We start from the raw sequence: 129886 nt of genomic DNA, 5'->3' as shown, positions 1-129886 counted from the left end.
GCCCCAGCAGCCTTTGCACTTTCAGGACGCCCACACCTGTTGTCACCACCCACAGTGTTCTAAGGGCATTTAATACACACACAAGAATGGAAAGTAAATGGCTGAGTAAGGGATAAGAATTGTGGTACTGTAAGGTAAATCTTTCCCCCTGTTACAAGAGAATTCTACTATTCCCTGTTCTCACATCTAGACAGTACATAAGCCCAGATCTCTTTTGGAGACACTAGCTGTGATACCACAAAAAAGATGTGACCCACCAGCAGAGCCCTGGGGTGGCTGTCAGATTCACATCTGATTTGGGAACTATCATAGCCTATGGCGTGAAGCATTACTCCCAGAGCCTGATCTAATTTAAGAAAACCTCCAGAGAACTGCAGCTCAGAGGAACTGAAAATCCACACCACCTCATACACTGCAGGGATTCTTTTCATGCATCTTGTGGGATTTCTCCATCCAGCAGCTTTTGTGGCCCTTGTATTCCTCTGAAGTAGTGTTCAAAGCGGAGCGTGATAAGGGGGAGGGTTATCTGCCTCACTGAGCTTCCAGCAGCAAAACTAGTTACAGGATGCTGTAAAATCATAGCTAGCCAATAGTAAAAAGCTGTTACTGAAAATATTTGTTAAAGCTGTAGGAAATGTTGGTTATGGAAATCAGAACAATAGCTACATACAACATTTCCATTTAATTCAGTTCAATCAAACAAGAAATACTAGAAGGAGCCAGAAAGCTCCCAGGAAATTCATAATCATCAGCCAGCTGAGCTCTATGGTGAATACGCCTGTAGAATTTTCCCGGGATCAGTTCATCATTCTGAAATTTGTAATTGGTCCATATGTGCGAGACTTGCAATAGGGCTGATTTGTTCAGTGAACGTGATGATCCAGCTCTTTTTCATCTGCTCCTAGCTGTATTTAATGCTCCCTGCTAACTGAAAAGGCTTCCATTTGGCACTTATTTTAGAAACTCAGGTCAGCATCTCATCTTCAGGAAGCATTTAGAAGCTGTCTTTCTATCCATGGGAGCCCTTCTATTAAACAAAATAAAAGTCAATCACAATCACTGTCGTTATAGCCAGACCCAATATGGGGAATTCAGAAAATGACCAATGACTTGTTGCTGCCTGAGTAATGTATTAAATCTGTGAGCAAGCAATAAGCCATCTGGACTACTGCAGTCTAGCCATGGAAATGGAGAATAGCCACTGTTTATTTTCCTCATGTGTGACTCCTGTCCATCAGTGTTTAAGCACTGATTCAGATTCTGCTCCTTTTAGATTTGGAAGACTGGAAGGGGCCTCTGGAAGTTATTTTTTTAGGGTTGCTCTGCTACACGTGTTGGAGATAGTGCTGGGTTCTCATAACCAGATGTGCTCAGAAATCTCTCATGTTATCCACCAAACAAGAGAATGCTCTGAATAAGCACCAGCACATATTGACTGCGGAGGCTGTGGGATCTCCACCTTGAAGATCTTCCAAGAAGCCACTCGAGCATGACCTTGGGCACCCTGCTGTGGGTGTCCCTGCTGGAGCTGGGGTTGGAGCAGAGGGACACAGAGGTCCCTTCCCACCTCAGCCATTCTGGGATCCTGTAAAGGTAGGAAGTGCCTCTTCTAGGAAGACAGAAAAGGCCATGGAAATTTGTTAATGGCTTTTACAACTCTAACTCCGTTCTTGTGACTGCCAAGCCAAACCACTTCCTGTGTGCTAACCTCAGACCAGGATTGTACTCGTGTGTTTGTATCATCTTCAAGAACTCAGGATGCCCATAGAAGCCTTTTACCATCATGCTGATCAATTTTTTATGTCCACCTACACTAATGATAGTGTGAGATGAAGTTAAACCTCACAGAATCAATAAAGCTATGCTGAAGTAAACATTATCTCAAAAAAAAAAAAAAAAAAAAAAGTCAAAAAGGCATCAAGGGTATTTATGAAATACTGGTATCCAGAACAGAATGAATGGAAGTGGAGAAGGGATAGGGTTTTGGAGGGCTGATGGATATTTAAAACCTTCATATACTTAGATGAAGAAGAAAGATACCCTTTCCTTTCTCTCTCTGGCTTGTAAATCAGCTCTATAGTTATTGCACGCTGTAGGAATGATTTGTTTGGGATAATCATTTAGCCCAGATGCATTTGGTCTCCTCTGCTTTGGCCTCTCCCCTCCTACATAAACAGCCTCAATCACATTCGTGTTTTCCCCAAAACCTCCCACTGTTGCGCTACCAGAACCAGCAACTGAAAAATGTCAGCTGCTAATACTTGTATTTTCATACTATCTTAATAATAACTCTGTCCTGTTTTCCTCAGTGACTGTAACTGACTACCACCAAGTCTGGTGTCATAGAGCAAGCCATTACCAAAAAAAGGCTGGCAGAGTTGGATGCAGGAGACACTGACCTCGGTTTCTGTGTCCATCTCCTACAGCAGAGTTGGCTAGCTGGTACCTCCTGGTAAGATCCAGAAGACAAGCATTAAAAACGTACACAGTATTAATGATCTGTCCGTTCTTCTAGAAGAAATTTCCCATATTTGAGGTCATTAACCCAAACCTGGTTAACCCAAACCCATTAACCTGGTCCAAATTTGGTTGAACTTTCTAATGGCAGCACAGCTAACACATTACGACATTTCTACGAATACTGTGCTAAAAACAAACCTGTAGCGAATCTTCGGAACAAACTACAGGACCAGTCTTTTATTGAGGAGCCAAGCATAGAATCATAGAATCACCAAGGTTGGAAAAGACCTAAAAGACCATCCAATCCAACCGTTCACCTATTACCAGTAGCTTCCACTAAACCATGTCCCTCAACACAGCAGCAGAGAGGATCACTTCCCTTCACCTGCTGGTCATGTAACTTTGAATGCACAGCAGGATCCCATTGGCCAGTGCTGGCTCTTTTGGAAAACTTCAACTGCTTCTTAATCTTGCATTGTACTTAGAAAACTAGTATGTTCTCCCTTAGCTCGTTGCTTCAGTTTTGCTGTTAGGCCCATCTCCCTACCTTTTCACCACCTCCCTTCCCCCTTTCCTGGTTCCTGGGTTCCTTTGACCCTCTGCCCCATTAGTCACAGAACCGGGCTGCACTGGGCTGGAACCGTGACAGCGCCCCAGTGCCCCAGAGTCCCGTTTGACTGCCCACAGGCTTCTGGCAGCGACTTCATGGCTGCCGGCCTGAACTACCAGTCAGCAGTAATAATCAGAGGGACGAACCAGAGCAGGGAGTCTGAGCCGCCGCGCCTCAGGGCCTCCTTGCGTGTCCCAGCAGCTCTTGCTGTGGTGTTTTGCCGCCGTTGTCCCTTTCTGGGAAGGCTCCTTTGGTGTGAGCCTCCACTATGAAGCTGATGCGCATGGGATCTTTGCCAAACTGGCCCAGCTGTGGATTCCCAGTGTGCCCTGGATGCTTCCCAGCGCGCTGCGGGACTCACAGGACCTCCCCGTATGCTCTGGGGGATGCTGCATTCCCTCAGTGGGACGTGGGCTCCCGCTCAGGATGTGCTCTCTCCCCCTGAGGCACGGCTGTCTGTGGGCACCTCAGAGCCACCGATGCCTCTTTTCCCCTTTTTTCCTCCTCCCCAGGCGCGTGACCCCAAACCCCGCACAGCAGCACTCTCCTGCGGCAATGCCTTTCATGCTGCCGCTGTGCCGGACCCACTGCCACCACAATGACACAGGCTGCAGAGATGTGTATGTTGTTAATTAATAATTTTTATTTTAATTATAATTTAGAGATTAAGTATAATGAAATTATAATTATATATTATATATAATGAAATTATAATTATAATGAAATTACATGCCAGATGGAAAATGGAAGTGAAAATCTGGGAGAGGTTGTCGTTCACCCAGTGGAAGATGTTGTTGTTCACCCGTTGGAAGATGTTATTATTCATCCATTGGAAGATGGTTTTTTTCATCCAGCGGAAGATGTTGTCGTTCATCCAGTGGAAGATGTTGACGTCATCATAGGTGCCTTCAGCGCAGGAACCTTTGGTGTGCTGAGGTGTGTCCCACCACACCGGCTGACTTTCACCATTTGACGCACAGGCTGTCAAATGGACAAAAGTATTTCACAGAAATCACTCTCTGTTCCCATGGAAGCTGAGGCCGTTTGTCTGGTTCCCTGGAAGTGACAGGGAAAGGGCGCATGGAAAAGGCTGCAGGCTCGTTTTGCAGAGCATCACCCTGCAGGGCTCTGATTCCTGTGCTGCTTTTCCAGCCTCACAGGATTGCTCAGGGCAGCCTGTGGGACTCACTCCACCTCCGGCAGGGCCCATTTTGCATGGGGGGCTCTGGCTGGGTGTCAGCCCTATGGCTGGGCAAGTCCCTTTGCACAGTGGATGGATCTCTGTGCGCCTGCTTTCCTTGGAAGTCTTCATGTACCAGACCTTTGTGTTTCCCTGCTCCCCGGCCCTGCCTTGCTCCATGCTTGATGGATCTCAGGCACTTTCCTATACCCGACGTCTTCTCCATCTTCTCCAGAGGGTATAGATAACACAACAAAGCCGGAAAATTTGGTAGTCTGTTAAGTTTTCTCTAAGGTACCAGGCTATCTGGCTTTGCTTAAGGAAGTCCCAGAGGTGGCGCAGCCTGTCGAGCAAGCTGAAGGCCTTCTGCTTGGTGTGCGGTAACTGCTGCTTTGGGCCCTCTGGATGCACAGACTCGCTGACCTCGTATGGGACCTCTTTGGGATGTGGAGAAAGGCCAAGCCAGAAAGGCCAGTTGGAGGCATGCTGATCAGCATTAATGGGCAGCCTTTCCTCAGGATGCACAAGTATTTCGTCTCCATTCCCAGGACAGGTTGTTAGTCCAATCCAGCATAGCAAGTTGGAGGTCTGGCTCACGGTCTCAAACAAATGCTGCTCCTTGGGAAGGACATGGATTTTGTTCTCGTTGTCAGTCTTGGTGTGGCAGGAGCTTAGTCCAAACCGGCAGAGCCAGTTGGAGGTCTGGCTCTTGGTATCGACCAAGATGTGCTCCTCATGAAGGACCAGGTTTTTCTTCCCATCCTCAATCTTGATGGAGGAGCAGGTGGTTAGTCCAAACCTGCAGAGCCAGCCAGAGGTCTGGCTCTTGGTTTCAGCTAAACACTGCTCCTCGTGAAGAACCTGGTTATTGTTCCCATCCTGCACCTTGGTGTAGCAGGTAGTAAGGCCAAACCAGCAGAGCCAGCCAGAGCTCTGGCTCTCAGTTTCAGCCGGACGCTGCTCCTTGTGGAAGACCTGGTTATTGGTCCTGTCCTTGATCTTGCTGGGACAGGTGGTTAGGCCAAGCCAGCACAGCCAGCCAGAGGTCTGGCTGTCAGTCTCAATGGGGTGCTGCTCCTCAGGAAGGACCAGCTTTTTGTCCCAATTCCAGGCCCAGCTGGGATAGCTGAAAAAGCCAGTAATTGGAGACATGAAAGGAAGGGAGATGAGGAAGAGAGTCAGGCTGAGCTTCATCCTGTTCTCTCCCAAGGACCACTCTCAAAACACAAATGGCTGTCACCAAGAGCAGAGCTCCAGCAGTGACCACCAGGATGGTGCTACCGCCTCACGAGTCTGAGCTGGGGGAGGCAGCCAACGTGACCTGGTAAAGACTGATGTCCTGCCCCGCACTGTGATGTCACAATGCCTTTCCCTGGGTGTGTGCACCCATGCAGCCAGCTCAGGGCTGGAGACCCTACGCCCAAATCCCACCTCCCCGTTCCACCTCCCTTTTTTCCAATCCATCTGCACTCTGTGTAATTTTCACTATCAGTCGAGGCTATAGAGTCGTAGACTCATAGAATGGCCTGTGTGGAAAAGGACCACAACCATCATCCGTTTTCAACCCCCCAGCTATGTGCAGGGTCACCAGCCATCTGACCAGGCTGCCCCGAGCCACATCCAGCCTGGCCTTGAATGCCTCCAGGAATGGGGCATCCACAACCTCTTTGGGCAGCCTGTTCCAGTGAGTTACCACTCTGTTCAAAAACCTTCTCCTACTATGTAACCTAATCCTTTCCTGTCTTAGTTTAAAAACATTCCCCCTTGTTCTGTCACTATCCACCCTTGTAAACAGACGTAAACAGACGTTAGGTGCTCCTCTCCCATCCTTTTGACCCCTTCAGTCCAACAGCACTGAACACTGAGATAATTTGCTGTAGTTATAAGAAGGAAAGAAAATAAAAGAATATATGACAACGTAGACCAAGTGATTCGATCCTTTGCTTACATCTCCCATAGCAGTGTCCGTATTTGACATCTGCATGACCCAGATTCAAAGAATTGTAGGGGCTGAAAGGGAGCTCTCGAGATGACCGAGTCCAGCCCACCTGCCAAAGCAGGCTCTCTAGACTAGGTTGCTCAGTTAGGAGTCCAGGCGTGCCTTGAACATCTCCAGACAAGGAGACTCCACAACCTACTTGTACAGGAGTTCCAGTGCTCTGTCACCCTCACCTTGAAGACATTCTTATGCACGTGTGTACAGAACTTCCTCTTTTGGCCGTTTCCCAGTGTCCTGTCCCCACGCGTGGCTGAAAGGAGCTTGTCCATGTTCCTTTCATAGAATCACAGAATCACCAAGGTTGGAAAAGACCTAAAAAATCATCCAGTTCAACAGTTCACCTATTAGCAATTCCTTCCACTATCCATGTCCCTCAACACAACATTAGACTGTTCCTTGAACACTCCCAGGGTCGGTGACTCCACCACCTCCCTGGGCAGTCCATTCCAGTGCCTGACCACCCTTTCTGAGAAGTAATACTTCCCAATGTCCAGCTTGAATCTCCCCTGCCATAGCTTGAAACCATTCCCTCCAGTGTTATCACTAATGACACAAAAGAAGAGGCCGACCCCCAGCTCACTACAGCCTCCCTTCAGGAAGTTATAGAGAGCAGTAAGGTCTCCCCTGAGCCTCCTCTTCTCCAGGCTGAACATTCCCAGCTCCTTCAGCCTCTCTCCTCATGAGGTCTGTGCTCCAGACCCCTCACCAGCTTTGTTGCTCTCCTTCGAACACATTCCAGGGCCTCAATGTCTTTCTTGCAGTGACCGGCCCTAATAAGAGAGGTGCTCCAGGCCCTTTATCATCTTCATGGCCATCCGCTGGACTCTTTCCAGGAGGTCCCTGTCTTTTTTGTACCAGGGAGCCCAGAACTGGACGCAGTACTCCAGCTGCGTCCTGACCAGGGCAAAGTAGAGGGGGAGGATCACTTCCCTTCACCTGCTGGTCATGTACCTTTTAATGCACTGCAGGATCCCATTGGCCTCCGTGGGCATCAGGGCACAGTTCTGGCTCATGGCCAACCTGTTGTCCGTGTGGACTGCCAGGTTTCTCATCACAGAGCTCCTCTCCAGCAGGCCATGTGCCAACCTGTACCTGTGGATATATGTTCTGAGGTGCAAGAGTCCATTCTTGTTTTGGTAAGCCTCATGTAATAGAATCATGGAATCATAGAATGGCCTGGTTTGAAAAGGACCACAATGATCATCCAGTTTCAACCCCCCCCCTGATATGTGCAGGGTCACCAACCAAAAGATCAGGCTGTCCAGAGCCACTTCCAGCCTGGCCTTGAATGCCTTCAGGGATGGGGCATCCACAGGCTCCTTGGGCAACCTGTTCCACAGTGCGTCACCACCCTCTGTGTGAAAAACTTCCTCCTAATATCTCACCTAAATCTCCCCTGTCTCAGTCTCAAACCATTCCCCCTTCTTCTATCACTACCCAGCCTCATAAACAGTCCTTCCCCCTCCTGTTTATATGCTCCTCTCGTGTACTGGAAGGCCACAAAGTGGTCTCCACAGACCCTTCACCAAGCTCACCTGTTTCCTTAATCTTGCATTCCACTATCATACTTAGAATAGTAGTATGTTCTCCCTTAGCTCGTTGCTTCAGTTTTGTTGTTGGGCCCATCTCCATACCTTTTCACCACCTCCCTTCCCCCTTTCCTGGTTCCTGGGTTCGTTTGTCCCTCTGCCCCATTAGTCACAGAACCGGGCTGCACTGGGCTGGAACCGTGACAGCGCCCCAGTGCCCCAGAGTCCCGTTCGACTGCCCACAGGCTTCTGGCAGCGACTTCATGGCTGCCGGCCTGAACTACCAGTCAGCAGTAATAATCAGAGGGACGAACCAGAGCAGGGAGTCTGAGCCGCCGCGCCTCAGGGCCTCCTTGCGTGTCCCAGCAGCTCTTGCTGTGGTGTTTTGCCGCCGTTGTCCCTTTCTGGGAAGGCTCCTTTGGTGTGAGCCTCCACTATGAAGCTGATGCGCATGGGATCTTTGCCAAACTGGCCCAGCTGTGGATTCCCAGTGTGCCCTGGATGCTTCCCAGCGCGCTGCGGGACTCACAGGACCTCCCCGTGTGCTCTGGGGGACGCTGCATTCCCTCAGTGGGACGTGGGCTCCCGCTCAGGATGTGCTCTCTCCCCCTGAGGCACGGCTGTCTGTGGGCACCTCAGAGCCACCGATGCCTCTTTTCCCCCGGCCCAGCGCCCTTCCTCCTCCCCAGGCGCGTGCCCCCAAACCCCGCACAGCAGCACTCTCCTGCAGCAATGCCTTTCGTGCTGCCGCTGTGCCGGACCCACTGCCACCACAATGACACAGGCTGCAGAGATGTGTATGTTGTTAATTAATAATTTTTATTTCAATTATAATTATAGTTTAAGTATAAGGAAATTATAATTATATATAATATAACCACATATTATATATAATGAAATTATAATGAAATTACATGCCAGATGGGAAATGGAGGTGAAAAACTGGGAGAGGTTGTCGTTCACCCAGTTGAAGATGTTGTTGTTCATCCAATGGAAGATGTTGTTGTCATCGGAGGTGCCTTCAGCGCAGGAACCTTTGGTGGGCTGAGGTGTGTCACACCGGCTGACTGTCACCATTTGACCCACAGGCTGTCAGATGGACAAAAGTACTTCACGAAAATCGCTTTCTGTTCCTGTGGAAGCTGAGGTCTGGTTCCCTGGAAGTGACAGGGAAAGGGCGCAGGGAAAGGGCTGCAGGATCGTTTTGCAGAGCACCACCCTGCAGGGTTCTGATTCCTGTGCTGCTTTTCCAGCCTCACAGGATTGCTCAGGGCAGCCTGTGGGGCTCACTCCACCTCCGGCAAGGCCCATTTTGCACGGGGTCTCTGGCTGGGTGTCAGCGTCCAGCTCGGAAAGTTCCTGTGCACAGCTGATGGACCTCTGTGCGTCTGCTTTCTTTGGAAGACTTCACATTGCGGTTCCCTGCTTTCCATGGTTTTCTCCGTGCTTAATGTCTTAGCTGTCCCTGGTGACTTCACAGTATTTGCCAGATTCTGCCGACTGCCTTCATCAGCTGCCATGTAAACCAGTCTTCTGCGAATTCTATAAAGAAACAGGCTACCCGGCTTTGCTTACAGAAGTCCCAGATGTGCCACACGATGTCGAGCAAGCTGGAGGCCTCCTGCTTGGTGTGTGGGGACTGCCGCTTTGGCCCCTGTGGAGCAGAAGGCTCGCTGAACCAGTATGGGTCCCATCTGGGCTGTGGAGTACGGCCAAGCCAGAAGGGCCAGTTGGAGACCTGGCCATCTGCATTGATTTGCAGTGTCTCCTGAGGATGCACAAGAACATTGTCTCCATTCCCAGGACAGGTTTTTATTCCAGTCCTGCAGAGCCAGTTGGAGATATGACTCTTGGTCTCAACCAGGCTCTGGTCCTCAGGAATGACGTGGTTTTTATTCACGTCCTCAGTCTTGGTGGGGCATGTGGTTAGTCCAAGCCAGCAGAGCCAGTTGGAGGTGTTGCTCTTGGTCTCAACCAGGCTCTGCTCTTTGGGAAGCACCTGGTTGTTGTTGCCATCCTCGATGTTGGTGGGGCACGTGCTCAGGCCAAACCAGCAGACCAAGCTGGAGGTCTGGCTCTTGTTGTCAACCGGGCGCTGCTTCTCTTGAAGGACCTGATTGATGTTCCCATCCTTGATCTTGGTGGGGCAGGGAGTTAGTCCAAACAAGCAGAGCCAGTCGAAGGTCTGACTCTTGGTCTCAGCTGGGCTCTGCTCTTTGGGAAGAACCTGGTTGTTTTTCCCATCGTTGAACGTGGTGGGGCAGGTGGTTAGGCCATACCTGCAGAGCCAGTTGGAGGTCTCGCTTTTAGTTTGAAGCTGACGCTGCTCCTTCTGATGGACCTGGATTTTGTTCCCGTCCTCGATCTTGGTGGGGCAGGAGGTCAGGCCAAACCAGCAGAGCCAGCCAGAGGTCTGACTCTTGATTTCAACCATAAGCTGTTCATCTGGAAGGGCCTGGTTGCTGTTCCCATCCTCAGTCTTGCTGGGACAGGTGGTCAGGCCAAACCAGCACAGCCAGCCAGAGGTCTGGCTGTTGGTCTCAATGGGGTGCTGCTCCTCGGGAAGGACCAGCTTTTTGTCCCAATTCCAGGCCCAGCTGGGATAGCTGAAAAAGCCAGTAATTGGAGAGATGAAAGGAAGGGAGATGAGGAAGAGAGTCAGGCTGAGCTTCATCCTGTTCTCTCCCAAGGACCACTCTCAACACACAAATGGCTGTCACCAAGAGCAGAGCTCCAGCAGTGACCACCAGGACGGTGAGACCGCCTCACGTGTCTGAGCTGGGGGAGGCAGCCAACGTGACCTGGTAAAGACTGATGTCCTGCCCCGCACTGTGATGTCACAATGCCTTTCCCTGGGTGTGTGCACCCACGCACCCAGCTCAGGGCTGGAGACCCTACGCCCAAATCCCACCTCCCCGTTCCACCTCCCTTTTTTCCAATCCATCTGCACTCTGTGTAATTTTCACTATCAGTCGAGGCTATAGAGTTGTAGAATCATAGAATGGCCTTGGTGGAAAAGGACCACAACCATCATCCGTTTTCAACCCCCCAGCTATGTGCAGGGTCACCAGCCATCTGACCAGGCTGCCCCGAGCCACATCCAGCCTGGCCTTGAATGCCTCCAGGGATGGGGCATCCACAACCTCTTTGGGCAGCCTGTTCCAGTGAGTTACCACTCTGTTCAAAAACCTTCTCCTACTATGTAACCTAATCCTTTCCTGTCTTAGTTTAGAAACATTCCCCCTTGTTCTGTCACTATCCACCCTTGTAAACAGACGTAAACAGACGTTAGGTGCTCCTCTCCCATCCTTTTGACCCCTTCAGTCCAACAGCACTGAACACTGAGATAATTTGCTGTAGTTATTTGTAGGAAAGAAAATAAAAAGAATATATGACAACGTTAACCAAGAGATAGGATCCTTTGCTTACATCTCCCATAGCAGTGTCTGTATTTGACTTCTGCATGACCCAGATTCACAGAATTGCATGGGCTGGAAGGGAGCTCTCGAGATGATCGAGTCCAGCCCACCTGCCAAAGCAGGCTCCCTAGACTAGGTTGCTCAGTTAGGCATCCGGGCGGGTCTTGAACATCTCCAGACAAGGAGACTCCACAACCTACTTGTGCAGGAGTTCCAGTGCTCTGTCACCCTCACCTTGAAGACATTCTTATGCACGTGTGTACAGAACTTCCTCTTTTGGCCGTTTCCCAGTGTCCTGTCCCCACGCGTGGCTGAAAGGAGCTTGTCCATGTTCCTTTCATAGAATCACAGAATCACCAAGGTTGGAAAAGACCTAAAAAATCATCCAGTTCAACAGTTCACCTATTAGCAATTCCTTCCACTATCCATGTCCCTCAACACAACATTAGACTGTTCCTTGAACACTCCCAGGGTCGGTGACTCCACAACCTCCCTGGGCAGTCCATTCCAGTGCCTGACCACCCTTTCTGAGAAGTAATACTTCCCAATGTCCAGCTTGAATCTCCCCTGCCGTAGCTTGAAACCATTCCCTCCGGTGCTATCACTGGTGACACGAGAGAAGAGGCCGACCCCCAGCTCACTCCAATCTCCCTTTAGGATGTTATAGACAGAAATAAGGTCTCCCCTGAGCCTCCTCTTCTCCAGGCTGAACATTCCCAGCTCCTTCAGCCTCTCTCTCCTCATGAGGCCTGTGCTCCTGACCCCTCACCCACTTTGTTGCTCTCCTTCGAACACATTCCAGGGCCTCAATGTCTTTCTGACTGGCCCTAATAAGAGAGGTGCTCCAGGCCCTGTGACATTGTATGGACTTGAACTGCACTCCCTTAACACACAGACTATCTCTCCTGCTTTTGGCAGCTGTGTTTCTAAAAGTCATGTAAATGTGATAATTCAAGTGATCGTAGAATCATAGAATTAATTGGGTTGGAAGGGACCACATCAATCACCAAGTTCCACCCTCCTTGCCACAGGCAGCGTTATCAGCTGCCAGATCAAGTACTGGATCAGTTTGCCCAGGGCCCCATCCAACCTGGCCTTAAGCACCTCCGGGGATGCAGCACCCGTAACTTCTCTGCCTGTTCAGCACCTTACCACTCTCTCAGCGAAAATCACAGAATCACAGAATCACAGAATCACAGAATGACCCGGGTTGGAAGGGACCTCAAGGATCATGTAGTTCCAACCCCCCTGCCTAGCAGGGCCACTAAACATACACATTTACTAGATCAGGTTGCCCAGGGCCCTGTCCAACCTGGTCTTGAACACCTCCAAGGACAGGGCATCCACAACCTCCCTGGGCAGCCTGTTCCAGGACCTAACCACCCTTCTAGTAAAGAACTTTCCCCTAACATCCAACCTAAATCTTCCCTCCTTCAACTTAAAACCATTTCCCCTAGTCCTGCTATTGTCAGCCCTTTTGAAGAGTTTACTCCCCTCCTGGGAGTAAGTTCCCTTCAGGTATTGAAAGGCTGCAATGAGGTCACCCCACAACCTTCTCTTCTCCAGGCTGAACAAGCCCAACTCCCTCAGCCTGTCCTCATAGGGGAGGTGCTCCAGCCCCCTGATCATCTTTGTGGCCCTCCTCTGGACCCTTTCCAAAATCTCCATGTCTTTTTTGTACTGAGGGCTCCACACCTGGACACAGTACTCCAGATGGGGCCTCACAAGAGCAGAGTAGAGAGGGAAAATCTTCCTCCTGACGTCCAATCTAAATCTCCCCTCCTTTTGTTTAAAGCCATTCCATCTCATTCCATCACAGTCTATTCTTGTTAAAAGCTATTTTCCTTCCTGTTTATAAACTCTCTTTACATACTGCAATGAGGTCTCCCCACAACCTTCTCTTTTCCAGGCTGAACAAGGCCAGTTCATTCAGCCTATCCTTGTAGGGGAGGTGCTCCAGTCCTTGGAATATCTTTGGCCCTTCTCTCTCATTCTCTGGCCAGCTCTTGTTCCCCATCTAGTGGCTACATTCGTGTATCGTTCTTTTAACATTGATTTATTTTTTTAATGAATGTACTGGGCAGCGAAGTACTTTGTAAGCCCAGTCATTTTAAGCAGAAGTGTCCATTAGATTGTTTTCCAATAGCTAAGTGAGCATGCTCAGCCTGGAGAAAAGAAGGCACTGGGGACACCTCACTGCAGCCTTCCAGTGCTTAAAGGAAACTTATAAACAGGAGGGAAAACAATTTTTACGCGGGATGAATATTGGTAAGGTAAAGGTGAATTGTTTTAAAGAAAAAGAGGTGAGATTTACATTAGCTGTCAGGGGGAAAGACTTTATAACCCTGGCACAGCTGCCCATAGAGCTGTGGTGCCCCATCCCTGGAGGGGCTCAAGGCCAGACTGGATGGGCCCTGGGCAGCCTGAGCTGGTGGGGGCAACCAGCCCATGGTAGGGGCTGGGGCTGTGTGGGCTGTGAGGTCCCTTTCAACCCAGACCATTCAGTGGTTCTATGATTCTTTGTGGAACAGCTAGAAGTAAAAGGATAACTTCAGTTGGCAGTTTAACACAGTAGCCTGGTTTCTTATTAGTTTACACAGAACTTCACTATGTATCAACAAACCCAATTAAAATACTGTTGATTCTTCCATTTATCTTCACAGGAGCTGGAAAGCAAGAAGATTTAAGTAGAAATAAATTAATCTAACCGTAGATCTCTTTTGCTGCTTCCAGGATTTTGAGCCTTGTAAGGAAGTCATGTTCTTGAGCTTCCCACTGCCACTGTTAATAACAGACAGCTTGCTTTCCATCTTAGGTAAAGTCTTGTGAGGGAAGTTCACTCAAGAAAAGTAACTATAAGAAAAAAAACTAAGGGATTGTAAGACCTACAATATAATCCCAGGAGCAAAAGCTTGTTGTCCTTTCTTCTGACTGGTAGAATCTGACTCCCAAGGAGGGGGATGCAGCTGTAGCATCTGGCCACAAAGCCCAACCTGGCACACGTCACTGTACCCACAGCCAGGGTATTGTGGGAAGAGTGTGTATGGCTGAACCCAGCTCCTGGTCACATTTGCGTGCTCGTGGGGATGGGTTCTGCCTGACAGAGTTCACTCGAGTGCTCGCCCTTTTGGGTAACAGCCTAAATAAATGTGACTTTTATTGGCCGTCTGTGTATGGTCATCATTCACCCTCTTGAGAAGCATAGCAGGCAGAACTAATACTAACACGGATAACTAATGAATATCTATTTCAATATCTCTAGTTCTTAAGTAGGAAATAGCTCCCTTTGTGTTTATTCCAATGAATCTCTGAATTATATTTGACATCTAAGCATGGCTCTTGTTGCTATCATCTGAAGTACTTTGTATTATCAGCATGTACTGCAATAAGCAGTAACAGTAAATTAAATGGTGCTAGGGCACAGTCTTAGACACTAACAAATTATTGTTTATACTATTTATTTGGTGGGCAGTGCCTGGGGTATTTTCGTGCTTAAAGCTTCCCAACCAACTCCCAGGCATCATTTAGGACTTGGCACAGGCCATTCTCAATTAAATAGTCACTCTATTTGGGAGGAAGAAAGTTTGAAAGTTGGCTCAAGTGCTGGAGAATGTGCTTAACGTGGTGATACAGACATAGCCCTTGGCTGCATCCTTTCCATGGGGAAATAAAAGAGACAGATTGAAAGTTTAAATAATGCCCTCCAACACACATAAATACAGAGTTTAGTGAGCTTCTGTAAACAGCTTCTTGTTGTAGAGTTCAGAAATAGGATTTTTTGTCAAAACAAGCAGCCTGCAGAGTCCAGAAGTCCTGCCAAGATTTGGAGCAGTTGCATGTAAGTATCTCCCTCTCCTGAGTAGGTAAATGTGTAGTAAAATTTGAATTTAGATTTAATGTCTTATTTTTATTGCTATTCTTTATGCAAAGGACAAGAAATCTTTTGCCAGTGTGTACTCTCCAGTATGGAAGAGAATTCTGGATCTTTAGTGAGCAGTGCTCTGGGGGAGTATTTCCTTTATAAGGCCAGCAGTTTAGTTCCATTCGGTTAATTTCCTTCCAAAGGAGGGTCACTAAGATGATCAAAGGGCTGGAGCACCTCTCCTGTGAAGAAAGGCTGAGGGAAATGTGCTTGTTTAGTTTGGAGAAGTCTCTGCAGAGTCCTCCTCACAGCCTCCCAGTACTTGAAGGGAGCCTACAGGCAGGAGAGGGACTGGCTTTTTACTCAGTCTCATTGCAGTAAGACAAGGGGGAATGAATTTAAGCTAAAAGAGGGGACATTTAAGTTGGATGTTAGGAAGAAATAATTTACTCAGAGTGTGGTGAGGCCCTGGCCGTGCTGCCCAGAGATCTGTGATGCCCCATCCCTGGAGATGCTCAAGGCCAGGCTGGATGGGCCCTGGGCAGCCTGAGCTGGTGGGGGGCAACCAGCCCATGGCAGGGGTTGGATGTGGGTGGATTTTAAGGTCCCCTCCAACCCAAGCCATTCTATGATTCATTGATAAATAATATCTCTGAGAATATGTCTAACATTTGACCTCATCATTCTACATGAAACAGTTCAAATAAGAAAGGCTGCATACTTGATACTGACTATACATAGGAAAAAAAGGGGATAAAAAGACTTATTGCCTTGACAATTGCAGGAGTGATCATTGTATCAATTGCAGGAGTGATCACTGTATCATAGGTGTGTAAAGAACTACCAAGTTAAATTTTATTCCAGAATCCGACATTATCTTTTTTAACTCTTCAAATTTTGCTTGATCTATTTCTGCTTTGAAGACTGCACGACAGCTTTGCAAACAGGTAAAATTAACCTCCAGCCTCTTTGCAATGTTTATTCTCCTTCACACGTAACGTTATCTCAAAGAATTTCGCCATCAGCAGCCTGATCTAGAAAGCCCTTCCAAGATAAGGGAACTGAAACTTCAGCAAGTGTTAGGCCTTAAATAATGACAGACCCAAAAGACTGAGGAACTAATATGGGATCATCAGTTCATTCATGAAGAAGCGTATACTTACTTGAACCCAAGAACTTTTAAGAATAGCTCTATGGATAAGTATATACAGAACTAATATTTTGAGCCAGTTAATTTAGCAGTAATTTCCTGCATTGCAACTAATGAGATCCCGTTGGAATAAATATTATCGTTGCTGATCCAAGGCAGAAGAATAATCAAGCAAGTGTAGGAAAATAACATGCAGCTATAATAAATGCCGAGCAGATTTGTTTAATAGATGGTACTCCAGGCAGAGTCCCCAAACAAAATGTCCTTAGAGCGCTGAGATTCACGAATCTGGTTTCTAGTGCTGAACACACACATGTGTGTGTGTGTGTGTGTGTGTGTGTGTGCAAATCTCCAACCTTTGTAGAAGTAAAATGCCAGAGCTGGGTCTCACTAAGAGATGGTGCTTGGAAAGACCTTCAATACCATGTCTAAAATGGCTGTGATATATTTTCCTTCCAGCACTCTTAACTATTGGAGCTTCCAGGAACTGAATTCCTCCAGTCTTTATGCTACAGTGGTGGCCATGGTGTGATTGGTTCTGTGGAGCATTACTGGCAGCTAAACCTCAGCTGTCTCTTTATCTCTAGCAGTAGTTTTGTGTTGAGATTCATTTGGAAATACCACAGATCCTTGCAGTTTTCAGCAAATCGGGGTCATTAGTGTGATGTCTACACAAGGACAGCACACTGCTACCATGCTCATTTTCACATCAAACCCATTGAGTTTCTGTCCAAACCAGACAACTCATTATATGTTGAAGCCTGTCTAAATGGTACGTGATTTTCGAGGGATGGTAATGGTTTGGTGCTGTTGTGAAGTGTAGTGTAAATATGGGCGAGCAATGCTCTTTGCTCTGAGAATGAGGAAATACATCACTCTTACAGGTTGGGATAGCTGGGACTGTTCAACATGGAGACAAGAAGGCTCTGGGGAGACCCAAGAGTGGCCTTTCAGTATGTAAAGGGGGGCTGTGAGAAAGAAGTGGACAGACCCTTTAACAGGATCTGTTGTGATAGCACAAGAAGAAATGGTTTTAAATTGAGAGGAGAGATTTAGACTGGATATGAAGAAAACATTTTTTACGATAAGGGTGATGAGACACTGGAACAGATTGCCCAGATAAGTGGTGGGTGCCCCATCCCTGGCGACACTCCAGGTCAGGTTGGACAGGAATCTGAGCTGTAGATGTCCCTGTTCATTCCGGGGGTTTGGAATAGATAACTTTTAAAGGTCCCTTCCAACTTAAATTATTCTATGATCCTACCTCTAAGCAATGAGCTCCAATGACTTTTAATCCCTCAAAACTATATAAAGGTTCTTTGTCCTTTGACTCTGTCCTGATTGTGTCCTGATTATTTCATGTTGCGTTCTTTGGAATCATTGGTGTTGTAAATCCAGGAGACTACTCTTTCTCTGGCGTAAATAACAAGACAGGTTCATCTACTTAGGAGAGTTTGGGAAACAGATAACTTGCATCTTTTTAAGGCTCCAACTTGAACAAACATGCAAATCTGGGAGAGCTCTCTAGAACCAGAGATTTTGTGCCATTTATGGGTGATCAGCAGTTTGGACAGTGTAGTAAAATATTTTCTTACAGAAGTGTGGTTCCCAGAACTGATTTTTGTGTGAACTCAGCACCATAAACTGCTGTTTCATCAGCTGTTTTTCATGTTCATGTAGCAATATGTAAGAAACCAGAACTCTGTTCCTGAGTACCAGCCCAATCTCTTCACGACCAGAAATCAAGCTCAGAAATAAAGTTTAGGTAAGATCAAGACATAGACATCACGAGTTAAAGCACAAGCAAGCCTGTGAGGTGGAAAAGCCATGAAACACCCTTATGATTGCTGCTGCAGACTAATTATTGAAGTCTGTGTAGAGCTGTAGAGCTGAACCAAACACTTCTGCTATGTTATGGAGATTTAGTCTTTATCCATAATAGACAGGACTTTGTATCAAAACAGAGCTCTTATCTGTGCTGTTTGCAAACACAGTGCTTGCCTGCAGTGATGCTGTGCCAGACATAGGATTGATAAGCAGTGTGTGAAGAGCTTTACACATGTCCTTCTTGGTGCTTTTCTTTCTGAGAAAGCCTGTTTCAGATAAGCACATGTTCTGCAAAGAACATCTCCACTTAGGAACTGTACACTCCTACATCCTCAGCTGCTCCATCTCAAACTAAGAGCAGTCAGAGCAAGGAGAGAGGGCTGATCAGTAGACAAGTCACAGCATTAATTATCTGTATCCCCTTTAAAATAGTTTATTTTATCATGCAGGAAGATACCTTTGATTCATGCATGCAAATTATATCACAGAATCATTGGATGGTTTGTGTTGGAAGGGGACTCAAAGCCCACCCAGCCCCAACCCCTGCCATGGGCTGGTTGCCCCCCACCAACTCAGGCTGCCCAGGGCCCATCCATCCTGGCCTTGGGCACCTCCAGGGATGGGGCACCACAGCTCCCTGGGCAGCTGTGCCAGGGCCTCACTGCCCTCTGAGTAAATTATTTCTTCCTAACATCTAACCTAAATGTCCCCTCTTCTAGTTAAAACTATTCACCCTTGTCCTATCCATCCAGTTTATTTTAAGCTCGTGAAAAATAAGCAACTTTTTCAGGTCTTGATCTTGGAATTAGTTTCCATTCAGCAACTAAATGAAATTATGTCAACTCACATCAGAGAGAAGTTACAGACACTCTCAGGCTTGTACAGCATGGTTGACTTACCATTTAATAAACAGTACAAATCCCATTATGTATTTTTTATCCCAGTGCATTGCTGGCTACAGAATGTGGAAGACATTTCTAAGAAGAGAGAAAATAGTTCAAATATTCCTATATAGAACTCAAACAATGTCAAGATCCAACACCACAAGATGCTCACAGCAAATATTTTAATATAAGCCCATAGTGCTTCCACAGCTTGTCTTTGGACACTTTGCTGGAAGAAAATTAGTTAGAAGTTCCAATTGCATTTTCTTAAGCGAGTGACATTTGCTTAAATAAACATGAGTTTGAATTTATTTAAAGACTTATTCTCTTGTCCCTAATGTTGTGTATTAATGTTCAGTCATGGCTAGGTGAGCTTCTTCAGTGGTACCTTGACGTTTTAATCCCTATGGGATGAAGATATAATTAAACAATAAATAGGGCTTTTGAGTGTTAGCTGCTAGGGCCGCTTGTAAATGTTCTGCTCCTTGAGGAGTTCATTGTTAAGGAATGCTGCTAATGAAATACTGTAATTGCTCCTATTACAGGAGTAAACAGTGCAAATTAGAGCAAAATGGCAAGTGTCTCGTGGAGGAAAACAGCTGCTAACAGTGTTGCTCTACAGTTACATCTGGTGACAGAAGAAAGCAAGTTGCTGAGGGCCCAATTCCCCTTGCAGTGGTACCATAAGTGTAAGCACAAGTTTATCCCAAAGTGCTAATGGGATGCAGGTGGTGAACTGCAACAAAACTTTCCCAAGTCAGTAGAAGATGTTTCACTTTTCTTTTTAATGCTATTTTTATCTTCACGGACAGGGGAGCCAGCGGGACAGCTGGGCTGCTTGCAGTTATGGGACAAAGTTATCATTTAACGCCACTCACAAAGTCATCAAGTTTGGTCATAAACCAGTTCAACTTCTCCTCCCTATTCCTATGGGAGGAATGCTTCATTAGGCTGAGTGGGAAGACATTTACAATCTACATCTGGTATGGGTTTGTGAAAAATGTCAGAGCTTGGCAGATAGTGTGACCTGCTCTTGTTCATACAGTAGTGCTTCATTAAACTGCTGGGAAAGGAGAGAAAGTGAAGGAGTTGTGACAGATAAACAGCACTTTTCAGGGTGATGCATTCTCTTGTAAGCTCAAAAATGCTTTATAGAACTTCAGTAACCAAGAAAATCTTGCTTCATGTGGAAGGGCATAAGATCTGCACATCAACTCAAGGATCATCAGCTGAGAGTGTCTGTGATCTGAACCAGTAAAGAGGGTTGATCTCTTTTATCAATTAAGTCAGCAGAAGTAGACATAGGAACATTTACACACAGTAAGAGAACAATTTTTAAATTTCATATTTAGGGTGCTGGAATAATGTCTGTTACTTAAACAAAAGGTCTTTTGTTGGTTGGTTTGTGGTTTGTATGTTTGCTTGTTTGAAAGTAAGGTAGAAGAATTCAAAATGTCTCCTCCATAGTTCATAGAATGCTACAGCACTGTCTGCACAAAGATGTGCTCTAATCGAATGCCTTCCTTGCATGCACATCCTCACGCTAGGAGAGTGTTTAGTCATTTAGTAATTAAGCTCAGTTATTTCTGTGATTTCAATTAACCTGCAGTTTTCATGTCCTCAAATCCAAATTCAGCTTCACTAAAAATATTTGTCCTCAGTTGACTGCTAAAAGAAACTGATGGATGAATTTAAGTCATTTAAGAATAAATAAAATTAAAAATATACGTGTTCTTGAGAAAAAAATGTCTATTTTTATTAGTCTCTTTTAACATTTGTGTCTGAAAACAGCATATCCTCTGAGAGATTTTGGATGATAAGATGGGCATATGTTCATATGTGTCCATGCTTTAAGTCTACCCTGTAAGGATCAGCTGTTATCTGCAAGAACCAGCTGTCACTTGACTGAGTTTCAAACATAATAGATCAGATTAACATTGTTGAGGAGTGATCCACAGCCACTGTTCAGCCTTCACACATTCAATTAATTTGCAGTTTACGTAACAAGCCCAAGCTCTTGCCTCTGTACTGTGACTTAATTTGGAGTTGAAGAGGACGGAGGGAACAAGTCAGAGATTACGGACCATGAGAAAAGTCATCATGTTACAGCGTGCTGTGCTACTCAGCCTTCGGTATTACATCAGAAAACTCCTTAGAAGTAGCCCAGATACTCCTTAGTATGTAGGTGAAAGGTTATTTGGACATAAGGTAGTTTTTTAGATATGTTTTTCCAATCCATGTGAAACTGGAAGCAAGTACTTACATAGCTTGCATATTTTACTTCTTTACTCTTGGTGATGGGTGGGTGGTTGGACTGGATGATCTTGTAGGTCTTTTCCAACCTTGGTGATTCTGTGGTTGGTTCTCTCCTTCCTTATGGAAAGTAATGCATTAAAATACCTGTCATACAGTATACATCTCTCTACCCACAAAGAATGCAGTTTTCACTAAGTATATTATAATTCCTATTTATTTTCACAAAATAAACCATATTATTTTGCTGCGCAGTCTTAAGGCTGAGAAAGGTTCATTGAAGTCCCCCTACTTCTCTAACTGTCCCACTTTAGGAAAAAAAGTAATCTTTACTCCAACTACATCATGACCATATTTAGATGTAAAGAAATTATACTGAGTTAGAGAAGACCTGTGTTAGCTGTGGAAAGGCCCCCAGCACCTGAGTGACTTACAGGAAGGATGAGCCCAGTCTGCACATAGTGCTGTGCTTTTCACCAGGGTGACCCAGGGCTGCCTTGGGCATCTCAAAGTGCTGCAAGCTCCCTTTTAGCTCTTGGGATCTTTGAGATCCCAAGATTTGGACCCACTCTGAGGTCAGCATGACACCTTCTATTCTTTATATCAGCCACAATCACTTCCCAGACTGTCCATTAAGGGACTTCAGTTTCTCATGACAGAACCAACATCCCATCAGCAGAAGCACCTTTTCTTGTCTGAACAATGACATCAGTTGTTTTGTTCAGTTCCTCGGAACGTCACAGCCCTTTTTAGCACATCGCCTCCTACGTGACAGCCAATTGTCAGCAATCGCGGTAGCTTCCTTAGCACAGCTGTAAAATGTCAGCTGGGTAAGATTTTGTGTCTGTAGGCAGCAGGAGCTGTTAACCTCCATGTTCACTGCTGCACTGCTTCCCACAGCTGCAGTTATTCACTTCTGGCTCAAAGTCCCACAAAGATTTCTGTAAGCCAACAAATAATCTCAACAAATGATGCAGTATGACAGGGAGGGGTGCAAGGGGTCATCGTGAGTTAAGGATGAATTACACAGAGGAGAAGTGCCAGTAGGGCTGTCCTGACAGACTCAGACATGTTAGAAAGAGAGGAACTAGAATTATTTGAACAAATATAAGAATAGTTCAACCTTACTCACTCTGCATAGCACAAAAAGCAAAGCCAAATTTGTTGTAGTTTATTTTTTCACCTGGGTTTGGCTGGATGGGTTTAATGCTGCTTCTGTGGGACACCATCCAGGAGTGGACTGCCACATGCACCTGACTGCTTTGGCCAATAGGCCAGTTTTGATGGTTCATCTTCCACTAAAAATCTTCTAATATTGGATCTGATATCAGTTCTGAAAAGAGATTATCTTGCAGATTGCTGGAAGATAAATGCAGTGAAGATAAGTGCAATGTTTCTGGATGAAAATCCGTGACCGTGTTCATACAAAGAATAATGAGGTTCATCTAATACAGAGTAACTCCGTCTTGTTAATTTTCAGAGTTCTCTTTTTCCCATTTATTATCCTAACAAAACCATTTAAGAATCTTCATTTTAAGACTGGAGCCAATAGAATTAGAAATATCAATTTCAGTCTTAACTAAACTCAACCAATTAGTCCATTAGATTAATAAGAACTTCAAGATCAGTTCCCATTCCAATATGGTGGGACCTGACTCTCCCAGGATCAATAACTATTTTTTGGCTTTCAGTAACCGGCACCCCAACATCAAATGACATTTGCACTGCGCAAAACAGTATGGTGCAGATGGAGAGCCTGCCTTACGCTGTGAGGACTTGGCCTGGGGTCAAGGCTACTTGTTTTATCATGTGGATGCCACCTCACCTTTTGGTCTGGATGGCAGTGAGATATAGGTCTGAGGGCTTCAGCTTTATTCACAACCTGAGGACACATTTGATGTGTGATTTTGTTAGCATTTGGAAAAAAACCTTCAGGAGTAGAATCTACAAATCACAACATGTGCTAAAAGTGCCACGTTAAGCTTTGCATTTTCAGTTTTGGAAGTCTGCAGTGCTTTTATTTTCAAACTTACTCCTCGTTCAGATGTTCTGTAGAGCAGAGAGAAATATTTGGGTTATGTTTGGAGGACTGGCTCTAAGCCCAGGATAATCTAAATACATAATCTAAATAAAACATTTATAGTAGCATCCTCTATTTTCACTCATTTAATGTATCATTTATGAATAAAGCTAGGTAGCAATCACCTCTCATCTTGCTTTCAGTGAAGTTTCAAGGATCATATTCTGTGCCAAAGGAAGGCGCCATTCATCCTACTGAAGCAACTGGGTCTGCACTAATGGGCACCATCTGCTGCTTTCATCCATTTGTGGAAGTAAAGCAATTTGCTATATGTATCTGTGGCTGATGGTACAGGTCTTTTATGAACTAGCCCAGCTGGTACTATTTCTTCCTTGTGATCTCTTATTTTTAGATCAACACAGTGGGTACCATTAAGTAGTCTCTCATTTTAGGCTTTTATGCACCATTATATTACTTTTAAGTTGTCATCACGATGATATTACAGGTACCATGACGGACACATCAGGCACCAATTAAGATTTAAAAGCTAATCATTATCTAAAAATGTAGATGATTAGGATTGTCTGAGAATAATACTCTCAGGGCATCTCTTGACATGTGTAGGCTTTTCAGTCTAGTGGTAGAGGGCCTTATCCTTGGGCTCTCCAGTTCTCCATGAGTGCAGCTGGAGGTCAGAAGGACGTTCCAGTTCCAGTTTGGAAAGTGTCAGTGACCACTGGAAGAGCTGGATCCCTGTTATCTCACCGAAAGCAGGATGGAGATTCCTTCTGAGCCGTGTTTATCAGGAAGTGATTGGATACATCATTCCTGCCTGGAAGAAAAGTCTTGGAGAGATATCTGGAACAGAAACCACAGCAGGCTGAGAGAAGACCAAGAAGTACATGCTGAGACTTACAGCTTTTAAACCAACAGGGCAACAAAGCCTGGAGCCTAACAGCAGCTCCAGGCAATAAGGGTAGAACAGACACACGTGAATGATCCTAAGTCCAACTGCACTATGAAAAGTTTGTGACAGCGTAAATGACTTCAGCCCCTTCAGATCGACTGACAGAAGTGAAAGATAATGCTTACATCGGATATTTGGTTTCTGAACAAGTATTTGTTGAATTCATCTGCCGTTTTCATTATTTTTTTTCTCCCTCTCACTCTCTTTTCCAATAATTTTAACTCATTGAAATCACAGAATAATGGAGTCACCAGGGCTGGAAAAGACCTTCAAGATCATCCGGTCCAACTCTGGACTGGGCGGAAGGGAAAGACAAGATTTTCTTTTTCTGACTAAAAGACCCAATGGAATAAAGCTGCACAGGATTCTTTTTCATGATCTTTTTCTGCTTTTTCTCTTTTTTTATTTTTTTCTCTACGTAATTTTACCCTCTCTATATTTGGAGGAGTTCTATTTGCCTCTCGCCAAGCTGTTTTTTCTCTTTTCTTTCAAGTTAAAAAGTGCAAAAAAGCAAACCAAAAACTGCTGTGGTTTCACTGCATTGCAGCTTATGCCAGAAGAGGCGTAGAGGAGACAGAAAATAGCATCCAAACTTTTAAAACTTCTAATGCTGCCTGTTTGTCAGAAGTTGAAAGAATACCTCTGGTTTTCCGTGGGGTGTTTTTTGTTCATTTAAAAGATGTAAAAGTGGTACTGAGGAGAGATAAAGCATCCTGAGTCGAAGGAATCCAGCTGAGAATTTCTGTATGAAATGGTCTGACATAGGGATTTTTTGCAGTATTTTTTTCTCTGGTTGGAATAATACCCGTAAATACATTTGTTCCTAAATCAGAGAATCACAGAATCATAGGGGTTGGAAGGGACCTCCAGAGATCAAGTCCAAACCCTCTGCCAAAGCAGATTCTTTACACCAGGTAATAAATAAAGATATAAATAAATGGGTATCCAGGTAGTAAAGCCACGTAATAAATAAAGATCATTGCTCTGCAAAAGCATTTGCATGAGTAGAAAATAGCCAATATTGTGTTTACTTGCAGCTTCAGTATACAATCTCTGAAGAAATTCTTAGATCTGAGGTTTGGGCATGAATCCCTATTGAACTCAAATAAAATAAATTTCATTTCTAAAATTCCCGAGCTGTAACAGGGTGTTTCTTACATTCACTCACTGTTAAGTCACCTCAAAACCTTTTCAGCCCTATGAGCTGGAACTGGCAGATGATTGACATGTCTAGAATAGCAGTAAGTCATACAGTAAGTATCTGGGCTGCTTCAGCTATTCCTGAAAACAGAAGAGTAATTCTTTGCAGAAAATAATTCTATGGCAGGAAATTTCTAAGCTTGTGTGTGTGTGTGTGTGTGAAGAACCATAGAATCATAGAATCACTCAGGTTGGAAAAGACCTTGAAGATCATTAAGTCCAACCTCAGCCTAACCACAGTACCCTAACTCTAACAACCCTCTGCTAAATCATATCTCTGAGCACCACATCCAAACGGCTCTTAAACACATCCAGGGATGGTGACTCAGCCACCCCCCTGGGGAGCCTATTCCAGTGTTTAACTACCCTTTCTGTAAAGAAGTGTTTCCTAATATCCAACCTAAACTTACCTTGGCACAACTTGAGGCCATTTCCCCTCATCCTGTCACCTGTCACCAGTGAGAAGAGACTTGCCCCGCTCTCATTCTAAGCACCCTTCAGATACTGGAAAAGGGCAATAAGGTCTCCCCTCAGCCTCCTTTTCCCCAGACTAAACGGCCCCAGCTTCCTCAGCCTCTCCTCATAGCGCTGATTCACCAAGCCCTTCACAAGCCTTGTTGCCCTTCTCTGGACCTGCTCCAGCACCTCCATGTCCTTTTTGTACTGAAGTTCCCAAAACTGAACACAGTACTCGAGGTGAGGCCTCACCGATGCCGGGTACAGGGGCAAAAGGGAAAACTCTCTTCTGACAGGAAAACTGTTTCCATGGCAAAGAAAGACAGAAAACACTGGGCTATTATTCCTTACTGAATGGTTCTGAGTAGCTGATTGTCATAGATCATGTTTCCGAAGCTATGAAGTACATAATTTTGTAAGACAGCAAGACCCAGGTACTTCAGTACTGCTTCTTTCCACACACATCATCAAATTCTTCCAGCTTCTTTAGAGCACTTCATAGAATCAGAGAATCACAGAATGGTCTGGGTTAGAGGAGACATTAAAGATCATTGAGCTCCAACCCCTGCCATGGGCTGGTTGCCCACCACCAGCTCAGTCTGCACAGGGCCCATCCAACCTGACCTTGAGGGATGGGGCACCACAGCTCTCTGTGCAGCCTGTGCCAATGTCCCAGCCAAGTGAACAAGCCTCACAAAATACAGGATGTAGATGAGGGTTTTTATGCTGTTTTATACAGAAGTTAGGCAGTACAGAGAGCAGAAAGCATCAGGGCACATCTTGTCTTGAGGAGAGGTCACCAGGAGTGGCAAAAGTGCTTCACTTATCCAGCAAAGAGCACCTCAAGAACCCATATTTCCAAATGGTGCATGAGGAGGTGGGAGAGGAGGCAGAGAAGTCACCAAAAATCTGCTGAATTTAAAAGATGTATCTGATACTGATGCTACAATATAAATAGTATCATATATCAAATAGTTGAATGAACAAAGATACAGAAAGGTGTAATTAAATCAAGATTTTCAATAATATACAGGAAGAAATAATTACATTTCAAGCAGGCTGCAATAAATGACAAAGGAAGGCATTAATATGTCATCATTTTGACTTAAATAACAGTCAAATGATGCCTAGGAAAAACTCTAAGTGCATTAACACATAACTAAGCTTACATGAACTGAATTATATTCACCAATCAGCAAGGAATATTCATGTAAGAGGAACACTTTGATACAGTGGGCATGGTGGTGATTGGTTGATGACTGGAATAGATGATCTCAGAGGTATTTTCCAACCTTGATTCTGTGATTCTGTCCTTCTGTAATCTGGAATTCCTTCAAAAACACACAAGCCTTAGGAAATAAAGCCAAAAGAAAAATAACTTACTTACAAAAATCCAAGAGGTAAACAGATGGGCACAGCATTCAGCTGCATGGCTGTTTGTATCAGGTCTCCAGGCTGGAGATCTGGTGTGTCACCTGCTGTAGTGGCCATAGGAGAAAAGAACAGGATGGGATGCAGAGTGGGTGAGTGCCTGAGGGAGCTGCCAGGGACACCGGTTTGCAGAGAGCAGCTGTCCTTTTCCTTCCCTGAAGCTTTTTTAATGTAAATACTTCCAAAAATACATACATACATTTAATGTAATGGAGCACAGATTTATTTGTGGTTGGTAACTTTTGCACTATAAGGGACCTATTGCACTACTCACTGTGAACTCTGAATGGCTGAATCACTGCTTTGAGACAGCATTGTGGATAATGCTTGTATGTGTGAGAAAAACTGTTCTTGATCTTCATTGACACACAGTATTTTTAGCCTAAAACTGTTCTGAGACTGAGTACATGACACATATTTGAAACTGCATGAGTCACAATTTATTTTTAATCTTTGGGGAAAGTGGGAAATAACTCACAAGCCTTTGGCACAACTATCACAGCCAAGAATGTCGGAGTTTTAAACTTGCTTGTGGCTTTAGATTATCTTGATGGAGGATTTATTAAAGGGTTAATACACGGTTACCTGTTACAACACCTCCAGGGGCGGTGACTGCACCATCTCCCTGGGCAGCCTGTGCATCACCACTCTTTCTGAGAAGAAATTCTTCCTAATAACCAACCTGAACTCCACTGAAATGCAGGGTGTTGGGGTGGCATCTGGAATGTAACTTCACAAAGAGCAAAGACTTCCAAAAGTTGAGCTGTTGAGTAAAGCAGTAGAAGATCTCCCTGGGAATTGCTGATTGTACAAGCAGCAACTCCATCCGAAAGCATGAAATAGGCATCCAGAGCAGCTGGGGCTCTTCCCGTTTACAGAATAATTAACTGTTCAATGAAGAATAAGTCTGTGTTTTTCTAAAACTGTTCTTTATCCTGTTAAGAAAATGAGGGCCAACCAATTAGCAATGGCAAACATCTCCAAGAAGATGAGACTAATATCTGAGTCCTGTTTTCAGACGAGAGTCTGAGGAAGCTTGAAAATGCTTACACTGTATGTGTTAGCATAATGTTAGAACAAAGACAACAAGGAGAAGAGCAGCTTCCATTGCAGCTCTTGCATTGAGCCATGAGATTTCCACAGCCATCATGGCTATGGGTGCTGTGCAGGAGATGGAGATGGGAAAAGTCACAGCCACCACTGGGCCTGCTCTAGTTTACAGCTAAGAATGAAAACAGCTCTAACGCCAGCAAATGAAAACTGGCTCCATCTCAGAAATGTGAACTTTCTGGCTGTTTTGTATTTACCTCGGCATCCAGGATTCAAAACAAACCTTTTGTACTGAAAACAGGCAAAACTAAACTGAAAACAAAGATATTACTCCAAGCTGTGAAATTATTGAGAATATGGGTTTGATTTAGACTCAGTTTGGTCTAGCTTGTGAAATACAATATATACCTTCCAATTTTGGAATGTGTATAATGCAGGATCCTGGTGCTTGTCTGATTCTGATTCTGTCTGTAAGGGAGGTGGGTCAGTCAGTGCTGGCTCTGTGGCGAGAGGTGTATAACTGAACGATATGGATTGCTAAGGGAAAGTTATAAGGTAGTAAGAGTGTTTATGGAAACTGAAGAACTGTGTTGTTTGATTTGTGGGTTTTGAAGGGAATGGGACAAACTGTTTGGCTGGTATAAGAAAGTGTAGTTGTTAATGTCATACGGAAGTATTGTTGAGGGTACGTGGAAGTGTAAATGAGGGTACAAATAGTGGAATAGTGTACAGAGGAAAAAGGGTTAAAGAAAAAGTGAGTTTATCTGTGCTGGCATGAGATGCCAGATCCATAGTTTTCTCTGGATCATGGGATAAACTTACTAGTTGCCAAATTTAGGATGACTAAAACAGCTTTTCTTAGCCTGCATCACCTTGCTACTCTTGGTGTGTTTTACTTGTGTTGTTATAAGATGTCTTTTGTGTCTGTACCAAGGTACTGGAAGGGAATACGAGGTTTGGAAGAGACATGAGCTGAGACAAAAAGGTAGAGAGCGGAGCCTATTTTGAGACCCATTAAGAATCTAGCAGGTAAAAGCCTGCTAGATTAAAGAAAAGGGGGGAATTGAAGAGTGAGCAAAGCCTCAAAATGGTGGTAAGGTAACACTTTGCTATAGAAAGGGAAAGGGGAACTTCACAGAAACCAAGACAAAGGGTAACTGTACATTTAAAAGTGCAGGGAAAGGGGGAATTGCAGACACTTAGTCAAAATAAAGCCAGAGAAGAGGGCAATAAAGATAAGAAGAAACTGTCCGGAGACCTCTGACTAGAAGGATTAGATCCCCCCCCCCCGGGCAAGATGATGCCGACATGGGAGAACAATAACAGCAGATAACACCAAGAAGAAAACAGAAGAAGAATTTCACCCCAAAACATCGGCAAGGGTCGCGGGAATGGGGTCAGGGGGAATGAGGGAATGGGGTCGCGGGGAACGGGGCCATAGGGAATGTAATGAATATGTAATCAAACTGAGGAGGAGACTATTGATTATGTATTAGCTTAACCTATATCTGTAACACACTTTTCTCTTTACGGTGTGCAAGTTTGGAGGAGCTATCCCCCTTGCACCCGGCGCTGCGCAACGCTGGAATAAACATACCTGCTTTATAACCCATCTCTGGATTATAGAGTTTGATTCCGCAAGTCACTCCTACCCATCACATTCACAATTTATTGAGTATTTTTCTTAAGAGCCATCTCTTTGCTGTGAGGACTATTTCACTTCCATTCCCTCATCAATAATAAACAGAAAACTGTAATATCACTAAAATTAGAAATACCTGGTGTGTGTGATAGAGCAGACCTGTCTGGATTCTCAGTGAATGTGCTTGCCTGGTGCTGCCTGCACACCCTTGTGGCGGGCTCTGCTGCCATCAAGTGGAAATCTACACAGACAGTAAGGACCAGACTCCATAAACATTGCTCACCTCATGCTGGTGGTCCTGAGAATAGAAAATCTGCACTAGAATGCAGTCAGTAACCTTTGTTTCAGATGGCAAATACAGCTGAGAATGACATCCACAGAGGAAGAAGTTCAAGTCAGCAGGATCGTTCCTCTGTATGTGTAAATGTAAGTGTAAGTGTATGTGAATGTGTTACATCCTATGGATTGAGATGCCCCAGTATCAGCCCAGGAGCAGCTGTGGGGTGAAGATGACAGTGAGGGCAGGACACGGCCCATTGCAGGGATATCCTACAGCAATCAGCCAGACCAGAGCAAGGATGGGGACAAGGGCTGGATGGACAAGTCCACGGTGACAGACAGGTCCCAGTCTGGCAGTAATTAATGTCACATTTCTCACTAACCCAAGCAAACAACAGAAGTACAGGCTAGTTCCAGTGATGCCTTCTAATCATTGCTGGTGAAGTCAAACTGATCCTGAGCTCTATGGACCTTTGCTCCAACTAATTCATCAGCCCTGCAAATAATGCAAAGAGAAAAAATTAATGAAAGAACCAAACCTGGCTTCTCTCTGTTGAGTACTGCTGTGTTTCAATGATACAAACGCTGTTATACATGTCCCATTTGATGTCTGCAATACTCTTTTGAGTTCCTTCTGAAAAGCAAGTGGCTGCTCTTCTGGGAGGCTCTAACAACCCAGGTACTGTCTGCTTTATTACCCTCAAGATACCCTGATGATAGCTTGCCCTATCAAGTTGTTTACCATAGTAGTCTATTTTATTTCCTTTTGTCTTAGGTAGAGATTCAGATTGATTGAAAATGTGACGTCAATAAATAAGCAAAAGGCAACCTGCTAAGATTGTCAAGCAAAAGAACAGATGTGGAGGGAAGAAAAGACAACATAACCCCTTTTTGACATTAACTCAATTGCTCTAAGCCCATCAAACACCGACAGTCTATCTTTCCCATTACTCTGTGCAAACATTTAGCACAGCAAAGCAGTGAAGCTGCTCCTCTGTTACAGCTTTCCAAACTCAGCTCAGATTTCAGTGCATCCATTATATACAGGACAGGCTGGCAGCATGATTCTGCTTTCACTTCTAAGATTAGAGGAACAATTAACTTGATTGAACTTTTCTGAAGCCTCAGTCTTTTAGATGGACTCTCAAACATCACGGTGATGGCTGTTGGTGTCATATGAATTTGTAGCCTTTGATAAGTTGTTGAAAATCATAGAATCATAGAATTACCCAGGTTGGAAAAGACCTTGAAGATCATCAAGTCCAACCGCAGCCTAACCATAGTACCCTAACTCTAACAACCCTCTGCTAAATCATATCACTAAGTACCACATCCAAACATCTCTTAAACACATCCAGGGATGGCGATTCCACCACCTACCTGGGGAGCCTAAAATCTGCTTTGTGATACGTAAGTGCCATGTGGGTATCACTGTGTTGGTGGATTTGAGGAGCCAGCTCATGGAACAGTGCAATAAGAGTCAGGAGGCTCAGGGGGGACCTTATCACACTCTACAACATCCTGAAGAGTCTGTGGTGAGGTGGTTCTCACAGGTAACAGTGATAGGAAAAGAGTGAATGGCCTCAGGTTGTTTTATTCATACCAACGTCAAAATTCTTGTGTAACAGAATCGTACATGGGAATTAGTGCTCTCCTAGGAGATAAAGTATATTGCATTCTAAAAAATGTCCATACCTTCACTGTAAGTAGTTTTACTAATGAGACGATGGTAAGAATACTGTGAGATGGAGAAAAGGAATAAAAATGCAGGTTCACACACAAAAAAAACCTGAGCACAAGATGATGATGGTCATTAGCAGAGACACTGAAAGGGGAAAAAAAGAAAGACTTAGAAAAAAAAAGGCAGTAAATGCTTATTCTCTGCTGCCCATCATTATTTCAGGGAAGCTGGACTCTTTCCAAAAGCAGGCAATGAAAAAGCTATTCGGGGTCAGCGGTAACTGTACAATAAATGGACAGCCAAGGAGTCCCTCATTACTCATTTCGACTGGAAACAGAAGAATGTTTGCTGATCACTTTTACATTCTGTCCCTGAAGATAAGCAGAATTAAGCCCAGCCAAGATGGTGATGGCTATTGGGATGCTGCCGAGATTCAAACACAGAGTAGAGTCCCATGGCATGTGGAGTCAAAGCCAGTAACATTGTTCTGTGGTCTAATTAAAAACAATAACAGAAATTTAATGAACACAGTGTTAGTGCAATGGGAGAAATTTGTATTTGAATTAATAATAATAAAAAAAGAAAAGCCCTAACAAGAGAAGACTGAGCATTTGTGAGATCTGACAAAAAGCCCAGCTGGCCAAAGGAGCAGAAGGTCAAACATGTGCTGCTATTGCTTTTAGTTTCCTGTAAGAATTACAAACAGAAGGTCTCTGAGGAATCTGGTGTGAGAAAAACGGCCTTAGCAGCACCTGAACTAAAGTGAGCGAAGGTATTTCAGCCGCATTCACTGCAGCTTGAAAGAAGAAACTGCTCATTTCTCTGGGTGAAACATATTAACCTCTAACAGGCAGTGAGTCAATAAAAGTGACTTAAGACTCCTTTATGGTCCCAGAGTCTGTGAATCTATGAATACCAAAACAACACCTGTGCAAAGCCAACTGCTTGTCATTCATACCAGGAGCTTCTTTATGTCTCCTGCCGTATTAAAAGGACAGTGCTTTTCTTCACTATTTTCCCACTTGTACATCTTAGAAGAGTTTGTAATTGTATGCCAGAGAGTTCGTGAGATGTTTCCATGCTCTGGGTGACCCACTTGGATGTTCTAAACTTGGGATATGTGTGCAGAACCATAGCTACGCTGCTACCAGCACCTTGTTTTTTGCTGTTGTTTTGTGATGTTTTAACTAAGGATTTCACATGAATCCTGAATGCAGGTCTGCAGCTCTGTCAGGAGGTGTTCAAGACACGTGTAGGTGTGGCACCTGGGGATGTGATTTAATGGGCATGTTGGTGACAGGCTGACAGTTGGACCAGAGGATCTTAAAGGTCTTTTTCAACCTTAATGATTCTGTGATTCTGTGACATAAATAGCAGCAGTGGATGCAGAAGGTCACCTCTCAAGACAACAGGGCAAGGGCATCTTCTAATGAAACAGTTCCTTGAGCACGGTGTTTTGAGCATATACTACTCGAAAAAGTTCTTCTGTGAAGTAGGGAGCAATATGTCAGTGACCCATGGGGATAATACAGGAGAAGGAATGGATGAAGGGCAGAGAGGAGGCAGCTGGGGCAGAGCTCTGTACCCCTGTGTCCAAAGTTCTGGCGTTCTTCTGGTTTGGCCCTCCCTGTTCCAGCCACACCACTGTGTGAAACACCTCTTCTGGCCAAATTCCTCCTTCACTCTTGGCCTTATGGCTTTCAGGGTATATTAGTATGTTAGGGAACACTGTACATTTCCTTGTAGCTGCCCATAGAAGATAGCAGAGGTTTAGGCAGCCAGCAAGCACAACCCAGTAATATACGCATGAAGCTGAATCCAGTTAGCATTGCAGCATGTATGTGGTGAAAATGTGCTCTGAGCAGTGTGATCAGCATAAGGATTAAGAGCTAGCTGCCTTGAAGAATTCTCTTTTCCTTTTTCCCCTTCTCTTGGGGGTCAGCCTCTTCTCCCAGGTGACAGCGATAGGATGAGAGGGAATGGCCCCAAGTTGCACCAGGAGAAGTTCAGCTTGGGTATTAGGAAAAATTTAATCTCTGAAAGGGTGATGAGGCATTGGCACAGGCTGCCCACAGAGGTGATGGAGTCACCATTCCTGAAGGTGTTGAAGAGTAGATGTAGTAGGTAGGGACATATTTCAGTGGGCAATACTGGAGGTGGGTGGGCTGTTGGATGAGATGACCATAGAGATCTTTTCCAACCTTTCTCCTTTCCTTTTCCTGCTCTCTTTTCTCTTCTTCTGCCCCTATTTGACTTTCTCTTTTCCACTTTCTTAAGTTTGTATTTTGTAATCTTTCCTGAAACAGCCCTTCTCACTGAGCTGATGTCCCTCAGTTCTTTATATCATCAGTCATACCCAGGGGTACTCTCCATAAAACAGCGATGTGGATGGCTTTGGATAAGACAGCTGGGTAATCATTCACTTCAGCGATTTGTTACTGATGTCTTAGGCTTCCATATTTTAGGTTTGTAATGATTTCCTCTCAATTAACAGCTACCAGGCCTAAAAACCTTGACTCCTGTTGTCTGTTCTTCTTTTTGCACTTAGAAACCTTCAGAAAATGCTGTATTGTTATCTCTAAGACAAACATTTTTACTTTCAAAAAACCTGGTTTCTCTGCCTCTCTCACTTTCATTGAGCAGCCCAGAAGGGCACCTGGGGGATCATTACTGTCTCAGAAGTGCTGCCATTCTTCTCTGCAAACTGTTTTATTACCCATAATCCTTAAAGGATAAAGACTCAGAATAATTCCTTCCAGCATCTTTAGATGATGAAAAATGCAGTGAGAGTTTTTCCTTAGTAAGTATGCCTGTAAGACTGCAATCTCAACATTCTTAACGTTATCTGAAGACTCTACCAAGGCTTTACAAGCAGACAAGGCACCGCACGTGACACAGGACTACTGGGGTCTATTCCTGTCTGTACAAATGTTCTGTGGGCTGGGCAAGAAATTCCATCTTTGTGCCTCTGTTTCTTTATCTGTGGCAAAGAACCTGGATGCCAACTTCCCACTGCTGTGTCCAAAGTACCCTGACTCCGCAGACAAGAAGGGATTTGTGTGAGTATGGGAATTTTTTTGTTAGATCCAGTCTTCTGACAACAAGGTTTATATGAATAAATAGGTCTTGTATTTAGACCGTTGTGAGACTGACTTATTTCATTTTACAGAATGTGGGAACTTGGTGAAAGCAGAGGAGAGAGTCTGCCAGAATGGTGCCTTATCAGGTCTTTTATAAGTTCCACTACTGATATTTCTCCAGACAGTTTGTTCCCTTTCAAAAACACCTACTGCTGCCTCTCCTCTAATTAATTCCTTATTCACCTGAAATTTCTTCAAGTAATTTCCATCTTCTCCCATATTACCATATGGTACAGGGGACCAGACAGATGACATTCATGGCATGTCTTTTTATCTAAAAAATGAGCTAGCAAAGAATAGTCAGCCTATTCAGATGCAATTTATATCCAGTAAACCTGAGCTTCAGTTTATCTCGTTCTCCATTTTATAATCACCTTGGATTTCTTTCTTCATTAGAATACGTGTCAGGCCCCAATGGCACTAATAGGCTTGCATAGTCCCAGTCAGCCCTGCCCAAGGTCTTCGCCCACCACTTCCAGCTCCTTCAGAGTTGCTGCCCCTCTCTGTTCCCTGACAGAATAGACTTAAATTCCTCATGCTTCTGAGATCAGAATAATGAGCCTGTATTTACATATATAACCCTTCTAAACATCCTTTAATAAAATCACTGGTTTTTTTGCTTTCCCTGACTCCACCTATTCTCAAGTCTTTGAATCTACAATGGATCTGGACACGCTCTTCCTGATCTGAGCTCATCAATCTTGTTGAGGTTTTTGTGTGCACCTCAGTTTTAATATTTTTTATTTCTGTATTCTTAATCACAGAGCTGCCCTGCCTTTGCCCATATGCTCAGTACTAACCCATATGCCCATATGCATCATTGCTAACAACTAAGAAGTACAACAACCATTAATGTTTCATCAGGAAGCATCTTTCTGCAGATCATTATTCAGTTTGCTAAATATATGTCTAAGTAACTTGGAGGTCAGTGGGAAACTTTACATGTTTAAATGCTTCATTATATTGGACACTTGCACACAGTCACCAAGCTCGTTGTCAAAAGATTAGTGACATTCTGCACTGTAACTCACATCACGTAGTCCTCAAGCATTTCAAGGAGCTGACACAGGTGTCAAGAGACATTTGCTGAGGCTAAATATTGGACCTTGCATTGTAATACAGTACATTATTACAGGCAAATATTCCCATCTAGCAGCCATGCACCATATGGTTATCTAGTTTCATGCTGATTGCTAACCCCAGGCTGCCTTAATGCAAATAAATCATGTCATTCTCACAATATATCAGCTACAGCATCTGCTATCCCACACCTGCCAGTACTGCAGCAATAGAATGATTTATGGGTCTTCACTTCAGCAGTTCTGAGGACAGGTGGAAGTGGCAGAGTCACAGACTTCACACGTTGTTTCCTGATCATATCAGCACCCTGATGGACACTTCATCCGTGAGTCTCACCTAGAAACTGGTTACTCACCAACACCTGTATGCTTCCTTGGTAACCAGAGCAAAGCTTAACGTCATCCAAAGTATTTGTCCTTACTGGAGAAATGAAGAAGAGCACATAGATTTACAAAAGTTATTTTCTTGTTTGTGCTCTCTTTATTTTGTAATTTATTTTTAAGACAATTGTAAAACATTTGATCTGGCATAAGGCAGTGCTGAGCTCTGCTCACAGGGGCCATCCCCACATCCTCCCACTACAAAAACTCTGCTACATAAACTCAATACAACAGCTCAGTAAAAGCAGACCTATGCTAGTTTAAGAATCAGTAATGTAATATATTCAGAACCTGATGAATAAAAAAATGACTGCAATCCTGCTTTTACAGTGCTCTTTCTTAAAGTTAGGCTGAATTTTTACCCAGTCCTATCAGTGTCATACATACAAATGTCTCTTGTGAGTCTATGAACAATGAAGAGCAATTCGAAGAGTCAGAGCATCACAGAACTGTCGGGGTTGGAAGGGACCTCTGGAGATCATCTTGTTCAACTCCAATTCTTGGCATTTTAAAAACAGATTTCAAGTGCATATGATCTCTTTGCCATCAGAAGACCTTTTTATACTAGATGCCCACATTTAATTATGTAAAAGGAGATCAATCCCAAAACCTTTCTCGGCAATAAGGAATTATCATGAATTGCTCAGACGAAACAATTTGTCTGTTTTCCGTAATTCACCCCGGCTGCCATCTACCAGTTAACTGTATTATCATTTATTAATTGGAAATTCTTATTGATGTCTGGTCATTTCACAGTGCTTACATAGAACAGTAAACAATTTCAATTACACACTATTTGAACACCATGCAAATAATTCAAGCAGCTTGAAATATTACCAAGCACCTTCATAAAATTTTTTGAGTCTTCTTTTTTGTCCTGTTACTTCATTTCAGCTTTCGGAATTACCACACTCTATACTTGAAGGCCATATACTTGAATGTGGTTTTTTTCAGTATCATATAACAAAAACACCTTGAACAGCAAAATGACTGGGACCAGGACTGCATTTCTGCATGGTCTTTCTTCTCTTTCATGACTAAATTGGAGCAACTGAATTTCCAGTGCCTAATAATTTTGCACATCTATACAAGCATCTAAAAGGCAGACTATCTCCGAATATTCTACTCCTACATACCAAAAATGGTATAAAAGACAAGGTTTTGTACTGGAGTCTTTCATTCACATCACTTTCATGGTGGATAATTGCCTGGTTTCATGCCAGCCTGCCTGCTTAACTGCGGCTCTCCAAGAGAACAGAACTTCAGAGGCTTCAGCATTCTCAGCTAAATTCACTGTTTCTTCAGAAAATTGCTGTCTAATTAAAGATTACACACATATATACATATATATTCATATACATATATACATCTATTGCTACAATAAGGTCCTTAGAAATATCAGCCTGTTCCCAGTAAGATGGCTTTTTGGATCTCCATCTCCAATGCTATCAGATTCTTTCATAGGCCACCGAGCTCTACACTGAGAAGGAGGAATCCTTAAGATCCCTAGAATGTATCTGCAACCATTTGATTCCTGCACATTAGACATGTACAAACAGCGATGAGATCCCCTCTCAGTCTTCTCCTCTCCAGGATGAGCAGTCCCAGGTCTCTCAGCCCTACTTCATACAGGAGGTGCTCAAGGCCCACCATCATCTTTGTGGCCCTCCACTGGACTCTCTTCAGGAGATCCCTGTTTTCCTGCACTGGGGATCTCAGAACCGGACATAAAGCTCCAGATGTGGCCTCACCAGGGCAGAACAAAGGGGAAGGATCACCTGCCCCGACCTGCTGACCAAGCTTCTTTTAATGCACCCCAGGATGCCACTGACCTTCTTGGCCACAAAGGCATGCTGCTGGCTAATGGCCATCCTGTGGTCCACCAGGACACCCTGATCCTTCTCTGCAGCACTCTTCTCTGGAAGGTCATCCTCTAACCTGTACTGATGCATGAGGTTATTCCTCCCCAGGTGCAAGACTCTACACTTGCTCTTGTTAAATCACACCAGGTCTTGTTGAATAGAAGCACAGCCCAACTTTGTACCATCATCAAACTTGCTGAGGGTGAACCTCCACCTCTCCCTCCACCCAGGTCACAGATAAAGATGTTGAAGAAAACAAGACCAGTACCAGCCCCTGGAGAACACTGCTAGCTACAGGCTTCCAGCCAGCCTCTGCATTGAAAAACTGATGGAAATAAAATGAAAAGCTGGTGCATCAGGTGGGCTATATTTATTTTTGTTGTCTTTGACTCAATTATAGGGAAAAAAAAATTGATGTATTATAATTGTCTAATTGGACTGAGCTTCCAGGGTATCCAGCTCACTGGAGCTGAAAGCAGAATGCCTCACTAGGGAGAGACAGACTCAAGGGGAACAGGAAAAGGTCACCCACCAGGTACTTTGCTTCCTAATCTGCATGTGGAAATGGTTTTATTTGTGCAGTATCGTAATAGTACGGATCACCACTTGAAGAGATAACAATACAGAAACTTCACCATGCTAATTTTGTCTTTCAATACTGTAATTACTCCATTAATTGAGGTACCTGATTCTTTAGTTGAAATAAGGAATAGACGGGATCTCAAAATGAAGTAATTGCTGTGCACCTGCACATGCCTAGAAAAATAGCAGTGGATTATTTACAGGTTAGATAAATCAGGTAAAGCTCATTGTGGCAAAGTCTCCTTTCAGAGACAACGATTTACAAGCTTAGCTTCTTCGACTCTCATTTGAGTACACACTGAAGATAAAACGCAGCACTGAATGCCTTTATTAAAGTGCTCAGTTGCTGCCTGGGATGTTAAACCATCAGACTAAGCATACAAAGCGTTATGAATGACAGAATGGAAAATAGATTTCTCTAAACAGTTTTCAGCTTTGCTCTCAAATACGCTTGCAGAAATGAAACCATATCATTGAAAGTTTCATTTAGATGAATCCTAGTAAATCAGTCTGTGCTAAGTTTTCATTTAGCTTACTTCGGTATCTTTGTCTCCTGAACAGTTAGAGAACTATATTAGGTTCCTGAATTGCTGTTGTTAGACATTATTTACGACCATTGCAGCGTAAAAATTAGGGCCTAATGTTTCTATTTGTCATTATGATGGTTTCATATTTCTTTGTCACTCGTGAGTGATACTTAGGGACTATTTCTGAATGCTTTGACAACTGCAGTTCCAAATTACCCTAATAATGAGAGTTTATCAATTCTTGGACAACATTTCCCTATAGGAGACATCATTGTTGCCATCTTTGCTGATTTATATAGATTGTAAGCTATATCTGAGTTTCTTTAGATTCAGACAGATCTTTAAGTACATAATGGTGTTTGTTATATTATTTCTGAGCTTTTTGTAACTTGTTTTTCTTTTTTGGTGTTGAGGTGCCCAGAACAGTTCATTGCTGTGACAGTCTGTAATATCAAATAGCCATTTAACATCTCTGTGCACTCTGGTATCCAGCACCTTCTCACAGTTGTATCAATATATTCTACCTATCCAAAGGGTACCAACTACTCTGTTGCTCTTTTTCTCATGTTTCTCTCACTTTTTCTAGCAAAGCGATGTGATTAATGTCTCTTCAGAAAATGTCATGCAGCATTCACTCCCCTGTAAATGAGCCGTACCAGCTCTCTTCTGAATTTATGAAACAAACCAGTCCTTCTACTGCTCCCATTGCCATTAGTCCTCATCAGCTGTACCGCAGGAGCACTGCTGCCTCTTCAAGCTTCATCTTGGTAGGCGCCCCACAAATACATAACAAATACTGGGGAAATAAAAGAAAGAAAAAGAAAAAGAAAAAGAAAAAGAAAGGGAGAAGGAATCTGTGAGACAAGTAAATGAGAAGAAGTGAAAACAAATCATACATCAAGCATCTTACAAAGTGGAAAACAAAAATAACAACTGTAAATTTTGATGGCAGGTAGATGAGCTACTCCGCAATTACAGGCAAGATATGAACAGGCAGCCCATTCTGGAGCAAAATAAGATTGTGAATGTTCATTCTCTTCTGCAGACAGGAGGGCTCATATCAAAGCAGACACAACCTTCAGTGTAGTTGAACAGACTCCTTTTCCCCTGTACTGTGACTTTAATTACCAGATCCCCATGGATTCCCAGTTCTTCGTAACCAACTTGGTGTTTTGATATTCTGTTCTTGTCAAAGGCATGAACAGTCAACATGAATCCTTAAATGTCTCTGCCAAAGTGGAATTTCATTCTCCTGCTTTCATGAATTCATTTTTCCTTCCATATGCATTATCATCTTCTCTCTGGTGCATTCAAAATTCATCTCTGAATTGCAAGTAATGTCACAATGATTGCAGGGCAGCAACATTCTGAAAATGTTCTGTAATGTTCTGAAAAGAAATCTCAAATGGCATCGTGTGGATTCATCTTTAATGGTCTCATTGGTCTCTCTAATACAAGCTGTTTATTAGAGAGACTCCAGAACGTTGTTTATCCTAAAACTTGCTGTTGATTGATTTGATAATCACATAAAGTCTTCTCTGTTTCTGATGTCTTTGGTGTTAACCATTCAATTCATTTGTCAGTGGCAACAAAAGTGCTGCGCAGCACTCATAGAAGTAAGGCCAAAAGAACTTTATCAGTGTTGCATTTCCAGGAAGTGCTATGAAACACTCCTGGATATACTTCTCAGTTCACAAGAATTAGTTCCATTCTATCTACTTTTCTAACCTCCACTGTATTTACTTCTGTAGGGTTGTTAAGCACTGGAATAGGCTCCCCAGGGAAGTGGCTGAGTCACCATCCCTGAATGTGTTTAAAAAGCATTTGGTGCTCAGGGATGTGATTTAGCGGAGGGTTGTTAGGGTAGTATGATCAGGTTGTGGTTGGACTCAGTGTTCTTTAAGGTCTTTTCCAACCTGAGTGATTCTATGATTCCGTGATTCAAAGTAGTCCTTGAAAGAGATACACTCCTCCCACTTAGCACACCATGCTCTAGTGCTCACGCTGAATAAGAGAATCACAGAGACATTTGGGTTGGAGGGGACCTTTAAAGGCTATCAAGTCCAACTCCCCTGCAATGAACAGTGACATCTATGGCTCCATCAGGTGCTCAGATGGAGCTTGATGGAGCCTGACCTTTAAGTGTGCCCAAGGATGGGGCATTCACCACCTCTCTGGGCAACCTGTGCCAGTGTTTCACCACCCTTACACTAAAAAACTTCTTCCTTTAGTTTGAAATGACTTCCTCTTTTCCTATCACAACAAGCTCTGATACAATCTGTCCCTTTCATTCCTGTAGCTCCCCTTCAGATACTGAAAGGCTGCCCCCAGGTCTCCCTGCAGCCTTCTCTTCTCCAGGCTGAACAAACTCAGCTCTTTCAGCATATCCTCCCAGGGGAGGTATTCCTTCCCTTGAAGCATTTTTGTGGCCCTCTGGATGTGCTCCAATGGGCTGATATGTGGATGCAGTACTCCAAGCGAGGTCTTGCCAGTGCAGAGAAGAGGGATGCCCAGAATCAGGATGATTAGTTTCAATTCTAAGCATAGATTCTGTTTTTAAGAAGTTAAATTTGAAGAAGAGTGAAAATTGTGTAGAATAAAAATCCAACTGCAGAAATCTTCCACAACATTTAAGTGATTTTTCAGGTGAAATTCAGTCAGTGCTTCTCTGGAGAAACTCAGAACGTGGTTACCATTTGCATCCATTTTCAAACTTCACAGCTCCTTGATGAATTGCTTGTTAAATTGCATTCGACATGTTCTGAAACAGTGTGACTCATTTTCATGTGCTGGAGATCCTGGCGTAGCAAACACAAGAGCTACTGATCTCAGAGTCAGTACATGGTTAAACTGGAGAAGAAAATCAGTTTGCTATACAGCAAGTTTAACATGTGGATAAACTTTAAAGAGAGACTGAAAGAGCAAAGAGAAAAAGCACTTGACTGAAAAGAGTACCTGATCTGCGAGGAGCTGAACAAGACTGAGATGCAAACACTGGAGTTTGTGTTCCTGGAATTTGATGCTACAAGGACATCATTATTTTCCAAGTTAATTATAATAGAAAGTATTTTAACACATGACAAAACAACACAGCTAACAAGGTAGAAAATGCAATTCTTTAATGTGGCTACATTTATTTATGTACTACATCATGTACTCTCTTGTCGAAAAACAATTTCCACTCTGCAGCCATGATAAAATCTACAGCAAATTCTTATTTATTCTATTTTAAAAGCTCTAACAATTTAAAAATCAAGCAGCAGCAACAAACAAGATTAAGTAAAACATGGATACATTTATTTATTTACTTCCTTACTTACTAAAGTAAGGAATACTTTAGGAATACCAATTCCTTACTTTATCTACCTATTGAAAATGAATAATGATTTTTTTCCTCACTATTCACCAAACCTGTGTGTTCAAAAACCTGGAAACTGGATGCAAATTTTACAGTATTCTTATACTGTATATACATTTCTTCATAGGTAGGTAGGTAGATAAGTAGATGGATAGATTAGGTAGATAGATAGTAGATAGATAGATAGATAGATAGATAGATAGATAGATAGATAGATAGATAGATAGATAGATAGATAGATAGATCTTTTCCACCCAGTCCCATTTCAGTGCTGGACACAACACTGATAGAAAGTTTGGTCCACTATAAACTGCAGTGAAGAAAGCACTTGAATATAATGGTGTTGCTAGAACTTAGTGAAAGCAATATAAAAATGCATACTAAAGTTATGGACTTGACGTTTCTTGAACAGAAACAAAAGCAAAATATTCAAGCCCTGTATTTTCTGAGTTTCTCTGATCACAGCTGGGTGGCAATATAGACTAGGCAGATTAATGACTTACAATAAAGAAACATTTCCCCCACATTCAAACACATTTACCTATAATTTTGCCACGTTCCCCATGTAAAATGAAAATATCTAGAGAGGTTTTGTAGAGGTTTCTTCAAAAGTGGATGAAACAAGAGCTAAAATCAGTATCAGCCTACATCAGCAGGCTTCATGTAAACATCAGACTAATCAGTTTCTTTCAAGCCTTGTTCTAACTCTCCTGTTTAGTTTGTAGTCATTGGATTGTCTCTTCTTTATATGTGTGTGTTTATATTCCAGGCTCTGTAATGCAGCCATTGAATGCGACTGACTATCCAAAGAGTAGTTTGATAATGAAGAATTTGTGATTCTTGGTGGACAGCAATGCTGACCGTGTGCCAGGAATCACAGCAAGAAAGATCAGCAGCCTCCTGGACTGTAATAGATAGATTGCTACCAGAATGGAAGGGGTCTACTCAGCACTGGGAATGCCACGCCTGGAGCACTGAGTCCACTGCTGGACTTTCCAGTGCAAGAAATATACAGGGTTACTAAAGCAAATCCAGAGCAGAGCCACAAAGATGGTTAAGGACCTGGAGCATCTCTTATACCATGAGATGCTGAGAGAGACAGGACTGTTCAGACTGAGGATGAGAAGGTTCAGGCGAATCTCATCAATGTGGATAAATACCCAGCAGTATTTCACACTATTGCCCAATGATATTTCACAGTAGTGCCCACTGATAGGAAAAGAGGTAATAAGCACAGAAAAAAAGCATGAAAAAACCAGAACTATGGAAAAAGAAAAAACACATTACATTTCTTCTGAACACACGAAAGCACTTTATTTTCTGTGAGGGCAGTTAAACACTGGAACAGGTTGCCCAGAGAAGTGATAGAACTTGTCATTTGTGGAAACATTCCAAACCCAGATGGAAATCGTCATAGGTAAGATGCTCTTGCTGTCCCAGCTTGAGCAAGAGGTTTGAACTGCGATCAATGGTCTTAAGAGGTTCTTTCCATCCTAAATGGTTCTGTGATTCTATGACAAAACAGCAAAGAAAAATCAACTAATTTATCCAAAAGTGAGCACATCTGTAAATTAAGACATAGTAAAACATGCCTTGTTTTCATGAAATAACTACTTGATCTTAGAGAAAACTTAGAATCATAAAGGACTGAAACAAAAGAGCAATGTTTCTTCAAAAACACTCCATAGTGCTCAAAACCTAAATCTATAGAATTATGAGCACTGGTCATCTTGAGTCACATTCAGAGCACACTGCAGTGAGAAAACATGACAGACCATTAAATCAAAGTCAATGCAAATTTTGCTCTCTCTCAGAAGCCCTGCTTTCTTGGTTAAGAAAGCCTTAAGAACATTCAAAGCTTATAAAAAAACATGTTAATATTAAAGTGAAAGATATCCAAGGTTAAATGCCAAATGAAGACTGTCAGGTTGAGAAATCTGCTAAAAAGGCACACATTTTTGATAGATCAGCCTCCTATGATGTTTGTCTTAGATAAGCAAAGTGAAAAAAAGTCTGAATTTTGAAATAGGAAGAATTTCTGCACCTTCTGGTTCTGTTTTCTCTGTTTCCTGACTTAAAGTACATTGTCTGAAGAATGAGAGCTTAGATCCTGTGTGAATCCTCTGCAAATAAATAATTACAGCATGGAGGAGACAAGAGGAGAGGGATAAAAAACACCGAAATAGTGGAAATAAAGCTTGTGGAAGTTAATCGCAGGCTGTATAGGTGAAAAGAAGTTTTAGAAAAAAATCCCTAAAAAATATTACACATCTGAGACAATTCATAACTTACTGTACAGAGAATAAACAGCTTTCTCTTAGAACATGCCTCAAGGAAGGAGAGTAATAAAATGAATTCAGTCCTTCTGGATGGTAAAGGAAGTGCAAAAGTAATGGCAGGCTGTTGAATGAGGTTCAAGGGCATCAGAGCACTCTCAGCCCCAAACTGGAACATCAGGGTAAACCATGGAGTTGCTGAGACCATAAATCAGAAGGCAGATGTGATCTTTCTGTCTAACTTGAACCACCAAAAATGAGTTGGTTCTGTTTGCTGAGGACAAATAGAAAGAAAAATAAGACCTTGGGTGTCTAAGCACAGATTTTCAGTACTATAATAGACACAATAAGATAACAAAGATATCTGCTGGCACACAGGAAACTTGCAGGAAAATAATCAGTGGAAGAGGATCACACTCAGATGACAGAAGAAATCAGTTAATGGCATGTTATCCTTACATTGCTGGTAGTTACAGAGCTTCAAAAGTAACACAGAGCTCTTTATATTTTAATAAGCAAGAGAATCAAAGAGGAATAATAATCTGAGAAATACTTCCTCGCATTAACATTGTGCAAAAAGTAAAATCTAATCCATAATATAGAAGAGAATAATGATTGTTCAAGATGGTAGAAAAATAATCACATACAAGTTCTTGAAAAAAAAAAACCCTAAGATAACCAGATAATTATCTAAGTCACCGATTAATGCTATGACTGCATCCTCGGCAGAAGATCTGTCAATAATACAACAGAGAGAGAGTGACATAGTAACCCCACCAGCACCATCATTATTGAAAATTCACAAGTGAAGGCATACACAGAGCAATGAACTGTAGAACTCTAATAGATTTTTTTTCCTTTTAATTAAAAGTATTCCAAAACTTCACAGCAAGAATAAAACCTTCAGCTTCCAGAGTGAAGCACAAGGGATAAAAAAAAGCTGAAGGTTCTTTTTACATAAAGAGAACGTGTGCCTTAGTATGAATATGAAATTTCAGCAGATATAACTCATTGTCCCACTCCTAAGTCACCGTTCTCTGAGGAAAAATCTTATTCTGGAAACAATGACATCTAATATGGTCCATACAAAGCAACCTGTATGGAGTTTGTGAAGCACTCTATGCGGAAGTACCAACGCTTTCACAAGTATCAGGAAAACATGAAAATATGAATTTTTCTGAAAAAAACAACCCAATAAAAATAATCAGAAAATGTGTGAAAATGATCGAATGTAAAAATTCTCTCGAGAAATTCAAGCAACCCTAATTGCAATGCTACCCTCTTAATCAGAGTTATAGTTACATACGATGCCTGAAAAAATTCTAAGCAGGGGAACTTTCTCCTTCATTGTCTGCTCTTTTTTAAGCTGCCTGGAATAAAGTTTTAGATTTCAAAAGGGCTTGTGTAAAAATAAATTGTCAGTAATTATCTGTCTTCAGGGTCTTCAGAGAGCTATAGCTCTCTGCTGTAGAATCAAGTGAATACTTAACTACGTTACTCTTAGAAGTATGGCAAGGTTTCTTTTCGGGCTGGGTTAAGTAGTTACGGCAGCCTGTTTTCTTATATCCAAAATTGCATCAAAATGAAGTATTAAAAATATCCAGCAACTCAAGAAAAGAAACATCTTTAAAATCACATTTATTACTTCCTGAGACATTGTTCTGACGAGCTCCCCTGTATCATTTAATTTGCAGCAGCATTTTTAAAGAGAAAAACGTCAAATGAAGTTACAGAACCACAGTTTCAAACTCCTTGTGTAGTATTCATTGCTATCACATTAATGTAAATGGCGTTTCCCAAGTTTAGGATTCATTTCACTTAACTTTAGCCACATGCAATATACATAGCTTTACATGTGGACTAGTCATCCTGTACAGTTAATGACAGAAATAGGGACTTAAAGGACGAAATTGATCAACCTCATTTTGGTTATACACTTCAGGAAGATAAATAGTTCTAGAAATGGTCATCTCATCTAATGGACTTCTAAAGGACAAAAACTATAAAATCTTACAATAAACAGCTCTAATGTAGGCCTGTATTGTCTTGAGACTTTCATCAACTTCATTTGACCTAAAATAATAAAAGCAGTATAATTTTAGTCAGACTTGAGGAACAGGATTACTGTTGGGTACTGAAATGACATGTAGACATTCATGTTAACTGTGGTTTTCAAAGTATAAGAAGGTACCTTAAGCACACACAACTATCGCACACATTTATCTTCATGTGCTACATGTAATATATACTTTATGAATTTGACATAAATTATGAATTGAAAATGATTTGATTGTATTCTTCTTCTTTAACTCCAGATTCAAAAAGATAATAGGAAAAAAAAAATCAAGGAATTAACAACATTTATTATAATTTTTACCTCTTCTTTTTCCTCCTCCCTTTGTTCTAAATGTTTGATGACTTTTTGTTTGAGATGAGAGTTCTCTTATCAAAAGCTTCCTTTAATTGTGGGCTAAATCAGCTTTCATGGCTTCATATTGTTACATATCAAGAATGCAAAACTTTGAAATTACTACAAACGAGCTGGTATTCAGTGAACTGGCTGCTGGATGGTAACTTGTTGAAATGTCCAGAATTCACCTTGGCACACAGAATCTACCGCTATAGAAAAGATAATTAATTTAGTAAAAATGATGCCATTGACCCCGACTTGGCTGAAATTAGAAATGATTACGTTTGGCTCCAAAGAACCATAGAACAGTTGAAAAGTCTGTGCTTGGCCTTGTGCAAGCTAAACAGCTCCTTATGGAATTGTTTTTTTCCTGTGTTCCTTTGCAACAGATTATTGGAGTACATCAGGTGATAAGGAGAAACCTTAGAGCAACAGGTGATCTTTATTGAAGGTCATAGTTCAGGGCTATATGGGGAAAATGAAAGATAACAAATATGTAGTTGTAACAGCTGTTTACAAGGGTGGATAGTGATAGAAGAAGGGGGAATGGTCTTAAACTGAGACAGGGAAGGTTTAGTTTCCATATTAGGAGGAAGTTTTTCACAGAGGGTGGTGACACACTGGAACAGGTTGCCCAAGGAGGCTGTGGATGCCCCATCCCCGGAGGCATTCAAGGCCAGGCTGGATGTGGCTCTGGGCAGCCTGGTCTGGTGGTTGGCGACCCTGCACATATCAGGGGGTTGAAACTGGGTGATCATTGTGGTCCTTTTCAACCCAGGCCATTCTATGATTATATGATTTTATGAACAAGGACCTCCTTAATAATGAAAGAATTCATTATCAATTGATCAGTTACTCTTACACACTTCTTTTTTCATTACAGTTGAATGAACTCCTGTATTACACTAACTACACATACTATACCTTGCCCATACCAAATATGCCAACTGTAACTGGCTTTTCACACTGTGAGACAGATGCAGAATTTAAAACCTAAGTACATTCTAAAAGTGATAGAATCTCCATTTGCACAAGGAACACGTTACAAGAACAACCTAGGAGACCTTGAGAAGAGGCAGGAGGCAGAAACAGAGATGCTCTCAGATTTGGCTCCATGAGGCAGTAACAGATGAATAGCCATGTGGTTTGGGAGCGCTCTTAAAAAGCAGTAATAAGATAAAAATGAAAAGTAACGTTCGCTTCGCAAAGCTTAAGAAAAGGAGAGCAAAGTTGTGAATCTTTTTGGATAATATCCTGCACCTCTGCAAATATGGTCATTCTCTGTGGACTGACAAAGAATTCAACACCTCAAAGGAACACAGACATTTTTTCCAAGGCTTGCAAAAATGCAAAGGAAACACAAAAAAATCTTTACTTGCATGTAAATAGACAGCATAAATCTCTGTGGGAAAAACCCTTTACACTCTATAACGAGGAGCATCATAGCAGCTTAATCCTAAATAGTCAAAGCTGGCTGCTAAACAGCACTTAAGACCTAGCTTAAAAGAGCTGCTACTTACATAAAGAAATGGAAAAGCACGTTCAAACCCTAAAGTCCAAATGTGACGTTGCTTAAAGGTCATAAAAAATTTCCAGTATCCCATTGATTCTGACAGTGTGAATGCAATCCGTCAGATTCCAACATACCTCTATCAGTCATTCTGTAAAATGATCAATGAAACATGTTGCAATTCCCTGGAAAATAGGATGATAACGTGAAGTGCCTTTTTATTGCAGAATATTAACAGAAATGTTAGTTTAGCTTAAAAGATTTATCTTTCTCTACCAGGCAAGATGAAATTTCATTAAACTACTTCTGCTGAAGTAAGTAAGAACAACTTGTGAATGAAGAATGAATATGAATAATTAATGCCACAGCCACTGTCTTATTAAATTCTGGACAAAAGAATTCTTGGATATAATAGGAGGGCTTTCTAACTGAGCCAGGATTATGTTTCCTAAATATTTCATGTACAATAAATAGGAAATGGTCATTGCTGCAGTAGGTGATGATAAAGGTCATATTAAGAAACAGAAATAAAATTAATATTATAACCAATTTTCCGTATCTGAAAATCAATCCAAAAGATTTGCTGAAAGGCTTATGAAGCCATGACAAAGTTCAGAATCGAATTCAGAATGCACGAGTTCACAGAACCACCTTTCTTTTCTATACTCTAATGGTTACGGCTGGGTAGAGTTGGCCTTTGTAGCTTCTTTCTTCTTTTGCAATAACCACATGTAAGGAGACCCTGTGTCTGAAAGAATGACGGCTTTCAAGCTTTATCTGATACTTTCAATGTTGTTACTCTACTGAATAGTTCTGTTCATATAAGGGAATGGTCTTGGTAAAAACCTGTAAAAACGCTTCAGAAAAAATAATTGCTGCAGTGTAGGTGTGGCTGTTCCTACCAGCCTATACATTGTGTAGGAAGAGGAATTTATGCCAGGGAACCTGCTTCAGCAGGTTGATGATCTGCAGAGTTCTCTTCCAACCCCTACAATTCTATGATTTTGTGGTACTTCGAATTTGTTGAGTGGGAAAAATGACACCAAGACAATAATGGAAAAAGAAGCAAAGTGCAGCAGTGAGTTCTGCCTGTTGAAGAAAATCTCCAGTGCCATTGTTTCACTCAATAAAATCTAGTCTGGATATAAAAATCTTTAGTAATTGCCTCTAAGGATCATCATGGTCTTGAGAGACGTTAAGGGACACAATAGGTTCTTTATAATACCAGGAACTGCGGTGGGAGAGCTATTTTTAGACAGCAATTTTATATTTGGTTTTTCAATTTAAACTACTGGGAATGTGGAAAGCTGAAAATATTGGTTTAATATCTCCCCAGCTGTGACTTTCTCTGATAAGATGGAAAATACTAATATCACCTTAATATATATGCAGCTGCTTCTGTCCCAGAGGATCCCTAGGACATCTACAAGCTATTCATAAAGAAAAGTATATTCACTCAATCATGGATTACAACAATCAGATGTTAGTTAGGAATATAAAAACAGTACGAGAGAGTAAACAAGGACAGTTCGGGCACTGTAATCCCTATGCAAACCCCTGTGCTTATGAGGTATGATTATACAACATTTAAAGGCAATAGCTTGATTTTTCTGTGGTCGGATTTTAAAAATGGCACCAATGGAACTTTTCTGAGATAGAAGAGAATGGTTGAGGTGTAAAGACACTTCACAGTCTAGTCTTAGTGGAATACTGTGAGAGTAGCTAAGGAAGTTCTAAAAACAAAAAGAGCATTCAACATTTATATCTCCTCCTTACCTGTTGCAAGTGTTTGAAAGGAAGACTTGACTCACCTTTTTTGTTTGCTTAGTCCTATTTGAGCTGATTTGTAACCCTCCCTTGCCCAGCAGCCAGGGGCCATGAAAGGCAGTGTACCAGTATGCACTGAGCACTCAACTGTTAGCTAACAATTACATCACAAAATTGGACCAAAAACATAAATATAATGGAAATATTTTGTATTTTGAATGTTCCTTTTCTTTTTTTATATAGTTAGCAATTAGCAGCCCAAAGAGCCCCAAATATATAAAGATAATTTTGGTCAATATTGGCAGTCTCAACCCTATTTACTGCAGAGCAGTTGTCTAACTGCAGAGCTTATGTCTAACCAGTAACTTTTGGATAACAGCATACTATTCAGTGACGTGATATAAAGTGATAATGTGTCCTCCAAGATGGGAGGCAGGCTTAGAAGTCATTTGCTTCTTTTGCTGAGTAGTGGGAGAGTACTCAAGACCTTATTTTCAGCCTCTAGAAAATGCAGCCTATTTCTGTTAGCTCAAATTCTACTGGAAAGTTTTTGCCTTTTCTTTTCCCAGTCAGCTGTAGCAAAGTTTCCACTGCAGCTGTTGCTCTTATATCCCAGTGCAGTCAGCCCTGTGAGGGGTTCTCTTCTTAACTGAAGCTGCACCACTATTAACTATGAACAGTTAAGCAGAATTTGATATAAGAGTAGATAGAATATTGGCTCAGCCCAGACTAAGCACTGAGTATGTAAACAATCAGCGGCCTGCAGAAGACAAAGAAGGGAAGGAAAAGTTTTCTTTCTTTGTGCTCTAAATATAATAATGACTCTCAAGATCAGAAGGCTGAGTTTATATGCCTTATGTTAAAAAGCAGCTTTCTGTTTCTAGAGACAAGCAAGAGTGAGACACAGATATTATATCTGTCTGCCTCTGACTTCCTCATCTGGCTGATCAAAAAGCCCTTTGCAGTCAAGCCAACTGAGTCCTTAACTTTGACAGGCAATTTAAATCACTCAGACCTCATAATGAAATTCTATAGAAGGCAACATAATGACCTTTTTAATTGCTATATGGCTGTACCTCAGTACTGATTCTAAAAATAGATAAATTGATGTCATTAGAAAAATATAGGCTGAAGCCAAAGGAAAAAGAAATAAAACATTAGAGTACATGATCATCCAAGCATAACATGAAAGTACCTTTTCAATGTAACTGATACAGTATTGCACTTTATGAGTTTATTGCACTTTATGAGCACATTCTTACGCAAGTGAGTAGTGTGAGCTCGTGTGCCATCTCCTCAGTTCCTAACTCTTAAACCCTGGGATAACATCTTAAATGTCAGCATCGTTAATTATTTCTCTGCAAGTTATTTCAACTGAATATTTGCTTCGTGTGCTGGAGACAAAACTCTGCACTTGCTCCAAGATCAGTGCAAGATTATAAAAGTTCCAATTATCCACCCTTCAGCTGTCAAATGCAAATGCTACCAGAAGTTACTTCTACAATCTTTATCACATTTTGTGCCATTGAAAACTAAAATCGTAGGGATTTAAAATAATTTGAATTTAAGATGAAAAAAGAATATGCAATTTGTTTCCTGTAATCCTTTACAAAGCAAAATTCGTGCCTGAGAGAGGTGATACTTTCCTGTAACTTGCCTGTTTTAACTAAAACGTTCACAATAAATTCTCACTTCAGCATAGCACAATGGCATGGCACAATGTTCAGCTACAGAAGAAATGTTCCATATGATGTTCAGGAAACTTCGCTCTCTTTTTAATTGTCAGTGATCACAGACAAGGGACAACTTCATTTCATATATACAAGTGAAAGAAAGTTAACCAATGAACATTCATGTCTATGGAGTACCGGAAACATTCTCATGCTGCTAACACATCAGTTACATCAATTGCATTGCATCAATTGATGCTGCAGTAGCAACAAATATAAGAAGATGGCATGCTTAAACTTATGACATTATTTAGCATTATTTTTTTGTCGTTAAAGAATGAGACACAAAGAATTAAACTATACCTGTCAAAAGAGGCCAAATGCCACCATTAACCCCCTTTTCCATTTTCTCAGAGCACTGCCGTTAACTTCCACATTTCTTGCTGTTACCTGCTATTGGATAAATGCTGGCAGTTTGCCACTTTTAGAAGTCCCAGCTTGCAGCCTGAGTTACCAATCAGTTCACCTGGCAAATCCAACTAAATCCAAATTCTTTCCCTTCTTCCCTTCTATGATCTTATAAGCTGCTTAAGAACAGCACTTTTCAGCTTAAACTTGAAGCAAATCATTTAGAAACAGGACTCTGCTCCTATCAATGCGTTCTGCCTGGATTTATTGCCTCCTGCCAGTAAATTAGGTAGGTGCCTTCAGAATCCTCAGGTTGATTTTATGCTTGTCTGATTCTTACAAAAAAAAAAAAAACCAAACACAAAAACTCAACACACACAAAAGAAAATCCTCTCTCTTCCAAAAGTTGTTTCTAAAATTTTGTTCTTCTCTCAGTGCTTACATCACAGAATCACAGAACTGCAGGGGTTGAAAGGGATCAAGAGATCATCAAGTCCAACCCCCTGCTAAAGCAGGCTCCCTACAATCATTCGCACAGGTAGGCATCCACACAGGTCTTGAATATCTCTATAGAAGGAGACTCCATGACCTCTCTGAGCAGCCTGCTCCAGTGCTCCATCACCCTCACCACAAAGCAGTTCTTCCACATGTTAGTATGGAACTACCTATGTTCAAGTTTTAGGCCATTGCTCCTTGTCCTGTCACTACACATCACTGAGAAGAACCTGGCCTCATCCATTTGCCTCCCACCTCCTTTCAGATACTTATAAACATTCGTCAGATCCCTTCTCAGTCTACTTTTCTCTAGGGTGAACAGTCCCAAATTACTCAGCCTTTCCACATATGGGAGATGCTTTAGGCCATCCATCCCTGGATGTGTTTAAGAGTATATGATTTAGCAGAGGGTTGAGTTAGGGTACTATAGTTAGGCTGTGGTTGGACTTGATGATCCTCAAGGTCTTTTCCAACCTGGGTAATTCAATGATTCTGTGATTCTATGATTTTTCATGTTTATATCTTGGGAATTCTGCCATAGGTTCTGTTGTCTGCTGTCTTTTCTTGTTGAGAAATGGCTTATGCTAAGCTACTCCTTTTCCTTTCCATCTACACTTTCTAAAAGAGCTCCTCTAAATTTAGTTGATATGTTCATAAGCATCCAAACTAACATAGAGAATATAAATATTAAAGTGTTTTTAGAGCTGCTGTGAATCCATCATGTGAGAGTTAATAAAACAATGTGATTTCAACACCAAAGAAAGCAATATCACATGTATGTTTCTTACAAGAGTCAGACTCTGTCTCTTGCAACAAAAGGGTTTTTCTCTAACACAAGTTTATCGTCTGAGATTGCAAAAAAACGGAATCAGTATATAAAATATCACTCATCACTTGTTGGGCTGCACCTGGAGTACCACATCCAGTTCTGATCCTTGTATTTCAGAAACATCATGGACAAACTAGAAAGGGTCCATGAAGACGATCAGAAATCTTGAGAACCTGACCAGTGAGGAAAGACTGAAGGAGTCAAGTCTTTCTGCCCTGCTGGAGGGCCAGGGAGGACCTCATTCCAGTACATACAAGGTGGCTACAAAAGGATGGAGGGTCTCTTTTCACAAGTCTCCACATGGATAGAACAAGGGGCAACAAGTCCTAATTAAAGAAAGAAAATTCTTATAGTGAGAACAATCAACTGCTGAAAAAAAAAACTCTCCAGGGATGTGACAGAAGTTCTCAAGACATGACTGGACTGGTGCTGTATAATCTCATCCAGGTGCCCTTTTCCAGCAATGGTTGGACTAGATGATCTTTTGAGGCCCCTTTCAGCCTCCATGCTCTGTGATTCTATGATTCTGAGTTCTAAATTCTCTTAGGACTTAGGACTTCTTCAAAAGCTCTTAATACAATTTGTTGGTGGAGTGGAACTGCAATAGAATTTAGGTTGCCTGCCTTTCAGCACTGTATCTTAATAACTACACACTTCCCAAACATTAGTGACAAAAGCTCTACAATTCCATGTGAAGTCCACACCAGTGGCAAAATACATCCTGTATGAAGGGACTCACTTCCAATGCTTCCCTTCAAAACAGGAACAGCTGTGGCATGTGTTCTGTTAGGTGAACAGACAGGATACCTACCCATCAATAATGTGGTGCAATGCTACGAAAGAAAGAGAAGAATCTGGCAATTCAGAGTTGCAGATATTGGAAAATGAACAACTCTCTTTATACAGCTTCTTCCAGTTCTTCTACTGGAGCTGTTAATCTCATTTTGCTTCATGAATCCCAGGACCAGGCTGAGCAAGGGGCATCCTATTGAAGCTATACATCTTTGTGCCCCCTGGATCACTGTTTGGATTTTCCTGTATTCTGTTGTTGCCAGGTAATTCTGAGTGTCTGCCTTGATAATTTTCCATGTTTGTTTGTTTTAATATCAATGCTGTGCCTCGTCTTGTTTGACATTTGGTCATATACTGTTTGGTCCGTGACCTGAAATAACTCCTCTTTATTTTCCTGCAGAACTGTGCTTATATCTTTCCATTAATTTGCAGGTTTTAAAGTAGTTTCTTTTTCTTTATTACTTTACTGGCTACCATAATTTAATGTATGTATAAATATCCTTTACAAAATCTTTAATTATTTGCATTTATTATGCTTCCTCTCCATCTGCTTTGAATACTACTAATTACCTTTACAAAGTCAACAAGTGAAAATTTTCCTTCTCATTAACAAGCTCTAGTCAAAAGATAACATCGGTGAGCAAAAGCAAATTGAAAATGTCATGAATTTTGTAGGAGATTTTATTTTAATATAGCAAATGAGATACTCAGAGGAGCATCCAGGAGTTAGAAACACAACTTTGATTAAATGCAGTGGGAACCTGTCCTTCAGAAAAGCTTTTAAGGCATTGATATGTCATTTTGAAATTATTTTTCCGTGTGAATGTTGATATTTTTTCTTCACATTTTATTTGGGCATGATAGTTCAATTTCTGAATAACTGATTAGCACTGAGAAGGTATGAGACAGGTAGGAAATTAAAATGAGCCCAGTGGGAATAGGGGTTGAAAAGTTAAACTTCAAATGAACAACAGGGAATTTGCTGGCAGTTACACTGCAAATTATTTCCACAACGTATTTTAAATCCTAAGTTTATGAAATGTTTCAATAACCAACACCCATCCCAGCCATGAGCTGCAGCTTCTCTGTGAGAGTTCTGTGGAACACAAAGGCTTTGCTAAAGTCTGAGTAAGCAAACTTCATCACGAATTTTCCTGAAATTCTACGTATACTTTTAATTTAATCTTTCATTTTAAAAGCGTTGTTCATAATGCATAGTTTGCTCTGTCCCGCTCAGTCCTCCCGCCTCTCCCCTCACAGGTACCGCTCCCTCTTCCCGCCTCACCCCTCGTTGCCGCGGTGACGGCCCGGCGCGGCCATCAACGGCCGCGGGGCAAAGCGGGCAGGGAGGGCGGCGGGCGGGAACAGGGGCGGGATGGGGGCACGGGAATGAGCGGGCCGAGGGGCCACGGAGCCGGAGGGAGCTGAGGGAGCGGCAGGAGGAGAGCTGCAGGTAACGGGAAGGGAGGGGAGGGGTCCGCTGAGGGTACGGCGAGCAACGCCGGTGATAGCCGGCAGTGATAGCTCTCATCAGGAGAGGGGTGGTCAGCAGGGATAGGGAGGTGATTGTCCCTCTCTACTCTGCTCTTGTGAGGCCCCATCTCTCATACTGTGTCCAAGTGTGGAGCCCTCAGTACAAAAAAGATATGGAGATTTTGGAAAGGGTCCAGAGGAGGGCCACGAAGATGATCAGGGGGCTGGAGCACCTCCCCTATGAGGACAGGCTGAGGGAGTTGGGCTTGTTCAGCCTAGAGAAGAGAAGGTTGCGGGGTGACCTCATTGCAGCCTTTCAGTACCTGAAGGGAACTTACACCCAGGAGGGGAGTAAACTCTTCGAAAGGGCTGACAATAGCAGGACACGGGGAAATGGTTTTAAGCTAAAAGAGGGAAGATTTAGGTTGGATGTTAGGGGGAAGTTCTTCACTAGGAGAGTGGTTAGGCCCTGGAACAGGCTGCCCAGGGAAGTTGTGGATGCCCCGTCCTTGGAGGTGTTCAAGACCAGGTTGAACGGGGCCCTGGGCAACCTGATGTAGTAAAGGTGTATGTTTGGTGGCCCTGCCAGGCAGGGGGGTTGGAACTACATGATCCTTGAGGTCCCTTCCAACCCGGGTCATTCTGTGATTCTGTGATTCTGTTTCCCTTCCCCTGTTGTTTGAGGCGGAAGAATCACAGAAATTGAAAGGAAAGCACTGAACTATCCACCATGCACTGCTTTGCTATGTCCAGTTTTCCTAAAACCTGAATTTGTACAGCATAGGAAGTTCCGCACAAATGTGCAGAAGAACTTCTTTACAGTGAGGGTGACGGAGCACTGGAACAGGCTGCCCAGGGAGGTGGTGGAGTCTCCTTCTCTGGAGATATTTAAGACCCGCCTGGATGCCGACCTGTGTGACATGGTGTAGGGAACCTGCTTTGGCAGGGGGGTTGGACTCGATTATCTCTAGAGGTCCCTTCCAACCCCTACAATTCTGTGATTCTGTGTGAATTATATGATTTCTGCTTTTCCAACAGGTTAACAAGACTTTGAGCAGTATGGAGCAGGGCTTAGAAATATTTCAGGAACAGACTCACTCTAAGTAAGTAAAGACTATCTGGGGGTTTGAATGCGTAACGGAGTTGAATTATATCAGTTTATTAAGGATATAAAACAAAATATTAACAATTTCAGAAGCAAATATTCTTCTACAATATATTGGAATCCTTTTGTGAAAGGTGTGAAGAGGTTACTGACAACTAAGATAGCACAGTTTAGAGCTTTGATTTTCTACTTTTATATATTTAAGTCCTTAAAATCTTCATACCTAAACAAAAAGAAAACAATGTAAACTGGGTTTTATTAAAATACTAAGAAATTTCATTTTGAGTGGTCTTCAAAAATTATTGAAGTTGCTAGGCTACAGCTATATAAACTTACATATCACAGCACTTAAAACATGCAAAAGTATTAGAAACAAGGTTATTGTTCAAGCTGTAGTTTTATTTTTCACATACAATAACCTAAATTGTTCGGCCAGGTATTATGTGCACTTCTCTTCCCAACACACTCATCTTTTCTCCACATCATCCAAATGGAGCTGAAAAAATGCAGTGCAGCTCAAACCATGGGTGAGATTTGATGTAGGATCTCACGTCATCCAGCCTGTTCAAGGAACAGAGCAAGATAGAGCACCTCTCCATATGTCGTATCAAATAGTTCCTCATATCGCTATTATCAAGAAGCAATCTAGCTAATATGGCACAAATTAAGTGTAAAAGTACTTCTTAAAAGTAACAGAAACACAAATATTCACCCACACCTTATTCTGGCTGAAGAAAGCTTTAATATGATGTGAAAGCATGCTCGGTTGTACTGAAGAATGATTCATGCAGTTCTTATAATGGAACAAAATAGCATGCTGCATTCCAAATGCATTCTGAACAACATAGCTCCTCTTTGGCTTTGAGGGCCATTCTTTTTGTTAGTTGCTGATTGGTAAATATGGTCTCATAAAAACTTGAATTTTAAAAATATATATTGATATTCTTTGGCTACTTCTTTAATAAGTCAAAAGCCCATTTTCTGAGTTCAGACCATAGAATGGAATCATGGAATCATAGAACAGCCTGGGTTGAAAAGGAACATAATGATCATCTGGTTTCAACCCCCCTGCTATGTGCAGATCCATAGTTGTAATTGGCATATATGAAATTTCAAGCTACTGTAGATGGATCTAGAAAGTGATTTATCCCACCGTACAATAGATGTTCTAGATAGCTATTTATTTCCATTAATAGTACCAAGAATCTGGAAGTTTAGTCTAGGGTACACATCCAGCGAGAGACCGACATTTCAGTCATAGAATCATAGAATCGCAAGGTTGGAAAGGACATACAAGATCATCTAGTCCAACCGTCCTCCCTTTCGGTGCTGATGGCACTGCAGAAATAATGCAGGTAGCTCTAAAATTTGGAAAAGGGATGAAATTATGGGATAGAAATCATGACAATTATATCGCATCTGCAAAAGCTCGTAAGTCACAAATTATCCATCCACACATATATGACAATACATGGCTAAAAATTGTTAGATATATCAGTTGTATTTCATGCACAGGGTAAAAGTACTCATGGAGAGGTATCACAGACAGCTTATATCTTTTATATTTCTAGAGCAGCTCTTTAGAAGAGGAAAGGAGTTAATGCTGGCTCTAGAAGCTGGGTTAAGGATCGTGAAGGCCTGAAGTTGGTAAAATTTACTATACAGGATTTGTTTTCTCTAAATTTGGAAATATACACGTTTGACATGCAAATAAATAATCATTAATGACAGCAGAATATGAATCACCTCTATTTTCACTATTAAGGAAATAGAGTAGCTTGCCTACACCTCTTTAAAAATGAATTACTTTACAGTGTTTTCAGACATTTCATAGTAAATGCAACAGAGTAGCTCCCACTTGCTTAAATACAAGTCATTGGTTCCATGTGGGAGGAATGCATTTGGTGAATGCAGTCAGCAGTGTAGGAGTGCTGAATGCTTATGAGTAAAATTCCCATTCTTCTGTCCTTTATAGGTAAACTTTTCCCTGTTTTTTACCTGATATTATATTAAACAAAATATGCCAGAGTTTTCCACATTCCACCTCCAGCGATGGAATGAAATTTGCATAATTCTCATACCATATCATTGGTCATATTTTGAGGGAGTATAGTAACCATTGTTTGCAAAACACCAAAGGGATTAAAATAACAGGCACAGCAGCTCTTATAGTCCTCCTGTGCTAGTAGGTGGGGGTAGTTGCCAAGTGCATCTTTATGTAGTGATGTGCATAATGCTACAGCAATGTTAGGGAGCAGTTCTGGGAGTAGAACAGAACTCCTGCTCCTTTCAAAACTCCTTCCACATGTCATATGGTACGGAATGTCCCTTTGGCCAGTTGAAGTCAGCTATCGTGGTTCTGTCCCCTCCCAGCTTCTTGTACCTACCCCCATCCTGATAGGAAAGGAGAAAATGGAATGGTCTTGGCTCTTTACAACACTGCTTAGCAACAACGAGAAATGTTATGTTATCAACATTATTTTTCTCCTACAACCAAAACATAGCAGCATAGCAGACACTGTGAAACCAACTAACTCTGTCCCAGCTGAAACTAAGACAATATTACCTCTGAGTGTGTGGTTCAGTCTGTGTTTGATTAGTCGGGTTCTGCTAAAATAGAGTTCCTAATTACTTGGCACGTTCTCAGTTGGTCCACTCAATAACATCTGCCAGATTGCAAAGTACATGACACAAAATGGTATCCTGTGCTAATTTGGATACTGAAATCCTCACCAACACCCCTTAGGACATTTACATGTCTGCTGCTGTGTGCTTTGTCATTAACCCTTCTGCATTTTGCTGCTACATTATGCAGATGCTGCACCAGTTTTTGTCTCCATGTAACTATGTCTATGGCAATTATTTAAGAAATTACTGACTGATGGGAACAAAGGAAGAAGGAAGGGAAGGGAAGGGAAGGGAAGGGAAGGGAAGGGAAGGGAAGGGAAGGGAAGGGAAGGGAAGGGAAGGGAAGGGAAGGGAAGGGAAGGGAAGGGAAGGGAAGGGAAGGGAAGGGAAGGGAAGGGAAGGGAAGGGAAGGGAAGGGAAGGGAAGGGAAGGGAAGGGAAAGAGAGCCAGGAAATGGTAAAGAATTCATAAAGGAAGTAGCTATGTTCACTTATTCAGACTATCATGCCACAGACATACTAGAATGACTACAAAACTGACAGGCAGTCACAAAGGCATTTGTCACACACCTACGTGTACCATGTGTAGTCAAGAGTGTTGGTAACTTTTAAACTTGTATGAATTAAATAGTCACCAGTTATTGTTCTTTTACTTATTTTGAGAAAGATTAGTTGAGATGATGTTTTTAAGAGGAAAACAAAATACAGGAAAACTCAAAACAATGACACCACTCTTTTTTTTTAATAGAAGAGATGCTTACCAGAGTGCTAAATACAGTGAAAAGTAATAGATTACAGCACATTTTCCATCATTTTAGATTATCATATTTATGAAATACATGATTACAATTGCTTGTTTTATGAACCAAAAGAATAAAAATAATATGAGGCTTGGAAATTATGCAGCAGTACGAGGAAATTGAACTTAAATTTAGATTAAACATCAATTGCACAATTAATGGGCGCTGTGACAGGAAAAAAGTGAACAGCAAACAGGTGTTTACTAACAGTACAATCTACTGAGTTAAGAGGGAGACAGATGACACTGCAGAAAAAAAACACGATGTGATTTATTTGTCCATTCTTGTAGATATGGCAGTAATAGAATAAATCATTGCAGAGGGAAAATGGAGAAATTTTCATAACGATTTTCATAATGCAGAGATAACAGCACATGGACAAGGTAAAATAACAGTGGCTACTGATGGCACATTTCAGCGCTTCCCAATATGTGCCAAAGATAAGATAAAGGTAGATCTAAAGAAAGTCATAAGCTGCATAAGGGGTTATTTATAAAGGTTATCACTTTCCAAAGCAAACAAGCATACAAAAAAAACTTTAATTAAAACCATAAAAGGAAAAAAAAAAAAAAAAAGATAAAAAAAGAAGTAAAAAAAAAAAAAAAAAAAAGAAAAGGTTGGTTCACTAATATGAGAAAGGGATGTGTAGATAACAGATACAACTAATGGAATGTGTGGAAAGTAGAGATTTACCAAAAAGGAAATGAATGAGATGCTGTGAGAGGTTAACAACGCAGTACATTGCTCACTGCTTAAAAACAATCAGTGAAAGATTTTCCTTCACTTCAGTGAGGTAAATGCCACTTTAGCTCAGTCTTTGTAGCAGTCCAAAAATAGCTTTATGTGTTAATGGAATAAAATTCCCCTTCTTTATTTTATGGAGAGGAATTAGGCAGGAATGTACATTGTCTCCTCTATCTTTTCACAAAACTCCTGAATTTTACCTTAAATGGATACGAAACAGTAAGTCAGAAAAATAAAATTGTTAGAAGTGTTTCAAGGAAGAGTTTTAATTAATTATATTGTCATTTTCTTTTTCTTAATCAGAATATTTAATCAAAATTTGAATAGATCCACAAGCTTTAGAAAGATCCCAACTTTTAAAGAAGTTGCCATTCTGAAATGCCAGCTGTAAATTCACAGATGGAGAGAAACCCACAGTTCATAAAACGATTGAGTTTATTGGGCAATAAAGTCTCCAAAACACTTATGGGAAAAATCTCAGATACCCAGAAGAACCGTATAATGAAGATGTAAAATAGGGCATTTCTACAAGTGGGAATTTTAAGAGTGCTTAAAAAAATGTGTAGTTTCTTCTAACATTATCCATACCCAAATATGTTTCTTATTTCATTTTTTACTAATACTCATTATCAAATACACAGTTTGAACTTATCTGGAATAAAGAATCTTCATATTAAAGTTCAGATGCTTTTTATGTGTCCCTAAATGATATATACCATCTGATTTATTGCTCCCATATAAGTACAAGAGGGTAACTATGAGCAGCTTTGACTGCTTTAAGTTGCTGATATCTCATATATTAACAACATACCATCATTTTGTTCCTTGTGGTACATCATAGTCCTAGAGCAGCAATGCAAAAAATATTCCATCACTGACAATGAAGTTGTACTGTGTGGGATGTAATTGAAATTTAACCTCTTAAGTTTGGAAAAATTCTAATGTTCATGGCCTCCCCAAGACAAGGTCATTTTCAAACCGCCCTCATTTCTGTGCTTCCTGGTAGTATTAAAAATGAGTAGTATTATTGAAGTCTTTTTATTTAAGTTCATTTTCCACAATGAGATTGGGAAAACAGTGTAAGAGTTGAACCAGCAGTCAAGGATAGTGACTAGCTTTCAGGCTATCTGTTTAATAACCTCCTCCAGTAAGCTCTGCTTCCATCAATACTCAACACTTCATAGGAAGCCCTGTGCAACTTAACTTTCTCCTACTCTTGTCCTTTGAGGTTTCAGCCTGAATACTTTCTTCTTACACTCATACAACAGCTTGTCCCTGAACGAGTGAGAGCATATCAGACAGTATTTATGCTAGGTAAAAAGCCAGGAATGTGCTGAATATTCTGGTTTGGACTTCAGGCAAATTTATGATTTAACTTTTGAAGGTATCACTTAACTGTTCCGTTTCTTTCCTTTCTGATGTTGAAAAATGGCTATTTCCATCAGAAGTAAAATGAAGTCTTACCAATATAACTACAAATTTGTCTTCTCCCTTATCCTATATTTAAAAAAAAAAAAAAGTGGTTTTTTTTCTCATTATTATTGTTACTAGAGCCTCTTCATGTGAAGCTGAACTTCAGGACTTAGTGCATCAAGTTGACATCATAGTAAACAGCAAGAAAATAGAATGGGAAAGGAAGATGAAAGCTTTTGAAGAACAGATGGATATCCAGCATCAAGAATTAGCAAGTGCCCAAAGCAAATTGGAACAAAAGGGTCAAGAGGTATTTGAAAATATCAGATCTATTAAAAAGTTTATATCATGTGAGGAAGTTAATAGTGTGATCTCAATGCTCTGTTTGTAGGCTTGTTTGTTCTGTCATATAAAAATACCAAGCTTTTTAGAGGTCACAAATTATCTTTACTATTTTGATTTAAAGTGGGCTTCTGTTCTGAAAAGTGATTCTAAAAATGTCAGAGTCCCATATTTCTTTTATTTCTTTTATTTCCTGAAAGTCTAAATCAAATATTCTCAGTTTAGCTTTGAAAAGATAGTTTGATTTTTTTTTCCTAGATGACAATATTTCTACCTTAATCAGAAATTTTAAATGGAAAAATGCAGCTCCAAAAGTTGGGCAAATTTATGTCATTGTAATTCATGTTTATACTCCATTTTTATCATTTCACATGCTGTACTGGCTTTGAATGTTAATTTTATTACTAAGAGTTAAGATTTGAATTGTATTACCACTTCGAATTGCTGATCAAACTGAAGGCACCAGTGGATCTGACATCACCTGCACTTCAAGTTGTGTGTGCTGAATATTGTTTCAGAAGTATCAGTGAATTCTGGCATGACGTTCAGCTCTATTGCAAGACATCTGAAGTTAGGTGTTATGTGTTTGTATATGGGTGTCCTTGTGTGAGCCAGGGGCCAGTGGGAGACTTGAAATGCATCTCTTTCCCTAACAAACAATTGTAGGAACCTGCCCTTTGTCATTGCAGTCAGAGGAGCCAAGAGAATAATTCAGCTAGCCAGTCCTTAGAGCATCAATCTATTTGCCCATACACAGATGTTATCTGAAATATCTTAGCATACTGCAGCTAGCTTACAACTGCCTCTCCAGAAAAACACAGGTGTTATGTATAGTCTTGGTCATATTTCTCATGTCTCTGTAAAAATCTCAGATAATTCAAAACATAAACAATTCAAGCAAAATTCTGATGTTGGGACACAGCAGTTCATTTATATATTTGGGTCAGAAATGCTCCATTAAAGAGTCTTTCATGACAGGCTCGTATGGTTTTATCATTAATTCATAATATAATACGCAGTTCGATTGGTGCAACCTGGCTTTATGGTGTGTTTCTAACTGTAGGTGGAACTACTTTCTCAGCAACTGGAAAACTTAAAGAAAACTAATTATGAAATGGCTCAGAATTACAAAACTCAGCTCTGTGCACTTAAATCTCAAGTAAGAAAAATATCAGTTTCATTATTTTCTGATTGCATTTTAAAAAACTTATTCATGCCTTATGATACAGATACACCCTTATGAATTTGGGAATAGGTTGGACTGTGTAATCCAAATGATGCTGAATTCTAGCCTGGCTCCATTGTCGTTCTGTACTGACATGTACAAACTCTTTGGATGGATTTTGATGTGAAGACAAGTGTTTAATTTTCTGACTATGGACTAATAACATATAACCTTAGAGAACAAATAAAACACATAATTAGATTCGTGCTCATATGATCTGGATGCTCATTGAGAATTTTCAGGTTTAAATTGCTCTTGCCACTACTTTGCTGTAGATTTCTTTCTGGTTTTTGTTTGACTGGTTTACAGGCTTTGTTATAGAAGTGTGATAACTTTCCATAAGGAAACACAGCATTAAAATCAGAGTAGCCCGGCTCTGTGGAGTTGTTTTGGCTTTATTTATGTGTTGCTCTGTGTCTGTGCTTTCGCTCTCCGTTTTTTTTTTTATATCAGTTATGAATTCAGATTCTTGATAAATTTCAAACTATTCTGATTCTGTTTTTAACGAATTCAAGTCCACATCTCCATGCTGTTTTTCCTGCTATTCTACTGCTTCCTTCTTTGAATTCTCCTACCAGGGAGTAAGCATTATAATTAACTTTTTCCAGTCATCATACTTAACCACAGAATTCTTAAATTGTCTAAATTAGGAATGATTATTTTCACTTGGAGGTGATACTTATCACCCACAGCCCATTAAGCCAGTAAATATAGAATTTATTTTTAAGATTATGTCTCCTTTGTCTCCTTTCTTTTGCTTCTTATCTTCACATGAACATTATACTTCCTTCAACAATGTACTTTCTTAAGAGCTGCAATTTAATTTTGCACAAATAGCGTGTTAATATTTACATCATTGTATCTTTCTGTGCAGATGTTTTCTTAAAATCCCTTGCGGTTTTTATTCCTTCCTAATCTTGATATAGAAATAGAAAGGGTTGCTTTTTCTAGCTCTCCCTAACAGTGTTCAGGCTATTCAGAGCAACTTTCTCTGTGATAACACTTCTGCTGTGGTCCTCCGTGCTTTTTACCCTTGATACTAATGTGAACAACTGTTTTAAAGAGCAACCTTCCCACAGAACTGATTATATTCCAGTTGACTGCAGTAAAGTATCTTTTTGTATTAGAGGAATAGTTCCCGATAGGTAACCTGAAACTCTTAAGCCACACTTTTTGCACTCATTCAAATGTACAGCATTTTGTTATAATTAAGTAGCAAAATCTTTAGGGATTCATCTTAATTATTTTCTTTCTGGTTTTGTTTTTTTCCCCCATATGATACTTAGTTACTCTCATTCTGAAAATGGCAGAAAACCTAAGGCACAAGAATGATAATCCATTTTGTTCTCAGCACTTTTGCTGAGTTTAATGTCCAACTCTGAGCTACGTCATGCTCCCTTTAGAATCAATGGAAGGAACTGAATGCTCCTGGAATATGATTCCTCTCAGTGTATGAGGAGTATCTGAGAGAGGTGAAATGTATAAGCATTTGAGGGCAGCTCTTTCTAACTCTCGATAGTCCTCCTCAGGCTCTTGTAGAGTAACAAACTGTTTAGTGACCACACTTCTGAAGAATCTGGTATTTCTGCTGATACCTTCCTGACTTTGCCTCTGGCACTTAAGCCACGCTTTCATAGTAAGATCAATAGGCAGAACAGTATTTGGGGTCTAATTCTCAAAGATGCTCCTTGGAACTCCACGATTCCAGAAGAAAGCAATGCATAACATTTCAGCAATTTCCATTATAGAAAAGAAACATGCAAGCCCAAAATATTCTAATGATAATCCTTCATTCTGGTTGATGAAGCACCCTTTAAAATTGTTAACACAAGATGGCAGTAAACAAGTGTAAAAAATTCACGTAAGCGCCAGAGGAAATGACAATATGGGTAATGGTGCCATAAAAATCTTTAGCATAATTAAGTAGTTGTCAAATGAACCTATTTGAAATGTTGGTTTACATTTAAGTGAGAGCTAGTTCATCTCCATTTTATTAAATGCTTCCTTATTGTATTGTATGTAGAACTTGCAGAAGGCAATTGTAGTTTAATGAGAACTTTGGTCACACAGTCAATCCCTGACAGATTCTGTATGCTCCCCTCTGCTTTCACTTTTAGTTTTCAAAGCTGACACATAGTTATGAAAAGCTTTTAAAACAAAAAAATCTTCAAAGTAGAGAAAAAAGTGAAGGAAGCCTGGAGACATCATTTGAACTGCGCAATTTAAACAAGAAACTGGAGGTAAGAATATTTTGTTACCATGTTCTGTTTTTAGTATGCCTCTAAAATTGATTTCTTGGTTACAGATGTAAACTCAAAGTATCTGAATCTTCTACAAATGACAGATAAGAAAAGGCGTATAGTTTGATATTCTGGTTTTGTTCTTTCATTGAAGTTTTATTAGTGTTGTTGATAGTTTTATGAGTTAATAGACATCATTTGCTTCACAAATGTAACGATAAATAAATTTTACTTCCTGTTTGTATACTGGATAGTATCATCTCTTCAGGCATGAGAATCTACCATTAATGTAAGTCTTACAGACTTCGGGACAACTTTTATTGTGTAGGGCTAGATAGAATAAGGATTTAGGACTGGAGAATTGTTTGTTATACATGTATCCTGTCAGCACTTACAGGTCTGAGGCCATCCACAACTTTGACTGAAGTACTTATTTTCCATAGGTCACACATTAGCAAGGATAAGGCACTTAAAAATACAGTCTGCAGAATCCAATGTATCTAGTGGGGAACTGGATAATCTGTGATGCTGACGACAGGATTCAGTCATATTCTCTATTCAGCCAGACACAGAAGTGAATTTTAGCTGACTGATTCTTGGATGCGTAAGATGCTGATCTCTAAACAGAATTCCCAGCCTTGACTTCTCAACAGTTTGAAGTTGCATTATTATCTGTGGAACAGTTACATATTTACTGAGCCAATGGGAGAGTTACTGAGCACAGAAAATTGGCATCTATAGTGTGGTATTCTACATGTCAGCTGCTTCTCAGATACTCTTATGGGTACATTCACTGCCACAGAAACAAAGGACCGAGCAACATAATCTCTAATTCTATTATTTTTTTCCTTCTGCTTTCTTACTAAGCCAGTACATTTTCTTTGCAAAATGAAACAACTTCCAGAAAAGAAACTCCAGAAACTGTTGAAAAACAGTCTGTAGTTTATTATGTAGAAAATTAACACGAGGAGATTCTGGTTCAGATTCTGTTTGGAGAGAAGATTATTAAACTGAGAGTTCCCTACGCTGGGAGAACAGTCTGTCCTATAGTCTGATGTAGCATAGAAGGATCAGTAAAATAATCAAGATTTTCTTTGGCCATCCTTTGCAGAGATCATAAAAAAAATTAATGTGTGCTTCAAGCATTTACTGACCTGGCTTCTGCAGGGAAAGGAAGCAAAAGACCAGTGGAAACTAAGTGTGAGCTAGTTGCATGGCTTTTAAGCATTGTGAGGACTTAGATGCTCATCATTTAGATTTATATAGATTTGTAATGGTAGACAATGTAAACACTTGGAGATCCCCACAAATGAAAACTTAAGAGCTGACAGATTTTAAGTTCTTTCATACTTAAATTACAATTAAAAAGCATTTTAGGATCTGTATTTTGATTTTGCAGAAGAAGGAACCTTCAGGTCACTTTATATAACACATAAATGATGTCTCTTCCACATGGAAGAGTCCTTATCATCAAAAAATCTGCAAAGCTTTGGATTTCAGCAGAGCTACCAGCACTGCCACTACAAGAAAAATATATGAGTTATACATTGATAATTGACTAAATATATCACTACTTTGAAACTGTCTGATCCAGCTAATTTGAGAATGACCTCATTCAGGATTATAACAAGAAAATAATGTAACACAATTCTGTCGTTTGATTAATTAAGCAGTGTGAAAAATGATCGCTTGGAATATATACAGGAAAATTCTAGTATTAAGGAAATAATCTGTGTTGAAAATCTACTAATCTCGGCAGTCCTTTAGTAATGCCTTGAACCTGCAGTCTTCATTTAGCAGACTGAAACTCCACTTGTAGGACATTTTGTGCAACTGGAAGATTTTTGTTCATTTAAAATACCAAAGCACATATTATGAAAGCTAAGTGTGTGTGTGTGTGTGTGTGTGTGTGTGGTAGAGGAGTTTGTCAGTTTAAGATAATTGTAAAAACTCATCTTCCTTTTTGGAACCAACATTTCCATTGTGAAAAAGGCAATTCTTATTAAGGCTTATTCACTGTAATTTTGCTAATTGTTCATCCAAACAAGACGAGCTAGAACTTTATTAGCTGTGGAGCAATCCCATTTATTTGTGTAATGCTGCCTTTAAAGTCAGTTGTGACAAGAATACAAGATCTGATACAATATAAATTCAAACAGTGTAAGTAGGAGTATAAATACAAATATATATCAGTACAAATATAAACCCAAATACAAAAGTATTATTAGCAAAACCTGATTGTAATAACATCTGTTAAAAAAGGTTTTGTTCAAACTAGGTGAACTTACTTAGGAAAAGATTCCAGAAGCAGCAACTGAACAATTTTAGAAGAAATAAAATGTATTCGCTGTAGCTGCTGTTCATTTGTTCAAGAAAAGGAACAACCGAAAAAGCACTTAAAATATTTGTCTGATTATTAAGGGTTTGATCCTATGCTGATTATTCTTTCCTATAATTATTATACTTTCCAATATAATTGGCGTTTTATAGTCATGACTCTAAGATTTACAGCAAGTGAAGTGACTTTAAATACTGTCATTTCTATTCAGTGATTGAAACCTTGGTGTACTGATGGACAGTCGGATGTGAGTCAGCAGTTTGCCCAGGAGGCCAAGAAGGCCAATGGCATCCTGGCTTGTATCAGGAATGGTGTGTTGAGCAGGACTAGGGAAGTCATCCTGCCCCTGTACTTTACACTGGTGAGGCCTCACACTGAGTACTGTGTTCAGTTTTGGCACCTCAGTACATAAGGGACATGGAGGTGCTGCAGTAGGTCCAGAGAAGGTCAACAAGGTTTTTAAGGGCTTGGAGAATATGCTCTATGAGGAGAGACTGAGGGAATTGGGGCTGTTTAGTCTGGGGAAAAGGAGGCTGAGGGGAAACCTTATTGCTCTCGTCCAATATCTGAAAGTTGTTTGCAGTGAGTGCGGGGTTGGTCTCTTCTCGCTGCTGACAGGTGACAGGACGAGGGGAAATGGCCTCAAATTGCACCAGGGTAAGTTTAGGTTGAATATCAGGAAACATTTCTTTACAGAAAGGGTTGTTAAACACTGGAATAGGCTCCCCAGTGTGGTGATTGAGTCACCATCCCTGGATGTGTTTGGATGTGGTGCTCAGGGACATGACTTAGCAGAGTGTTGTTAGTTACAGTAGTATGGTTAGGTTGCAATTGGACTCAATGATCTTGAAGGTCTTCTACAACCTGAGCAATTCTATGATACTGTGAATATATTCACTTCCCAAGTTTTTCAGATTAACAGCCTTTAAGATGATTTTTTTTTCCCAGAGAGGGTGGCTTGTGGCTGGATGCCTGTTTTATATCCTTGGGTTTTTTTCTTCTTTCCAAAATTATGGGAAGATTACATATGAGCTACAGAACTATGCTTTTCTTGGAACGATAAAAGTAATAATTTATTTCAATTAAGGAAAAACAGTATTTTTCCTCCTGCTCAGTAACTTTCTTTTGCTGTCTTTCAGGAATTTAAAGCAAAATCGAGAGAATGGGATAAGAAAGGGACAATCTGCCAAAATCATCTCATTTATTTAGACACTCAGCAAAAATTATTGTCTGAGCAATGTAATTTGTTTCAGGTAAAATTTCTACCTTCCTTCCCTAGAAGGAAGTTTAGAATATAATGAGCTGTTTGCTCAGTTGGAGTTATTTTAACTTATGTATTCAAATCTAAACACTCCTAAGCTTTTAGCAAACGTAAAAATGGATACATTATTTTAAGTAAGAAAGATCCATACTGAAAGACACTGATACATGCAGTTACTTAATTTCATTTTAATATAAATAAATCTCACAATGAAAAGTACGATTTTGCTGCTAAAGATAACTCCAAAAAGCAATGCAGGTTCCTTTTTAATTTCTCAGGTATACTGTGGACTTAGATTTATTTTCTATGCTATTTACTAACACACATAGATTGCTCTGAAAGTAGTGTTGTCTTACTCGTTTCCATGGAAGTTACAACAGATACGAAGAAAACGATAGCACTGTTATGATAGAGCAAATTCTCAGCTGCAGAACACTATTTTTCAACATACTCACCTCCATTAGCTATGCATTTTTGCCAGCTACAAACATGAGCCTGCATGTCACACTTGTGAATGTCTGCACCAGCTGAGGTGAGCTACTGTCACTGTCACCACTGCTGAGACGTACCACCCGCTGCTTCACTGTGCTCACATCCACTGTTTGGTCTCCATGAACATTCAGTAAGCATTAATGGATGTCAGTGTGGATTTTTTTCCACACTGAGAAATTAAATTTCACACCTTTCCTTCCTCCACACTTCCATGTCAGACTCCAATTTGTCAGACTGTCCCTCTGCTGCCCACCTGTCACATGGCAGCAAAATGTAACAGAATATTGGCAGGAAATTTCAACCTCTATTGCCATCCCACCAACATTCAACTCTGACGCTGTGGGACAACAGAATAAAATGGGAGGTGTTACTTGCAGAGCAGTCCTTGTACAATAATTGTGATGAGTGATTGAAATTTAACTTCCACTGTGGATAGTACATCTCACTCCTACTTGGTCAAAATATAAAGCTCCATCAAATCTAAGGTGTCCCCTCACTATTTTATGGTCAGAAATGTACATTAATTTATAGAGAAAACTGAATCCCGGTATGCTGCTCCAGAAACCCACATAAAGGTGTTTGTAGGATTACTTGTACATTTTCAATCATGGTTTTCATCTTTCAGTTACCATTCAGTCCATTGTTGGTCTTTTGATCCATTTTTTACCTGTCAGTTCACTTAGTTCTTTATTATGTAGCTTACTCCTATAGCATATTCTTTATTTTTTTAAAAATATTTCCATTCTAGATCAAAGTATACATTTAGTGATTTCTTGATGGCCTATTATGCTCTAAAAAAAATTAAAGAAATAACTTAATTATTATTTGGATTACAAAACAGCTCAAAATGAAGCATGGGGAAGCCAGTTACGTTCCTAACTGGTAATCCTCTTTTCCAGTGGGACTAAGCTCATTGAATCTTAATCTAGTGAAACATGTTCTTAATGGTTCCTATGAGACTCTTTACCCATACCCACTGTTTCCAAGGATGACAGTTACATTACATTTACAGACGTGGAAAGCGTTCTTTTGCTGTAATTGAACTTTCATACAAATGGCTGAAAAAAACAGGGCTTTGACTCGACAGATCTATTGGCTGGTGCACGTTGAGTTGATTGTATAATTAGACAAGTCAAAGTCGAATACTTAAGATGATCATCCACATTTTCCTGCCAAAGTTCACATGACTGTCATCAGCGAACTCTCTTTGTAGACAGCTTTCATCACAACTGTAACATCACACTAGTTACATCAGACTAGTTTATTAATGATAAGTTTGAAGGATTGTTTCTGAATCATTAATAGATTCTGCAACTTTGGCCCAAATTCTCTTCTGTAAGGCCTTTGATTTCCAAATGGAGACTAGCATTTTTATCTCACAGGATGCTTTGACATCCTTGCATGTCAAACTCCACAACTTAGATCTTGGAGACCTTAATTTGTTATCCACACACATTAAATTTACCTGCCAAATTATTTAGGCTTCTTATTTACTGTGCAGCCTGTAGTCCATTTCAGCCAGCACAAGATAAGAGAACATAGTCAATGAATTCAAAAGGAGTCCAAAGAAAGAATTCCTTTTTGCTGTCCTTATCAAGGAAATATAGTATATGCAGCACTAATTATTTTTTATTTAAATGTTCTTGCTCAGCTTTGTATCTTCATATGATACATGGTTTGCAGGTAATATTTTGGTGTCATTTTTCAGCTAATTCTGAATTTCAGTCTTCTGAAAGATTAGTGCTGCTGTGTCCAAGTGGAAGGATCTGTATGGATAATTTTTTGAACAGTTGCCGTAGTGATTGTGGTTCTTCACACTGCCTGTGAATTCACAAATACCACCGGTACCTATTTTCTGAAGTTTTCTTTTTAGAGTTATTTAATGAGTACAAGAAACTGAAGAAACTGAATGAAGTACAAGACTGTTTCCAGAGATGCTGAATGTGCAAATGATTTTCCCACAAGATTAATAATAATGATACAAAAAAATAAAAAATACAGTTACTGCAGTAACTGAGCTACAAGCTGTGTACTACTCACCTTTTAGTCAAAGGTTAATTCCAGTCCTGAGGTGTACACACGCATCTCCTACTGAGTTCATTATTTCAAAGAGAAATGTTTCTCTCAAATCATTTTTTATAGGTAACTGCTTTGAGTAGGTCATCATAATCACCTTTTCACTTGTGAGGCTAATTAATCTCAAAGTGCCAGGGAAATACACAACAGAGAAAAATTCTGTACCCTTGTAAGTTTTAGAAATGTTATTCTCACTGTGCATGATGAGCTTGAAGCTAAGGAAAGGAAATATTCTTCAGAATAGTGATACAAACCTTTCCAAAAGTGCCATCTTTTCTAAGCAAGTTCTGATGGATAAAATGGGAATTAGCTTAGTCATTTCAGTAGCAACTGTTTGGCCCTAAAAATTTAGATGTAATTATTGAATTTCATTAAAAATATTTTATTGTTTTGTAGAAGCAAACCTGGAGTAGTCAATTCCAGATAAGCGATAAGAAACAAAACCAGGAAGAGATTGTTAAATATGGCCAGACTGAAAGAGAAATGGATGGGTTAATTGTTGAAAAGCTAAGGGCAGCAGTGAATGAAATGACAATAAGCAGGAATAGACTAGAAGAGGAAAATCTGAAACTCCATGAGGATCTAAAAATGTTCCAAAACCAGTTCCAGGTAATGATATATTTCGTTTTCCATGAATGCTGTGGAATAAATTTTGGAGCATTAATTTAATACGACTATACTTTAAAAAGTAGTTCTAAGATGCCTATATACAAGATCTGTGCAGTTACTGTGTGGATATTCTTTGCAGAAGCATGGAATGAGCTGTGAACAGTCAAATTTTTGAGTAAGACTTGAAAAACATTTTATATTCAGTAGTTATATCTTTTTCTGTCTATTTACCTAGATTTTTATAACTTTCCTCTTCCTGTAGCACCACAGAGTGAGTTATCTTAATTCACTTGGCTCCTTGTATAAAAACTATTTGTATTGAATGTCTTTATCTGCTTTACATCTTGTTGCATGAAGTGCCCTTTACATACTAAATAAGTAGATATAAAAGTGTGTGGTATGGTTTATTGTTCTACGAATATTCTTCAGTGCAATGAATGTCTAGGCTGGCAGCATTGACGCAAAAGATTTTATCCTATCTCTAGCTTACCATTTTTCAACTGCTTTATGAAAACAGCTGTTGGGGCCTCTTCCTTTGTTCATAATCTATGGATTCTTACAAGACTGAGATATCATAGAATCACAGAATGTCTTGATTTGGAAGGGACTCCAGAGATTATCGAGTTCCAACCCCCTGCCACATGCAGGGTTGACAACAACTAGATCAAGTACTGGATCAGATTGCCCAGGGCCAGCCTGTCCATAAACACCTCCAAGGATGGAGCATTCATAACCTTTCTGGGAAACCTGTTCCAGCTCCTCAGCACTCTCTCAGTAAAAATCTTCCTCCTGACATCTAACCTAAATCTCCCCTCCTTTAGTTTAAAACCATTCCACCTCATCCTGTCACAATCTGTTCTTGTAAAAAGCTGTTTTCCCTGATGATTATAAACTCCCTTCAAATACAGCAAGGCTGCAATGAGTCTTCCCACAGCCTTCTCTTTTCCAGGCTGAACAAGGCCAGTTCATTCAGCCTATCCTTGTAGGGGAGGTGCTCCAGTCCTTGGAATATCTTTGTAGCCCTCCTCTAGACCCTCTCCAAAAGTTCCATATCTTTCCTGTTTTTGGGGCTCCAGACTCAGATGCAGTACTCCAGCTGGGGCCTCACAAGGGCAAGAGTAGAGGGGGACAGTCACTTCCCTTGCCCTGCTAGCCATTCGTCTTCTGATGGAACCCAGGATATCACTGACTTTATAGGATACAGGTGCACACTGCTCTTTCAGGTTGTTTTTCCTCAACCAGGACCCCCAAGTCCTTCTCAGTAGGCCTGCTCTCAAGGAGCTTTTCTCACAGTTTGTGTACTGTAATCTAATCTGGGATTACTTGAACCCAAGTGCAAAACATTTGCTTTGTTGAACCTCACTAGGTTCACAAAGTCCCAATTTCTTGAGATTATTTTAGTCCCTCTCAGTGGCATCCCTTCCTTCTGCTATATGAACTGCATCACTCAGCTTGGTGTGACCAGCAAACTTGCTGAGGGTGCACTACATCCCATCATCTGCATCAGTGATAAATATGTTAAAGAGTACCAGACTCAAGACAGTCCTTTGGGGAACGCTTCTCATTACTACCCTCTACCTGGACGGAGAGCCATTGAACACCACCCTTTGGCTGCGACCTTCCAAACAGCTCCCTGTCCACCAAATAGTCTGCCCTTCAAATCCGTATCTCTCCAATTTAGAGAGAAGGCTGTAGTGGGAGACCATGTCAAAGGCCTTGCAGAAGTCCAGGTAGATGACGTTGGTCACCATCCCTTTGTTCATCATTGCCATCACTCCACCATAGAAGATTGCAGATTGATCTGGGATGACCTTCCCTTGGTGCAACCATGTTGGCTGTCTCAGGTCACCTGCTTGTCCCTTGTGTGCCTTAACATGTCTTCCAGGAGAATTTGTTCATGGTCTTCCCAGGCTTCCCAGAGGTGAAGTTCACCAGCCTGTAGTTCCTCAGGTCCTCCTTCCTGCCTTCCTTGTAAATGGGAGTGATATTTCTCTTTTTCCAGTTCCCAGACTTTATCTGACCGCTATGGTTCTTCAAATATAATGGAGAGCTTCACAGCAACCACATCAGCCAGCTCTCTCGGGACCCTGGGATGCATGTTGTCTGGCTCTATGAACTTATACATGTTCAGTCTCATGAGCTGGTCTTGGACTTGCTCCACCAGTGCAGTGCAGGGGAGTTTGCTTCTTCAGTGGGGAGTTTTCTGCCTCATATCTTCAGCTTTTTTATTAGCAAAGACTGAAACAGATCAAGAATAAGATTTTCATTTCCTTTTTTCTCCAGTAAGATGATTTTGCTTATTAATTTAAGCACTTCAATATTCAGGAATATATTGACTTAATCTGGAGAAAGATCACCTATTTTTCTTAACTTCATTTAACTTTAGTTACAATGTACTTCACGGTAATTAAGGTATATGGTGGAGATTTATTTCAGGTATTGCCAGGACAACCAAATCCTGTGTATGTGATGTTTATACATTTGATTTGCACATTAGTTCCCTAAGTCACTAGACTGCATGCAGGTTTATCAGTCTGCAAGCGAAAAGACCTGCTTTTGGGGATGTGAAAAGGTTGCCACAAATAGTAGTTGGATTAGAATATATTTGGAACAGGGGGAGTAAGTGTTGTAGAACGCAGGGAGAGTAGATGGCAGCATGCTGTAGCCTTCTCTAAGAAAATCTTCAAGCTAGAGGAAGTATTTTTGGGGGATATCCATATGAGAAAGCAGGAAGTGCAGGGTCTGTCATCAGCCAGAAGGAGTAGGCAGGTGAGCATATGAGTGCTGTATGGAGCACTAGGTTAGTTGGACGTGGGTTGGGTGAAGGGAGGAGCAGGAGATGGGAGTCTTGCTGGGGACAAGTTTGATTTCCATGGCAATTAGCATGGTATTACGTCACACACATCTTGTACGCCGTGACTACTTTGTGTATGCTTCCACCTGTTTCTGTCATACTACTGGTTAGAAAGAAAAGCGAACTGTATGGAAGGTGGATTTGTTGGCTGTGAAGCAAATATGAATTTAAGAAGATCCAAACTGAGACCCAAGAGTATTTCTCAATCTCATGAACTGTTTGGCAAACTTAGTTGCAAACATACACGAGATGCATGAAACCATTAACCTGAAGTTCTTTTTCAAGCATAATTGCTGCTACTGCTGTGGCTGCTGTTACTCCTGGCATTACTACATTCCACAGAAGGAAATATAATTTCTGTAAACGTGCATGGTGAGTGCAGTGCGCCACAGGTGATCTGACTTCCACCACAAAACTGTGAAGTGTTCCCCTTTTCCACTGCATAATCAAATCAGAGGTGTACACACACACACCTCAAATTAACATATTATGTTCTAGTTGTGGCTATCTCTTGAATGTTGAAGTCATTAAGATGATCGTAAGTAAGTTCCTGCTGACAATTTTAAAAATTCATTAAACTTTAGTTCACTAGAATATGCCCAGACTTGCATTTCCAAGTTCAAAAAGCTCTTTCAGGCTTAATTTAACACAGGATTTGATGAATGAATCTGTATATACAGTCCCCATAAAAAAAACCAAAAGTGCTTCATGTCTGTCTTTGGCAGTTCTTTCAGCCAGAGGAAAACCCCAGGCTTCTTGGAAGGAAGGTCATTCTAACGTGAGGCTCTAAGGGAAATAAACCTTTGAAGTTCCTTGCTTGCAGTGTCATTTTTTTATTCCATTTTTAAAGTAGTCTTTTGAAAGTTTAGAAGTCTCATTTTTGCTTTTAAATATGGAACCTATATTATATTAAAAGGAAGAAATTATGAAAAAATCCTAGTTTTTGATGTAACGATTTTAAAGGCAAAGGAGCAGCATCCACGGAAAATCCTTTTCTTTTGTCTAGATCTTGAATGAGAGGAAATCAGAAAGCTATTGTAAGAATCTGATTATTGTTGCTCCTTTTGTTATTTGATATCTTTAATGTGATTTCAGCATATCTTATGGTAATGGCAATAGGAATTCAGATTTTATGATCTCAAATATTACACACAGCATGAGGCCACATTATCAGCCATAAATGACAGGTAAAATAGAGACAAGATTTGTGGACTCCATAAGAAACGTATTTTCATGATTATGTGAAAATTTGGCGGTGCTGATCTAGAGGCAATTACCTCTACAGAGATAGAACTAGTTTTGGTGTTGACTGAACACGTGCCATATCTAAGCACCTAAGTCTACAGGCACCTGCTCCAAGCCTTCAAGCAACATTTAGTGAAGATATGCACTTAATCCAGCCTTTCTATAGCCTTGTAGTTTTCATGCTTATAAACTGAAAATGCTGTCAGGAAAAAAAAATGCAAGCTACTTACAGTCCAACTTCTTACACGTGAAGCATTTTTCACGTGTGAAGAAGCTATTGAATCAAGCAAACTACATATTTTAGATACATTTAGGGCAACAAAGAACTTTGCACTGAAATTTCCTAAGATAGTTTCAGAGATACGGGCTGAAAGACTGCAAAAGCTGAAGAATGTTCAGCATCTGATCTTTAGATATTTCTGGAGAAGGGAGATGTCATGGAAGCAATGCCTTCTTCAGAGATGTAACTCAGGATAAAAGCATTTATATCTTTTCAAACACATTATTACAGGTGTCAGTAGTGATCATAAAATTATAGAATCATGGAATTATTTAGCCTTTGTTTCATCCCCCCTGCTATGGGCAAAGACACCCGACTAGACTGACTTGCTCAAAGCCTCATCCATCCTGGCCTTTAACACCTGGGAAGGGACATCCACAGCCTTGCTGGACAACCTATTCCAGTGTCTCACCGTCCTCACAGCAAAGGTTTTCTTCCTAATATCTAGTCTACATATATTGTCTTCCTGTTTCAAGCCATTTCCCCTCATACCATTATAAAAAATCTCTCCAGCTTTTCTGTATGTCCCCTTCAGGTACTGGAAGGATGCTATAAGGTCCCTCTGTACCCTTCTTTAGTCTTAAGAGCCCCAGCTCTCTCAGCCTGTCTCTATAGGGAAGATGCTCCAGCCCCCTAATCACCTTTATGGCCCTCCTATGGACCTGCTCCAGCAGCTCTATGTTCTTCTTTGTTGGAGGCCCCAGAACTGGACACAGTACTCCAGGTGAGGTCTCACAAGAACAGAGAAGAGGGGCAGAATCACCTCCCTTGACCTGCTGGTCTCACTTCTCTTGATGCAAGCCAGGATACAATTGACCTTCTGGTCTGCATGCACACATTGCCAGCTCATGTTGAGTCTTTCATCAATTGACACACCCAAATCCTTCTTCTCAGAGCTGCTCTCAAGCCATTTTCTGTCCAACCTGTATTTGTCCTTGAGATTGCCCTGACTCAAGTGCAGGACCCTGTGCATAGCCTTGTTGATCTTCATGATGTTGGCATGGGCCCACCTCTCAAGCCTGCCCAGATCCCTCTGGATAGCATCTCTTCCCTTTAGCACTCTCAGCCTGGTGTTATCTGCAAACTTGCTGAGAGTGCACTTGATCCCATTGTCCATGTCACCTACAAAGATGTTAAATAACACCAGTCCCAGTATCAGTCTCTGATGAACACTGCCTATCACTGGTCTCCACTTGGACATTGAGCAGTTGACCACCACTCCCTGAGTGTGACCATCCAGTCAGTTCCTTATGCAGTGAGTGATCCATCCATCAAATTCATTTTTCTCCTATTTGGTGACCAGGATGTAAAGCGGGACAGTGTCAAACACTTTGCACAAGTCCACGTAGGTGATGTCAGTTGCTCTTCCTTTATCTGCTGATGTAACTCCATCATAGAAAGCCACCAAGCTTGTCAGGCACGATTTGCCCTTGGTGAAGCTATGCTGAGTATCACTAATCACCTTATCTTTATTTTCCATTGCCCTAGTAGAGACTTTATGAGTATCTGCTCCATGATCTTGCCAGGCTCAGAAGTGAGACTCACTGGCCTATCTTCCTTGGATCTGATTTTTTCCCTTCTTGAAAAAGGGGGGTTATTTGTCTCCATTTTTCCAGTCAGTGCAAACTTCATCAGACTGCCATGACCTTTCAAGTATGATAGATAGCAAGCTTTACCTTCCAGTTCATAATATGTGACCTGATCTTCACTTACAGTGGGAAGATCTTCCTTCTCCCAGTTCACTTTCTATTGCTTGGGCGGTGCACCTAGAGCCTTTGACAGTTAAGACTGGGTCAAAGAAGTAGCTGAGTACCTCAGCTTTCACTATATCCCCTGTGATCAAATTATGTACTAAAATAAAGCATTTTGAGCTATTACTTTCTCATTTTATTTACCTTTTTGTGTATTTGGTTTTTTTTAGAACATAGAGACAAGCTTTTCAGAGATGAGAAATGAGCTGCAATCACAGGATGCTCTCTGGAAGAAGATACAACTGGAATGCCAACAGTTGTGTGCAGAATTACTGAAAATCAAAGAGCATAACGATAAGCAGGAAATGTATGTATGCTATGGACAATACTTGAATTCATGATTACTGAGTTAATAACTTTTTTCTTATGTTTAATTTAAATGTAAGAAAATTTGGGGACAGACTCTTTAGCAGGGTCAACAGAACAAAAGGCAATGGCTTCAAACTGAGGGAGGATAGATTTAGGTTAGATATAAGGAAAAAAATCTTCTACAGTGAGGGTGGTGAGGCAGTGGAACAGGTTACCTACTGTTGTGGTTGATGCCTTGTCCCTGGATACTTTCAAGTTGAGGCTGGATAAGACTATGGGCAACTTGATCTAGCTGTGGTATCCCTGTTCATTGCAGAGCAGTTGGACTAGATGGCCTTCAGAGCTCCCTTCCAACTCGAAGGACTCTGTGATTCAATGATGATTCCAAATTAAGTCTGTTTTAAAAGATACTTGCAATTCAGAGGTCGGACTAAATGATTTTTGAATAAACATTTTCATAAAGAATGAGATTGCATGCAATAGGTGTCAGCTGTGTTAAAAGGCTTTTATGTTGCCTAGATCTTTGCAAATCAATCTATTTTATTTCTTTGCTTAAAGTGCCCTTATATTCTTTGGCATTAAAACACACTGGGAGTAGTGCAACTGCAATTCTTCCTAGCCTTCATTGAGTAAACGTTCGTGTTTTTGTGGTTTATTTAATCTACCATATCTTGAGAATATATGAAATACTAATCAACAAGAGATTTCAGGATCCTTTCTGCACAGTCTTCCATTGCCCTTAATCTCTAGAAGTTTCCAAGATCCAGTTTGTTTTAGGCTAATTCTTTTGGTGTTGGGTTGTTTTTTTTCTTCCTTGGTTGATTTTTATTTTTTTATCAGCAAGCAGGTTCCCAGTTTTACTTGGAGGAGAAGACACTGTAAGGTAAATACTCTTGCACATTCTGCTTATTTCATATTTTGTTTGTTTTTTATTTTAAGGCATCCATCATCCTTTGTACAACTGAATGAGAAATCAGAAAATAAAAGTGCTGGTTTCTTACTACAGGCAAAGAGTCAAGAAAACCAACGAGAAGGGCTGAGCAAGGTACATCATACTGTTAAGTGTTTCTAGATCTTATGCTGCAATCTTGAAAAGAGAATGTGAAGTATTGGCTTGGTCATGTGCAGAGTGGAGATAGAAGATAAACTATAGTTTTTGGAGAATGTGGACTTTTCATATATGGAAAAAGTTTTCATATATGGTAATTGTATCGTTGTGCAATTGGTATTTTGATGCTGTGCGCTCACAGCAAAGGCAGCTACTTTATTAAAGTAATAGAAGAGATCAGTGCTAAACATCACTGTGATTCAGATAACACCTTATGAGTAGTAAGCCCTCAAAGGTTATATGGGTAATTAATAAGTTGTAGAGGGAAAGTAGCTGTTTGTAGATGGTCTCAGATATAACATATACTAACAAATCAACTGTTAGTCCCTGTGGCTGGTAGCTACACAAGGCTGAGCTGAAACAGTCATCTGCTGCAGAACACAGGGCAATGCTCTTTTCTTTTGAGTTTTCTTCATGTTGCGTTCCATATTTCAGTGCTGTATGCAAGCAATGGTGGCATGGGACTGTGGAATCACATATGGCTTGGCAAGTGAAAACACTTTGAGGAAGAGGATGCCCCAAACTCCCTTCATGGGCTTGGTCTGTTTTTTACTGAGTAGCAATGTAAGCAGGAACATCTGGAACTGGATGCAGCTGACTTGGACGCTGCAGCAGTTTTGGCATGGTAGTCATGATCTAGCTCTTGGATTTTTTGCATCTACATCTATTTGTTTATAATTCTAGTGTTTCTCTGTCTCTTGCACAAGTAAATATGAAATGCCATCTGCTACTGACTGTGTGCAGTTTGAAGAGTTATTAAAATGCACTCAAAGCTATTTATTCTGGTCTTGTAGTTGTATTTCTTAGATAATATAATGCTTATTGTTACAAAGATTATGAAAACAATCTTTGTGTTGATTCTTTGGAGAGCTCTGCATAGGAAAGAAGTGCAGAAAACCTGACCTTACATTTTATACATAATGGCAGAAACATTCTTATGAATTCATTTATCATACAAAATATTTCTATCATAGTTTCTCACTACAGAGTCTCTAGATTTATTTATATTCCTCTTTCAATTTGTATTAATTTTTACACCTCTTTTCAGCCCTTCTCCTGTTTTCTTTCTCCTTTTTAGTATTTGAAATGAACAAATACAAACTATTTAAATTCAGTGTTTAAAAGAATGCAATGATGTCAATGGTATGAATTGAAATTTATGCAAAAAATATTCAAGGAAATATTCTTTCAGTAAACCTAAGCGTGATTTACTCATACTGCTCCAAAGTCAACTTAGGCTGCATTAAACATATCTTTAAACTAAAATAACTTTGTTGTAAAGACTCCAAATGTCTGACTTGGTTGGAAGAGTTGGGGTCTTGGGAACAGGCAGCAAAAAAGTCACTCGTGAGTGGGTGGTTAGTGATGCAGTTGTAGTTACTGCACAACATTTTTATTTTTATTTTTTTTAACATATTTGCAACAGATAAGAAACCATCTTTATCAAGAGGAGCCGTCCCACTGCTCTGAGCAGGAAAGAATAAGGACAGAAATCTCCGACCTGACAGAAGAGCTTCATCAGAAAGAGATCACTATAGCAACTATCATGGAGAAAGCAGGTCTTCTGGAAAGACAGCTAAAAACAGAGTTACAGATAAAAGACAAACTGTTAGCAAAACAACAGGTATGCAAGCAGGCAAAAACATCCTCGGTAATTTTACTCCACAATATAGATAACGACATACATTATCTGTTAAAAAAAGGCATAGCATTCCTTTATGTAGTTTTCGTCAGCAGTGATAATTGCTAAATGTTACAAAAGCAGCCAAATTGATGCCATAACAGTAAAACACCACTAAATGTCAGCTGTACATCTAAATTGCAAATCATTTTGACCATCAATTGTAGTCACCATTTTAATATACAAATGATATGGAAGTTTTCAAGTTTGTTGTTATTGTAAGTGCTTAATCATTAGAATTATTAGATAATCCAGAACATTTCCTATCTTTTCAGATTTTTAAAAGCTTTTAAAGAGTGTTACAAATATACTTACAAAAGTCTATCAATTTGAAAGCTGAAAACTGTAAAGCACTCGTGCTTTAAATGGTAATTTTCAGTTTTAAAAGCAAATATACTGTCCCCATTACCTAGTTGTGTAAACCAAAATAACCATGATGCCTATGAAGGGTATATGGGTATCTGGGTTTTCTGGGAAGCTTGTTGCATATTAAAAAAAAAAAGTGATTAATGTAATGGTTACTTCTGACAATGGGAAAGTTAATATTTGGGAAAATGTGAGGCTGCTGATGCTGTGTGACACTCTTTACCAGGCCACACGTGCTGCATGTATAATCTCTTGTTTTCCTATGTGATTACTTCTTTCAAAAACAAAACTTGAGAACTTCATCTCTATGTCTCTTATAGAGTACTCTAGTATTTCTTTGTGATTTAGAATCATAGAATCACCAAGATTAGAAAAGACCTCCAAGATCATCCAGCCCAACCATCTACCTGTCTCCAATATTTCCCCACTAAAACATGTCCCTCAGTACAACATCTAAACATTCATTGGACACCTCAGGGATGATTGCTCAACCACCTCCCTGAGCAGCCTGTTCCAGCACCTGTCCACTCTTTTTGAGAAGAAATTTTTCCTAATGTCCAACCTGAACCTCCCCTGGTGCAACTTGAGGCAATGCCCTCTAATTCTATCACATTTAATACTGCAGTGTTTTTTTAAAAAAAAAATGTTTCTTATAGTTCATAGTTACTTATGTATATTTTGTAAAACTAATTGAATAGATGCATACCTATGTTCTAATGAGGTTTAACGAGGCCAAGTGCATGGTGTTGCACTTAGGTTGAGGCAATCCCAGTTATGAATACAGACTGGGAGAAGAACTCATTGAGAGCAACCCAGAAGAGAAGGACTTGGGTAACCTGATGGATGATCCCAGAAGGCCAACAGTACCCTGGGCTGCATCAACACAGGAGTGGCAGCAGTGAGAGGATTGTCCCCCTCTGCTCTGCCTTCATGAGGCCCCCTGTGTGTGTCCAGTACTGTGCCCAGGCCTGGGGCTCCCAAGACAGGAAAGGTGCAGAGTTGTTGGAGTGGGTCCAGAGGAGGGCCTCAAAGACGGTCAGAAGGCTGGAGCACTTCTCCTGTGATGAAAGGTTGAGGGAGTTGGGCTTCTTTAGCCTGAAAAACAGAAGGCTCCAGAGAGACCTCACTGTGGCCATCCAGTACGTAAGAAGAGCGTATAGGCAGGAGAGGTCCAACTTTTTACAGCAGTCAGTTAGTGGTAGGTCAAGGGGGAATGGCTTTAAACTAAAAGAGGGCAGATTTGGGTTAGGTGTTAGGAAGAAATTTTTTATTCAGAGTGTGGTGAGGTGCTGGCACAGGCTGCCCAGAGAGGTTGTGGGTGCCCAACTTCTGAAGGCATTCAAGGCCAGGTTGGTTGAGATCCTGGGCAGCCTAATCTGATGGGTGGCAACTCTGCCCATGCCAAGGGGCTGGAACTGGATGATCTGTAAGGTCCCCTCCAACCTAAGCCATTCTATGATATACTATGTATTTTTCCAAGTTAATAGCAATGTCCTTATATGTAACTAATAATTTAATTTTTTTTCCTAGTTGCTGAATTTCAGGTACAAAGTTACCAAATCTGAAAACACACCTCTAAAAGAGATGGTGGAAAATCAGAAGTATAAAACTTGCACGGTAATTTATTTTATTTTATTTTAATCTGTGCAATAAGAAGAGCAGTTCCTAATAGTACCCATAAGTGTTGGTTGAAATGGCAGATTTAAAAGTTTCTGTCTTGTGTGAAATAAATGAATAAAAATAAACAAGTCAAAGTCAAATTGTAGTCACATGAAGCCTGAAGATGAATATAGCTAGCAATAATTTTTACATTAAATATAATAAGCTAGAATTAAGAAAGACTTTTCAGTTACTTTGACAGTGAAAAATGTATTGAGGCCTATTCGTTGTGACTGACTTATTTCAGAAAATATCCATTTTTAAACAGTTATCATTCTCACAGATACATAAATGTGTACCTTTATAACTAGTTTACTGCTTTGTTGATATGACATTTAAATGGCAGCATAAAAAAAAGTGAAGCAATGTTTTGACCCTACCCAGCTTATTTTCAGTTTAGTATCTATTTCCCTTCAAAAAGGGGAAATTTAAGTCTTAATTTATAAAAGCATACAGTGGAACGTGGTGTGGAATAATAAATTATATGGATGTGATAAAAATTACATCCTTTACCTTCCACAAACCATTTCAAAGCCTCCCCTCCTTACAGAACATCTGCAGTTACTGCGTCTGTCACTATAAAGCACTGTAAATAATGCTGTAGGCTTGTCTTTGGGGGATTCATAGCCTGGTAACTGTCTCACTGTAAATTGGCAAATGTCACCCAAGAATGTCACCTTTTTCCAGTTATTAGACATGCAAAGGTCACTACACATACCAGTGCGTTTATGGACTTGTTAATTCCTATTTTTCTATTTTATTGTGAGGATCTAAACACTGAGTACTATCTGGTATTTGGATGTTAAGATTGCACGGACTGGAATCATGTTTATGGATGTGCTTTTGTAATAGAGCACAACACAAAATCCTCAAAGTAATGCTAGCCTGACTCAGTACAGTGTCATGCATCACCAGGAAGAGGTACTTGTTTAGATTTCGAAAGCAGTGTAGCTGTGTCAACTGAGCCATGGGGCTCTCACCATTATAACTGTGCTGCTGATTCTAGAGCTATTATGTTAAGGTGACTTAGCAGCCTCCTTTGTGTGTTCTGCCCGACTTCTCCACACAGGAGACATAGCTGGGCCTCTACCCTCCATCTATCCTTGGACAATATATTGAATTATCTTGTACTTTCTGGCACTCCCATGCCAGCTGGGCTCATAATTTTGCAATAGAACTAAAGTATGGTTTGTAGGAAGAGATAACATTAAATCAAGCAGTGCAAAAGGACAGGTGCAGGAACCCTACTTGTTTTAGCAATATATACAAACCAATTCCTTAGTGGTTATAAACTACTAAGTTCCAAAAGAATAGGGTAAGACTTGAAGGAAATAATAGCACTTTTTACTAAAATGTATGTGTTTTCAGTCTTTTGTCTATAACTTGACAAGTCCTTGCAGATTATTTTCTGTTAGCAACTGCATAGTGTTACACTGTACTCTGAAAGTATAATTCCAGTGCTATTCTTCCACTTTTGATTTCCTAGTGGATGGGCCTCCTCAGTCTCTAGCTGTAGTGCATGCATTGTTTGCCCTTTCATTATTTTGACTTTTATTTCATGTGGGTTAATCTGACTAAGAGGCAGGATTTAGTAACACAGGTGGAAAGCACTGTGCTAATGTGGCTATACCGCTTCTGAAACTGAAGGTGATGTATACTGACGCAAATATTAAACTATGCCTGTAGACATGCACTTTAGCTAGTAATTAACTTACATAACTTTTCTTGTTATTTTTGGTAGAGTCGTTACTGAAGGGAGTAATCAAGCCTATAGCTATAGTCATACATTCTACAATGCCGCTGCTGATGGATTTACAACAATAAGATTTGGAATGTCCTGTTCCTTGAGAAATTTTATTTTATTGTGTTGTAGTGGCTGAAATCCCTTCTTTCACATTTATCTGCAGTATTATTTTTTTCTGGAGGCAGTTCTTTTGGCTTGCTATAAGTGTTGCATGATTATATGTGGTAGCCAGGTCTTTCTTTAGCACAGAACATTGTTTTGTGTTTGCTTGTTTAAAATACAAACACCCATTTATTGTGGAAAAAAAATGCTCATTGAGTGAGGGCTTTATCTCCTTTCACAGAGTATCGATTTATCTCACAAAAAACATGGAGATTTCACAGCTTCTATTCACAAACTGGAACATGAGAATGCAAGATTACAAAACGGGCTTGTTAAACTGCAGAATCGCACAGAAACATCGATGCTGGGTGCCATGGATAAACATGGAGAAACAGAGCACGGCCACCAAACCCATTCAAAGACGCAAGAAAAGGAAGAGAGGTAACATTTAGTTTGTACCTGTGTATGAAGTTTTCTGTAGGCTTTTTGCAAGCCAAACTCTTATGCCTTTTTCCTTTTCTGTTCACTCAGAGCTCCCAAAAACCTAAATATCAGACCTAAATATAAGACCTACGGAGTATATTTGTGAGGATTTCCTCCTTTTTATGTGTGCGTGGCTAACTGAACTTGTCGATAACTGAAGTCCCAGAAATGTTTCATCTTTATTTTACTGTTTTTCACATGAAACTATTCAAGACCCTTTTAGTGTTCTGCTTCAGTTATTCTCAGCTCCAGGTATTGCAAAACAGGACAAAATGAAGTTTTATTGCTAAATAAAAAAAAACGAAACAAGGAAAGGAAAGGACATACAAATCAACATGAGAAGTAAACTGCTCCACAGGAGGTTATCTTAATAAGCAGTTTGAACTACAGCTCCTGCTGAAAAGCTTTGTGTCCCACCAGTCTCGTTTGTTGGAAGTTTCACTGTGTGTATTTTAATGCCTCGCAAAGTTCTGGTGCTCTTGGGTGACCTGATTTTGAAAAGAAACATTATTTCAGTTGCCCTGAATAAATTGTTATTACAGTAAGCGCCTTATTAGGGAAAAAATAATGGGTTTTAAGAATATTCAGGCTCATAGAAAACATATTGTAGCATTCTCTTTCCTTCTTAATTCTCTATATTCAGTGGTGCACTGAAGGACCTTTGAATGTGTTATAATGATGGCACTGCAATAATTATAAAAAAAAAAGTTATCCTCTGCTATTTCATAGTGGTATTTCATAATGCAAGAGATTAAAAATTAATAGAAAGCTCAATATTTTGATCATTTGTAATACAGGACTTACACAGTAGCACTAATGTAAAACGGTTCTGTGAAGTAAAGTTTAAATAATGCGGAGCTGGAGTTATATGGACTAAGTATTCCAAGTTCTATGTTCAGTCTCTGACTGAAACGTGGTGCGGTTTTCTTCTGTATAACAGAAAAGCATTGCATTCTCTGTTGATACACATTCATCTAAATTTCCTTTTAAATATGTTTCACTAACAGGAGGTAGTATTCATTATAAATTTATATATGTAAGTATCTATATGCATGTGTATGTATGTATATATGCACATACAAAGAGATATATATGGCAGACATATATCTGTTTTATATCTATCTGTCTGTCTGTCTGTCTATCTATCTATCTGTCTATCTATCTGTCTATCTATCTATCTATCTATCTATCTATCTATCTATCTATCTATCTATCTATCTATCTATCTATATCTGTACCTGTTTTCCTACTAAACTTGAAATGATGTTGAAGGCTTTGCTAAATGAAAGATTCACAAACCAAAATACAGATTACTCTGCACCTATAGGTCTCAGTTTCACCAAAATTGGATGGCACAGTTTTTGTCTGTGCCTCCACTCTTCTGAAGTGAGTAAAAGTCAGTTTTTCCTATTCCCATTCTAACTACACTTAATGTACAAGGGGAGCTATGAGACGTACAATTTTGTGAAATCATGAAAATCATAGATTTCAGTGTAACAAACAATGGAGCTGTGCAGGTAATTTGCAGGGTCTTGATTTCACAACCACTGAAGACTGATGTTAAACCTGAACAAAGAAGGAGAAACCTTCCAAGAGCAGAGATCTCAGCCACCCCTACTGAACCCAGTTTAAATTACAGCTTAATTAATCTGGTGAAACAGGCAGATTGAGCCTGCTTTTTGGGTTCTAAAATGTGCACAAATCCTTAAGGCTATTTAGTTAAGTAAATGCATATAAAGATTTTTAAAAATATACACATTCCACATGCAGTACTTATAAGCATCAGTCAGTCCACCTTTTTAAGAGTTGGCCCTCCATGTTGTGTTAGTTCTCTGTTCCCCAGATGGGGAACTACCTCGAGATTTTCTCAGTAAACAAAAAATGAATGCTCAGCCATCTATTGTGTTCACATAAAGCAAGCAATTGTTGTTTCAGTTTAACTCTGGGGTATGTTTTATTGCATTGTGAGCATAAACCATGTTAATTCTGTTTTAATTTGCAGTTCTGTTGCCATGGTAATTATGGCACTGGGAAGGGCAATTTTTTTTTTTTTTTTTAACATAGTAAAAAAGGTAGAAAACAGAGTTTTTGTGCAGAGTGGGGAGGCTGTGTTTTAAATGCTGGTTTTCAGGAGCTGTACTTTTAGTTTGCCCTGTATGCAGTCTGAAACCTCAGAATATTTGCACAATGGGCAAAAATGTTTTTCTCTCCTAATCAGTACGAGAATCTCAGTAGCTGGATAGGAGGGCTCTAGAGAAAATACAGGAAATTTCAAGAAATTAACAGTGACTGTTTAGCAAGAGACATTTATTTCCTTGAGTGTGCACTGAAATTCTAAATATCAAGATGTAATACATGGAGAAGTGTCATCTTTTTGTTACAGAGGACTGGGGCCACATCCTACCTATAACCACCTTAATTTATTATTATTCTTACAGATGACTGTTGGCTTTAATTGACATTGAAATAAGCTTTCCCTGTTCCCAGGGTTTAAATCTCTTTTTTATACCTTCTCCACATACAGTTAATTTAAATGTTTGCATGATTGAAGATGATTTTCACTGATGAAGCCAATGTGCTTAACTTGCTTATTCAGAAATTAAAGCATGCATGTGAGTTCCCATAAGAAGTTACCATAAGTACATACACAAATTAGGTGGTTGCTCAAGCCAAAGTGCACTTTCATCATGTGGCAATAGTGAAGGGACTAATCTCTATTAGGACTGAAAACCTACTGACACAGCTGGATCTTAAAGGAGTAAACTCTTGGAAAGGGCTGATAATAGCAGGACAAGGGGAAATGGATTTAAGTTGAAAGAGGGTAGATTTAGGTTGGATGTTAGGGGGAAGTTCTTTACTAGGAGAGTAGTTAGGCCCTGGAACAGGCTGCGCAGGGAGGTTGTGGATGCCCCGTCCTTGGAGGTGTTCAAGGCCAGGTTGGACAGGGCCCTGGGCAACCTGATCTAGTAATTGTGTATGTTTGGTGGCCCTGCCAGGCAGGGGGGTTGGAACTACACGATCCTTGAGGTCCCTTCCAACCCAGGTCATTCTATGATTCTATGATCTTAAAAGAACTTCACTATCTGTTGTAAGGAAGTTTCCACTACCCTGTAGAGATCTCACATCTTTCATCATACTCACCACTATACCAGTTATTGCAGTGGATAAACCAGACGCAGGAAAGAACAATATTTTCAGAAAAAATATTCTCTATCAATTTTAAAAAATCAAGTTAATTAAGTTTTAGTTGCAAAGCCAAAGTAATACGACTGATTCTGCAAACATTTGGTCATTGAAGATCCCTTGTTCTCTTTCTCAGGGAGAGGTATGTCAGCCAGCACAAGCTGTGTAAGGAATTTGTTTAGCATCACTGAAGTCATTGATCTCATAGGGACCAGGCTGATATTATACATGTGAGTGTCCAGAAAAGCCTATTCTGTCTAAAATTCTCTTTGTGAGGACTTTCTTCTGTCACTTCTCATCCCATGTGTCTCCATGCCAACAGTAATATTGTTTTTGTCGAGGACGTGTATGTGTTAAATACTCTACAAACCCACTAAAAGCACTTATTCAGCTGCAGTTGGAGTGATTTTGTATTGCCAGCTTTAACAAATGGCCTGTTGTTGGGTTTTTTCCCACAAACATGCAGAGATTTCCCTACCTTTACATTTGTATTCAAACTAGAACTCTGGTTTCAGATGTTATTTTGCACTGAACTGACAGAAATTTAAGCCTCAACTGTGAAATTTGTCTCAAGTGAAGGCACAGGATCCATATCAAAGCACCTAAATGTAGGTGGCATGTTTCTCCAAGATAGCAAGCAGCCCCAGCAGTCATATGGATTACAGCAGAAAGTGGAGTTCCTTTAAATAATCAGTGGGTTTGGGGGGTGAGTGTCTTTTCACTGCGAAAGATACCATAACTGTAGGCACCCAAGTCTGACAGTTCTGCTCGTACTGAAATAAGCTGTAACATAACTGTAATAACTGTAATCAAACACGTAGAAAACCAGTTCTGACAGAAGGGAGAAAAAGAACACAGATCACATAGACTTTACTGTGGGTTTACAGAGGAAATTAGTTCCAAAAAAGGTCAGAATGAAAAATGGAAAACAAAAATAAAACAAACCCTGTGGTTTTATTACTCATAGTGTCTATCTTCAGCTGTGGTGGTGTTTTTTATATGCCTTTCATAAGGATAATAAACAGAATGGATTTTAAGATAGGCAAATTAATATGTATAAATTCTTCTCCCATGCTCTGAAAAATCATGAAAGAAAGGAGAAAATTCTGCCACCAGGATGATTTTAGGTGATCTGGAAAACTGGAGGACTTGGTAAATATTCTCAGGGAGTTTTATCTTCAAATATATATTAAAATATATAGTAGCACACTTAACATTAAAACTTACATACTTAAAAATTACAATACTTAAAACATACTTAGAATAAAAACTCCTATAGCATTCAGAGTATCTTAGTCACTCCTACTTTACAATCAAATGAAAATACTTTCTTCCTTAGCTCTCTTTACTGTCCGTCTATGGAGTACTCAGTCTCACGTTTAAGGCCCAGTGTGCTTATGGATAAGCTGGATTCATTAAGACTGCACAGCCAGCCTCACCCAGAACTGAATGTTTAAACTGATGTTAGAAAATGATGGCGTGAACTTTCTACAGACAGCACTGCCCTTTCACTGTGCTTGGCAAATTCTTCCTTTGCTATTAGAAATAAAAGCAGGATCTAGCAGCAGTGCATATCCTTAGATATTCATAACAATTGTATTTTAGTGATAGAGAACCTGATCTTTAAAAACTTCTGTAGATGCATTTCAAGTTTGTGAAATGTTTTGGAATCTTTACAAGGACAGAATCATTTCAAACAGCTGTCGTGTTTAAGTGGTTGCCTCCCAAGAGTGAAATTTCTCTTATTTTCATGAGGACAGAGTTCAGTACAGTGGCATTTTCTACTATTGCCAGGAATACTGGAGCAGAAATGTAACAAAATCTGAAATAATTGATTATAATTTTTTTCATGTTCTGGTATATCGTAGAAGTAAAGATTCAATTGAAAATTAGTCTAATTCAGCAGACATCTGGGCAAGATAGTCTCAAAATGTTCTGCTCTTTAATCACTGTGGTTTCAGTATTATTCAGTTATCTGTCAGGAGAAGATATTTCAAACGGAAAGCAAAGAGCTTGCTTTTCTGTGAGCTGCAGTTAACCATAAAAGTGTTTGCTTGACAGTACTACAAATGAATACAAATACATGCTTTTACATCCATTTTACATCTCCTGTAAGCAGGATAAAAGAGTTACAGAATAATAAAGGGCTCAAAATTCTTCTGTAAGATTGAAAGTTTCCCTTGTTGTTACAAAAGCATGTTGTGCACCTAAAAGAAAGGCGTACACGTGGATATAAATTAACGTTGCAGTAAAGAGGCAGCTAGTTTCCTATTCTAGCTTTTATATTCAATTGATTTAAAATTTTATTGTAACTACTCAAACATAGTTCTTTACGTTTATATTAGATCACAACTGACTAATTATCCAGGTAACAAAGTTTTGTTTCCCATCTCACACTTTATTTTTAGTATTTATGTGGCTAATTTCAGTTTCCTTCCCATCACACTGAAGCAAGTTTGTGGTTTAGATCTTACCCTGCAAATTTATATGGCAAGGTTACTCAGCTTCGGTTGCAATTAAAAGGTTCAAATCAGAGTGACTAAAGTGGCAGCTAGAGCAAAGTATGCACCCTCAGACATTCACATTGACTTCACTGGAAAGCTGCTACACTTTTGCAGGTAGGCCCATAACTTGATATGTGAAACAGTTTGAACAGCTGAGCAATCAGAATTTCAGAAACAAACAAAAAACCCATGGTTTTGCTGTGACAGCTTTCGGTTTAAATGGCTGTTCGTATTTTGATTTTGAATTCATATTGCTATTTCAGAACTTTCCAAAATGAAGATGAAAAGCATATGAAACTTCAGCAGACTGCTATATCCACAGCCAGTGGATACCATAGAAACCGTAGTCCTACTTCACATGGCCGAGGTGATATCATTGGTTCCAAGCGCGATGGCCCTTTATCTTATCACAAACTTGACAGAGGTCGTGAAATGGAACTAGATGATAAATCTCCATCACCAACAACAGAATATCCTTTGTGTTCTGGTGGACTGTTTCCTGAAAAAGGCAGAACAGGCACTTTATTAAGCCATGCTTACAATACAGAAGAAATCAAATTATCGGTAAGTAACTGCTGTTCTATATTCTCAGAGATCACTCTGTGGACCAGGTGCAATCTCGGAGGAGTCAAAAATTAGATTACCTCAGTTGTCATTATTATTTATTCAATGCCAGCCCAGCAAAAATGAAAATACCTTATCCAAACCTAACTGCAATTTTTTCTGAATATTAGCTACCACCTACTGGGCCGTATTCTGTCCATTAACAATGATGATAATTACCTGCCATTGTGTGACTGCGGGACAGACTTCTACATTTTAGTTCACTGCCTTCTGTATAGGAGTACTCTGCTTCATATTCCCTTCTGTGCTTTAAGTCTATTTATTTCCACAAGACCTTCAAACTTAGACCTTACATGCTGTTAGACTAATCAGGTTTCTACAGCATTTGATCAATGGATGAAATTAGATGAACTGCAACAACTATTTTCCACATGTGAGCTGTTGTATTCAGAAAGGAACGGAAATGATAACTGCTGTAATCCTTCTTTTTCTTGAAATGAAAGACTAATAATGCAAAATTCTTTCAGTCTTCATGGGACTCAGATCTTCATTGGGTGCAGATTAGCAAAATCCATGAAAAGTGGGATAAATCCCAGTCTGTATATGGCAAATTCTTAAGAAAAGCTTTCCAAAATTCTTTGAATTTTATACTCTTCCTTAGTGTCTTTTATTCTTCCTTAGGCATCCACTACAGGTCACTATTTTTTTCCACTTGAAAACTCAGCACTCATTTTCCAGACCTCAAACTGTGTGATCACATCAAGTTTTAATAGAAATAACAGGTTAACAGGGAATGGACAATAGCCATCTTTCTGTCCAACTGTATATAGGCTTCCTTGTGCACAGGAGATCCTGAACTGTGTGTGGCTGAATCCTTTCAGAGAGAAGAAAATGAAAGACTAATTCAGCATTTACTGGGAAGAACCAGTAGGCAATGTTCTTGCCATTTCACACAGTAATTAGGGTGGAAGAGGCATCATGACACTAAGTCATCTTAAAGCGTGTTGCAGTGGCCATACCCCAGTTCTTCTGTTCACTTCAGAAAAGTGCACACACCCTTTTTTATCAGCCTCCTGGCTGCTGGAATCTCACTGCAGGTAGCAGCAGCTCAGTGATGGCCTGCCTGAGAAACAGGTACTTCAGTGCAACCCATCCCTGTCCGTGGTCCCAGTAGCTGTGTCCCAGTAGTCAGAGAACAGGGAGGGAACCACACAGTCCTGAGTGATTGACCTCACTTCCAACTTTTTGAGGTTTGACCTCAATTCCAACATTCTACACCAAGAAAATATGAGGTCAGCTGACACATGAGTAACAGAAAAGCAGAGTCCTTGTTGCCTGACTATCCAAAAAGTTAGGCTGAAATCTTAAAATTATCCCATTTCTGTGTAGCTTACAGTTAGAAAACTGAAAGATAAAAAAAGAAATGTTATCTGAGGAAAACAAATTCAAAACTGAAGACCATGAGTCTCTTCTGACATATGGGTTAAAGCAGTTTCTTTATGGTTTTCCTTCCTCAGGCACAGAAAGTAAAGGTAATGCAGAACAGAGTGAAAGAACAAATCAGAGCCTTGGAAAGCAAAGCTTACTTGGTAACAAGAAATTTTGCCTTTTAGACCTGTTTATATACAGCCTTCTCCCAAAGTGCAAAAAAACAGTGCATTAGGGGCCTATCTAAAATGATAGTCAGCAGTGTCTTACCCTCAGGATGTGAAAGTGCAAGGAACCATTATCTGCTTGTTCTGAGTGATAAACATTCTTCCCTCAACACTGAGTAAATTCAGAAATGTCTCATTTGGGGTTTACATTCTGTTTCAAGGAAGCACATCAAAGTAAGTACCAATTGAAGCCAAGGACACCAGTGTTTTATCAGATGGCTTGATCATGAGATCCATATATTTCTAATGACAAGTCAGCAACTGTAAACATTGTTATGAGGAATTTCTCATAACTTGAGATGACATTGGTGAAGACTGGTGCTCATATCAGTCTACTGTTGGAAGGGTTTTATTTGCTCACCTTCGACTCAGTGATTTCAGAGGTGTTTCTTTAAGAAAAACCTCCATATAGAGTGTCTTCTTTGTAATGAAAAAGCATTCTTGAAATACTTCAAAATAGTACCTCTATCACTGAACCCAAACTTCACAAGGACCCAGCCCATGAGTGTAGCGGAAAGAATGTACGTAAGTCCATGGAATGCAGATTCTCAGAGAAAACTCCTAGTACAAAAATCATGTTGATTTGTGAGCGGGAAATCATGTACATGCTTATAAGGGAAAAGGTGATATAAGGTGATTTTCCTCCAGTTTTCTCAAGCACTGGAAGATCAATGCTTGTGCAGGGATTAGTAGAAGAATACTGTAGAACAAGGAGATTCAATACCTCTAAGTTCTTCATTCCTATGTAGCAAATTCCGTCACTTTCTTCACCCTGTTAAAGCACAACTTTGGAGGCATGAAGAATAGGAAAATTCTGCTTTATCTGTGAATTTTATTTGAAGAACTCCGTATGTCCAGAAAGCCTGGCTCAATCTAAAAAGGTGGTATTACATCCAGAATGTATTTCTGACCACCATTTACTTGCTGTAGATTGAAAAGTAAAGGGGTTTCCTTTAGGGAATCCCTAAACTTCATATCAAGGCCTGCTGCAGACAGTCAGAATGAATAGAATAGTGCTTTAAAGTGTCCCTGTATTATATAGTTAGTATCTTTTGGCCTGGAAAGCTGCTAAAGAGCAGATTTAAACCAAGCTGAAAGCAAAGACTGAATCTGCCTGTAATTGCTGCAGAAACAGGAAATATGTTGTTCTGATACAATGGATCTTAGAATAAAAATGTCCAGGTATAATAGAATTGACATTTTCCACAAAATATTTGGATATTGAAATCATTTTGATCCATTCCTATCAGATGTATTGACAGATAAACTCCCCATGTTATGTTCTAGGAAAAACAAAACCAGACATTCTAGACTAATAATTCTATCAGTTACCAAATATTTTTTACATACAATTTAATTTTAAATTAATAATTTTATTAATTTTATTAATTATTAAATAATAATTTTATTTTAATTTTTAAATTTTATTAACCTTTCTCAATATGTAGCCATGTAAACACAGAGAATTACCTTCCTCTTGGTCAGTGTAACAGTAAAACTATAAAGCTTTTTTGAGTTAACTGTTAAAAATGCATGTCATAAAGCTGTAATTATGTACACAAATAAACACTGAAGTTATTTAAAGCAGCATGATTTCATTTGACAAAGAAGAAGGGCTTTTTAATAAGGACATTCTAATTAACAGATCTTAAATATTAGTAAAAAGAATTGACAAAAATTGCTTCTTATATATTTAGAAATGATTCCAGCTTCCAGCAAAAACTTAGTCATGTCTTTTCCTAAGTTCAGTGACAACCATTTTAAAACTGATTTTCCTATGTTTTATGCTTCAGTCTGCTAAAGGCCCATTAAATGGAAAGATTTTTCAGTGACCTGCTTCACAGTTTGTTACATTCTCCAAAATATCAAGCCTAGATGTTGATAGCACTGAAATGAGAACAGATTTTCTTCCTTTTCTCAGAAAGTATCTCATGAGATGGAAGAGACTCAAGAGAGAAAATTACAGGAGGCAATCAGCAGTACCCAACACAGGTTACATTCTCTAGTTCCAAAGAACAAGTTATTGTCCTCCATCCTGGTCTAAATTACACGAAAGACGGGCGTGACCTTTAGCTGATCCAAACTTTGGAGGTGCTGAAGCAGCTTAATTCTGCCTAACAGGACATTTACGTTTTCAGTGGAAAATCTACATCCTAATGTTGTGAATGAATGTCAGAGGCATTTAAACGTATTCAGATTACATTATTTAGGCACCTGAATGCATTTTCAGACATGTTCAAAGTTGTGGTTTTTTGGAGAGATACGAAGAATCAGAAGGTTATTAGCTGCTCTATGTATAGATGTTTTAAGTTTAAAAATTGATAATGCAAAGCATTTTGTTGTACTTGCTGTTTTTGACTTACCATGTCTTTCTATGCATGTCTTAGCCTTCTCCTGAGACATCCTTCCTTGCAACAACAGAGAAGTTCCTTCAAGAGGAAGAGAAACATACCAAAGAGTTTGAAGAACGCTTAAATTCACACCTTGAAGAACTGCAAAGACTTTCTGAAAACACTCTTAAAAAACACACCAAGCTACAGCAAAGTAAGCACACTTAAGCCAGTCACACAACTAAGAAAATAAAACCCCATTTAATCATTGAAGAGTTTCTTAAAGCTAGAATCTGCAACTACGTTCATAATGTCTTTAGGCAGGTTGCAAGAAGTATGCATTCTTAACATCAAGGCTTCGATAAGATCATCTTTACCCTTCAGATTTAGACATATCGTAAGCTGACTATATTACAAAACACTGTACCCTAGACATATTGCAAAATATGCGCTTCTCTTTTGCATAGTTAAATCAAGAGCCTGCTTCAGCACTGTATGTTAAGTAAGATACCTTCAATTCTGTGGTGTACGAGGGCTAGTAAGTGGAATTATTTCCTTGCAAATATAATCAGCCAAGAGAAGTTCTCTAAATTGCAGAGAACAAGAATTATAAAGGCCTTTAGCTATGTCATAGCTCCTAGCATTAAGAGCTTATCTATGCTCTGGTTATTCTTGGCTACAGAAGTAGCCCTTGGGATTCCTGAAATGAGAAGTTTTGAGCTTTTGATTTCTTACACTTTAAAGCCGTGCAGTACTGCAGGAGGAGCACAAGCAGACAAAGCACAAAGCTACTTTGAAGCCACCTCTGTTACCTCTTTTTCCAGACCTATAGATCTTACCTGGACAGAGTCTGATCTCGGGTACTTTCCATGCTTTACATTAATACTTAAGATTTTTTAAATCCCATCTTCAAAAGCACCTTCAAAAGATTTTGATATTATATTGGCTTGTTGTTTAACTACACTGGAATAGGGAAGAGCCTTCTACTTCGGATGACTTGTGATGAGTCTTAAGAAATGGCCTAAATTCCTTATATTTTTTCTGCAACTTAGGAAAACATTATAGAACTGAGTAGAGCTAATTCAACTCCATGTGCTGAAAAACTGCATAATGTTGAGATTCCTTTTATTTGCAATTCAAACTGGATTCTATTGCTGTGTAAGCGAAACAAATTACAGACGGTGTTGATGAACCACCAATTTCAGTGAAAGAAATACTGAAGAACTGCTTTCCAGCATGTACTGCTGCCAACTTCCTGGAAAAATCAGGATAAAAATAATACCAGACTGTCAAACAGCTCCAGCGTGAGTAAAACAAGGGTTATTGATATTCAAGACCACAGCAAAAATGTAAATGGCCTTTGCAAGAGATATTTCCATTATGACAAAATACACTACATCACACACAAAATACCAAGATTTTAAATGCCAGTTTGCAATAAAGTGAGTAATGAAAATGAGGGGATCAAAGATTCTTTACAGGAAAACTCAGAAAAATTGCTAGACTCAGCTGGAGGAATGAAGAGTGAATAAAAAGATGATGAAAGGACATTCAAACAGACTAAATATATATCTGTCCTCAATTTAAGGAGAGATGCATCTGGATTTCTTAAAAGAACTAACGAGAAAATTTAGGAACCTCTGTAAATGAAGCTAAATTTTAAGATGGGAAAGATTTGCAGAAGCAAAAAGTAAAATGCCTTTCAGAAGGGAGGAAGAAGGAAAAGGGCTGTTAGCCGGTAAGCCACATCCTTTTGCTGCTGCAAGGTTTAAACATGCACAATGTCAGCATGCTCCAGATCTTCAGAGGAATGTGCCTGAGTCCAGTTAACTATCCAAGGATCCTGCTCATGATATGACTTTGATTATGTAGAATGAATGAAAGAAATTATCAAAAAATGAGTAGGCTTTTCTTTCTAAAGCCTTTGAAGATCTGGCCAAGGTCTTAAATTTGGCTAATGAAACATCAGAGCCAACTCCAGCTTGACTTTTCTGTACTACCATATAATTAACTTCTACATGAAAAGCACTGGAATCAGCAAAGCACTCTTGCCTGAACAGCCTGCTTGTTTTCACCAGTGCTTCCTGCACAGAGCATATTGCACTGAAAACGTGCTGAGTCAGTACGGATTAAAGTCCTGGCTCTTAACACCTCCTTCACTGAAGGATCATCTTTCTCTTCAGTGGCCAAAATCAGCAGAAGCTGCTAATCTCGCAGCACGCATTTGAACAAGGGCCCAATGCTGCTGCAATCAACTCAGAGCCATAACGCAGGGGCTGAGCGGTGCCATCTGCGTATGGCTGCAAAAGGACCTTTGAATCATTAACTGATGAGTACTATTTCTGAAAGAGAGAAGGTGTTATTGGTATTCATACAGTCTTAGGAGTAAAATTCAATGCAGATGCATATTTTAAAATTTTAAATCGATGAAATGCTCTGATTGTATTAAAATGTAGAAACTTGCTTGGGCTGGTGAGGTTTGTTAAGGAAAATACATATCCCTGATGCTATCGTGACTGAAACAGTTTGTACAATATATGGCATCTCACATTACTTGGAAGAAAATTTAAAGAATGATGGACAGCAGAAATAATGAAGTCTGAGAATTATATCCCTGCAAACAAGGATGGGAGATGCACACATATTGCTAAAAGAATAACCAAGTGGATCCAAGGCTATAAATGTCTGAAAGTACCAATACAAATGAAAAAGAAATGAATTATTAATTGTAAGTTCTTTTGAGAGAACAAGGTGAAACACTCTGGAGCTAAAGATTAGTCAAAACATACAGAAAACTGCTCTTCTACTTTATGAAGAGCTGGCAATGGAAAATTCTTATAAGCTGCTGGACTTCTTTTATGATTTTTCAAAGCTTCGCCGAAAAACATTTTTGGCTCTCAGTTGAAAGACTTGTTTTAAATAAAAGAACAATAGTTCAGAATGCCACCAGCCTTTTTTGCTGAAGGAAGAGCAGAGGTCACATACGCACAGTTGCCAACATGCTTCATCAAGGTGCAATTTTGAAATGGTTGGTGTTGGATGAGCTGCCAAGCCATTGCTGTCCAATCCACTTCCCAAAATGTTCTCTAATGAAACAGTGGACTAGAAACATCTAAAAGTAGCTCACATGAGAAGTGGTTATTTGACTCATTTCTTCATTTCTTGCTCTCTTCTTTTATGTGTGGGAGATTTAGGAATGGAAGAATAGAATAGCGGCACTGGGGCTGTGGGTACTATGGGACGTGTACTCATGGGAACACTGCAGCCCAGGATGCAAACAGCAGTAAAGCACCACCACATCAACACAAAAATGGACAAACATGAGAAACCACAAGCACAGTTGTCTTGCTTTTCTAATGGGAAGACTTAAATGACAGCTTTAGCTTCTCCAGTCCAGCCTATAGAGTTCCTGCTTCTCCATTCTCATCATAGCATGACTGCTTGTCATTCCTGGTTTACCAGTGGTGTAACAGCACAGAATGAAGCACTCAGTCATTCACAACCAGACTAAACAAAACCAGGGGCAAGAAGAAAGAAGTCATAATCATAGGCTGCCTGACGTGGTGAGCCCTGGCTGATATTACTGCCATGGTCTGTCATGGGGATGTCAAGGGATTTACATTCCCACACAGCTTTACAACAAACAATTATATCATTAACATTGTTTTTTTTTTCACTTAAGTCTATGCAAAATAGCTACTCCCTACATTTCCCATCAGCTGTCTTGTGACAGATCTTGCATCTTGCTTCCTTCTTCCCGAACAGAGCAGTCTGCTTGGAAAAAGCCAGGTTAAAGATGGCTCATAGCAGAGCTCCTCTGAATTGTTCAGTGCAGGAGTGTCGTGTTCTTTTTTCCTTGCCTGCGGGGTTCAGATCTCAGAGTTATTTATTCATCATGTCTGAGAGACTTTCTAATCATACAGGCACCCTCAAATCTATAAATAGGCTGCAACTTAATGTACCACACTGAAATTCCAGCAGTTGATTGAGCAACACCCCTGGACACTGACACTGCACTCAACTCACTCCAAACCAACAACCCCATTGCTGTGCTCCTGTGCTCTACTCTTGGCCACAGTGCCAGGGGCCTTCAAGCAGGTTTATCAAGAATGTGTTTGCCCATTTGTCCTGTGAGAACCAGTCTCTGTGCAAAGAAAGTCCAAGACCTGCCAGCCACTATATTGCCTGCAACAGATGCAGAACTTAAAGGCTTGGCTTGAATGCACCTACGATCCCAGACAGAACAACAAATCCAACGTATGCCCTGGGTTCTCAGTTTCCCACCCAAGTACCACAACCGGACCCAGGTAAATGGCTGTATGTTGTACCAAAAGAGATTTAGATTAGACATAAGAAAGAACTTTTTCTCTCAGAGAGTGGTCAGGCACTGGAATGGCTGCCCAGGGAGGTGGTAGAGTCGCCATCCCTGGCAGTGTTCAAGAGGCTTCTGGACAGGGAGCTACGAGATACAGTTTAGTGATTTTCTGTAGGTATGGTTTAGGGAGTACAGTTGGACTAGATGATCCTGTAGGTCCTTTCCAGCCTTGTGATTCTATGATTCAATGATTCTATGAACCAGTCCGCTGTATTCCCCATGTGTATTTAAAAGTGCTATTTTCTGAACAATGGGATTTGAATAAACATTCTCTTGAAGTTTGATGGAAACAGAAGACTGGTAAGATTGATCTCTTTTTCTTCCCTCAGAGCATGGGCCTCTGGCACTTGGTTTGGTGAACTCAGGGCCATTTATAACACTGGTGGCCGTCTGCCTACTGTGAGGATACTTGACACAAGTCTTTTTTGCTTAGCACTTTGAAGACATAAATCTCCATTCAAACCCTGACCTCAAAGTGGTTGACTCAGACTTGATTTATGCTTTCAGAAATTGGTCATAATAGATTGCTTCTATAACCTGATTTATCAGAAGGCAATGGTAACTTTATAATGACTTCACCTGATAATGAGCTCTCTTGGAAACTGTATCATAAGACACTGCTGAAGTCTGTCTCAGTGTGTTTCTGGTAAAACGCTAGTAATAAATCATTCAATTTTGCCCATAAGTTCCTGTATGCTGGGAAACAGTTTGAAATCCTATTTCTAAAACACTCTTGAAGGCAACTGACACTTGGAGTAATACATACAGTTAAAAAACAAAGGCATGGCTACACCTTAAGCAGACTTCAGAAGAGCTGACATTTGGGCAACCGCCATTAATTTCTTTCCTGATTACTTCCCAGTGATTTTTGACAGTTTCAGCCTACAGAGGCTTCAGACCACTTTCTCAAATCTGCATTCTCCTGTACCAGGAAACCTGGTAGAAAATGTCAGAATCCATTCATTGTTTACTAGAGAAAAACATTTTTTTTTTAAAGAGTCAAACTGTGAAATCAATTCTAACTTCTGCATAATGAACAGCTCAGAACGTGTAACACTGTTTTCCTCTCAATTAGTCCTCAGTAAAATTGCACATTTCAGTGAACTGAAATACAAAGTCTCTTATTAGCATTAAGCTATAGGTTCATACTAATAAACATTTGGCTCTAAAAAGATGATTATTGTGACCTGAAAAATTTGCAGATGACAAGAGACAAAGGAAGGGCATAAGAAAAAGCAGAAATGAAAGACCTAATTAGAGAAGTAATCTTAAATATTATCTAACCCTGCTGACCTTTTATGTATTTTGTTGTTATCATCCAGTTAATTGCTCTTATCTGTCACAAACTGAACTCTTCCAGAAAATGAAGGGGATAAAAAGCCACCTAATAAGAGTTTCAATAAAGGCTCTGCAAATCTATGAAATTGTTGCTGGGGCTGATTAAAACCCCCACAGATGGAACTGTCTGAACTAAAGCTACAGAGGGAGTATCAGAACAAGGAGGAGAGGAAGACCTATGGTAGAAAACAATGGAAGATAAAGGTGAGGAAGAGGAACCTGTAAGAGAGGTCAGAGGAAAGTGCCCTATTCAAGGTGCCCAAGAAATCAAGCACCCTGCAGAACATGCACGTTTGGAGTACACACCCTTTTGTTCGCTTCCTCAGGAACAGATTTTGTTCCAGCTGAACACTTCCTTTCAACAACAGGCCAACTCTCACATCTCCACTGCAGCAAAATAAAAGCAGGATAGAATGCACTTGGTGTGTGGGAGAACCAGCAACTGGGAGACAACGCAGACCAAGCAATTCTTACAAAGTTCTTACACAGACATCATTTTGGAGTTCTCCAATTAAAGGAAACAGCTCACAGAACAGAAGCACAGACAGTCTGAGTGCCAACATGTGGCTTCATGAGCAGAGGGATTGCCCTGCAGATTTTCAGCTGGTCCCTCAGTGGTAAAAACTCTTCTGAATATATGACAAGCATTTTGTCCACATCCTTTGCTGTGCATATATCCCAACTATGCTACGAACTGGATGGAAACAAAACAAACCTTAACAGTCTTTCCAAACTCTTTCCTTTAAGCAAATTCTGTACTTCGAAAGTGTGCTAGTCTGCAGGGCATGCTTAACCCTGGGTACTGTAAGTAGCAGCAACCATCCCAGCATAACTGGGTGGGTATCTCCCTTTGAATTGGGATATTCTGTAGCTACTCACAGTCTCTTCCCACCTGTTTGCCTTAAGACAAACCCTAACTCAGGGGATTTGCTAAGTTTGGTGGTGGATTTTTGCAAGACAAGTTTGGTCATCCATAGCATTCTCTACAAGAAGAAAACACTGAGTTAATGCAAGAAGCAAGAGCCCAGCCTTCTGCAGGCACATATACAAACAGTCCCGCTGGCCACACTGGGACTGGTGGAAGATGGCACCCAACATAAAGACTGGAGCGTTCTTCAACTTTCTGCCTGTACTTCCTGCTACAGTTCCCTACTTGGCAGCATCACATTGTTTCTTGCTTGGTCTGGATTTTAGCTGCAGTCAAGTATTCTCAAATTTCCTCCCCCAGGTTTCCTTAAGTTTTAGGCCTATTTAGTACCTTAAAATACTCAGATGAGAAAGTGCTTTAGAACAACACAGAACTGCTGAATCACTTAAGTCAGAATGCGACCAGTTTAAGCAATGCCAACAGCTCCCTTGAAGTGAAGCAGGTGGGGGATACCAGAGCAGTGCATCTCACTTAACTAATGAGATCAGAGACCTACAACACACCGCCATTTTTCCGTCCTACGTGAAAATTAAAGAAAATAAGAAAAAAAAAAACAAACCAAACCACCAAGGGCTGTATCCAAAACCACTTTTTACTGCCACATCATGGATTTAAATACTTAACACTCGTACTGTGCTTATGCAGTTTGTAGTTAGCTGCTTCACCAAAATCAGCAGAAATGGTAGAATCTGCTTTCCCAACTTCGGTGGGTCCTGAGTGTTCACTTGGCACGCACGCATCTCGCTGCAAAGAGAAGTTCTTTTTGAGTGAACTATATAGTGTTTAATGAAAAAATTATTACACAATGTAGTCTTTCACAATAAGTCACATTTCTTTTTTTTTTTTTTTTGCAAAATAAGATTCCAAGTACTTCTCTCTTTTATTCAAAAAAATAAATATATCCTTTCTGAATCAAAGTGTTTCATATGACATTAAGTACAAAGAAAAAATGTACTTCTTTGGAAGTTCTGAAATAGACATACAAGAGCTCATGGGAGCAACATTATCCGCAACAGTGATAAAAGCTGAAAGCTGATTTTTTTTTTTACAAATTTATAGCGGAACAGAATTTCTTTTTACAATATAGAACTTCAAACAGATTTAAGAAAAACACTATTGTAAAAGTCTGAAAGGCACATGAGCTGGACCATAAAACGTACTGGCACATTCACTAATACGTTTTATGTTACATTCCTAAAGAGAAACTGTGGAATCCTAACCAAGAGAAAGACCGAAGGTACCAGCGAGTTCCTTTGTGAAGCATTAAGAGTGGCAGAGAGTTTCTTTTGGCTCTTGATAAAAAGTATTAATACCCCAAAGTTAGAAGGTCTGAAAAGCTGCATCATTCGGTTGTATTTGGACGAGTTGCTACATAAACAAACACAACAATCAACAGTACTACAACGGCCAGCGTGGGAAGCACGACCGTGGTGATCTGTTGTCGGGCCTCTTGCATTGCCTGTTTCCTCTCCTTTTTATCTTTGGAGGTCTCTTTTTTGGGCTTTCCTCTCAGCTGCCTCATCCTCCAGTTAGGGTCTTTTGTTCACCAGGGTGGGGGAGCAGAGGGCGCTGAGCTGCAGGGAACAGGCCGAGGTCGCTTGAAACAAGGGGTTGAAAAATTCCGTCTCCTTCCAATGGCTGGTTGCACAAGAAACTGCAAGAGAAGAGAGAGGAAGTATTTTAAACAGAATCTACATATATTACAGCTATTAAAACCACTTGCAGCTTCACTGGGTAGAACTTCCACCTAACTGGCACCAACATCTATCTGTGCACCTGAATCACAGCACATTCATTTACCTCATCAGTAACGCATTCCCCACGATAAACTGCAACAGCTCACAGTGTGTTATTTGTCCAAGAGCACTGAATTTATCCCGTATCAATCCAGGAACAAAGTCCAGCACCATACATTCTATACTCCAAGTCAAACAAGATAACACAGCTAAAGATTTAATGACCATAACATTGAGGAGCCTTGCATCAATGCAGGGCACAGCTGCCTGCCTGGTAGCCGGCTTCCCGCTATGGAACTGCAGCTCCACAGAGATCTGCAGCGCCAGGAAGCGCACACACACAAATCCCGTCATCAGGAAAAAGCATTCAGCATTTATCACCCACACCTGGTGTTTATGGGAATCAGCAGCACTCCAACAGGAAGAATCACAGAGAAAGTGCTGCTTAACTTCTACTTCTGGTTCTGCTGCCATAGAACAAAGTCTAAACCATAGCATGACTCAGTGCTGTCTCTTGTTACAGCTGTCATTTTTCTATGAAAGAAAATATCTCAAGTGATAATCAGCCTGCTGACAAATCACTGGCTTAGACAAGCAGTCATTAATAAGCTGCTCTGAAGCATCAGCTACACTAGTTATAAGAGCACAAGTATCAATCAAGCAATGTTAACAGAAACACTGCTCGATACCAAAGCCCGTCTGAGCTGAGGATACTGGATGCCAGCAGGCTGAACTTACAGAAGTGACCGAACTATTGCAATGATCTCATGGTATCGGGTCAGAACTTCTGTTGTCCCACAGACCTGCCTGGATGCCATCTAAGCAAACAAACAAAGCAGCCATCAAGCAGACAGGACCTCTGCGTGCAGCTGATTCTTCTGCTCTTATTCTTTGCAAATTCAACCCAGTCTCCAAGGCAAACATTTCACAAAGCATAAATGGAAAGCTCTGGTGACTGGGATGGCTCTTGAAAGAGAAGACAATAAAGCTCAAGTCTTAGAAAAAAAATGCATTCCTTCTGCAAGCTGTAGCATTAGAATTGCAATACAAGACATATTTAGAGAGACCAGAAGTGGTCGGTGAACTTCATAATGGAACTGGATGGAGCAAATACACACCACACACTGTTCCAGTCTGTTTAAACAAATAGGACTATTTCATTACTAGATGTTAACTCTCTTTCAGCAAATCCCCAGCTCTCTTATGGATCCAGGGAGTGTCTTCAGCATTTCACCTTCTGTAGTCTGTGCCGCTGTGGTTTCTTGTCAGTCTTTGATTTCTTCTGGAAAACCTCAAGCCTTTTGCTTACCCCTTCTGTTTCCATTTTCCTCCTGCTCTGGTAACAAGCTTTGTTACCAAACTCTAAACCACTAAGCAGAATAAAGCTTTACATTTGTCCCTGGGACAACTAGATCTGCAGAGCATAAGTATTTTCTTATTGTTTTCTGTCTCTACCATTAGCACACATCAGTGGGTTTTATATCTGGATTACTCACATGACCTAAGAAGTTATGGACAGTAAAATCCTTCCAGCCTCACTGTGTACCATAGTAACTAACAGGAGTTGCCATGAAACCAGTCTTTCAAACAAGAAATGTATGCCTTGCTCTACACAGCATCACTTGCTACCCAGACATTAAAAACATTAAGTCTCTTTTGACTGAATATTTCATTCTGAAGCAAAATTATACCAAGTTAATGACATACACTAGCTAACATCTGACGACTTAGAACATAAAGCCTTCCCGCAAATGTCAACACCACTTGAGTTGCAAGCTGATGCTCTCCAGTTTGGGAACCTGGCATCAATCCCAAAAACGCTTCCAGTATGTTGGGTTACTTGGCTTTGGTACAAGCAGGGATGGACTTGCAGAGAAACAGGCCCAGTTTTGTTGGTAGATGAGCCTTAGGGTTCATCTTAATTGACTCATAAAATGGAAGCAGGGAATCTCTACCAGTTGCTGCCAGGCTCCTGCTGCCATTTGGAGCCCAGATAGGAGGCCACAATCACAGAGTTTCTGCAGCAGACAGCTCTCACTCACAGGAAAGGTTCAGCATATAGCACAGCTGGTATATATTCCTGTTGACATGAAACAGCACTTTAAAAAGTGCTCCACTGCAATGAGACAAAGTTCTGCAACCAACACTGTGCAAGCAGGGTAAGAGCCATCCCAGTCAGCTTCCATGTCTCTGACCAATCACCCAAGGACTTCAGTAGGAGGCACATGACTGATCAGTTATGGACATGAAGGAGCAGATATGGAAGGAGCAGACAGCTCCAGCCAAGCATCAGTGCCAGAGCCAGGATCATCATCAGGATCTCACTAGCAGAAAAAAGCGTGCACAGTCCATGACAACAAACCTCATGTTTCTGATCTCTGTCCTTCTTTGGCCAGTAATGACTCTGCTCACTGGAAAGGCCAAATTCAGACAAGGAGAGGAAGGAATTAATATAGCACTGGCTGTAATTAACAAACTAGTTACCACTGCCTCTTTAAAATATCTCAGGTCAAGTCACTATCAGAAAGGCAATTAGAAGGGTACTGCAAGAAGGCTTAAGGGTACTGTAATCTTGTATAAGCACATTTCTAAGCTGAGAGATCAACTCATTCTACAGAAGAGTTGAAAACTCACTTTTTCTCCTCAACAGAAGCTGAAAGTATTCTTGCCATTCCCGGTTACCCTTGAACATGAGCGGGTTTGCTGCCACACCTTGTGTGCATCCCTCAAGCTGCTTCCCACTGCCAGCAGCTGCTCAGCTCAGCCCAAGCACCTGCCAAAGCTGGCAACGAACACCAAACTTGTCCAACTAGTGCTTTTACTGGTCAGTGATTCCCTCATCTGGGAGATTTGTCTGAACACCAACAGAAGGGATTAACGCGCTGCAGCAGAAATGGAATATCCACAGCCCACAACAGCATGGACAGCAGTCTGTAACTTCATCTTCCTATTATAGAACTGCATGGCGTGATGCAGTTTTATTAAGTCCACTGTAGTAAACTTACCCCCCAAAAGCAGGAACCTGCTGGCTTCATTGCCACGTCAAGAAAGGGAGCACAGGCTGGATACAGTTGTTTGGAACATCCATTTCACAGAGTCTGCCCATCCAGCCCTGCAGTGCTGCAGCTCAGCACTAAGAAACTGGAGTTTTGAGCAGAACAAAAGCTTAAAAGTTCAAGCTGCCGAAGACAAAGCTAATAATGTCATTCTTCAACATAATAGAAACTCACCAAGTTAGCACCCCGCTCCAAGTCTAGCTAGTGCAATTACACTCCGCCCTGCCCATCATCCAAATTGCTTTTTATATATAGAAATGCTCTTCATTATCTGGATTAAGTTATTCTGAGCTATTTTGCAGAGCTGACCTCAAAACCTCAGAGCACAAACGATCAGATTTACCAAAGTTACTCCTATCAGCGCCGATGCATTTGGCAGCATCTTCAAGCAGCCAAATATGGGTAAGCAGAGGTAGCAGCGAAACAAGGGAACTCACAGCCTTCAAAATGCACCGACAACCCTCCAACCAGACTTCACAGCAATCTGTTGTCTCCTTTTGCACAGCTGACTGCCTCCACCGCACTGATGCTGCCGGGCATCGGATCTCCTACAAGTAACACGTGCACAGATTTCATTTAGCTGCACTCAGTGTAATCACACGTCTAGACGTCTGAAGAACTTATTATCATCCACATTACAGCATGAACTTATTAGCCACCTTAAGCTGAATAGTTTCTCACCACAGCCCAAATTACAAGCATTTGCAAATCACTTTGGATTAACCTGGCCCCTGGATCCTGCGACTGACACCATCGTGCTTCTGGAACTGCAAAATAGCTTGAAATTCAAGCAAACAATCCAACAAGGATTAATTTTTATCATTTAAATTTCCCCCTGGGGCAATGCGTGTTACTGAGACATTAAAAACAAACAAACAACAGAACGGCAGATGAGAGCGTGCAGCATTCATATTGCTTGTCAGCAGTAGGGAAAAGGACACAAGATCAATATGCAGACAACACTCTACAGATTGCTGGAGCGTTGAAAAGCCTCTCAAACCTGTAGTTCAGAGTCATAGAATCATTTAGGTTGGAAATAACCTTCGTGATCACCAAGTCCAACCATCACCCAACACAAGTTCACCATTAAAGCACGTCACCTGGTGCCACATCCACATGTTTTACATACCACCTGGGACGGGGACTCCACTTTCCTGAGCAGCACTTTCCAACCCCTAACAACCTTTTTCATGCAGAAATCCTTCCTCATATCCAATCTAAGCCCCTCCTTTGGCACAGTTTGAGGCTGCTTACTCAAACCCTATGGCTTGTCACCTCAGAAAACAGACCAACATTAGGACACATCAGCATGGCGAGTAAGTTGAGGGAGAGCTCAAGCCACCAAACCTACCAGCCTGTTCGTTATTTGAGTTACCAGGCTCGTTACTTGAGGGCCCAGCAGCAGCCAGAGCCACCGTGAGCAGGCTTAGCAAGAGCTGAGATGGAGAGAGGCTGCCAGCACAAGGAGGGAGCAGCTCCTGGCAGAGCTTAAGGAAGTGTGATGTGGCCCCGCCAGCAAGTTGGCTGAAATAACAGCGCTCAGTTCTACCTTAATTAACGCCTAGCTGCTGCACAGACCCTGCTTTATTTCCTGCCTTTGAAACCACACCAGTGATTTTTTTATTATTATTTTAATGATTGAGCCATGTGTAACACTGTTATACAAGCTCCGGGTAAAATTTAATAAAAGCCTTGTTTTGGACTTCCTATGGAGCACAGATTTACTCCGTAGCTGATTTTACCTCAAGGTGAAATACCACATTTTGGATAGGAATTCACTTTCCTGCAGCTCTAAGGTCTGGCCATCACTAAAGCAGCATCATCAAGGTCACCAGTTTCTGATGGGATCTGGCCAGCCTGCAGCTAAATGGGAATTCTCAAAAACCAGACGTCTTCCAGAAGGATCTTGGGGCAGGTTTACAAAGGGAATACTGTGTGCTCAGAGCTGTAGATGGGGTCTCCAAAGACCTCAGAGCCACATGGAAGCTCTCCTGACATCCAGGCAAAGCTCCAGCTCTGCCACTGGCTTCTCTCATGCTTTCCTTTTGCAGGTTTATCTTCCCTGCAGAACACTATCAGTCCCTCAAATAGCCACGACATGGGTGCAAGACTTGGGCAAGCACAGGAGCAGCACTAAGCTCCCACAGGGTTTGCTATCCAACACACCTGGCACTTCATGTCCTGAGGGCCTGGATGCAAGGAGAGGGCTTCCAAAAAAAGCCTGATTGTAACAGCTTCTATCCAACAGCAGCAGTTACTGTCCAGCACCATTTCAAACTGTTTTCAAGGACAATTATTACACTACTTTTTAAAAGCTAAATGTAAAGAGATAGTTTAAAAAAAAAAAAAATCTTCATTATGTGACAGGTTCCAAAGGAGCAAAACGTTCTGTGCAATCAATTGTGTGGGTGACAAAGATGGATAGAGCAGAGATTTGCCAACATGACTGAAACAGCTGAACCCTAAAGAGCAAGTCTGCCCAGAAGATGACCGTAACACTTCAATCCCGACCACATCTTCCCTCCCTCCCTCCCTCCCTCCCCCAAAGCCATTTCCAGCAGCACAAAAGCAGCCTCAGGGTAGAGGGAATATTCCAGCTGCAGGACAGTTCAGGCACTGAAGCTCTGTGGGACCATTAACACAAAGAAGCAATGGTTACCTGCTTAAAAAATAAACTTAATTTGTGTGAGGTGTCCCCTTAATGCAACAAGAGCAACTGAAGCCAGAGAGGAGTCTTTGGGTAGAGCTCACTGTGACACGAGTAACTTCTGCTGCTGTGTTATCAGATGCTTTGGGTCACCCAGCCCAGCGCTTTCCAACAGACCTTACAGAGCTGAGTGGAAGCGCAGCTGAAGATAATGCTGGGAATGTTACGTTTGAAGCCTTCGTGTTATGGTGACACTGCCGTCATTTCAGACAGCACCAAGAGTGGAGAAAAGCATTAAGAGAGAAATTGTTGCTCTGTGAAAAATGGATTTTCACATTACAGCATGAAGCCATTCTTAACACCGTAAGAATTTACCTCAGTCTATTTCACCGTAGCAAAGAATGATGATTAACAAACCCAGGCAACTCCGTTTTCAAGGGTAAAGGCTTTTAATTACACACATAATGATACGGAACTATTAAGTTGCTGTCCGAAGTCACTTTAACGTTATTCTTTATTGAAGGTGTTTGGCTTTTTTTTCCCCCCATATTACAGTCTGAATCTGAATTGACCCATCATTACTGCAGCATCATTTACCGTAAATGTAGCTTTGAGAGTCTCCAAACTACTCACAGCATTTGGAAAATGAAAGCCATCACTGAGTACTGCCAGAAAGTCAGAGACTGCAAGGCTGTCAAAGCAAAAAGCCACTTCAGTTCGGTTTGCACTACTCTGAGGACTCGGATACAACACGTAATCTGCACTAGAAGCAGAAAGCCACGGATTTCTGCACCTGCAAAGGTAAAGTTAAACAGAGACAAGGTGATGGTATTTCAGCACATCCGGTGTTGCAGAGCAATACAATCTGCCCTGCATGCAGCACAGAAGCAGGAAGAGAATGGAGTGAAAAATAAGCAGACAAGTCCTCTTGCACTGTGAACAGGTGGGCAACAAGTAATATTTCCCTTTGTCGATAAATAATCAGTATCAAGACAACTTTTACAACAGGCAAAATGATGAAGAAACAGGACTGAAAACAAACAGGTCATTTCTGTCTCTGTGTGAATTCAGATCCCAGGGGAGCTCTAAAGATCCTGGCCATTCTCTATCTATATAGCCACAGATGATCTTGCACATAAATGCAGTAAAGCACAACAGCCAGCGTACGACTCCATGTTGTGTGTTTGCTCAGCTGTTTTCCTAACAACGAATTTTCTCAGCTGTTCCTGACAATAATCCTTTGGATGCAAAACATCTTCCCATTGTGCTAACAGAAATTCAGACAGTTTCTAAACAGCCACAGCAAATAAATAAAGCACTGACCGGTGTCAAACCCCCACAACTCGCTGATTCACTCCCAGCACTTGGCCTCTGACAGAGCGTGCAGCACAAGGAGCAGAGCGTGAACGTTCCACCTCTGTTTTCCAATGGCGCTGCACCGGGGCCGCGAGCCCACCAAGACCTGGTTTGTCACTGATAACTCAGTGTCACAAACAGAACTGCCGCCACAGGGCCACGGCTCTCCTCCCCTGGGGCTGCCAATGACCTAGATGGGAAACGCTCATTTCTGAAGTGCAGCCACGTGTTCAGCTTGTTACTCCTCCAATTCAAACTACTGTGAGACAGCATCGCTATGAACATGTTTGAAACAGAGCCCTAAGACACGGCAGGCAGAGCGCCCATCAGTCTGAAGGCTGATGTTACAGTTTGGTAATGCAAACATGGGAGTTGAGCAACTGTCACTGCTTTCCATTTTAATTCTACTGTCATTAAAACTTTGGCACTGAGAATTCAGTCCAAGCTAAAACTTGGCAGGCAAAAAAAAAAAAAATCCACGGCCACAGCAAGAACGGATTGTTAAGTTAACATAAAAACCCACAGGTTGGGGGAACATGGTGTGGAGGGGAGCAGTGGATTCTGACTGACAGGTGAGAAAAACTGGACAACAGCTCCCAAGATACAGGGACAATATCCTGAACCCACATCTGCACTTCCTGACCAGAAGACGACCCAAGCGTGCTGGACTCCAACTTACTCACGCAGCAGTCTCTTCAGGAGGCACAAAGGAAGCTCTTCTCCTTCCAGTTCAAGTTACAGAACTATGTGCAATAGCAGAGGGTAAGACAGATGTTTGTGGGGCTCCTGAGACCCTCCCAAGGCAGTCCTGCAGGAGAGAACGGGCAGCACTACACTGACAGTGGACTCATGGCCTCATAAAGTCTTTTGGAGGTATGTGCTGGTTTAAAGCAAGGTGGACACAACACCAGAGCCCGCTGAACAAGGGGCTGTGATCTCAAACTCACTCCTTGTTCGAAGTTCTGGTTTTTCAGGCTTTTCTTGGCACAGATGGATTCTTGGTAGCAGGCTGAGGAAAGCCTGCAGGCACTACGCCTGCCTTTCCCTGCTTGTCCACGTGCCAGGGGAGGACAGTGTGACAGTGGAGATAACTAAACCACAAGGGAGTCCACCCAAACACAACTGCTGCAGTGGGTGTCTGTGTCAGGGGAGCCACTTTAAAGTAAATCCATCTCCCCACAAAAGGGGACTCCCTCAGCTTCTTGTTCTCCAAGCAGGGCGTGTGCTTGCAGCCTCATGCAGAGGTGGCACGGCCAATTTCATTCCCACTTCTGTGGCCTTCTGCACGCCCTTGTGTTTGATCAGGGTAATCAAGTCATCAGTGAATGGAATAAAAGCCACCTTACATTAGAACAGCACCACTGGGAGGGCCGGGACTTTCCCTGGCAGCCAAAAATTGACGCTTTGCCCAAATTCCTTTCAAATGACAGATATGGTCTCAAACATAAGCGTGACAACAATGCAATCAGGACACCTCTTTTGGGGGGTGGGTGCGGGGGGGAAGGGAAAATAAGAAGTGAGGCTTGCAACAGGATGGGTATGGAGTTTTCCTATCCCATTCTGTTTACTTCCCATCTGAAACCTGAAGTCTTATTAGACTTCACTAAACAATCCCACAAAGCAGCAGGCTCCCCTACCATGACTGATAGCCCCTGTTTGCAATTGTTTAAGGAGAAGGCGCGTAATTACACACAGCTGGATTAAGCTGATCAAATCCCTTTTAGCATCTGTCAATTTACACATAACAGGACAGTGTGACATTAATGCAAACTAATTCAAATGCAGAAAGCTAAATTTAGGCCTAAAAATAAAAATAAATAAATAATGATAAGAAGAAAAATACAAGGACAGAAAGAAGTTTTGTACAGCCCAACCAAAGGGAGTTTCCCAGCAAAGCCATCCCCTAAGCACCAGCTGCCTTCTGCCTCTGCAGCACCGGTTCTGGCGCTGCCTATGCACGTCATGCTATTTGCAATCCTACTTGCAGGAGTTTCCATCAGCTAAAAACTCAGAAGCAAAAGCAAACAGCGTGGAGCAGTGTGCGTAATGGAAACAAGCAGAGGCAGTCAAAGGATATCTCTCAAGTTCCTCTACAGCGTTCAGCAAACAGCTCTGTGCTCAGTGCTGTAACCCAGCCAGCAGTAGGTGCCAGCCACCTTCTCTAACACTCAGCAACGGCAGAACTTTATATACCCTATGTAACACTGTATAAACACAGGGATGCAACAGAATTGCTAACCACAGCTAAAATATATCAATATATCATATATCATGGCATACAAGCCACTTCAGAGCCGGTAAGACCATATGTGCAGTCCCTAAGAGATCTTGGGTGGAAGCCAGGAATCTTGTTATCATCAGCAGAACTTTACTTTTCCCCCTTCGCACAGCACTGACTTCACCTGTTCTGCCTGTGTAAATACATGGCTTCCATTTCTAACGCAGGTCCTGCACTGTCTGTACACCAGCTGTGCCTTTCCCAAAGGAGGAGATGAGGAGGGTGCAGAAGCGACGCTGTGGCCCAGCAGAACCCATCTCTACCACCAGCCCTGCCAGCGCTGCAGCACGGCAGCAGGTAGGAACCAGCATCTCACAGAGGCCTAGTTCACTGATCCCGGTTTCCCCACACTGCAGTTTCTTGGTACTCTCCCTGCCAAAGTCAATCAATTTGAGCATCTCATTAAAGACAAAAAACCCACCACCCAAACCACTGATTTTGATTCATTTTTAATGACGTCTCTGCTTGTTGAGCCTGCTGCTCCAATCTGGTCTACAAGGCCATTTGTCAGCTGCCCTGCTCAGCCACCAAAACGCTGAAGGACACACAGGATCCTCACAAAAGCCTTACCCAAAAAGGCAGCAAGAATTCTAAACAAACCCGTTCCCCAACCATGAAGGTTTCCTGAAGAATCAGTTTCTGTCAACAGGGGGAAGAACCAAAAGGAGACAAGGAGAAACTTTTTAAACACGGGCAATCCCAGATTAGAGTGCAACCTGTTGGAAAACGTATTAAAACGCAACACTTGATTAAAACTGGGCAAAAAGAAATAAGCCCTCCACTGTTCAATCACCTCCGTGCTCAGCTCTCAGTCAGCCACCCCGTGTGAGGGACAAATGGCTGTGAGACCACCCTTATGAGCAGCTCCATCAGTTATTCCAGTTCACATTCTGGTTCCTTTGGCAGCGCAGCTATTTTAAGTCACCCTCCTAAGCCAGCACTGCTGGTAATTCTTCTTTTATGTTACTCTGCAATTCTTCAAAGCATCATAAAGGCAAATTTAATAAGCACCTCAATTTGTATTGCTTTCTATTTATAATGCTGCAAGCACCTGCTGCTGCTGCTGAGATCTAAGTAGGTATCTTTCTTACTTTGTATAGATTAATTCACATTAATCTCAATAGCTCCATCTTTCAGAGCAATTGCAAGAAACACTCCTCCGAGCTGTTGGGTTTATGGGCTGTTTAGTTGTTTTTTTTTTATTTTGGTGGTGGTTTGGTTTTTAAACATTTCCATTGAGATCCAACTGACTCGAGAATACAATTCATTTCCTTTCATTGCTCACATTCATTTGGAAGGGCATCGTCTGGAGCACTCAGTCCAGCAGACCCTTTCTTCACCACAAAAGCAGCAGGCACACAACAGTGACAACACTTTGGGATGCACCCTGAGCCTGTAGCAGTGTAAATCACAGCATTAGGATGTGCGGATGGTTTGGGAGCTGCGCATTTGCAGGGCATGAGTGTCCACAGTCTGGGAGATGACAAGTTTGGAACATATTTGATGTGAGCTTCTCTCTAATGGGGGGTATTTTAGCTTTTGATATTACCAACTTGCCTGCGTAGACCAACTGGCAGCTAAGGCTTTGAAGCACAGAAACCCCCTTTCATTGCCTAGAAATTCCCTTTCAGAGGGGCTGAGAAACCACTAACCCATTCTCCACTGCTTACGGTGTTAGTGGATGCAGCCAGAGCCCTGGGCTGTGGGCATCCTCTCATCTACAGCATCAATGCTGATCCTTCTTGCTGTTATTTCATTCAGCAAAAGCACAGAGAGGAAGTTTAACACCATTGGGGGGGGGGGGGGGGCGGGAACAAACATGTAAAACATGGAGGTGAGTAGGATTAACGAGGCCCAGACAGAAAGAGCAAGAAAGCCCCCGTAGTGCAGGAGAATAGCAGAGAAAAGAAAGGAAAGAAAAAAAAACACACATGGAAGGAAACGTTGTATGGAAGTGAAAGAAAGGCTAAAGGAGTGGGTGGGAGAGGCAATGAGAAGTCAGACATCCGCTGCCATTCTCATCACAGCTCTGTGGCGCTGCACACTCAGCAGCTGGCACATGAGGTCTGTAATTCTCACCCATCTCCTGCCTGTGCGTTTAGGTGCGATATTGCACGCTTCTCTGCAGCCTGACAAAAGATCTCTCAGCAGACTTCACAGGGTGTTCCGAGCAGAATTTCATCTCACGAGCGACTTGTAACGCTTCAAACTCTGCTCCATAGGGATGCTGTGCTATTTGCCTCTCCGCGGCCTTTAATATGGGCCAGCCCTTAGAGTTGAACAATTTTAAGCGTTCCTATTAAAAAACATGCATCTTTCTCCTTGGAAGAATGTTTTGATGATGTTTCTTACCATCCCAGTTTTACAAAGGTTGCATAGTAGAGATACTCCCCAATTCCAGGCTGATAGCTAATCATTATTTTTAGCCTTCCAAGCAAATAGGACAACTTAAAACGGCGAACACTGCTCTATCTACCCATCCATAAATTAAGAGTGACAATAACAGATTATTACTCATTCACTCACAGTGTTTGTTTGGCCCTGGGAGAACTGGCTTTACTCCAAGAGCTGACAAACACTGGTTAATGTACATGTAAATGTGTTCCTTCTCTTGATGCAGGCAATTTCACAGAGCAAAACACCGAGTTACAGCTGACCTCAGTTTTCCTGCCGATGCCTGTTTGGGACGTGGGGCCGCTGAAAGCCTTTGGGAGCTTTTTCACACCGAGTCACCAGGGAAAAGCCACCATTTCTTTACAGAGTGAGACAGTTTCTCTTGGAAACATGAAAGCTCTACCTTCCCCACGAGGTAAGCCGATAGAGACTGGCTCATGTAAGGTTCCTGTACTGATTTGATAATATTGACACATTCCAAAATGTTTCTTGCTAACTGCTCCCAACAGGCTGCTCCCCAGCACCAGAGCTGCAGTACAAGAACTGTAGCGCCAGAAGTAGATTCAGACCCCAATGTTAGATATGAGAGCATTCAGAAATAGCACTTCTCTGCTGCTGAAAGTGAAGAAGGGATTTCTTGCCCTTTGTTTTCCAGTGCAAGTGTAATGGAAAAGAAAACGTGGTTTTCCTCAAACTAATCTGGACTGGAGGACAAAGAGCGACTAAGAAAAGCGATGGACACAGAGATAAACAGACCACATATACAGAGAGAGAACCAGGCAGTGGCTTAGCAGAGCTTCTCGCTACCCACCAACCCAGCACCTGGATACACTAAATAAGCCAAGGGCAGAAACCCCTTCACCATGGGCTGTCCAAAACCCCACGTTGAAAGATTCAACAGCTCACTTGGTGCCTTTGGAGGCAAACAAGATGGACAACACACATCACCTCCTGCACAATTCAGAACTTCTTTCCTACAAAGGGCCAGAGAGGTCAGTAGATATCTAGACGTATTCCTCCCATGACCCGGATCCATCAGCCACTGCTTATCCCTCCGTGCAGCAGAGACGTGAGATTTTCTGCAGAATTAACCAAGCCTTGAAGCCAGAGCTACAGCGGCAATGCCTGCATCTGAGAAGGGAAAAGGAACAGCACTGCCCTTTCCTACTGTCCCCACATGCCTGCCATCTCACCTCCCTTGAGGCCATGCTAATGATTCAAACAACTGGAGAGGGCAGCAACAGGTCAAAACTGTCCAAAAACATCTGAACAGAAGTAACACAAGATTCATATATCTCAGAATAACCACCACAGAATGGAATACAAATCATTTTGCATTGGCAAAGTCTGCAATAATGTGGTGGAGCTCAAAAAATGTACAGCACTTAAAAACAGTGAGGGTAGTGGCAGCCCAAATTCCTCTCCTTCAAGTAAAAGGAAAGACAGAAGATGGTCAAAGACTGATGGGAAGCAACAACTACCAGCAGAAAATGCTTTGAAAAGATACAGAACTACTTAGGTGTGAGAAGAATCGAAGAGGAAGGAAGCAAAAGATGTTCACTTCCAGCGTGGCCGCCTGCCTCAGCTGCTACTGCAGTGCTTGGCGGGCTCCAGGCCACTCCACAGACACGAGCATCTCTGCACACAGGGCAGGCTGCAGATCTGTATTTTATGAGACGTGCAGCTGCTGTTAGAATTACTCTTCCTGATACTCCCTTTTTCAAGAGAAAATCAATGTAGACTTCGCAGGCCATCACATTAACTAAAGCTACTTCTGAAATAGAATTTTGGGCGGTGAATACAACAACTATGGATTTGTTTTAAGTCACAGAAGATCACAGAGATGAATACTGCTACAGCAAACACACTCTGCTGTCTGACGGCACTCGTGGACCAAACACTGCGCCTTTAGAGCTGCTTTCACACAACGCACGCTCTCTCCCTCTTGTCGCGCATTACCGCCTGCGTGACACTTCCAGACCTCACAAGGAGTTCTGCTGAATGAGAGGCCGACAGAACAGAACAAGTCGGTGTCAGGTTCAACACTGAAGAGGATTTTAACATTTATTACAGGGTATCACTTTGACTCTTGATGTTATACGTGGCTGAGATGAACGTACTCCTGGCAGAGCTGCATGAAAAGGCACCTCTCCAGAAGGGGCGACAGCACCATTACCAGACCAGCCACCAGTCAGACACTGGGCAGAGGTTTGAGCTCATCTGGAGAGCAGACAGCTAATAGGATTTCTTAATGGGCTTCTCTCAGTTTCACTGGGGCTGATGCACACTGTATGCAGGATTCCAAGGGATTTTCTCCCCACATAGTGCCCAGCGTTCCATACAGCGTGCCATTATCATCTTGCCATTATCATCTTGCCTCACGCTTACATAACATACTAGACGGAAAGCCTCAAGTCACATGAACAGTCACAAAGAGGTTAATCATTAAATGCAAGCTTTTCCAGGGCAGCAACAGAGCTGACCTCTTGAATAAATTGAGCTCGGATAAGGTAGCATCGATTTTCCTAAAGAGGTTTCATTACTTAACTCTAGATTGTGATTTCTTTTGACAGTCTAAAGTCAAGAGTAAATCCAAATGCTTTTCCTACCCAAACAGCAACCAACTCATTATGAATGCAGAGAATATGACAGACCTCCCTCCCCTTCCCTGCTCTCTCCTCTCCAAGAGAAATTGAACTTCACAGACCTTCAGACCTCACGAAAAAAAAACAACAAAAAAAGCACCTTTTAAGAACCCTCATCTTTATTCCTTCCAGCACTGAAAGCCCAATGCAGATTTTCTCCCAACTACTTTTATCTCTGCATTGTTCTTAACGCTTCCTTAGAAAAGAGTTTCTTCAGCGCACAGGTGAATCATTTCCATTTGGTGCAAGGAGCCCCAGCCAGATAAAAGAAACCAGGAAGGCATTTGGATACGCCACACAACCTCTTAATCTTTCTGATTAATTTCCTGCTTTAGGTCGCTGTGCTTCCTATTTTCATGTTTAAGAAGAAAGCTGTCCATCACAAGCTTCTCCATTAAGCAGAAGAGCTGCTTCTCTACTTTGTTCCAGGAGGATACGAAGCATCCATAAAAGCAAAGTGATTTGTTTCCACTTTCCCTCAGGTACCCTGAAATGTTTACTGAGCCACAGCCAGCGCATCCTTGACCAGCAGGGCATCCAACAGGCTCAGGGCTGTGCTAACTTTCTGAACTCACCGTTCTGATTCACAGCCCTGGGATTGTGAGACTTACCCATGTAACGTGTAAGAAAAACACAAGCACTTGCAAATCTTTTGGAGAAAAGGGATGTGGTTTCTAACTCTCCTGTTTTGAAAGCTTTGCCTCTTCCACAGTTAAATCTCCCCCGAAGCAGCCATCGCTGACTGCATTCACTTGGAATTTTTATGTAAACAAGTGCTGGAATATGAAATGCGGTCAAAAGGAGGATATCAAATCACAGGATATATACATTCCACAGCCTGTACGCGTCTCCACGGAGAGCGAGAACACAAAAATAACTGAACGTGGAAAAGAAAGGAAAGCAGACAAGAACGTGGAACCTTTTTGCTTAAGGTCCCTCGTGCCCTGAGAATGTATTAAATGATGTTCGAGCACCTGAATTGCTGAGAATTACTTCAGAGATGGCTCCTGCTGCAGCTTTTTCTGCTGGAATATTTCACTCTGGCTGTCAGCCAAATCTTCACAACACTGATGCCAAATAAATGATACCCAATTTCAACGACAGATGCTGTTGTGTTGACACATAATTGATACATTTATATTCAGGGCTCCCTGGAATTCTATAACAGCAACACTTTATACACAGAAAATATTACCCGCAGCAGAACTCCAAGGGACTGGCACGTAGCTTTTACGAGGGTGGATAGTGATAGGACAAGGGGGAATGGTTTTAAACTGAGACAGGGGAGGTTCAGATTAGAGATTAGGAGGAAGTTTTTCACACAGAGGGTGGTGACGCACTGGAACAGGTTGCCCAAGGAGGCTGTGGATGCCCCATCCCTGCAGGCATTCAAGGCCAGGCTGGATGTGGCTCTGGGCAGCCTAGTCTGCTGGCTGGTGACCCTGCACATAGCAGGGGGGTTGAAACTGGATGATCATTGCGGTCCTTTTCAGCCCAGGCCATTCTATGATTGCTGATGCTGCTCACTGCTGTACTGCAAAGACATCAGTAACTATTCAGCATTGCAACAGACCAGCAAGTTTCTAGGGCAATGGAAATAGAGAGAGATGGCTCAGCAGTGAAAGTTAAGAGGCTCCACCAGAAACCAGTTTGTTCATAGAAACAGGAAGCCTGGTAGTTTCCAACACAAGGAGCACATCCCCTTCCCGCAGAGCTTCTAACTGTGCAGGAGATGGAGGTTACAGAAACGCCGCGGCACTGCACTAACAGGTATGTCTGTAATCTCATTCTCTATTTGACTTCTTCGGCTTCCTAGGCAGGAAACGTGTTAGCAGCCCTTACAAATGTCTTTGGCAAAGGGATGCTCCAAAGAAAATACCATATATCCCCCACCTCATGTGTGCACGCCCCTGCAGATAACTTGAAATAAACTTCCATAAATCATATTTATATTGGAAGGCAAAAACACCTCCCCAGGATTAAGGAGAAATTACAACAGGAGATAAAGCAGATGACAATGCAGCCCGTGCCTACAGCCTGACTTCCCTTTATTTGCAGTAATACGGTATCATCTTATTTTCACACAACAAATGAAAACATTCACATTCATTGAGAAACACACACCCATCCAGCTCAAAAGGAAACAATCCCACATCTACTGAAGTTGGACACGAAAGGCTGCAGCAAAATGACACCGCAGAGCAGAGTTTCCTGCCGTTTATCCAGCCTGTAGATGCGGCTCAGCAAATGTGCAGCGTCAAAAACCCTGCCGTGACACTGCTTCTGAATGAGAATATTGTTGCGTTACGTTACGTGGGGATCAAGGGAGTCTGAAGCTGACAGATGAACAGGAATCGCTACCTGGAAAGCTTTTCAATCCCTGGAAAACACATTTTGTTGGCTGTTTCTTAGACTGGATTTTAGAAGACTGAACACAGCCCAGCTTTGGCAGCTCACAGCGCCCTACCTCACACCCAGGTGCTCTCCTCGCTCTTCTGCAGGTAGCACAGGGAATCTACTGATAAGGCCTAAACTGCACATTAAGCAGAAAAGCTGTAGGAGCCAATGGGTTCTTTTCATTGCTGCAAAAGAGACACTGGAAAAACAATCTCTGCCAAGTAAACATGTCCAGATAATGAAAGATTAAGCAACAAGCGCAGAGATACCTTAAAAATAAATGAAGTAAAGTACGGAAATCAGCAAACAATCAGAATACCTCGGCCCACAAAACAACCTCAACAAGGCAATGAAATGTTCCAGTGTCACCATGGACAGAAGCTCCCCCTGGAGCTGGGCACCCCAGGATGAGGACAGCATGTGAGCAAACCTCCATGGAGTTTATCAAACCGGGACAGGGCACATCTAAGTGCCAACCTTCCATGAACCTGCTCAGAGAAGGCAATAAGCACGACAGCTCCAGCTCTAAAGCTGCAGCCATTCGTTGGAGCTGCACTAAGCCTAAGCTTAGAGGCCTGTCTCTCAGCACTGCATTTTTACTGAGCGCAGGGCTGAAATAACAAAACTGGATGGCTTACAGGCAACATCCAGCCCCTACCTGCTGATCTGAGCGCAAACAGAGAAGTGCAGGCCTGAGAAGTGCACAGTACAGCTACACACCAGCTCTGTTAGCAGCAGCATCCTTAGGCAGGGAGGAACCCCGTATGTATGTATGAACTGTATGTACTAACATAAGCCATTGTGCTCAGAGATCACTGCACAGTGACCTAACATGGCAAATGGATCGGCAGCAGAAAGGAGCCCATTCCAGCTTTTAAAAACACCAGACTTAGAAGCAGTTAGCGCAGTCAGATGGCAAAGCGAATCTTACTTACACAGACGCTGCTTTTTGTCCTGCTGAACGTTTGTCCAACTGCTGTGAGGAACAATGGAGGGAAGGAGGGTGAAATCAGCCCAGCTTTGAGGCCAGACTTCAGAGCACGACTCCCAAACCTAAACATCCAGGCAAGAAGTTGACACACAGCCCTTCCTCCAGGCTAAGGCCCTTCAACACACGTAACTCAAGCCGCCAAACACACGTCCCTCATCCTAATCCCACAGCTAAAAGCTCCACCTATAACATGTCAATTCCAGAAAGCATTTGTTTTTTGTAATGCTGTGAAGCATTGCCACCAAACCCCCCTCAAACGATTTGGATGGATGCTTATATCACAGTTGCTGTCCTAAACCATCCTGGAATACAGCAGTAAGCTTTCCCACTCCAATGTGGGCTGCAGCACCATGGCGGGTGTGCTGCATTTACACTGGGACCCAATGCAGTCCATTTACAGCAGGACCCAATGCAGACCCAGCACAGCTCTCTAGAAAGTGGACTTTAGGGTTTCAATAACAGGTTTATGCAGTATGCCTTGTGGCCAGAGAACGGCTCTCTGTGTACACAAAGCCAAGGTGCCAAACAAAATCAAACTGACAGAGGGTGTAAAAACAGTGAGACCAATTTATAAATAGAAAGCAGTCTGAGAGCATGACAAATATACACCCCGAGGTCTGCTGCATCCAAGGCATGATTATCCATATTGCTAGCACAGAACAAAGCCTGGAATCAAGAAGGGCTGTATGCAAGGCTTTTCTGTTTGGCAATATAAGCCTCATGGAGACCTATTAAAGACCCTAAGACCTTTAGCAGAGTGACTAACTGAAGGCAGACGCTACCTGAGCACTGAAGCCACCTCAGCCTGCTTAATCTTCACCCCCAGTTTAGCCATCGTACAGCTACAGCTCAACTCTATCTGTGCTATATTTGCACTCCTCGTAATGTTTTTAGAGCTACTCACGGCGCAGAGAAAGAAAAAGGCCCCATAGAGCTCAACAAGTGCTTGTGTACAAAAGTACCACCACAGCAAATAGCCCCAACCCAAACAAATTGGGTTTGCTTCTGCCAGAGTCCAAAGGGTGCCAGCATCAGTAAGTACAAGGCAAACATTCTGCACCCCCCCAACCCCAGCAGCTCATTTCAGCCCAGAGAAGTCATCTGTGCCTGCAGCAGGGCAGGCCACGTTTCTGCTCTTCACGTGACAAAGACACAAACACATTTGCTTAGGCAGAAGCAGCTTTTGCACTGACGCTGCTCTGATTTTCCACTCTTTTTTTTGTGCAATACAGAGACAATTTCTGAGCAAAGCCTTTGGGGAAAGAGCGCTACTCCAAATCACTGGTCCTCTGTCTGGCACAATAAGAGCAGAGAATGCAAATCAGCTGGAAAAAAAAAAAAAAAAAAAAAAAAAAAGCAGCTGGCAATCAATAAGAAAGGGCCAGTATCCAAAAGTAAAGCTGGGTTCCTCTAAGGATAAGAGTTAAAAGGCAAAAAAAATAATACAAGAAGATGAAAGTAAAGGAAGAACAAATGTAAACAGTGTTGTAGCAGGGAGGCACAGGAGGAGGAAAACAGAATCTAATGATCCAACTGGAAAAAATCAGACAAAATGTGACAAAGAGCAGCTGGGGGTAAGAAGGGAAGAGCTGCACACACAACTGGATGCATGGAGATAAAGTCTAATGCAAAACACATGCAAGCCAAACAAGGTAAACTACAAATGGTGAAAGGGAGCAGATAAGAGGTTGGCCGGCACTAAGGATGAAGGCGGCAGACACTAGTTCATGTTCCAGCCCCATTCCCAGGCATTGATGAGTGTGGTAAGGAGCAGCAGCACTCCTGCTGCACACCTGGCCAACCCAGCAAGCTGCAGCCTCTCGCCTCCTGACCTGCTGTACAACCCAGTGCCCACCTGGGTGTGCCAGAACCCATAGTGTGGGCAGTGGTATCTTCTGTACTCACATGAAACTGCAAGGAAAGTCTTATCAGTGCACTGTAGTTACTTAGATTAGGTTTTGACCAGCATGCTGATGGGCCACAGGGGGGTGTCTCTGTCAAGTCACTGATGTATTTCAAATTATGCTTATGCTTTCACGACTCCTATAAAGAAAGGCTGAGGGCTTGTTTAGCTCAGAGAAGAGAAGGCTCTGGGGAGACCTTGTTGTGGCCTTCAAATATTTGAAGGGAGCGCACAAACAGGAGGAAATATGACTGTTCATGAGGGTGGATAGTGACAGGACAAGGGAGAATGGTCTTAAACTAAGACGGGGGAGGTTTAGGTTAGATATTAGGTGGATGTTTTTCCACACAGAGGGTGGTGACGCACTGGAACAGGTTGCCCAAGGAGGCTGTGGATGCCCCATCCCTGCAGGCATTCAAGGCCAGGCTGGATGTGGCTCTGGGCAGCCTGGTCTGGTGGTTGGTGACCCAGCACATAGCAGGGGGTTGGGACTGGATGATCATTGTGGTCCTTTGCAACCCAGGCCATTCTGTGATTCTATGATAACCCCCATACAGAACAATTTCAATGCCCTGTGTCCCACGCTTCAAGAAATTCCACAAGACTTTTAATGACCAGAGTAATCACAAACTTCTAGTCACGCTGACATCTAAAAGCATAGAACTCCCATTTTAAAACAGAAAGAAGTAACTACCTTATCCGCAACTAAAAGCAGCACAAGAAAGAGTGAAAGAGATGCCCTTCCACATTAGCGTGGCCTATTAGCCACAAACAGGATTAAGAGCTCAGCAAATCCTCACAGAGCCCACATCTGTCAATGCAACTATTTCCCATATGGACAGAAAGGAAGGAAACTTCTCCGGCTTTAACGAGCACTTACGGGAAAGCTGATACTACATCAATTAAGGAAAAAAACCCTAAAGGAAGGGGGAGAACAACACAGAACATCACAGCTGTGGAGGCTCCTCAGGATACAGCACCTCATGTAACAAAACCAGAGGAGGAAACTGTTTTCCATCACACACAAAGTACCGCAGCCAGATTTACCATCCAGTCTACCTACCATCCCATAAGACAGCTGATATCATCTGATCAGCATGTATATATACATACAGGAGCATTCCACTGTCCAATGCACAGAAAAACATGATTAGATTGGGTTAAAGAAAAAGTTGGGTTATTTTGCCACCATGCTGCTCTAGGAGTGACCAGAGGAAGCAGCCTGATCTCACCTGTTAGCAGCCCATACCTCCAAATGTGCAGCTGGTGAGTGTGACCGACAGCCACCTCACACGGTGTGAGCTGTGCTGCAGCTGATGCTCTAGGGCAGCTTCTAAGCCTGAATGCTCCTCTCCAGACACATGCAGTCATGCAGCCACTGCTAAGTATAGCTCCAGTGCATTGGTCCCACCAGTCACAGCACAGACAGCTGCTTCACACACTATCACAGAATCACAGAATGACCCGGGTTGGAAGGGACCTCAAGGATCATGTAGTTCCAACCCCCCTGCCTGGCAGGGCCATCAAACATACACCTTTACTAGATCAGGTTGCCCAGGGCCCTGTCCAACCTGGTCTTGAACACCTCCAAGGACGGGGCATCCACAACCTCCCTGGGCAGCCTGTTCCAGGGCCTAACCACTCTCCTAGTGAAGAACTTCCCCCTAACATCCAACCTAAATCTTCCCTCTTTTAACTTAAAACCATTTCCCCATGTCCTGCTATTGTCAGCCCTTTCGAAGAGTTTACTCCCCTCCTGGGAGTAAGTTCCCTTCAGGTACTGAAAGGCTGCAATGAGGTCACCCCGCAACCTTCTCTTCTCCAGGCTGAACAAACCCAACTCTCTCAGCCCTCAGCCTGTCCTCATAGGGGAGGTGCTCCAGCCCCCTGATCATCTTCATACACTAAGGATTGTACAAACAGGGCTTTCCAAACCCACCCTGGTAGCACCTGAAGACACTCAGCTCTGTCAATGGCTCACTTTTACCTCCATCTATCAGTGCCGCCCGTACCCATCTGTACCATCTGCATTGGGTCAACACCTTCACCACAACCAGAGTGAGGAGCACAAACCTCTGCAAGGTGCTGGAAAGAGCTCTGCAGAAACAGGTGGTTCTCAGAATGTCGTGTCATAAAAGGAGAGAATCAGAGAATGGTCTGGGCTGGAAGGGACCCCCAGGGTCAGCCAGGATCAACCCCCTGCCCTGGGCCGAAAGGGTGAGCGACAGCTACACCCACAGCACTGCGGGGCAGCCTTGCTTCTACACCTCCCACACACCACAAGGGAAGGCTGCAGCCCAGTCTGCTCCAAGGCAGAGTTCGTCTATCTGAGAAAGCCGGCTGAGGTTTCCACGCGCAAATGCTTGAGGACAGCCCAGAACTGCTCTCCTCCTAACTTCAGCCCCGCAGTAGCAGCAGGCCGATACAGGAGAGAGCAAGAAGTTATTATTAAAGCACTCACGAGAAACTCATTCCACTGAGGGTTTGCGGACAGAGCCGGGAGGGGCCGGTACGGATATCGGGAGGGGACCGCGTGAGGGAGAGAAACCTCCATAGCACAGAACGTTTCCTTCCCCTGTTTTAACGGCCGATCCGAAGCTCGGGCGCTTTAGAAGCACGGAACGAATCTCCGGGTGCCCAGCAGTAAAAAAGAGAAGCAAAGCAAAGCTCCGGGTTGCGCTCCTGGCAGCGCGCGGCGGGGAACGAACGGGAGCAACGCGTTAGGAAACAGAACCGCATTTCCACGTTCAGATCGGATCACCGCGGTTCAACCCCAAAAAAACCCAGGTCACCCTTAAACGCTTTTCTGAGCTCCCCCCCACCAACAGGCTGTAGGAACGCGGCTCCGCTCGTCTCCCGCACACAACAGCGCTGGCGGCCGGAGAGCTGAGATTCCCACTAAAGTGAAGGCAATCAGGAGCCGCGGGGCTTCCTAACACTTCTCCCGGTGGATCCCCGAGGGGCTGCGGCTCATTCCCGGCAGCACAGCCGCACACCGGCCCGTCCCGTCCCGTTCCCCCCCACGTCCAAACTTTGCTCTTCCTCCCCGCGTCGCTCCTCCAGCAGCGCCGGGAGCCGCAGCCGGCAGGAAGTCGGCCCGCACGGAGCCCCGCCGGCAGCGCGGCTCTGCCCGGAGCTCAACGCATCGTCCCCTTACCCGGAGTTGCGTTCGGCTGATTGAGAGCAGCACAGAGCGAACAGACCGCCGGCAACTTCCCCGCTCCGCCGCACGTGGTGCCGGGCTGGGGCTGCGCTCCGCTCGCCGCAGAGGACGTGGCAGCTCCCTCCTCCTCTCCCTCCCTCCTTCCCCGGCCGAGCAGCGCCGGAGGCTCCTCCCGACCCCGCTCTGTCGGAACGCGGGGCGCCCTCTGCCGCACGCCCGGGGACGCCGCCCGCTGCCGGGGGGACGCGGCGCTGCTGTGTCGGGTGGGAGCGCTGAGCGGACCCCGCGTGCTCCGACGTGTCACACCGGGGCGGGATGGGAAACGAGCGGGTTCCTCTGCCCGAGGTGTTGGGAGGAAACTCTCGTGCAGCTCAGGCGGTGTTGCGTTCATTGGTTAATTAGATGTGAGAGTGAGAACGTGTAGGTGGAATCAGAGTGTATCAGCAGGAGGGAGTTTGTTACACACGGTCTGAAGCGACTGGCCCGAAACAAGCACATTGAGCTCCCAGAATGTCCTCCCTGAACGGGATGGGGACAAAGCGGCCGAGGAGCCCCACCACAGCCCCTCAAACCCATCTGAGCCAGCAGGACCCCGACATCTGCACCTGCCCTGCAGTGCCATAGGATCATTGCATGGCTTGGGTTGGAGTGGACAACAAGGATCATCAAGTCGCATCCCCAGTGCCACCGGCAGGGCCACCAACCTTCAGATCCGGTACTAAAGCAGGCTGCCTGGGGCCAGATCACAGAATCACAGAATTGTAGGGGTTGGAAGGGACCTCTAGAGATCATCGAGTGCAACCCCCCTGCCAAAGCAGGCTCCCTACACCATGTCACACAGGTAGGTGTCCAGGCGGGTCTTAAATATCTCCAGAGAAGGAGACTCCACCACCTCCCTGGGCAGCCTGTTCCAGTGCTCCGTCACCCTCACTGTCAAGGTCAGGCACCTTGGTGTGCCCTCAGCTCAGCTATCACAGTGCCAGGCTGGTTCCTCCCCTGTGCTGCTCTGCTGGAAACACCCGCTGCTTCCAGATGGGGGCAGATGTTTCATCTTAAAAGTGTGCTGCCACTTTGAGATTAGAATTGGACTTGGCCGTTGTAAAGAAGCTCCTGGTGCTCCAATAACACTGA

The 129886-nt window shown here is 41.7% G+C and overlaps 3 protein-coding genes across 25 annotated transcripts; 1 reads left to right on the top strand and 2 right to left on the bottom strand.

Annotated features, from left to right (window-relative positions):
* Positions 1 to 8568: 8568 nt before the first annotated feature.
* LOC146762857 (uncharacterized) lies at positions 8569 to 11190 on the bottom strand. Its single transcript, XM_085536482.1, has one exon. The coding sequence runs from the start codon at positions 10450 to 10452 to the stop codon at positions 9253 to 9255; it is 1200 nt and encodes a 399-aa protein (XP_085392608.1). The 5' UTR covers positions 10453 to 11190; the 3' UTR covers positions 8569 to 9252.
* A 45099-nt stretch (positions 11191 to 56289) lies between these two features.
* DEUP1 (deuterosome assembly protein 1) lies at positions 56290 to 121404 on the top strand. 14 transcript variants are annotated; one of them, XR_014942244.1, is made up of 18 exons: positions 56290 to 56438; positions 57497 to 57561; positions 63286 to 63457; positions 64553 to 64648; positions 66832 to 66954; positions 70432 to 70545; positions 73518 to 73730; positions 80031 to 80167; positions 81109 to 81214; positions 82704 to 82901; positions 84855 to 84941; positions 87071 to 87270; positions 93263 to 93563; positions 95081 to 95152; positions 97606 to 97762; positions 115430 to 115559; positions 117883 to 118071; positions 118312 to 121404. XR_014942244.1 is itself a non-coding variant. In XM_015852330.3 (15 exons), the coding sequence occupies exons 2-15, from the start codon at positions 57518 to 57520 to the stop codon at positions 97774 to 97776; spliced, it is 2034 nt and encodes a 677-aa protein (XP_015707816.2). In that variant the 5' UTR covers positions 56290 to 56438; positions 57497 to 57517; the 3' UTR covers positions 97777 to 97821. The 14 variants fall into 14 exon arrangements, 5 of the variants coding, with proteins under 5 accessions (XP_015707816.2, XP_085392601.1, XP_085392604.1 ...); XR_014942243.1 differs by having other exon boundaries at positions 118166 to 121404; XR_014942246.1 differs by lacking the exon at positions 64553 to 64648 and having other exon boundaries at positions 118166 to 121404.
* On the bottom strand, positions 82630 to 128902 carry SMCO4 (single-pass membrane protein with coiled-coil domains 4). Of its 10 annotated transcripts, XR_014942255.1 has the most exons (5): positions 128750 to 128902; positions 109419 to 109529; positions 108931 to 109104; positions 97582 to 105843; positions 82630 to 93498 (listed from the first exon to the last, which is right to left on the bottom strand). XR_014942255.1 is itself a non-coding variant. In XM_085536479.1 (3 exons), the coding sequence occupies exon 3, from the start codon at positions 105709 to 105711 to the stop codon at positions 105532 to 105534; it is 180 nt and encodes a 59-aa protein (XP_085392605.1). In that variant the 5' UTR covers positions 105712 to 105843; positions 109419 to 109529; positions 128750 to 128902; the 3' UTR covers positions 104764 to 105531. The 10 variants fall into 10 exon arrangements, 3 of the variants coding, with proteins under 3 accessions (XP_085392605.1, XP_085392607.1, XP_085392606.1); XR_014942254.1 differs by lacking the exon at positions 108931 to 109104; XR_014942253.1 differs by lacking the exons at positions 108931 to 109104; positions 109419 to 109529 and having other exon boundaries at positions 97582 to 97647; positions 104822 to 105843.
* Positions 128903 to 129886: the final 984 nt, after the last annotated feature.

The sequence above is a fragment of the Coturnix japonica genome, chromosome 1, assembly GCF_054131305.1.
Source record: "Coturnix japonica strain WE chromosome 1, WE-NBRP24, whole genome shotgun sequence".
Lineage (NCBI taxonomy): Eukaryota > Metazoa > Chordata > Aves > Galliformes > Phasianidae > Coturnix > Coturnix japonica.
The sequence above is the reverse complement of the archived record's forward strand: the minus strand, read 5'-3'. Positions and strand labels throughout refer to the sequence as shown.

What these genes read in the sequence shown, in the direction of transcription:
- LOC146762857 (XM_085536482.1), bottom strand. Translation starts at nt 10,452, where the DNA reads ATGAAGCTCAGCCTGACTCTCTTCCTCATCTCCCTTCCTTTCATCTCT.
- DEUP1 (XM_015852330.3), top strand. Translation starts at nt 57,518, where the DNA reads ATGGAGCAGGGCTTAGAAATATTTCAGGAACAGACTCACTCTAA. An exon ending in TCTGTGCACTTAAATCTCAA is followed by an intron (nt 64,649 to 66,831) that starts GTAAGAAAAATA and finishes TTTCACTTTTAG; the next exon opens with TTTTCAAAGCTGACACATAG. An exon ending in AGCAATGTAATTTGTTTCAG is followed by an intron (nt 70,546 to 73,517) that starts GTAAAATTTCTA and finishes ATTGTTTTGTAG; the next exon opens with AAGCAAACCTGGAGTAGTCA.
- SMCO4 (XM_085536479.1), bottom strand. Translation starts at nt 105,711, where the DNA reads ATGAGGCAGCTGAGAGGAAAGCCCAAAAAAGAGACCTCCAAAGATAAA.